This window comes from Ptychodera flava, chromosome 10 (assembly GCF_041260155.1).
Source record: "Ptychodera flava strain L36383 chromosome 10, AS_Pfla_20210202, whole genome shotgun sequence".
NCBI lineage: Eukaryota > Metazoa > Hemichordata > Enteropneusta > Ptychoderidae > Ptychodera > Ptychodera flava.
Genome location: NC_091937.1, coordinates 32,865,122 through 33,009,300, shown reverse-complemented (window position 1 = coordinate 33,009,300; position 144,179 = coordinate 32,865,122). Strand labels below are relative to the sequence as shown.

General features: G+C 38.3%; 5 protein-coding genes across 16 annotated transcripts; 2 read left to right on the top strand and 3 right to left on the bottom strand.

Annotated features, from left to right (window-relative positions):
- Positions 1-23,914: 23,914 nt before the first annotated feature.
- Positions 23,915-39,857, bottom strand: LOC139142572 (uncharacterized). The gene is made up of 4 exons (XM_070712553.1): positions 39,322-39,857; positions 32,609-32,774; positions 26,706-26,910; positions 23,915-26,028 (listed from the first exon to the last, which is right to left on the bottom strand). Coding segments are annotated over exons 1-4 (702 nt in total). The 5' UTR covers positions 39,652-39,857; the 3' UTR covers positions 23,915-26,027.
- Positions 39,858-43,372: 3,515 nt separating this feature from the next.
- Positions 43,373-53,533, top strand: LOC139142555 (uncharacterized). Its single transcript, XM_070712525.1, has 3 exons — positions 43,373-43,450; positions 46,341-48,607; positions 49,803-53,533. Exons 1-3 carry the CDS (start codon positions 43,384-43,386, stop codon positions 51,078-51,080), a joined length of 3,612 nt encoding a protein of 1,203 aa, XP_070568626.1. The 5' UTR covers positions 43,373-43,383; the 3' UTR covers positions 51,081-53,533.
- A 2,757-nt stretch (positions 53,534-56,290) lies between these two features.
- Positions 56,291-62,784, bottom strand: LOC139142573 (uncharacterized). The gene is made up of 7 exons (XM_070712554.1): positions 62,351-62,784; positions 61,977-62,024; positions 61,105-61,181; positions 60,431-60,485; positions 59,143-59,322; positions 58,450-58,556; positions 56,291-57,811 (listed from the first exon to the last, which is right to left on the bottom strand). Exons 1-6 carry the CDS (start codon positions 62,504-62,506, stop codon positions 58,494-58,496), a joined length of 579 nt encoding a protein of 192 aa, XP_070568655.1. The 5' UTR covers positions 62,507-62,784; the 3' UTR covers positions 56,291-57,811; positions 58,450-58,493.
- Positions 62,785-62,797: 13 nt separating this feature from the next.
- Positions 62,798-73,211, top strand: LOC139142579 (acetyl-CoA acetyltransferase, mitochondrial-like). The gene is given in 13 exon segments (XM_070712561.1): positions 62,798-62,882; positions 65,302-65,340; positions 65,843-65,960; positions 66,507-66,602; positions 67,285-67,385; positions 68,095-68,187; positions 68,507-68,659; positions 69,106-69,161; positions 69,611-69,645; positions 69,648-69,815; positions 70,558-70,622; positions 71,496-71,653; positions 72,205-73,211. Coding segments are annotated over 13 exon segments (1,251 nt in total). The 5' UTR covers positions 62,798-62,834; the 3' UTR covers positions 72,326-73,211.
- A 1,714-nt stretch (positions 73,212-74,925) lies between these two features.
- Positions 74,926-129,177, bottom strand: LOC139142549 (ankyrin repeat domain-containing protein 6-like). 12 transcript variants are annotated; one of them, XR_011554417.1, is made up of 14 exons: positions 128,614-129,113; positions 106,461-106,607; positions 100,946-101,044; positions 99,695-99,796; positions 91,755-91,856; positions 91,220-91,318; positions 90,703-90,801; positions 90,450-90,548; positions 89,899-89,976; positions 89,358-89,411; positions 87,566-87,771; positions 86,456-86,749; positions 78,758-80,592; positions 74,926-77,004 (listed from the first exon to the last, which is right to left on the bottom strand). XR_011554417.1 is itself a non-coding variant. In XM_070712510.1 (13 exons), the coding sequence occupies exons 2-13, from the start codon at positions 106,575-106,577 to the stop codon at positions 80,508-80,510; spliced, it is 1,434 nt and encodes a 477-aa protein (XP_070568611.1). In that variant the 5' UTR covers positions 106,578-106,607; positions 128,614-128,797; the 3' UTR covers positions 74,926-80,507. The 12 variants fall into 12 exon arrangements, 9 of the variants coding, with proteins under 9 accessions (XP_070568611.1, XP_070568614.1, XP_070568612.1 ...); XR_011554420.1 differs by lacking the exon at positions 87,566-87,771 and having other exon boundaries at positions 128,614-129,177; XM_070712510.1 differs by having other exon boundaries at positions 74,926-80,592; positions 128,614-128,797.
- Between the last annotated feature and the right edge of the window lie 15,002 nt (positions 129,178-144,179).

Genomic DNA, 144,179 nt, shown 5'->3' with positions numbered 1-144,179 from the left:
AAAGTGAAATACCGTGTTAAAATTAATCATCAACTCAATGTCGTTGCAATGTGCAATGTACGGCATCATCTATGTTTGAAGTTTGATGGAGCAGTCTGTAGTTCTTCATTTCTTGCAGACGTCTGACGTTAATGTTTTAGTCGACGGCAAGCTTTGTTGATCGGCTTATCAGTGTAGTAATATACCAAAACAACATAATTGACTTTCTTAATTCATACCAAAATGCCAAAATATCTAATGACAGTGTCCACATGTATATATCAAGTGAACAGAGAATTTCTCACCTGCCACGCAAAGGCCATCCACACAATCTTGAATTCAATAGCGTTGATACTTTTATTACATGTATTCTGCTTCTGTACATCAACTACCGTGTCTGACTTTAATCCGTTTGTCAACACAGCTTGTATGTGTATAGTGATCATTGTTTATTGTTTACAAATGAATTCTAGTCTGGACTTGAATACAATTTTCAACAATAACAATGTAGGTTATACTGATATAGGTTGTGTTGATATGCTAAATATTTGGCATTAAATTGCAGTTTAGGGATTCAATGCAGAAAGTGTAGGGAAACCACAAAACAAAAGTTCTGAAAAAATAGCCAAAAGATACAGCTTTAATACGGAGCTTTAAGTGAAAAATGAGTTCAATAACATATGTCCCCTGGTTCATGTGATCTTTGACATGTAATTGAATAGTCTTGTTTGATCAAATTCACCGTCAATAATCACGGAAATGCTTCTTAATTGTGTCTTCAATACGCTCGAAAACAACTTCCAGGCACATAATATCCTCACCGCTCAATTTATATGTATACATAAAAACTTGTTGACGTTTCAATCCTCGCCGCTGTGTGGCTGGCGGCACTGCTTCCGTTAGAACTGCCTTGTCCACATTGCGACGTGATGGACGATTGAACCTTGTGTGGCAGGTGATCAAAATAAGCAAATGCAATTTTTTTTCTCGTTTTAAACTTTGAAAATTTTTCTGTTGGCAAGGCATGCGCACTCTCTCCTCCCTCGCAGAATTCCACACTTTTATATATATATATAAATATTCTTTGCAAAAGCAGTTTTCTCAAACATTTTTCAACGTTAAATGTGTACACTCAGATTGTGTTTACCAAATTTCTCATCCAATTCATTACAGGTGGCCCTCAGGGCCTAGGTTTTTTAAATCTCAAAGAGTATATAGCTTGTCCGGGGGAACGAATTAATTCAATGGATCCGCTGACTATGGCGCGTAATCAGGCCAATATTCTAACTCCCCATTTTCAACTATACAACTCGACATTCAACATTCAAACTCCCCACTTTCAACTATACAACTCGACATTCAACATTCAAACTCCCCATTTTCAACTATACAACTCGACATTCAACATTCAAACTCCCCATTTTCAACTATACAACTCGACATTCAACATTCAAACTCCCCATTTTCAACTATACAACTCGACATTCAACATTCAAACTCCCCATTTTCAACTATAAGCTTACAACTCAACATTCAACTATCGAACTCAACATTTGGGATTGCTATTCCCCATTTTCAACTTTCGAACTCCACATTTTCAACACTCGAACTCAACATTTAGGACGATGCTGAAGTTATTTTCGTATTCGTTTTCGTATTCGTTTTCGTATTCGTATTCGTATTCGTATTGGAGTCACTGACAGAAATTGTTATTTTTAGTCCAGGTTTCAGGTATGAAACGTGCAATATACGATATTTACTGAGGTTTAAATATTGTGATAATTTGTTTCGTAATTCATCTGCCAAATTTGGTTAAATTTACATAAATTTGCATTTGTAGATTTTAAAGAATTTTGTTCACTTCATTTTATTTGAAAAAAAAATACTTAAAATCGGTTGGGATCTGGTAAGGCAGCATCTTCGCTAGCCAATGTCTCTTGACCGGGCAGCTGGATGCACCCCGAAATCAGGTGGTCAGTGCCAAGTAATGGGACTCGTGAGAGCGGATGCAAAGGAGCTGCCCTGGACTGTACCATTGTTTTGCGGGGAGGGCAGATTTTTGTGAGGCGCTGCAAAACGGGTGACTGTTGAAAGCTATGATGAACGGGGGACTTGTCTAGGACAACCATCTGAATAAAAAAATGTGAAAATTGTTATATCCGGTCATCCTTTTGGACTCACTTTAGAATGATCATATCCATTTACAATTTGTATTTCAAGTATTTTACTTGATTTTGATATGGCTCTACGTAAACCTGAAATAAATTATAATAACAATACAATACAATACTTTACAAAACTCAGGGATTGCGGTAAGGCAAAAATTACAAAATTGCAAGTTACGACTAAGTTGTACGTGCTGCTACAGGGGAGAAAGTAACATAAATCAATGACAATAGGTAGTTTATCTTTCAGAGTAAAGATGTGAGCAATATTATACATAAAACCGGACCGACCGATAATTCATGTATTACATTCAATCAGGGCTCAAAGTAGCGACCATTTTCAGTCGCATAGGCGACCAAATTTTATGAGATTGCGACTGAATTTTTTTCAAGACATAAATTTATCCATACCGTATACGTGATCAAATACAACATATATTCGCTCAGTGTTCACGGAGCATTGTCCTGAAAGGCCACGACCCCAAAATACGCATTGAATAAGCATAGCCGTTGAGCGGAGTTACTCAAAGGTTTGAGCGCGTTCTCTCCTCTGCACAGCGCTGCCAATGTGTCTGCTGATGTTATCTTGAATGATCTGTCAAAATATCCCATGAATTTAATGATAAATTTACTACAATCCAATCAAGTATCAGAAGCAGTTTTAGTGCTGTCACATCATTTCAAATGAACCAATCATAATCCCAGCATAAAATGTCATCAAAATATAGCTGACAAGGGAAAACAAGCAACCAGTAACTGCAACATGTTTCATGCGTTCACGTGCGTAATGAATATTTGCGTTAGTGGCATGTGACCGGCTAGACCATTTCCGGAAATCGTCATTTGGAAAGCAGATCAAAGCATCGGTTTCATCAAGCTTGGACTGGATTATCCTGTTTCATAAAGGTTTTTGTTTTCAGCTAGATCTAAATAGCAAGCAACTTTGTTGAAATATCATGGCAAATCTGCCGGGTAGCGACTGCAATTATGTAGAACCGTGGAGGTAGTAGAGAACAGACCATGGATGGGACTGTGGCGATGACCTCAATGACCCGAGCGAGTTCGATATACGCCACAAGTACCGCTGCGATATCACAGCTAGGATTAAATGCGCATATGCGTTTGAGTTTTGTTCTCTTGCCTACAAAATATCTATCGAAAGTTGATAGTTGCTGCATTTCTATTCAGAGTTTTTGTTGAAAAAAGTAGCTATCTACGGCTAGCGGCTTAATTGGTCCCCCAAACTAGTACTGCTGAAAGTTTTTGGAGTGACCTGCAGAACGGAGTTGTAGAGCGGGGCAAACTGCGTAACACTGAAACTGGATCGCACAGTAACAAATGACGGAAACCGATCGAGCCAGTTGCGACAGCTACTAGACTAGCTGAAGTCTATTTATCATAGAATACAGGTATTTCTCGATATTTCGCGATACAAATTAATTTCCATGCATTCTGGTGTATCTTATCATAACGCAAGTCGATCAACATGTTCTGGCAATGACAGTTGACGCAAACGCAAGGAAAGAAAAAGAGATGGGCCGTACTGAAATAAAGACTCTGACAACAGCTCACACATCAATTTAATCTTTATTAGGGAAACAAATGTACCGATCGGGACATAGGCCTATGATACCATTTTATTCATCTCGTTTTCTTTTATGACGCTTTCCCACATCATATGAGATGATATTTTCTTTGCGACAGCAGTCTAAATATAGCATGTCATCGACTTAGGGGCATGCGATAACGTTGAGCCCTGCATTCATGTCGTTATGACGATCACTTTCTCAGAGATATCAGTTTAAAACAAGAAAATTACCTTTTAAGTTTACAACTCGTCAAATTGGCGGGTCAGCTAAATTTCCATTATCGATACTAATGATGTCAACAGAATGTTTAAGTTGGTTGTTGTGATAAAGTTAATACGAAACGAATACGAATACGAATACGAAAATGATGTTTGTTTAAAAAATCTTTCCTCCAAAGACTACTACTGGCCCACAGGCGCTAATAGCTTGGTAGTCTGCTAAATAGATCGATTTTCGGCTCGATCTATCGATCCCGTGGTCAGTATGCCCGCCACTGTAACCTAGTGTGTATTTTGGTTACAATGGCGCGCATATCGACTACGGGATCGATAGATCGAACCGAGAAAATCGATCTATTCAACAGACTACCCAGCTAAGGAGTGCCTGTGTACTGGCCGTTTGTTTTTAAAATCTCTCCTCTAATTATAGCAACGATATCTTTCAATGTAGGGCCTAAAAAGATTGGATCTTTTTCAACTTACATTCTCAAATATTGAAGTATCGATATATTGTCATATAAAAGCACTTTAAGTTCTGTAAAGACAGAACTTTTATATAATACGTACGAAATTTGGACTAAAAGTAAAAAATTTTGTCAGTGACTCCAATACGAATACGAATACGAATACGAAAACGAATACGAAAACGAATACGAAAATAACTTCAGCATCGTACATTACGGATTCGCATTCTCCCTAGGCATCCCTAACTTGCTTCATTGTAGTTACCCACGTTTTTCCTTCTGGGCTATACTACGTCAGAACGCGTCATAGATACGTCACATGACGTTTCGGAGTTTTAGAGTTATTCCTATGTGATGTTCTAGAGGGTCCAAAAATATGGACCGGAAACACTTGTGATGCTATCAAGATTTACCGCCGACCTCCGCCATCACGTAGGCCTAATTCGGTCGCTATCATGTCGTCTAATCAAGAGCATGCATGCGTGGCTCGCCATGGCTTATTTTAAAATTAACAACTCGCTTATTAATTTCCACACTATTACAGCCAAAACACAACTCAAACACTAAACTAGCCCTGCATGGCAGGGCTTAGCCCTGCGTACGATGCTGTGTGTTCCGCTACAGCTAATCGCCTGGTGAGCGTGGCGATTAGCTGTAGCGGAACACACAGCATCGTACGCAGGGCTAGGCAGGGCTGTGTGTTACCGGCGTTATACGGCTTCCAACCACATGTAGTGGGAGGCCGTATAACGCCGGTAACACACAGCCCAGTGCAATGCAGAGCTAACACTAAACACACCAAACCACATACAAGACGAGATGGCTGATGAGTGAAGCCACTTTCCCTTTATTACACCGTGACCACTATGTTCAACATCATGTATTTCACGTTGAGCGGCTTGCACCAGCTGGACAATACGCTCACTACACATTCAAATGCCACTTAGGCCTAACTGTGACAAAAGTCTAACAAGACTCTCACACCTACGTGACACATCTCCCCGTCTGTCGGGCTGGTCAAGGTCAAGTAGCAGCCTAGACAAACTACCACTGACGTGGTCACGAACAAACTCAGTGTCGTCCATGTTCAAAAGTAACTGCGAGGTCACCGTGTGTTTGGGACTCCCTAACAAAGTGATAAGTAGTTTCATGTAAAATGACACCGACGATTTTTTGAAGACGTATTTGACTATATGTATGCTAATTTTGGCTTGTGTTCGCTGGCTTGTGGTCTAGGGGGACCTATGGCTTCGATAGTTGAAAATGCGCATATGTGGCCCAAAATGAACCAACGATTTTAATGAGCACGCTACACGACCGGTCGTACGACTCAATTTTCGTCGTGGGTTTTTTTGTAATATGCGCCGTTCGAGTTTGTCATGACCGTTTAAACACGCATGCGTGACATGGTAATTCCCACCAATCTTTTCCAGCCGAATAGTTATGTTGTAATTCTTTCCGACACCAGAAGTGGGGTAGTCGTCTCATGCTAGACCACTACCAGAAGTTGGACGAATTTTCACTGACTTTTCCTTCAAAAACCTTCAGTGGCGTTGTACCGGTCGCAGGTCGTGCGTGGCTTTCAGGAGAGATTTTTTTGCATGTTTCTTCACGACCGGTCGACATTTTAACTAGCATTTCTTCTCCATGAATGGTTGCCGGTCGCAGCTTTATATAAATATGGATCCGATATAAAGTTACATGATATAAAGTTGAATTTTCTAGTATTTCTCCACTGCTTCAGCTACTATACTACTCATCGTCGCCAGTTTCCTCTTCGCAATCCGCAATAGCGGATGTAGCGCATGAGTACAGCTGGCAATGTTTTATGGGTCGAAGGTTAGCCTGCAATGTGCAGATGGCCTAAAAGCATGGTTACCTATGTAGAGCCTGATGAGTGATTCCTGGACATTCCAACATTACCGACAAATTCACATTTCATTATTATTTTCTGGGAGGCCTTTTCATAATTTTGTTTACCATCTGAGCTTAGACGTTTCATACTTCGACTCGGACAATTTGCGCATATTATGTACTGTACGTATCATGCCTAAATCATCAAGTCATACAATACTTTCACAGTGTATGACCGTATCGACATTGCAAAAATGATTCGGGATAAAACAGAGTATTTCTTTAAAAGTTTTTCCTTCGCGCGACGGGTCGTAGGGTCGTGGCGATAAATGTCGGGAGAAATAGAATATTTTTTCAAAGTTTTTCCTTCACGACCGGTCGTGGGGTCGTGGCCATGCACATGGAGAGAAGATGAAGTATATTTTCAAAGTTTTTCCTTCACGACCGGTCGTGGGGTCGTGGCCATGGACATGGAGAGAAAATGAAGTCTATTTTCAAAGTTTTCCTTCACGACGCGTCGTGGGGTAGTGGCGATGCATGACGGGAGCAAATAAAGTATTTTTTCAAAGTTTTTCCTTCACAACCGGTCGTGGGGTCGTGGCCATGCACATGTAGAGAAGATGAAGTATATTTTCAAAGTTTTTTCTTCAGAGCCGGTCGTGGGGTCGTGGCCATGGACACTGAGAGAAAATGAAGTATATTTTCGAAGTTTTTCCTTCACGACCGGTCGTGGGGTCGTGGCCATGCACATGGAGAGAAGATGAATTATATTTTCGAAGTTTTTCATTCACGAGCGGTCGTGGGGTCGTGGCCATGCATGTCGGAAGAAAATAAAGCAGTTTTTCAAAGTTTTTCCTTCACGACCGGTCGTGGGGTCGTGGCGATGCATGTCGGGAGAAAATAAAGTATTTTTTCAAAGTTTTTTCCTACAAGACCGGTCGTGGGGTCGTGGCGATGCATGTCGGGAGAAAATAAAGCAGTTTTTCAAAGTATTTCCTTCACGACCGGTCGTGGGGTCGTGACCATGCCCATGCACATTGTACGTTGGCATACATCGTGTCAAAGAATGATAGTGTCCTTGTAGCGTTTCTAATGACATCTACAGTACGGAACAGCCACAACACAACATTTATGTTAGTTGAATTTTTTGTCAACAACAACAACATCACGACTAATAAACATAAACAACAATACATACAACAACAACTAGATTTCTTGGTTTTATGGTTTTAACATTAAACTAAGAATAGGCAGAGGTCATAGCCTGCCTGCCAGTGTCGCTAGTCTCGTCTGATTAGCATGGCGACCAGCGCGGCCTCTCACTTTGTAGGGAAATCAGATCGTTAATTTTGACACCTACCATAACGCAAGCATTTAAAGATTTAGAAAGTACCCATTTCGATAAAGCTTATATGGAATTACCTCTCTTTAATTCTGAGTTGTGCTATCTTTCTGGTTTTGCAGTAAATTGCCCAGAACCCGGCTGATGAATTTGTGTCACAGAGAGTGCTCAGTTTGACATGATTTATAAAATAACTGAAAGGAGACTTTGGAATAAATTCACTGAGTGTCATAGTTCAACATGTAATTTACGTATGTGGTAACTGTCATGTATTTTGAGCGCATCTTTTACGATGCAAACGTATTCCAATCGCCCGGTACTGTGATCGGTTGATAGTGTCTATGCTAATGAGCGCTTGGCTGTCTGACTGTCTATGACTGGTAGTGCAGTTCTGCACGTTACAACTTTTTAATCGAGTGCTCAGTGGCATGAAAAATGATCAACTGTTGTGCAGTTGGGTGCAAAAATGACTCGAGGAAGAACAAAAACGGTGTTAGTTTCTACCGTTTTCCCACAGAACAGCTTTTTCGAAGACTGTTGCTAAATAAAGTCGGGCGAGGTACTAGTAAAATGTTAAAAACTGTCAAAGATAGAAGTTATGCATAACTTCTATCTTTGACAGAGCATGCTCTGCACCTTCCAAGGATGATTGTTTTATAAGGGATTTCGGGACTCCAATATCACTACAAGACGACACTACACAATGTGGTTTGTATCTTGACATAGCCAAAAATCACTGGTTTGGCGGATGGGCGATTTCGGGACTCTTTTAATATCCGAAGACGAAACTACACGACACACAGCGAAATCACCGATATTAACCAGATAAAGATCGGCGATTTAGGACTTAAACTATTATAGTAGACGATACTTTGTCAAATCATGGGTAAATATCCGATGTATATCGGAGATTTCACCACCTAACAGATCTGACCACCCGACTACCTCTGTCCGACTCTTAGTTCAAAAATAGCATCCATGGCCGGTATTCAAGAATCCTGCATGTTTTACATTATTAGATTTATTCATGCACGAAATACATTTTTTTACATTTAATGCATTTTTTTCATTAAATGTCCACACGAAACTTTCATACACATTACTATTTGAACTTCGTCGAGAGGGTCGATCGGATATCATCGAGAGTTTGGGAGGGCCTAGCACGAAATACATTCTTTACATGTAATACATTTTACTTGATGATCGGGACTTGGACAGAGGACCGATTGGACATCATCAGAAGTTTTTGCTTGTCTTGCGCGAAATACATTCTTTAGGCAACAATAGACTATACTAGATTTTTCAAATCGCGGGTAAATATCCAATATATATAGGAACATTTCTCAATGTACTGATCTGAGCAAGCCCGATTTCCTAAGTTCGACCCTAACTTCGAAAATAGACGATATTATAGATTTGTCAAATTGCGGATAAATATTTTCCGATATATCAGAGATTTCGCAACCTTAGAGATCTGGCCAAGCTCGATTTACATGGTAACACATGCAATCAGTCAATCATTCCGTATCATTCACGAACCAAAAATTAATTTTCAGCTACTGATGAAGAAAACTGTTTTCGAAACGTAGCGTTGAAGGATCGCAGGGTCACTTTAACTTAGTGTCTCCAATCCAGTTCGGGGTCTTGTACAAGCACGATGGCTCCCTCCACGGAATCATATATCTACAAAACGCAAACAACCAAGATATGTGTGCAGATGCTTTCCCATTATTACATATCTTGGTTCAAATTGGTATGGTTTGATTTCAGTCGGGGGAAAGTAATAATCGATGTCAGAAATATCGCTGTCCGTCATACGAACGCTCGGAACTGTTCACGCATATTGACAGTACTCCTCTCCTTGATAGCTCCAATCGTCTGTATCGCCGATGATGTCAAACACGCTGCTACCATGAGCCCTTTATTCCATTAGATTCCGAGCATGAATGTCGTCTACTTCAACATCTCTTTTCATAGCGCCATAGTCGTCAGCGCGTGCAAGTATGTGACAAATTTGAGCTGCATTTTATTCAAGGGTTTTATCAGAAGGGATAAATGATGAAATTGGCTGGACTAAGGTTTCACTTTTAATTATGGGGGCAGTTTGGCACATGCCATTATCATGTAAGTCTGGCAATTATCAGTAGTGGCAGCCCTAAAGAAACCCTAAATTGCCTAACCTTAGAGCTTATATTTACTTCAATATATTCAAGATTATGCTTACTTCAATATATTTAAGATTATGAACCTGCATGAATTTTGCAAGAGTGCACACTGCTGAATGCCAGTTTTCACATGCGATATGTTACCTTCGTCTTCGATCATGCGACCACAGACGGAAGAGGGACCAAATATTGTCTTTATTAATTCCATGCAATATAAACATAAAATAAACATAAACGCAAATACTATATAAACAACGGACACCTTTACTTTGGTATGGTAGATTGTGTCCCTGTTTTTGATGTACAAAGCCGCATGCCATGATGGTGTATATGTGTGTCCGTTGCAATAGTTGCCGACTATTATACGTACTTCGATGGACATCAAAACGTGTTCAAACGCACTTGACATTATGAATATTAAGAGCTAAAGCCCACAAGAGCTAGAAAACATCGTACATACACTCACTCTGTTCTGCCATATGTAATCAAATATGAGGAAAGTGTCATTGGCACTCTTTCTTTCACTGAGCGTTGCTATAGTTTGCTACTATACGACTTCTTTCAAGTTGTCTCTTTTGTTCTATAATATAAACCATGGTGTCTCATATTCTGGAAATCTCTTCAAATTTTGCTCTTTTAGAGGTCCACCATGATGGTTAAAGGGTTGAAACTAATGTTGTACTACCCTAAATGAATTTTAGACCAAAATTTAATGTATTGGTATGTCTACTTTATTCTTTTGCATGATATGTCGACCAATAGAATCTGGGAATTCCTGTCTTTAGAGGGAGGCAGTCGTCGGAAGCGCGTGTGCGACTTTCTTGTTCACAAACGAGGTATTTCATGTATGACATCTAGATGCATCAAGTCAACATAGCTGCAACATTTAAATTTTACGAAATTCATCGTTAACATATTTTAACATTCATCATTCGCAAGCGTAATGTAGATACAGTGTTTACATCGGTGGCAGGGGTCCCTGGCAACCTTTTAGTAGAGTTCCGACGACTGCTTCCCTTTAATATACCGAATAAAAATCATGAAAACATGTCAAAAGATCCAGCTGTTGTCCCTTCCACATGAAGCTGTACCTACAAATTGGAAAAGCAGGCTTCCATATACGCAAAGCATGATGGATGCAAACATTCTGGTTACCTGCTAAAGGTTTTGATTTACTGTTGTTCTCTCTTTGATATGTGATTGATATCAACTTATGTACAATGGTTCTGGGTATCTGGTTATGCATAAATAGAGTGATTCCCATTTAAAGCCAATTCAAAATACTGTATTCCCACTTTAACCCATGTTGAAATTCCTAAACCACAACTTGCATGTCAACAATGTCATCCAAACAGAACGTTTAAAATAAAACTTCACAAATAAGCCCTTACGTCTGAGGCATTCAGTCAGTGTACACTGTACGATAGCTTGCCATAAGCTACAAGCTTCAATTCATGTGTACCGTTCAGTCCTTAAACCATGACTAAAATGTTTGAGCCACAAAAATAAAAACATTTCCATGCAGAAGAAAGCATTTAGTAGCATAGTGACAGTGTACATACGATTATTATGGTATTGAAAGGCCCTGGTGTCTTGTCATAGTTGTGATTGAGCAGGCTCAATGGCATCTCGAGCATAAGAACTTGCTAGGAATATGGCTCTACAAACTGCTAATAACAGGTAGTGTCGAACATCTGCGAGCAGAACTGCCCAAAACATGTTTATTTTTACTTTGCGTGCATCCCTAATAAATATGCGGCAATACAATTATAAGGGAGGGGACTTGAAAATTTTTATCATATAGACGGGGAAATGAATTTTTTAGGGTATTGAGGCGGATCTGAAAAAAATAAGATTTCAATCGCGATTTATCCAGCCCCCTCCCACCGTTATTTGTGAACGCAGCCTTGGATATCATTCCAACAGACAGACAAGACATCGGATCAGACAATCGCCCAGGGTTGTGTAAGTTCAAGAGAGTTGCGAGCTGAAAAAAAATCTTAAAGTCGCCTGGCACATGGCATCGCAATATCATTCTAAAAAACACTCATTACGTGTGATAAGACAAAACTTCTATGTACACCGAGTGGCAGATGAAGAATACGAAATTCCTTCGATATTTTGAGATATTTTCTCACTCTCTCATTTTTCTCACAAAATTGACCTGATCATGTAATTAACCCGCTGTACCAGGATTAACCTGAATCTGGTATCCATTGGGAGAACGCAGGGAGGACTTGTTTACGTTGCGTAAAACTTACAAACGTATAGTCTTTTACACTCAGACGCTTGATGTCCTCCCTTAAGGTGACCGCCCTATGTTCCGACACCCCTATGTTCCGACACCCCTATGTTCCGACACCCCTTTGTTCCGACACCCCCAGCTATATATGGAAAGGTTCTGCAGGAACTAGGTTTCCGGTTGTCAAGTCCTATTTACAGTGTAATAGGTAAATATGTAAAAAAGTTATAAATGTTACTGTAGACGCCGGTGTTCAATTCTTGCCGCTGGTTGGTGTTTTCCAATTCAAGAGAGTCATGGTACAATAGACGAAAAATCGTACAAGTTTGCACCGGAATAAAGATTTGATCGATTCCTGGTGATCCATATTTTTATGATCTACTCTTACGTAAAATAATGGGAGTTTGACCTCTACAAAGCGATTACTGTGTCATATTTATTTGCGAAATAAAGACCACACTGCATTTGATTGTATAGTAATACAGTAGAATCCACATATCATCTCAACATGTTCGTGTCATAGGGACACCCTTCTCATCCAGATTAGAATTATGAAAAAATGAGAAGCAATTAGGGCCTACTCTTTATCCGTTATTTTATCTTATGGCCTGTTGGAGTTGCATCTGTAATCTACAATCTAAAAAGCCAGTAATGGTAAGTATCAAGGAAACATTCGTTCAATTAAAATATTTTACCATACGTTTGCTACATTTCATTTCATATGTTGATTCGTTGGTAGTTACAAATAGAACTCATTATTTGTTTCTTCTTTTTTGTTTTTTCATTTCGATTGCGTTATGTTATTTTTCGCGGAGCGCGATATTATTCGCGAAAATAATAGTTTTTATCAAATCCACATGGCCGAACATACAGTTACTGTTTCTTCAAGTTGCAAGTTCTAGATATGTTTTGCTTTGTTAACCGGGCCCAGTATCAGATCGGGCAATTAATAAAGCACATAAACATTTACTGCAAGGATTTTTGAAAGTATTTTTGAAAATACAGTGTCGGGGAGTATGCAGGGACTTTAAACACGCTCAATTGTTTTGTCATAAAGGAAGAAAGGAAGAAACTGAATATCACCTGTAAGCTCATGTCAAATATGCATCTGTTATAAAATCCTTGGAAATGTACGAATATTTTACTTGCGTTTGGGAAGCTTTACATTGAAACATTATCACGAGAATTACTTGAATGTTCTCCCTGTCTATTGCATGGTTCCCATTTGTTAAATTTAATTAATTTTACGTATAATATCGTCAAAAATATCGTACTCACATATCTCAATATCTTGGCTATCCACATTGACGGGTTGTTCTCAAATAAAAATGGAAGAGCAACGACCAAAATCAAATCCACATCAAAAATCCCAATAGCAATAAGTTCTACATTTGGAGAAACCAGTCACGAGAAATATGTGTCTTTAAAAACGGTCAGAACTACACGCAAAGAAATTTAAAAGTAACTTCTGAACATATATCAATCATGTGTTGAATTAATTTCAGCCTATTTCTGGGTTTGATTTTCACAACGGGCACAATCTGATGCAGTGGACGTGCATTGTCTGTTTTGAAATCGGTAACAAATTCCACCCTTTTTTACATCGTGAAATCCATTTCTGTAATTAGCCGAAGTATAATCACCTCTTTTGGATGTAAATATCTGAACACTATGGTTTGGGTACAGGCCGCTCTAATTGAGTATTTTTCTGTATATTTATGTTTTTAAATAGAACTGAAAATACTTAAATTGAGTAGAAATGTACACCTGCCCTCTAAACATGGACTTTCCGATAGGATTTTACACATTTGTGTCGGAACATATATGGGATGTGTCGCGTATCGGAACATAGGGTTTTGGGAACATAGGGGTGGAACTCCTCGAGAGCTGACAACATCTGATTCGACAACAGCCTTGCTCTATCACAATGGGGCCAGAAATAGTCTTCAATAGCCGCATCATTACAGTTCCTGCAAAAACTCTACCCGTTGCAGTGAGCAAATGACTTTCAAAAACCACGTTGTGCCGAACACCTCCTGTCACCGAAGTGTCGGACGTAAAAGAAGAGTCGGTGTCAAGTATTTTACGCCGTTTATAGGCGGGTGGGTGGCATCCTAATCAAAGCATCGTGTTTCTGGTGTTTGTCTGTTATGCATTCGCTATTGCTATGATATAATAAGACAACAAACGATGAAAATGTATACCTATACACGGCACATTCAAAGACTCCACTGCAAGGCGCCATGTTGGTCAGAGGTCCGAAGGTCAGCAGGTCAAGTTCACGGAACGCAACATAACGCAGTCCCTCTACTCATGCCACGGTAGAGGGACTGTGAACACACGGAACAGAAAATACGTGTATTTGTAGACGTGTACATTTGTCTTTTTCTCCATAAAGTGATAATGTTAAATATTTGTGTCCAAAGTACGACAATAAATCAAACAATCTCTGCGTATGAGCCACGACCTTACGACCGGTCGTGGATCAAAATGTCGGAGAAAAATTTAACACTTTACAGCCACGACCCCACGACCGATTTCGAATGAAAACCTTTGAAAATATACTTTACTTTCTCTCAGTGTCCATGGCTATGACCCCACGACCGGTTCTGAAGGGAAACACTTCAAAAAATACTTTATTTTCTCCCGACATGCATCGCTACGACTCCACGACCGGTAGTGGAGGAAAAACTTCGAAAATATGCTTCATTTTCTCTCAGTGTCCATGGCCACGACCCACGACCGGCTCCAAAGAAAAAAACTTTGAAAAAGTACTTTATTGTCTCTGAACGTCCATCGCCACGACCCCACGACTGGTCGCCAAGGAAAAACTTTAAAAAAATACTCTATGTTCTCCCGACATGCATCGCCATGACCCCTCGACCGGTCGCGAAGGAAAAACTCGGAAAAATTACTATATTTTCTCTGAATATTTATTACCACGACCCCACGACCGGTCGCCAAGGAAAAACTTTTAAAAATACTTTATTTTCTCTTTCGCCACGACTCCACGACCGGTCGTGAAGGAAAACTTTGAAAAACTACTTTATTTTCTCCCAACATGCATCGCCACGACCCCACGACCGGTCGTGAATGAAAAACTTTGAAAATATATTTCATTTCCTGTCCATGTCCATCGCCACGACTCAACGACCGGTTTCGAAGGAAAAACTTTGAAATAATACTTTATTTTCTCCCAACATGCATAGCCACGACTCCACGACCGGTGGTGAAGGAAAAACTTCGAAAAACTACTTTATTTTTGCTCAGTTTGCATGGCCACGACTCCACGACCGGTCGTAATTGGAAACTTTGAAAAAATACTTTATTTTCTCCCGACAACCTAGGCGACGACCAAACGACCGGTGGTACTTGAAAAACTTTGAAAAATACATTATTTTCTCTCAGTTTGCATGGCCACGACCCCACGACCGGCCGCGAAAGAAAAAAATTGAAAAAAAAACTTTGTTTTCTCTCAGTTTGCATGGCCACGACTCCACGACCGGTCGTAATTGGAAAACTTTGAAAAACTTTATTTTCTCCCGACAACATTGGCCACGACCCCACGACCAGGGATGAAGGAAAAACTTTGAAAAATACTTTATTTTTGCTCAGTTTGCATGGCCACGACTCCACGACCGGTCGTAATTGGAAACTTTGAAAAAATACTTTATTTTCTCCCGACAACCTAGGCGACGACCAAACGACCAGTGGTACTTAAAAAACTTTGAAAAATACATTATTTTCTCTCAGTTCGCATGGCCACGACCCCAAGACCGGACGTCAAGGGAAAACTTTGAAAAGCTTCTTTATTATCTCTCAACAAGCTTGACCACGACCAAACGACCGGTGGTAATTGAAAAACTTTGAAAAATACATTCGTTTCTCTCAGTTTGCATGGCCACGACTCCAAGACCGGTCCTAATAGAAAAACTTTGAAAAACTTCTTTATTTTCTCCCGACAACCTTGGCCACGACCAAACGACCGGTGGAAATTGAAAAACTTTGAAAAATACATTCTTTTCTCTCAGTTTGCATGGCCACGACCCCACGACCGGCCGCGAAAGAAAAAAATTGAAAAAACTGTGTTTTCTCTCAGTTTGCATGGCCACGACTCCACGACCGGTCGTAATTGGAAAACTTTGAAAAACTTTATTTTCTCCCGACAACCTTGGCCACGACCCCACGACCAGGGATGAAGGAAAAACTTTGAAAAATACTTTATTTTCTCCCGACATGCATGGCCACGACCCCACGACCGGTGGTGAAGGAAAAACTTTGAAAAACTACTTTAATTTTCTCTCAGTTTGCATGGCCACGACCTCACGACCAGTGCTGAAGAATAACTTTGAGAAACTACCTTATTATGTCCTGACATGCATGGCCACGACCCCACGACAGGTGTCGAAGGAAAAATTTTGAAAAAAAACCACTTTATTTTTATCCATGTGCACAGCAATAACCCCACGAGCTATCGTACGACAAAGGGATACAGAGAAGCTCTACATGTTGTTTAAATATGATTTAGCATATTTTATTTTCTCCCGACATTTATCGCCACGAACCCACGACGCTAGTGATTGCAAAACTTTCAAAAAGTACTTTAGTTCAACCCATGTGCATCGCAACGACCCAACGATCTATCCATCTCGATCTATCCGTACAACTCCGGGATGCAGAGAAGCTGGACATATGAATAAACTTTTTTTTCGGTCAGTATCAATCCCACATCCGGGTATTTTTAAACATGATCTCTTCACACAAGGCGCATAACATTGTGCAGCAGTTCACGACTGATAACGGTCGTACGACTGGTCGTGAAGCGTGCTCATAAAAATCGTTGGTTCATTTTGGGCCGGGTATCAAAATGCGGCATTGTATAGTTGAAAATGGGGAGTTCGAAAGTTGAAAATGCGGCATTGTATAGTTGAAAATGTGGAGTTCGAAAGTTGAAAATGCGGCATTGTATAGTTGAAAATGTGGAGTTCGAAAGTTGAAAATGCGGCATTGTATAGTTGAAAATGGGGAGTTTGAATGTTGAATGTCGAGTTGTATAGTTGAAAATGGGGAGTTTGAATGTTGAATGTCGAGTTGTATAGTTGAAAATGGGGAGTTTGAATGTTGAATGTCGAGTTGTATAGTTGAAAATGGGGAGTTTGAATGTTGAATGTCGAGTTGTATAGTTGAAAATGGGGAGTTAGAATGTTGAATGTCGCTTTGTATAGTTGAAAATGGGGAGTTAGAATATTGGCCTTGATTACGCGCCATACACGATGATGACAATTAACGACGCGAATTCTAGGTAACTCATGATGAACTGGGATCGTCAGTATGGCCAGCAGGTGGGATCAGCCCTCAAGGGCACAGAGAATTCTGTACAAAAGAACTATGACTATGAACTGTGACTATGAGAACTCTTTCCGAGCTGCATACGGCAATAAAAGTTACTGTTTACGATTAATTACGTCAGCTATCCCATAAATACTGTCATGGTTTGCCTAGTAAATTAATGTTCAGTCATACCTTCTGTTGAGTTTTCCAACCTATAGCAATGAGAAGGCCAAACTGGTATTTAAGGGAGAACGCGCCTCGTGGACAGATAAGCTTATATGGACTCAGACTTTTTAATTCTTTTCCGATCTACCACTTTTAGGGGTTAATTTCAAAGCTCTTGATGTAAAAAAAACTTTTTATCTGCTTAGTTTTTCGAAATTCGTAAATTGTATTTTCTCCACAGAGTTAACACTGGCATGGCGGCCATTTTGGATTTGAATATCGGTCAATCTTGGGTTATTTACCCGGCACCCGGCTTCTAAGGACAACACTGCAATGTTGATGTACATTCCATTCCAGTTTGCTATATGACGGAGTCTAATTTGCACACAAGAGTTCTATCTGTTATTTGTCAGCCTGTGCGTGTATCGGCATTAGCAATGGTTTCCAACACTATCACAATTTCAAAGGTGACAGTGATTTTTGTTATTTTTACATGCAGATTTTAACAGAAAATGAACTGACTTTAGGTTTGTCAAGTCACTTAATGAGAAAGTGATTTTAAAATGAGTACACGAAGAAGTGGGTCTTCAACCTTGAAATTGGGCGAATCACTGCACTGGAAGATCATTCAGTTAAAAGTCAATGATCGAAACGGTGTATTTTTCATTTAAATCACTCATGTACTTGTTACCTGCAATATATTAAAAGGTCACTGAATCGTGTCAAAAATACCGTATAAAATATGTCTTGTTGCCAAGCGACATGTTTCTCCATTATATTGTCGCCTGTAATTTTGTCAACGTATGTCATTCTTTTTGGGGACCTGATATTGGGGCTTACTATCAGAACACCAGGTCGATTCTAATTCTCCAAATGGAAACAATCACGATTCCCCAGGTGGCCCTCCGATAGTTGTTTTCATCAGCTGGACCCCCCTAGAATCACATTGGTTTGTAAAATCGTTCAGTAAATGGTATCCATCAGTCTCGCAGAAGTGTGTATCAATTGGATAAAACTGTCATGGTGACTCGCAGTTAGTTAATTTTGAAGATGAATCGAAGACTAACATGTCTTCCGTACTCCCTATGTAAAATGATATGACTAACCATATAGGGGGTAGAGGAATTTATATAGAAACGCGCCATTCCGCTATACATCTTCTGTGAAAACGACATGTGCAGTCATGAAAAGGGACTAGATGTGTATATATATACAAAGAATATATTGTTAATAGTTGTGCAAACGATATGGCTGTGAGCTCTGAGTTATTTTACAACCTATTTTGGGGACATTTTAATGATACGGCTTTGGTGTACATTAGGCAATGTGAGTTTGTAACGGCAAAGCAAACAAAGATGGCACGATATGAAGAAAGAAAGGAACCAGTGAAAAATGATTCCACCCAATTTCACAATGACAAAAGAAACAATCGCCCAAAAACTAACATCTCACTGGCAACGAGGTTCGTAACACTCGTGCGTAAAATATAAAATGCTCAATGATACTTCGTACTGTTCGTAAAACATTTAGAGCCTTTGAGGGCGTAAATTTATGTGTGTCAGAGGTCGTGTTGCTAGTAGATAGAGATAAAATCGTTAGTTGGGCAAGTCCCACATATTTCTGTAAACTTCAGCATCGCCGAGTACATCTTGAACATGTCGATATTTCAAGATTAAATAAAAAACGCCTGACGTGTTTGCACCATTTGCAACCCCATTTAATGGCCGATGCAGAAGTTAAAATCCACATATGATAGCTGCAGTTCTTTACTCGAGGTTTTGCTTGGGTATTTGAGTTGGACGGTAAAACCTGGTTCTGCCTCCAACCCAAATAGCTAGGGAAAACCTCGAGCTACTGTACTGCAGCTACGCGTATATATCTATGCTATAAGGTTAAGGTTCCACAACAACTCTTGAGCTTTCGGTCGATTATACCATTAACAACAATAATATATAATATGCAAGTTACGGATAGAATCAGCAAAGAAACGTGCACATAAAAATCAAAGACGGGTTGAAGCACCATGATGACTCGCTTCTTTTAATGTTCATTGGAAAAATGTATATATGATTTAATATTGCCCAAGCTCAATAATGGAAAACGACACATACACAGAGAGGTTGGAGATTGTCGAGCTGTTATAAAATATGGTGCGACAGCCGCGCGTACATTTTCAAGCAGGAGCGGCACTGCTTTGCCATAAATATTCAGCATGCATATCATGGTGTACATTCTTTGTACTCAGGTCACGAAAACAACTCAATTGAGCATTGTGATGACATTTACACCGAGAAAGCACAAGAGACGGCTTGTACGCCCGTGTAAGTCCTTTATTAAACTTAGAGGCCTTCACGCCTTTCAAATGAGCATCACCCTGAAATCGAGTGAAGCATATTAGGTAGGATGTAATGTGGTAACATGACATCCTATCTAATGTATTCTTGTTGAACAGTTTTGTGGCTTTTAGAAACTAATTTGTGCATTCCTTTCTGTTCTACTTCACAATATCCTGTAACTTTCTACCCACTCAAATGTAAAGTATGCGATCGTCGTGACAATTGAAGACTTTACTAAATCAAAGGGCATATACTATATTATTCAAGTCGAGTTGTAAGGTAAATCAGAGGTTTTATATTGGAAGGTTTCTTCGCGAGCACGGTTGTCTTCAACCATCTCCTGGAATCCTGAATGTCATCAAGTGCCATCATATCGGACAACATGTTAAAGCCCCACTAGCTGTAACTCTTGGAATTTGTTAAACCTCAAACTATCTTCCTAATGCTCTCTTGGTTTTCTCAGAATTCGACCCTCGGAAGGAATATAGGCTGTTTTACTATATTAGGAAACCATTCTTTTGTGAAACATTTGACGAGTAAACCCAAATTTTAACAGTCATTTCGATTTCCCGCCCATTTTTCAAAAATTGGTAATATTACAAAGAAAACAGAACATTGTTACAGTTGAAAACATTCACCCCTGTGCATTATATTACACTACTCTGTGCAGTTTATGTGAAGATTTCAGTGCAGATTAATGCACAGTATCCACAGTCTTTGCTTTTCTGCATGAGTCTACGATTTAATGTTTGGGCAAACATTAATGTAATCTGTATCTTGTTCAAAATTGCACATAAAGTCCCAGCTGGTAGTTAATAATACACACACCTACATTACTACATTCTCACAAACTTATTTTAGTTTGAAAGTAAAATCATAAAAACAATGCTAAAAGTAAGCTAGTGGGGCTTTAATGATCGTGATCGCACTTGTAGAACGAATTCAACAGGGCTCATTAGTAATGACGTCATATTTCATTATTAAGGTAGTGTGAGCCTCGAAATTAAAAGAATTAAACTTTTGCTGAAAGTTTTGATAATCGAAAACTACACCAATATTTACAGACATTTGAAATTCGAAAATGGCCGTCATCTCTGCATTCACTCTAGGGAGGAAAATTATTTATTCGATTTTCACAAAATTAAGCCGTTGAAAACTCAGTGTATTGAATCTGTGGCACTTTGTGGCCAGTCTATTTTTCAATTTGGAAACTCAATCAGAAAATTGAACTTAGGCAAATTGTAAATTTTCAAAAATTTTCGCCGAACACATGAAGCACATTTCGGCTTTTTTTGAAGTTGAGATTTTTTGCCACAAACAACTTTATAAGACATAGCTTAAAGCCCTGGTGACGATGGTACTTTGCGGCCAACCATTTTTTGCCCTGATAAATCCCAAATTACTATGCTGGCTTTTATCAAAGTCAATTAAAATCAGTTATAGTTCGACAATACTACATTGACGTCTTGAATCCCGAAGTAGAAATTAGAAATTAGGTCCCAACTTTCTAATTCCAAGATATGGAAGTGGGCGTGATCTGTTTTAGTAATAAAGGTACTGGGTGGGGCCCAGGGTGGGGCCTTGATTATAAAGAATAGGCGCCATACATGTGTAATTTCTGAATGATTTCATGATAGAAATATAATTTCGTCGGGCACTTGTTTTCTACAAATTTCAACGGGCACGTAGGCTTATACACAGTTTGAATAATTATCGTCTTTGACCCGCCCGACAGACATTCAAGATATCAATGGCGTGATAAGATTTTTTTATTCGACGCTATTGCTTTCATGTCTGAGTTGAGTGATTTTGTTCGCAGCTTGATGCAGCAACAAGTCAAGGCATCCCGATCGAGGTTCGCGAACCACAGGCACCGTCGTAGTTGACAGCGCTTTTAGTGTAGAAGCAAGGGCTGTCAACTACGGCTGTGCCTCTGTCGTGAACCGGATTTATCTACTTGTGGTCTCTGGTATGGTATTACCGCTCTCGCATGAAGTGGTTGTGCCGTACTTTGCACTTCAGTCTAATTTCCAGGCAAGGAGCCATTGCCAGTGTAAAGTCTTTTCGGTGGGGCGGCCGAAATCTCTCTAACCTCGTATAGGTAGCGTCCATTGACGATCCAAGATCATCGAATTCGCCCACGTCATCCTGCCAGAGAATTTTTCTGCCGTCGGGATTGTCGCTGACCAGAGAAAGAGTGCGTTCCTGGATATCATGCCAGTTAATATGTTCAGTCGTCGGCATGACACTGGCACATTTAAATAATAAATTCTCCATCAATTTTGACACCATTGACGCTCATTTTACCATTACGTGCGGTAGCAGGTAGTGCAGACTGAAGTAGGGCGGGCAAGTGTTGGGTGTTGTGTGGGAAAGTTATGCCACGAGCTCAACATTTTACAAATTTTGGACGCACAAAATATACCTCATTTAATTGTTTTGGCATCTCTCTGTAACAAAACCGTGGCTATATATCATTAGCTACTATAGGACGGTTACGTATTTTGATACCTTATTAACATATTTGAGGCCGCAAAGTGCCACGGATTGTATTTACTCCATTAGCTTCAAAATGAGCCTTACAAGTGGTTGGCCAGAGCAGAATTGTAAAAGTTTTAGAGTCCTACTATACTGCATAGGGCTCTGTCTGATTCCTATCACCGAGGCGCATTCTACCTTAATATGCAGAGAGACTTCGGGAGATTACCCTCATATTAATGAGGAAATTAGTTCTTTATTACAACCGATGTTCTAATCGAAATTAAAAGTTAACATGTCAAAATAATTTACAACAAGCTACAGCAATAAAGACGCGACGGTTGAAAATTAAAATACAGACTTGAACTATTTTCTTGGCAGCACCAAACGTCGCTCGCGCATTGCTATCTTCATAATATCGCGATCGGTACTTTTTTCCAGAACGCTGTTGTGAGCAACCGCGCATCACATTTGCGCACAAATTGTCGTCTGCTACTATACTAGGTCATTGAGACTGTCCATACGCTACTCAATTGCAGAAGGGGTGATAGACAACGGGCGACAGGGAAAGTTATTTTCGAAAACAATGTGGATGCTTTGTACAACTCGAAACTCAATCTCTGGAAACAAAATGAAGGTATGTATATATACTGATAGGCCTGCACGATAAAAATACCGAATGGACCGTATATGATAGCAAGACTTGTATTGGCGTATGTCTGGTATAGGATGGTGCGACGGTCTTGCGGAAGGCGCTTTCCACAAAAATTGGTATGGTACGTATGCTTGTTTCCTTACAAAGGGTTTACTCGTATGGCAAGGTTCGTTACTTCAAGGAAAGCACGCTACTACCACAAACTTGTCTGAGAAATGACATACAGATACGGACTCCCATGGCCATCATAACTTCAAAAAATTAACTATATGCTGATACATTCTTCCCCGTTTTGCAAGTATTTTCTCCAAGATTTCCCCATAGGGTGTCCTTTTCGTTACAAGTCAGAGAAATTTCGCAAAAGTTAAAGTTTAAAATTTAAAGTTTGGGAACAAGTACAGGTAGTCTGGTACCAGTGTGTTTCGCACCTGCGCTCACCTTGCAGCTTTTGATACCTGGGACTTCGACGTGGGTCCTTTTTGATTTATCATTTTGCCAAATGTGGCCGTACATGGCAGATCAATTGATTTCATTAACTTAGCGAAAGTCACCAAACCTTAAACCTTACGCTGAGGGACAGACCAAGCTAAGCGAGAACGGTGTCTCCCTTTCACTACAAATACTTACGGACTACATCAACGCAGCATGGATAAACATTGAAACAACTCATTACGCTTATATTAATTACCATCCATCATTTAATGTATCTTTTGGAAAGAAACGGTTTTTTTGCTTTCATATGCCTTTTATACACAGAGAAAACTGCACTGCCAATGCCGTCTACACTTGCGATATTGAACTTATCAGTACGCAACAGCAAAGTCAAGTAGAACGTTGTGTTGTGTTGGTAATGACTTTCTCTAAACACACAAACAAACAAAAAACATACAAACAAATAGACAAACACTCTGAGAAGATATAGGAGGAGGTATGTGAATAGTTTAATTTGTAGCAAAGGTAAAGTACATGGGTCATGTTAAAGGTATACAGTCACCTGTAATCTAAATATGCCCATATATGGTCTTCAAAATGCCTGTGAGGGCGCTGTCTTTAAAAAGCGGCAATCCGCTTAAAATCTGTGATTGGTTAGATTTTCTCTTTCCATGGTGACTGTGGCAAAATTGGAACAGGTGACAGTATACCTTTAAGCGGTCAAAGCATGATACTAGTGTTTCCCGCATTTGCCTTGTCCTTGGTGATCTGGTGAAGTAGATAGAATTACCTTCATGTGCTGAAGGCACTCCGTCGTTATAGAAAACGATACTAAAAATTATCGGAATTGTGAAAATTGTGTTACAAATGTCGTCAAAATGAGATGCAGTGGAATATGATTCATCATTACATAAGAAATGGGCAAGTCATTTCAATAATACGTATATAAGATACCTAGCTCTATGGGTTGACTTTTTCCGATGCACAATAATGAATGAAATTTATACGGTATATTTCCGTTAAATTAATTACACGTATTGTAGTATACAAACGGTATGGTAACTTTGTCAATTCCATATTGAGTGGAATAAAATTTACTGAATATTACCATTTTAAGCATTATACTTATCTCATTATATTCTACATGCAACAAACTGAGAAAGCTACTTTCAATATCAAGAACAGCAACACGGAGAGAAGGAGAGACAGAAAAAGGCCAAGTTTGTCACCATGGCCAAAAACAAATCGAAGCAGTTAAAAAAACACAGAAAAGGTGTTGTTTCTAACACTAGCGCATGTCGATCTCAAATTGTCATTTTTTTCTCCTTCGTTGTAAACCTTACAAAATCGAATGATTAAAATAACAGTGGACTTTACGCGGCACGGCGGAAATTCTAAGCTTCACATCTGCATGATCACATGTACACATTCTTAACAGTAAACGAATCGTCGCCACCATTCTACATGTCAGAATTGCGGCAGCACCTAAACATTCATATTTTCGTCATTATTTGATTTTTTTGATCTTGTTAGATAAAAAAGCCCACCAATTAAATTAAATACCCTACCACGCATCATTCTGTTAGATAATCAAGATGACAAACGAACCTATAATATTTTAGCCTAAGCCGTGCTGGAATACTGGTTTTCTTTCCGCACAGGTTGTACAGAATAAATCAAGTCGGAAACATATAAAGGCAGAGGTAAATGATCTGTCACCACCTGCCTGTGTCGAAAGGCCCGCACTTGAGTATAATATTGTAATCAATCTTGTTTATTAAATTATGGTGTGAATGCCTATGTAGAAAGCGGCCTCTGCATTAAGTTGTGCAGTTGCAGCTCGGGGTACTATATGAATGATCAGTTCCGTTATCCGACAGAAAATCATTTATGAGAAAACATCGTTACAGCTAGGGACCGTCGAAAATTTATACACGAGCATGGCGACCGAAAGCCATTGCTTTAGACCTAAAACCCCTTTACCTAAACAAACATTTGGAAATGCAAAAATACGAATACGAAATTATGGTTTGAACTGTCTTTGTGAACACGATGCAAACGCGTGAATGGACATTTTTACTACTGATAGGTTTTTGAACAACTAACATAAATGATTCCAGAATAAAGTATGACTCTGGATTATATTGGGTATCTGAAATATACACAGTTTCCATAGCATAACCTTAAGATATAGTTAAAACATTAAACTACATACGCTTATCGAAATAGAGCGACTCCCAACCAAAAATTAACACAATGACATTCCTTTGTCATTAATTTTTCATTAATTAAATTACCCGTGGTACCGTATGCATTCCCAAAAGCGAACCATCAAGCAGGACCACATATAGATATACAATGAAAATATTTACAAGTAAATTGACTGCATCAATGTTGACAAAGACAAAGACTGTGGAAAAGACTCGACAAGACCCGCTAAACGTCAACGAATTTCATATGAAGCATGGAAGCCGAGTTTTCCTGGATTGAACGTCGACGTAGTCGTGAAGGAGATTTTGACTTCTTCATAGGACAAGTCGAAGGGTACCGGTGGGCCGTTACTCCAAAGAACTTGTATCGCGCTTGGAATGCACCACCAGTGTAGACAGTGATCTGTAAAGTGACAATAAAACAAAAATAACGTAAAACGAGTAGTAAGGTTATTGATGTCACGTCATTTCCTGTGTAAATTTGATTGGCATTTTAATTGGCATCTTGTCACGTGTTAAATACCGTTCTTGTTTTTACGGGTGTATCGTAAATTGACTACAACAATAACCGTAGGTGTGTTTTAATTGTGAGTGTTTGTTTTTAATTTGGCATGAAAAGGGAGCAGATTTACTGAAATTAGGTTGTTGGACATAAGCTGTAACTTGTGGCAAGTTTTTCACTATTCTGCTTCTGTATATCAGCTACCGTGTCTGACCCTAATCCGCATGTCATGCTGAAATTTCGAGTATTCTTCTTGTTGACACAGCTTGTATGTGTGTAGTGATCATTGTTTATTGTTTACAAATGAATTCTAGTCCGGACTTGAATACAATGATTTTTAACAATAACAATAGAGATTATACTCATATAGGTTGTGTTGATATGCTAAATACTTGGCATTAAATTACAGTTTAGGGATTCAATGCAGAAAGTGTAGAGAAACCACAAAACAAAAGTTCTGAAAAAGAACAGCAAAAAGATACAGCTTATGGAGCTTTAATCCAAACACGGCCATTGAAATTATATAAGCTTGTATTTCCCCCTCACATTGTTTGTCAACATGTATAAGTTAAACCTACCAACAAACAATCTGTGACACTACAGGAGCCAAGGTCATCTCCAACGCTAAAATGGTCAAAGTAAGCCATAACGATTGTCCCGCAGAACAACGAATCGTTATTTCGCAGTCGAGGTCAGTTGGATACGGACCTGGATAGTTTGGTGACTCCACTGTACCGGACAAATCGGTTGCCGTATCACCACAGCTGTAAGCAGTGTCGACTACTGTAGAAAAGTAAACAGCAAATATTATTATTATTATTATTGATTCTTTATTTCAGACGATGAGCATGTCAATATATATAAAAGATTACAGAATTGGGAGGGAAATGATACAAAATGGTGACACCAAGAAAAAATATCATTCTATTAATATTTTTTACTGCTGAAGCTTTGTTAGCTGTCTTTCGTGTGTAAGGTATAATGCCAATACACAGTTGGACGTTGTTCTGTCCGTAAAACAGTTTCCCGATATACTCCAAAACTTGTGCGTTGTGTTAAGGTAGAAAGCATATGCGCCTCGGGGACAGATATTAGGACCTGTTAAATTCTTTTCTGATTTACCACTTGTGGGAGTTCATTTTAAAGCTCATGGTGTAAGAAACTATTTATCGTCTTAGTTTTATAAAGTTCTATTTTTGCTCCATGGAGTTAATACAGGGATGCGGCCATTTTGAATTTTAAATATCGGTAAATCTTTGGTTATTTGCTTCTCTAGTACCAAACTGAAAATGTGTACGTTGATGACCCCAAGTTTTTAATCTTGATTTTGGAAGAGAATGGTTGAAAGAGTCATTGAGGAAAGTGTGAGCAAAGGTTTTAAGTCTTGCACTTTTAAAGCACATACTACCTAACACATATGAATACAGCCAGTATGAGTGCAATGTCAGATGTCATACTTGACGACTAAATTTTAGTCCTGACAATATTCACCTATCAATGATAACAGTAAGTACTGTACATGGCGTTGTATTAGCAAGGCCTCGACTTACCATTTCACCAAATTGTAGAGTGGAGAACGGGAACATATATTTGCACAAGGCTGAGGAAACAGGCACGTGTTAAGCTTTACTACAATTCAATATTACCTGTTGGTGTGTTGTATTAAAATAACCTCTCAAACAATTCAGACAAACACTGATTTTATCAGCGGGATTTAACCCAATAAGCGTACTGTTTCTAGATGTGCCTGTATATTTTGTTTTATACTACAAATACATGAAATAAAGTATCAAAAAGTTACGGCTTTTGTCCAATTAAATATTCGATTGCTTACGCTCACCTTATTCTACAAAACCTTCTAGATGTGCCTGTATATTTTGTTTTATACTACAAATACATGAAATAAAGTATCAAAAAGTTACGGCTTTTGTCCAATTAAATATTCGATTGCTTACGCTCACCTTATTCTACAAAACCATAAAGTAATTATTTACGATACAAAGACAGATGTATTGTTGTTGGCATCTGTTCATGTTTTACTTTTTAAGCAGACGTGAAACTGCTTGAAAGGAGATCAACTTCACTTTCTCGTGTGAATTTAACGTACTTCGGGTTCAGAGTGATTACATTTTGACAAAAACGTTGCTACGAAAGCTTCCTCACCTTAGACTTCAATTCGTGATTAGGTCACGTGACATGATCCAAAGTGACAGGTTACACGTTGACACAGTTCCAAGATATAATTGTCTTTTGGCGACAAATATTGGACAAGTATTGTTCGAGAGTAATTTGGAAAGTTTCTTAGTGATGGATGGGAGTTGACATTGTGAGCTGGAGAAGACTGTAAATCATAATTTCATATAATTTAAGTCAACTAGCTATTTCTCAGCGAGGATGACTTCAATGTAGAAGTCGGGGGCTGTCCCTGAATGAACACGCCTGTGGTAATTGGGACAAAGGGACTCTTGATTAAATTTTCGAAATTTTATTATAGGAAGTATAATTTTTTACTCTATCGAGAGTGACTTCAATTTAAAAGTCGACGGCTGTCCTTAGATGAACATGTTTGTGATAATTGGGACAAAGAGACTCTTGATTAAACGTTCGAAATAGTATTAAAGGAAGTATGATTTGTTACTGTATACCGTATGGAGTATTTTGACCCTGTCCTTTTACAAACATATGGCAGATATTGAAATTTTTTATTTCATTAAAATTGTGATCCTACTGTCACCTGTTCCTTATATGTGGAAATGAAATTTTCTATCAATTTCTACCGGTCAATGCCGCAATATATCATGAAAGTACAGAAAGGGACATATTCTTTCACACTCGACCAACCAACTCTGACAAAATAGAAAATCTGCTGTTAATATTAGTTTATTGCGCAGGCGAGATGTTGTCGACCTGCGCTTCCTATGCGGCAACTGACATGTGGGGAATATAACGCAAAAATTTACAGTTCGGCTAAGAAAAGATTCTTCCTTATTGAAACATTGTAAAATATTCAAAGAAGGAAAGAGTCAGAAATGATGAGACTCGTTTGTCCTAATTTGATTCGGTTTGCGACCTTGGCTAACTTCGCTCAATGAATCAAGTTTTCATACTCGCTACAAATTTGTTGAGAAGATTTTTCAAGAATCTGCTTTTTTCGTGCTGTGTTTGGTTCTCATGCCACAATAATCATTTGAAATGAAGTGACACTCCCTATGATATCTTTGTAAAAATGAATCAGAACTTTTTGACCAACTTTAAGTTTCAATCGATGGAGCAAACCAAAGCGTCATTGTGCTCCCGTAACAACGAAAACTAAATGGAAATGAAGTCGAAACGTTTAAGGTAGTATACGCCTCGAAACTTAAAGATTTAAATATTTGCTCAATCATGTCTCAAGGAAACTTTTGACCATTCTCTTTCAAAACCAAGAATAAAATTTAGGGGTCACCGTACAACTTTTGCTACTGGAAAAACAAATTACCCAATAGTTACCGATATTTGAAATTCAAAATGGCCGCCATCCCTTGATAACTCTATGGGGAAAAATAAACTTTACTATTTTCACAAAAATAAACCAGTGACAACTTTAGTCACACTGTGAGCTATTTAATTAGCCCCCCAAAAAGTGGTTAAACCAGGAAAGCATTAAATTTAAGAGTCCAAATATCTGTCCCCGAGGCACATTCAAAATTAATATGGACGAAGAGCTAATTACTTGTGTCAGGTTCCGATATTTCAGTATGAAGCCCACATAAACCTTCACGAGCTACAGAAATGGGGACTACTGGCCTACACGTCGTGGTTCAAATGTTACGCTCGTTGCTTCGCAGACCTGAGCGATTATAAACAAGCTATGGCACTTTTGAAACCTGCGGCATCGTTGAAGAACAAGTAGAAGAAGACACCATTCTGTAACCTCAGTGAACACGGGAGCCGGCACAGTACGTGATGATGACGATGATGATGATGAAGGTTCCTTTTCAGATACATTTGTCGTCAATGAGTTTCTAAATTCTCGATCTAGATCACACTACTTGAAAGCATGTGCGCTACACGGTCTAATGTGAATCGATAAAAAGGTGTTGGAGGAAGCTCTGGAGATTTCTCAAAACGATAATGGACAGTTGAAACTCATCCTTTTTTGTCAAAACTACTTGAAAACATGTTGTTTCCGTCGGGAAGAGTCGGATCATCAATATCAGAAGCCAAGGCCTTCTCTTGATACCCGTGACCTTTTCGAAGTTCTCCGAAAAACTTGTAATTCTTAGTCGAGAATTGTATTCCTCCATCTAAGCCTTACATGAAGACTTTCCCCATCTGATTCATACTTATCATTACTCTTTGAAGACAAAATCTTCAGAATTGTTCTTCAGAGCATAAGTGAGCCTGGTTTGTCAAATACACAGCATTTGACACCATTAGTAGGCTATACTCAAAGATGTTAACGCGCCTTGGCGACAGATATTCGGACTCTGAAACTTTTTCAATTCTTTTCTGATCTACCACTTGTGGGGGTTCGTTTTAAAGCTCTTGGCGCAAGAAAACTTTTCACCGGCTTATTTTTTCTCCATAGAGTTAACATAGGGATGGCGGCCATTTTGAATTTCAAATATCGGTAAATCTCGAGTAATTTGTTTTTCTAGTTTCAAAATTTGCACGGAGACCCCCGATTTTTATTCTTGATTTTGAAAGAGAATGGTTGAAATATTTTCTGAGGAAAGTTTGAGCAAAAGTTTAAGTTTTTCACTTTCGAGGTGCATACTACCTTAACGCCAATCAGTGCGATCAAAGCAAGCTTTCACTTTGTCAATATCCATGCCACGTTCTGTTCATTTCTGTCTATAGTATTCCTTTGTGTTCCTCTTCCTTTAATTTTCATTTGTGAGATAGAAGTAGAGATATACTGTGGCGTGAACTTGAGATGGGGTACGGCCTACTTGGCATGGCAGGCATTTAGCATAGCGTAGTGTATTATACTATAGAATTGTTAGCTTAAAAAGGTCATTGTCTGACCGTTACCTGAATAATTTTGTCACGGGAGGCGTTTGGTGACAAGTGCTGACAGTTTTGAACATCAGTTCAAAACTGAATGTACTCGAATGTACTTGAATGTACTAAACGCAATTGCAAACTTTACTCGCCAATTATCTGGCAAGTGTGCATGCATGACACATATTTAATGCCATGAATAGAGCTCAACTCGAAGCCATGGAGACTGATTTTAGATTTGTTAAGTCGGATCTTCCTAGGGACGTTGACACTTAAGTTGCTGTTACATAAACAGAGGTGCTATTGATAACTTCAATCTGCCTTATTCAAAAGTTGCCACTACCGATGACAAGTTTGTTTCCAGGTGAGACAAAGGGGATAGTATCATGCTATTATTCGGTTGACAAGTTTTTAGATACTCGAGAAAGATAGTGCCTTACTGATTTCTACTCTAAATAGTATAGGAAGTCATTCCTCACATCTAATCATCTAGATCACGTGTTTTCTAGGCCACCTATAGTTGATGGGTATTCATGACTCAACTTTGACTTTTCGACTGCAGGCAACCATGGGATAAACTATTTCTCTCGCAGCTGACAGATATTTTTTATATTTTATTTGACGTTTACAAATCCATTTTGACTTTATGTGAGATTTGAGCATGTGATGTATTCATACTCCGTCATCAAATCGATTTGAGGTTGAACTTTGGTATTATTTTCATGAGCGAGTCTCTGCATCCTAAACGCTATGAGAAATAGTAACTCGCACGTGCTACAGATCAAATTACATTCTGTAAAGTGTAGCTTTTCCAGGGAAGACCAGAGTGTTCATGGATAATGTATAAGAACGCAGCGCTTGCGCATTTCTAGGAATGCTTTGAGTTTCAATTCACGCTCTTTCTCCATGGTAACTATAATCGTTACCTGTGAACAAATGAAAGTGATGAAACTCGAGCAGCTTGCAGGTATAAGGAATATACGTATATTCAAATGGATCGACACGTATTTACACATGTGTACACCATCCATCCACCCTACCTACCCACCTATCCATCCCACATACATACATACATACATACATACATACATACATACATACATACATACATACATACATACATACATACATACATACATACATACATACATACATACATACATACAAACGTACATACATACATACATACATACATGCATACATACATACATACATACATACATACATACATACATACATACATACATAGATACATACATGCATGCATGCATGCATGCATGCATACATACATACATACATACATACATACATACATACATACATACATACATACATACATACATACATACATACATACATACATACATACATACATACATACATACATACATACATACATACATACATACATACATACATACATACATACATACATACATACATACATACATACATGCAAACATAGAAAAGAACATTGGAATCCCTTTTTACTCACCATTTGCAACGTCACAGTACGTTCCAGTCCAGTCTATACCACAGTGGCATATAAAATTATCGGCGTTGCAATCGGTAATGCAAGTCCCTCCATTCTGACATGGATTGCTCCCACACGAATCGTCCAGTACCGGAAGTCTGGGAATACTGGCACTGTTCTTTGTCAACTGGAAAAATATACACAAAATCATAACCAGATTGATATCTTACCGATAAGAGTAGTTTAATTTAAGCAACAATACTATCAATAGATCAATCAACCCATTAAAGGTAGAATGCGCCCCGGGGACAACTATTCCGATTCTCAAATGTTTGCTGTTCTTTTCTGATTTACCGCTTTTGGCGGCTCATTTTCGAGCCCTTGGAGTAACAAAAATTTCATCGTCTTTTTTTATTTTTTATAATCCTTTTCTGCATGGTCCCTACCGCTTCTGTGAGCTAATTTAAAAACTTACAGTGTAAATGAAGTTTATTTTTCCCATACAACGAGGGATGGCGGCCATTCTGAACTTCAAATATCGTAAATGTTAAGGTAATTTGTTCCTCTAGTACCAAACGTCGCACGTTGTCCCCTGATTTTTATTTTTGATTCGATAACAGAATCATTGAAATTTTCATTGGGGAAAGTTTGAGCAAACGTTTGAGTCTTTCACTTTCGAGGGACATACTACCTTTATGCTACTATTGCTGCGCCGTTGTCTTCCTCGCAAAATTCATCAGTACAATCAACAAAAGTCTAAAAACGTCCATTGTCAGGGCGCCGATGACCTTCAGCGTAGACCAAGAATTACAGTTCCAACTTACATATAAATAACAGGACTTCTTTCATGGAAGTAAACAGCTGTTATAGCGATAGTTTTATTAAATGTACGCTGTCTGTAACAAGTCTATGCTACTATTTCTCTTATGTGGCAAAATTGAAAAGGTTAATAAACAAATAAATCGCCCGTTTGCTTCGTGCCCAAGCATGACCTCCAAGTGGTAATTTTACCACTGTAAGCAGCATATCAAACCAGATGGTGTTGATAGTAGAGTGCAGAAAACGTTCGTTTTCTAATAGAATGAATCCATACGTGTTGAATATGTAATTTTATTGTTGGATATGTTATTGAAAATATTTGAAAAACGATATATATATAATATATATATATATATATATATATATATATATATATATATATATATATATATATATATATATATATATATATATATATTCCCACTATGCAAAGGATTTGAAATCGGTCTGCCAAGACAAACAGAAACGCTGTTTCGCACTTAAAGTTAGGTGGCAGGCGTTCCAATGTTCGATACGATGGATAATTCGAAATTAGTTTTATAGGATCTTAAGAACTTTTACAGTAGTTGACAATCTATTCATATATCAACGTGTCGTTTCTTCGTATAGCGCCAATTTATCTTCAATTGTACATTATTTGTGCAATACTTTCAATCTGCGAACTTCTTATTGAAATTTTATTCTACAGTCTGTTTGTGTTGACTTCGTAAAATGATCAGTGAGGTACACGTAACCACGGTATAGTCAGTATATTGGACACTGGTGGGTATTTTTATCGAAATCATTGCGTCTGACTTTCTGTTTAATGAAATGTGTAAAGTTCGTGACATGTCCCCAGAATTATCAATTATACCCCATTAGGTGTTGAAACCTACTACACACAGCTAGGGTCTGGCACTAAGGGATGGACAATGAGATCATAGGAGGAGTGCTTGAGTCATACATATGTCACTGTTATGTTCTTTCCGCGCGCTTTAAAGGTATACTGTCACCTGTTCCAATTTTGCCACAGTTACCATGGAACGAGAAAATCTGACAAATCACAGTAAACGGGTGGCCGCTTTTTAAAAACAGCGCCCTCACATGAGCATTTTGAATACCGAGGAACGCCCCTTTGACCCTATATGGGCATATTTAGATTACAGGTTACTGTATACCTTTAAAGATCCTGTCCGTTGATTGGCCGAGTGTGCAAACTTTCTCCTTAAATTCACTCTTTTTTCCAGTTTCCAGTCACGCACAACTTATAAATGATAAAACAACGGTGCTCAGCATGCGGAAACTATAGGTGTGATGAACTTTGCTGTGACGGGTATTGCCTGCAGACAGGCGCCAGGGTACATCAATGTGTGAATGTAACGGTGATGCCGCATGGCATCGCAGATAATGTAGACGTACAGGATGAATAACAGCGCCAGTCTGTATAGTATAGCTGATATAAATCACCCAACATATACAACATATGCTTGTACCTGCAGGGACTTCTGCCGACGCAATTTAATCTATCCCTTTACTCGCTTATAATTGCGTCTATTGATCGAGTTTTTATATGTACACAAGGGGTTAATGACCAGTGTTGGTTACGATCGTATGCACTTTTATCAGCCTAAGCGAATATTTTAAAAATCACAAAAAATATGAAAGCCTTGTAGTACTGTTATGTGAATGGAATGGAATGTCGATGAAATGACGGACAGAAAAATATTTAACATTGGACCGCAGCTCCAACGAGACACTTAACTCATGATGTACAGAGCCTAATAATAAGCATATGTGCTAGCATATAATACATATACGGCTAACTATGTTTTTGTTACAAAATTACTTTAAACATATCTTTTTCTAATTTGATTTGTTTTCAGTGGACGGGTAATAGATATGTTATTGATTAAGATCGAATACCTTTCGACCACAGCTTCAACTCTTATCTATTTAAGTCTCATTAAATCTCAATACAGGTAAAAGATCATGACATTTGCACTTGATAAATTATAAGGTTTTGGTCCGACTTTGTTTTCTGTTCACCAACAATTAGGCATATTTATGCACAGGACGGCCATTGGAAGCGTTCAACTTGTATGGTCAGGGTTCGGCCGGACAATTCTTCTTGTGTTCAAAATCAATGAAACCTCCAAACCAGTCAAAAATATGATCCCGCCCCATCAAAAACTGACAAAATCTTTCATGACGCCCTTTCGATTTAGAGTAAATTATATGATATCTGTGTTTATATTATATTCATTTTGCTATCTATATTATGTTGATATGAAAAATATTCGATGGGCATCAAAATCTACCGCAGTCTGTAAATTTGAAATCAACTGAAAGTCAAGTTTTAAATATAACAATGGCAAACCATATATATATATATATATATTATATATATATATATATATATTATATATATATATATATATATATATATATATATATATATATATATATATATATATGGACGACAACATCAGCGGAAAAGACTTACGAAGACGCGTGTATAATCAGACGACAGGGACGGTGATCAAGCTGATCTTCTCGTTTTTTTTTTAAAATGCGGTCCTAGGTCCCTCGACGTGGAAAGGAAATTAAACAGTCAATCAACACATAAAGAGTTGGTAAAAAGTTAAAGCGGAAGAGAAAATGGAGTACTCGTTTAATTTGGAAAGGAAATTGGAGTGGAGGATGTAGACCCGTTTGCGAAACTCTGTTCGTCAGATAGTCCGTTTTTTACATTGGAGAAAGCGGATTGTAATAGAGAGTATCTTTAAAGAGACAAAGTCAGCCAGTTTTCATGAATTTAGTTTGATACGAGATACTACTCATATTGTTTAACATGTTGAAAGATACTGAATGAATGGGTGACCATGCATATATTCGACCCCTGTATTAGACAAATTAAATAAAACCATCGCAGAAATGAATTAATTGTCATGACCATTAATTCATTTTCGCCATGGTTTCATGTATCCTGTCTAAAACCAGGGTCGAATATATGCATGGTCACCCATTCATTCAGTATCTTCCAACATGTTAAACAATATAAGTAGTATCTCGTATCAAACAAAAATCATGTCCCTTTAAATAGTATAGGGCTAATTCCCCTTGAAGGCGCTCGCAGGTATGACCCGGGGCTTACGGTCCACTGTCAAATCGGCTGGGTATTACTCTTTCCGGCAGAAAAACTCATTAACTTGACTTATGATTGTATCAGCGGAACTCGTCGAGAGACGTAGAGACGTACGCCAGGAGACGTACGCCAGTCTGTAGTTCAATCATTGAAACTATGGCAAGTCCTCGACCGAGGTCATCACACTAGGTTACCATTTACGCGGAGGCGAGTTCAACTACGAAAATACAGCTCCAGGCCCGGCAGAAGTAACCTGCCCTGACGAGAATTCAACCGTGGAACAAAAATTGAGCATGTAAAGAAGGCAAAGACAAAATCGGACTTCAATACTTCGAGCTTTCCTTGGGAAACAAGGAGAAACCGGGAGTAAAGCAGAACGGGAGAGGCGTCGAGCAACGGTTACCAAGGAGACAAGAGATATACCTGTTTCAGTGGATTGTATGGAGTGTTTGTTCCGTCGCGCAGTGTTCGAAGGGAATAATCACCTGGACTCAAAAAGTTATAATTCGTTAATGAATTTCTTTGATTACGGTATCAATAATAACCTAATTCATTATGGCCTATCTTTTGCTTATGGCATAGCTTGCTCTGATGCATCACTGCCATTGTTTTACACAGTTCAAATTGCTTTAAATTTTTCTCCCTTGTTCCCTATGATCGGCAGATTCAGACCATATTTTTTATGGGTCATAAAAATGGCCAATTAAACAGCCATACGTAACACTGCTCCTTGATAAGGGAGAAGCAGAGAGAACGTAAAGTGCCTTGCTCAAGGACAGAATATGAAAACCATGTCAAAGTATTAAGATGCCTTTAGCGTGGGGCACTCTAGCCATGATACGATCTTAAACCGTGATGTAATTTCAAACATACATTTTTTTCACCATACATTATGTATTTAATATTTATATCAAGAAATTTAATAGAAAATCCTCTGCATGTCATTGTGTTCCAATACTATTTTTAATTGACGTGAAAGACAAAGTAAAAGATACTTTGTCATTCATATTTCTAAGATTTTATTCCCGAAGGTTAAATGTCACTGCGTCTGGTTCCGGAATTAGATTTCAACAGTACAGCTATCAAACTGTACAAGATAAACTTCTTAACAAACGTCACGTGTCCATTTATTATATCTACTTGCACATATGGCTTGCATTACTAGTATATTAGCTAAGGTATTTCACTCCTACGGCACAATTTATGACAGGAAAAACCTTTATATACAGACCTGACGAGGCAAGATATTTATAAGATAGATATTACTTTTGTGCAGTCAGACTATTCTAATGGTGATATGACTTTAAAGACTAAAAATTTGCGAACGATCACCATTTTTCCTGGAACATACATGATGTACACTGAAAAAAGGATTTTGAACTCCGTTTATATTTTTTAATCAAAATTAACCCCTCCGTGTTGTATGAAACAAAACACGACCCCGCTTTACAGGTTTCCGGATGATCCCCTTCCCGGATTTTTGCAGGCCCACTTTTGACCATACCAATAAACACTGCCTATTGGTTTCCTCTCACATTTATTGTGACGCCAATTCTCGACCCCAGTGCGTTTCCCTTTTGGTGAATGTAAGGAGGATGCAGGTCCTACAGTCACACAGGAATTTGCAGTATTTACTTGGCAGGATCAAACAGTAATGATGTGAACCATTGGCACTGTTAACTAATAAGCTAATAACAAAACTACTTTCGAGATATTTGAACATTTCGTAAATCAACTTTTGTGTATTGCTATCAACACTTGACAATCGAAGAATGATCGCTTTGGACTGGCCCCCATTAATAAGCATGTTAAGGAGAAAGCTGATGTTAAGCATCATTTCGGGATAAATTATAAATCTTGGACTGGTGATCAGATTTATTTTCACCTTCCATTGCAAGAAAGCACAGGAGAAGGCCAGTCGTGGATACGTTTGCCGGCATGCCCATAATTCCATATTTATTCTTGACTTTCCGGACATGCGAATGTTTTTCAAAATGGAAACAAGGTATTGATTTTTTCATAAAAGTTCCACTCTGTATAATATATTCACTTTTCACAAATCCATTTTCTAAGATTGAATGACTCCTTGCCTGGTTGATCGGCTCGTGTCATCAATACCCTCTGCGCAATATCAAAGATTGATTCAGATATGTTTGAATTTTTTGTCAGGAAACTGTTCTGGTCGACTAAATAGCCAAAGTCCTCCCGACCTGGCGACCAAATTCTATAACTAGCATGAATTCACCGGATTTTAATGTATGGATGCATAAAAAGAAGGAAAAGACAGTAATAAAAGTATACCCGTAAGCATTTTAATGTGATGAAATGTAATATTTGAGACAGATTGGCGAAGTTACCTAATCCCGCGGTTCACTGAAAGCTGTGATCGGAAAAGTACTCTCGCGGCGAAATCCATAAACAATAAAATGGCTGAAAGTTGGTATTACTAGACTCAGTGCGAGTTTTTCCCAAACACTTAAACATGCCATACCGATGCTGACGAAACATTTCCTTTTCTTTCCTGGAGAAACGGTTTACCCTTACACGTTGTCTTCCCTTAGTCCACACAGAGACACAGGTATCGTGGTTGAAATTGAAACACAAGTTTAAACTGTGCTGCTTTACAGCAGTGATACAGTCGTCTTAATTCTCAGATTGCTTCGCACGAATATCAACATTATGCAGGTAAAATCTGTAAAATGGTCTATCCATTTTTGTGACGTGTATATATTTTAAGTCTTTCTGCGTCTCACCTCACTCAACAGCAAGAGTTGGCATCATGTATACTTACCTCAGTAGTGTCAACGTATAAGAGATGATATCCATGCAACTCTACAATGGAACTTACAAGTGGTGTACCATCGTAGATGATACAGTGACTAGTCCAGCGGTTGTAACTCAAGCTACGGCAAGTGTCTCGGTTTTCAGTGAAACACAATATGGCGCAGTCCGCAGCACTGAAAAGTTTGAAATTGCCGATTGAGTGCTCTTCCTCAAGAACGAAACCGTTGTACGATTGAAAGCTGCCCCACTCGCCGTACGTCTCGGGTAAAACGCGACAGGCTTGCGCCAGTGATGATTGAAGTCCAGTTAATAACAATAGAGAAGGCAAAATATTCATTATTCTCAGATTTGCGTTTCATCCACTGCTGAATACATACCAGAGAGCAAGTAGAACAACGCTGTTGCCAAACTGCTAGGTGAGCACATCATGTCTGCACTACACATAACGATGTGTATATCACATCAAAGCGCGGAACACTCTTTCAGCGACTGACAAAGTTTACTATACCCAAGACACGAATCAAATTGATAGTCAAATGCTTAATAAACTTCAAGTAAACCAACTGTGTAATGTTTAAACAACTATTAATATGTATAGAATTACGTCTCGATGTATAGACGCCACAAGGTGGAAATACTAAGTATTCAGAATTACTGAAAGTGCCATGGTATTGCAGCGTTTTCGCTCTGTCGAACTCATTATCTCTTTGTGTTTGCATACACCTTACGATTGCCTGTTGTTTGTTGCCATGGTGATGGTATAATCGGAAAGCCGAATATTAATCTGCCAAATGGGGTTAATGCAATGTTTTGGCAAAAGTACGCCATGTGACAAAGCGCAAGGAATAATTACAAGGAAGTACTTTGAATTAAACAGTACGTAACAAATCAGTTCGAATCATGAAAACGGTATATTTTCTATGGAACGATCTATGGGGATTATTTCGAGGGAAAGGAGTCTATCACTGACTTGACTTGAGCACGCTGTTTGTGTTTTTATGTCTTTTAAGAATGAAGTCATGATGAATTTGCCTCGCAACATTATTAGGAGCCGGCCGTCAACATCTATTACAAGTCCTACTTTAGAAATACCAAAGACAAGGACTCGACTACTTTGTTGCTGAGTATAGCATCCGCAACATTCGCTTTTACCCTTAAGAGAAATTCGGACACGTTTTGGGTCGTGGGCCTAGGGGTGCTTATAGTTATTTTATTGCAACTCATGGTCGGGTCCCATAAAATTTGATTATGTTTTTCATAATGAAAGCCATTGCCAGTAGCACAGTACCATTTTCGCGAGTCTTACCTAAGTAAAAATACCTTGAACAGATTCGGATAAAAATTGATTTTTGCATATTTAATAATAGAAATAACTCTGTCGATAGATGATCATCACAGTATCATTATGCATTATTAGTTACAGTAAAGGTGTAAGTTATGATATTAATAAATTTATGATTATGAATATTGATGATAAAAATTTAATATTTCTGTCATTATTGTATGCTTGCAAAAGTGCCCAACTGCACTGGAATCCTGAATGATGATCTGCAGTATTTATGCAAAATTCACGTAGTTGTAGTACAGACCCTCAGAAATAGTCTATAGTTACAACTGTAGCATTGCACAGTACTACCTCGGCAGTCTCTCTAACTAGTAAAAAATATTTTGGTAGCTGTCATTATTTGTTATCTTGGGGACGGAGGAATTGTTGTTAAAATCTTGCAGAGTTATTTGACTTTCCTTTTCTTTTCATCGATAGAGAAATTTTAGTAACCCCTGCCTTACGAAGAAGCAATTAATGAACCCCCTGAAAGAAAATGGAATATTCGAAGCAGTAAGATAACAATTACGAGTAACATGTACAAGAATTATTTCAGTAAAATCATGTAATACGTAACTTTTGATACCTTTTCTGTGTTTTTGTCAAGATATTTCCATTCTACTCATGGCATACTCAAAGAGTCCACCCCTATGTGTTCCATATTTGGCTTGTCAACACTGCCCTCTATGTATAGCCAACGATATTATACACAAACTGAATCAATGGTGTGTTCAAATTGATTGAATAGTTTATATTCAGTTACCAGCTCTGTTGAAAGCCCAATATTAGTTATATGCTTCAACATGCTTTATAGGCAGTAAAATATGAATCTCGTCTCAATCACAAATTAAGTAAAATCAGTGAAAAAGTATCAAACTTATGTTTATCAATAAATATAGCTCAAAATATTGAGAGGTCAAGTCACATGCATGGTTTAGTGAGTCCTTTTACTGATGGACAAATGATATAACGAGAGATAGCTGGTCTCAGAGTGATCCAAAAGTCGCAGTTGTGTAACCTTACCGATAGGCAAATCGATTGATAACTATTTTATTGGAAAATTTAAAAAGGACCTGTGCAATGCAAATGAGTATGTCTCAAGAACTACAACAAGGACTTGGGATTGAGGACTGTACCTTTAATTGTATCTGCTTTGGCCATTTATACCTGTATATGCAAGTTGATTGATGAATATTAAAATGGAAAATCTAAAGAGGACCTGGGCGATGCAACTGAGAATGTCAGAAGAACTACTGCAAGGACTCGGGATTGAGGATTGTGCTTTTAATTGTGTCAGCCTACCGCCTTTGGTAACAGTTATTGTGCACTCTGTGTGAACTTCAAAATACACCTCGGTCACTGTGTGTCGTCACTGCTTCCATCGTCACTGATGTAGCTCAGCACATGGAGACAATGTCAACCTCATCATCATTATCTTCCATCTTACTATCACTATCAGCAGCAGTTTTGCAGCAACTTTCTGATCTCAAACAGCCAGACAGTATTGCCTTGATTTTTATTCTTTTCAGAATGTTTTATCGCATCAAAATGTGAGGTGACCTCTCCAACATTTTTTGTTACTTTTTTGGTTAACTTCGACTTTCCTTATTTTCAACCATTCATCGTCATGGCAGAAGACAACCCAATGAGAAGTACAGTGCTAGCTAATTCCATTGACTTGCGTATAGAAATGCAAGCAGATATCATCACAATATTTGCCATTTTCTCGAAATTTCCACTAAAAATAAAAATACGAGACGAAGTCATTTTAACAATGTATCTTAAGAGTAGTGTCACAATGCTCGATTACAAAATAAGTTAGAAATATTGTTTGCGTTCTTTTGCATAGGTGCACGGTCGTACGGAGAAATGATAGCCTAGCAGTTTTTCCATTTGCCCATGATAAATGTATATACATCTCCATTACAAATTTAATGTCAGCAACTACCTGTTTCTACCTCTAGCTCGAAGTCAATTTTAAAGGTATGTTTTATAAATCGTCAGAGTTACGTATACTCTCATAAGGTAGAACGTTTCTCGGGGACAGATATTCGGGCTCTCAAATTTCTAAAATTCTTTTCTGATCTACCACTTGTGGGAGCTCATATTAAAGGTCTTGGAGAAAGAAAAACTTTTACCGTCTTAGGTTTTCGATAATTTAATTCCCTCCATAGAGTTTACAAATATCGCAAAATTTTTGGTACTTTGTTTCGCTAGTTCCAATCTTTGCACGGTGACCCCCGATTTTTATTGTTGATTTGGTAAGAGAATGGTTGAAAGTTTCATTAGTCATGATGTATGCTAGCAGGATAAAATCGAAAGTACGGTGGGAACACCCATTTTTCCCTTTAAATGATTTATGTAGTCATTGTTACCTGTAAAATATTCAATCACAATGAAACTCCAACACTTTTACAATTACGGAAGTACCCCGTGCACCCGGTATCACACACTGTCGGAAGCCGTACGGAATATGAAGTCCAGTGCATTATTATATCCCCAGCCTGAAAGAAATCGGAAATTTACCCAAATCTCTGACAAATAGTAAGCGTTGATTTTTCAAAACACCCCGAATAAAAACTTAATATGGACAATGCTTCCAACCACCAGTCACTGCACGAGTCACTTCCGAAGAATTGGAAAGAAAGGATCAACGGGTAATCAAATGACGTTTTCACGCGTGGGAAAGCGGGAAAGAACTTTTAATTTTGGCCACTAGAGGGCGTAATGCAGATCAATTTCAAGATGGCGGTCCAAAATTGGGTAGTTGATGAAGACTTGGGCAGAATTCGCCCAAACCACGACTTCTCAGGTAAGCATACTTCCAAGCGTGTATCTTTTGCGGCAAATGAATGTGAAAATTTACCTATAGAGTAATTTAGGACGAGGAAATGAACTTTGGCAAAAATGAGCATCCTTTGTTATTGTTCCACGGAGCGCTACTGTATACAGTGCAGTGCGTGCATTTTCTTTCACAAAAACATTTTGTATTTCAATGAAAATTTGACCTCGGGCATCTAATTAATTCGTTCTTTTGAAGTTGAGCAGTTGGTTATCGATATTTTCGGAGATTTTACTCCCTCTTTTACACGAAAAGCGGTCATTTAGTCAGTGCAACATCCATAGTCGAATTCCGTTGTGGAACACGTTTTTGTTCTCTAATCCGGCACACGATGCAAGTTTGACCGCAAAAGTCAGTTTGCAAGCGATCATAGTGTTTGTTTCCTCAACGTAGAGTATACTAACAGTTGTCCAGTAATTCGCAGGGCTGTAATTAACGGAGATCGGGTCCCTGCCCAGTTCTCGGACCATTTGCATTTGAACTTGTGATTCCACGTCGTTTCATATCATGACGTGGAGCCTGAGGGTAGGCTAGCAATGACGTGAAGGAACAGAAACACAGTAAATGCAGATTGAAGTGAGTGATGCAGTGTAGCAGCCAGAGCTCAGTTCCAAGAAATTGTTTCCACAAGCTGCAAGGTTACCAATTACAATCCTTGGTCATTTGAAATAAAACAATAGTGTTTTAATATAATAATCAGCCTATCCAAATCTTTGATGACAATTTTGAGGAGCTCCTCGAAGCGTAAACGTCAAAGTGCACAGAGATTCGAGAAGGTACAGATGTTCAATTCTAACGAGCAGAGAGACTTTCGTCTCGTGTTGCAGTGTTGCAGACAGAATTTACTGCCAGTCCTGCAGCTGCATTTTAACTTCAAAAGACTTGCACAGCAGTTTCATTTTTTTCTCTCAACATATAGACTGCCACCACTGAAGAGGTTCACAGAATGTGTTTATACAACTGATACTGTCACAATAGCACTGATTGCAATTGTAGTTTATTTTACATAACATATGCTAAACATTTGCACACAAATTTTGTCTTAACTGCATATTTTCACAAAAGCTGATATTTTGGTAATGTAATTTGAAAAGTATTTTCTTATATATTCTTAATGTAAATGAGTCCCGTGTCTGATTGATCTGGCCAATGAAGTGCACTTTATTTCACTTGGTGAAAATGACTGACCAATGGCAGAATGAGAGAACCTTACCCATAAATGTGCATTTGGTTTCCAAATTCTTGTAAGCCACTGATGATTCAAATGCGCATTGTGTGACCTTTTCTCCAAAATTAAACAGGGTAAGTTTGGTTTCTCTAAAGGTCAAAACTTGCTGTCAATTGACTCTTGACTTGGGTGAAAAAACCACTGATAGCTTATTGGTCAAAGTATTGTTTGTATACAGAAATATTGGGATGTGAACAATTGATGACCTTTACCCTTTAACTGTAATGTGAATTGCAAAATAGGGTTAGTGGAACAAGAAGATACTGGTGGCGATATTGCGTATTTGTTCGGTTCAAATCAGTTCAGAATTTGTTATAAAACAGTTGTGATATCATTGATTTGTTTCAGGGTCAGTAAACAAAGTACAAGTGGAAATAGGGATTAAACAGTACTGTCTGATGGAGGGACCAGGGCTAGCCCTTGGTGATCTATTGTTTTAGTCTGGGTCATCCCGGGTCATGCCCTTCAAAGTAACACTGAGACATATTAAATCAGCAGTTTGCTATGACACTGATCAGTTTTCCGGATTCAACTCTAAAAAACAGAAACCTACAAAAAACTGTAAATTGACCCACGCTTGGCTTGTCGTACTCTATTAACCATTTATTAGCTCCCTCTGCAAACCAATTTAATGTGATTTATTATGTCTGATTTTTGTCCTTGCTATGGATACGCATTGTATATGTGTGACAATAAAGGGCTCTGCTACGCTCATCTCAAACACTCCTATTCAGACTGTTATAGTGTCAATGGGCATTGAACAGATCTGTCATGATTCAAATAGAGCTCGTAGTTTGATTTGCAAGATCCGTGAGAATTGTGAAAATATTTTGAACAAATTTCTCTTCCGCAATCATGAACTGTAACTCCCTGGAAGAAAAAAAGAATTAAATAATTCATTCCATTTTTTTGTGTACAGAGGTCCAACGTATAGGAACTGTAACAGTAAACCTATACTGTGTAACCCTTAACCTACCATTGGCCAAGTTCAATGTCACCATCAGGTCAAGTTGGTTAAAACCAGTGAGGCATAACATGTCCCATACGCTGCATTGTAACAAAGACTAGCACATGTGAAGGCCCCTGAAAACAGATACTGCAAACACAATTTTTGCTGACTGCACTTGCTATAACATACACCTTGCCCATTAGATGAAACTATGTCTAGATTTGGCGCAATACTCCTTTTCACTGTCCCGGCAGATGGGGAAGTGACACTGTCTGGCTGGTTATAATTAGTTAAGGCTTTAACTTGAAAAGGTACATGGGTATGTGATAATAATATGTATAGTATTTCAATGCTTGACGATAGAAGAACTCCCAGAAAACAGTTTATGGACTCAAGTATTCCTGTCTCCTGTGATTTTCAGTGACTTTGAATATATATACCCTGCGATCAGAAACAAACAATGGGTATTTTGAAGTTAATGTCGAAGTTCAAAATTGTAAGGTTACATGTATTTGGTATGAAATTTGACCCAGGATTTTCATTTTAGTTTTAGTTCTCTGATATGCAAACTTGTTCACATATTTCCGTACAAATGCAGCTGAAGCGGGTAATTGTAGTCCAGGCATCCTCTCCCTTGTAAGGAATTACCTCTGATTGTATTTTCTGTCTTATTGCTTCTACAGTCAAAGTTGAGCCTAGTCAGAATGGTGGGCAAATCAGTGTGCAGGCAAACAGTGCAAATTTCAACTGGACGGCTCCGTTGATGGCCACAGTGAGTAGCGCTGCCGATGTGAAGATTGAAACCACTTCAACTCTGTATCAAAGCAATGTACAGAGCATGGCGACAGTGGCACAGAGTCAGCCGGTGACTTCGGTATACGCAGACACCAGAATGGCATCCGCAGATCCCTCGTGGCAGCCACCTTCTAGCGGCATCCAGAACTCGGTGCCGTTCACCTCTAGCCAGCAGAGCTCGACAGTCCAGCCTTTCCTACACAGGCCAGGCTTTGAAATTCCCAGATCTGGTCCTCTGCCGGCAGTTAGCCACTTTCTAGGGAACAACGTTGGACAGTTCCAATCCAGCACTGGTATTATGCCGAATTACTCTCAGTCCGGTAACAATTTCCAGAACGTGCCCCAGCAGGGAAGCTTCCCACCAATGTGTCAGAATCCCGGTGTTGACAATACAGTGGGACTGACTCCAAATCAGACAAGACATGATGTAGACCGTGAAGTCAAGCAATTGCAAGACTACATGGCTTATGTGCCGCCGAAGCTCAGCAGTTCAGAGCATTCTGCCAATGTGATGTCTCTCGCTCAAGCAAGAGTACCGTCAACGTCAGTTGTTCAGAATACAGCCTATCAGCACAATGTCCACAGTAGCACAGTCTCAAATCAGCAGTCTGTCACCACTTTTGCTGATAGCCACGTGCCCATCCTCAACTCAAACGTACAGACCACCAGCGCCCACACAAAGGTGGCAACGGCTTCATGGGAGGATGGTAAACAACAGATTCGACAGTGGCTGCAAGCTGAGCAGCACAGTAATGGCGTGCAGCCTCCGTCGCACCAGCCAACAAGCTTTGCTACCACTGGTTTGAATCAAGGCGCAGTTTTACCGCCCAGCAGCATAGGCAGTGGTCAGTCCAACACATCCATGGTGCACTCCATCAATGGAAATGGAAGCACTCAGAGTAACGGCCAGCTCATCGCAGCACCCATCTGCCATCAGCCACCACACACGACAGTTAACCCACAGTGGACCATGGGAACAGACCAGGTCGACGGCAATGGTATCTGCTACTCCAGTGCGTCAACGGTTCTCCCGCAAACGACAAACATGTCTGTGACCAGCGGGCAGTGGGAGGTGAGAGACCGGGGCGGGGAGCCCTCTATAGTCAAGAGAATTAAGACAGAACCTGAGGAATCATATGCAAACAACCAAGAATACCAGACTCAAATGTTTCACTCCATCCAGCTGCAAACAAGCAACCAGCCGATGTCTGCAGGTAGCTCCTCAACGACTGTATCACAGTATCCCAACCCAGGGGCTGCCAGCGTCAGGGAGGGAAATCTAAACTCAACCAGCTCAGAATATGCAACTCTGACCAATGTACCACTCTTTGCAGATGTCAACCCCCACAGCGCCGAATTCACCAGCAGACCTCCCAAGACAAACACCACACCCAGTACTGCCTTGAGTAATGTTCCGTCTTCTTGCCACAGCCTCACAAACTTTCATGAGAACCCTGCTGTAGCAAGGACTGTTAGTTCTTTAGTCAGCTCCGTGCAGACTGCTGGAACAGCGCAGTCAAACGTGACTCTACCACAAACATACAGCTTTGGTGGTCAGGGCAAGTCTCAGACTGCAATTCCTGCACCCACCAACAAAACCAAAAGGAAACTGCCTCAGAATATGTCCTACATTAGCAACTTAAACCTTGGTGACAGTGCAAACAATTTGACAATCCATTCCAAGGACTCGGCAGCAGTCAAAGGAATACCGGTACTGTCTATTGTATCTGTGGGAGCCAAGACTGTGATAGAGTACAAACGGGCTGAGGTGAGGCAACCCCATATGCAGATCACTACGTTGAAGCCAGGAGCCAGAATAGACAATGATGAGGTCCCTGGCATTGTGATGGGTGATCCACAACAGAAGGCTGCCACCATGGTCCAGGATTCGCAGATAATCAACCCTTCAAACACGATGGCTGCCCCACAGCGGAAGAGACCCAAAACAGTGAGATGTATGCTAGATGAAAGGTTAACTAAAGACGGTACCGGTGACATGAGTCAAGGTACAGGCGAATGCAGAACAGATCAGAACAAAAATAATTCCACTTCGTGCCAGTATTGTTCAGAGGTGTTCTCTAGCCTAGCAGTGGCTCTAGAGCATGAGAAACTGCATCACCACAATGTGGTATTTCCTGCAACTCAACAAATTCAGGTGAGTTTTGCAATATTGCTATTCTAAGCATTCCAGTATTTGTACGGTATGTACATGTATTTCTCTGAGCTTGTTTCACATCCCAAGCTTTCCATTCATGCTGTTGTGCATATCTGATTCCAGAACTAGTTGACAGGCTCGTTAATATATATGTAACCACGGGGTCAAATCGGTTAGAACATGTGTGGTTTCATATAATATCACACGAGGGCTGAGCCCATAAGCTTGCGCAGCTATGTAATTTCAAGAAAATGACAGTTCACTGTTTGTAGTAGATGGGTTTTGGATGAAGATATTTTTAAGATACTCCTCTTCGTCACAGGTGTTGATAGTCTTGTAGCCAGCGTGCAGCAAGCTTGCTGAGCTGAGACCAACTACTCAGCACTGCAGCGTACTTTTTGCCACGGCGGTGACCGGGGCGATGACCCTTGACACAAGATGGCTGCCAGTGTACAGCACGTGCACAGCTGATGCTATCGAGCAGTGTGATGTATATTTTATCCCAAATGAAAATATATGGATGCTTTTTGATGTATCATTTTTGGAAGTTAATTTAGGAGTTTTATAACTTTATTGCTTGCAAATCTTGCTCAAAATAAAAAAAAACTATTGAAGCTTGGCCATGTAATACATGTACAATGATGCGGTCACAAGGATCATGGGATGATTGCAATGGCAGTGACCATGCGTCAAGAATTTTATTCTTATCGTACTGCACTGACGCATGCGTATCAGTGAGCCGCTTGCCGCCACCTGCGCGAGCTAAGAAGATGTACAGTTTTATTATGAGTGAGAAGAGCTGGAGTCAGATTCATATTCAGAAAGAGTCACATTCAATAGTCAAAATTAAAATGATTCTATTTCTTAATTTTATCTTTTCTTGTGTGCGTATGGCATATAGATGAATACAGTTACTTAAACCTTTGAGCGCCAAAGTCAATTTTTGTCACCTTTAAAAATGTACCTCAGTCAATTTTTGTCAGATTTTTGCCAAAATTTTGATGAAAAACTATGGGATAGCCAATGAAATGTGATGTCAGTTTGGTCCAAAATTATCAAAAACATTACAGAAAATTTGTAAAAATTTGTAAAATGTTGCACTAAAATTTTGGTGAGAAAAATTACAGCACGCAAAGGGTTAATAGAAACATCGTATACTAAGGCTACATCTTTTTTATTCCACTGTTTTCAAGAGACCCGACCAGATAGTGAAACTGGATCAAGAACTACCAACCGCAAAAAATCTTCTGGAAGCCAACACAGGAAGCTTTCTGATCTCATCGTGAAGCTGAAAGCTTTGCGGCAGGGACAGGAGAAGAAAGTTGAAGCTTCAAGAGCTAGAACCAGCGGAAGGAAAAAGAAGACACGGAAGATGGTTAAACACACTGTTGTACGCAGAAAATCTGAAGTAGTGGATAGTTTCCAGGAAAATATTCCTGGTGATCAAATTTTTATAAAGCAGGAGCCGGAGACCCAAGGATACGAAGATGCAGGTGATAGAGATGTATTGGAACGTAGACTAAGAGGAAACTCTTGCCAAGATGGCATTGAGAGTAGTCATATAGATAACAGTACTATTGATAAAGGAATAAAGTACACCGAATGTAATGACATTGTACAAAAAGAGAAAACTGTGGTACGAAGTGATGATCTGAGAAGAAAAAATCAGAGTCCAAGAAGTATCAGTAATCAGAGAAAGATTGTAGACTTCTTTGTGAGGCAAGGTCTAGAAAGCAACAGTTGTCAGAATCTTTTAATTGGTAGTGAGTGCTGTAGGGATGATAATGATGAATACGGTGAAAAGCCACGATTTAAGAATGACCCTAGCAGAGTTCAGAGTTCAAATGTCGACAGATTGCTCAGCCAGAGTGTCAGCTGTGAAGGTCAAGTTTCTGACGACAAGTACCAAAATTTTTCAGAATGTGCAGGTGAAGGAGACAAGATTGAGATGAACAGCGCTCTGACAGTTTACTCTCTACATGACAAGTCTATCAGTGGGCTCCCTATCTTTTCTATCGTCCCCACCGGTGACAAAAACCATGAGAGGGTCTTGGAGTTTGTTGGCATCCATGGACAAGATTTTCCGACACACAGTAGCAACACTGATGACCAGGGCAGACATTCCCTTCAGACACACCAACCAATGCGTGGGGATGGGAGTCTGTCCACAGGATCTTTGAACACTGCCCCTCTGCAGGGATCAGAAAGTCAGGTGTTCCAAACATGCACAGCAAAACAGCAAAATAATGAACACGGAAAGATGAATTCTGGTATTAGTAATACATTAAATAATAGCAAAGAGTCCTCAGGTGACGTAACAGATTATGCAAATAGCTTAACAGACAGTGGGTTAGGATTGATAAAATATAGAACCATCACAGAACAGATGTTGAACTATAATGCCAGTGTAGGAGAGTATTTACCCAGTGTGAAAGAATGTTTATCCAGTTCAATGAACATCATCCTAGTGTAGTACAAATATCAGATAGTCACAGATGCACATCAAGAACAGAAACACAGAAAACGTCAGAAGTAACATACAGTGGACCAGGCATGATAGAACGTGAAGGTTATGTCACAGCACATCAATCAGACAGTAGTTGTCAGTCAAATAGAGCTTTGAACAGCCACATAGCAGCACTGGGCACATCTAGTGACATAGTGACCCCTTCAAACGCCGACAAACCAGACATCGTCAGCACAGTATCAGAGTCTGCTGTCTGTGACTATGGCATCACAGTACACAAAGCCAGCGATGCATCCATAAAGGGCATCCCTGTCTACTCCATATTGACAATGGACAACCAAGACAAGAAACCGTGCTTTGAATTTGTTGGCATACACGGACAGAGCCAGGATGACAAGGAGTATGACAAACATACAGGTGTGAGGTAGCTGTGAGTGTTTTCACCGACCAAAGTACAAGGTCTGTCAGAAAATCCTAAAATGTGAAATCACTCCAGAACATGGCGGTGGTGCATTGCTCCTGGTGTGATTGCAATATTGCCAGAAAAGGCAGAGCCATGATATATCGGTCAGAGTACTAGTGTGTTCATCGTCAAAATGCAGTCTGCATGTGTATCCATGCTAATATATTTTGAGGCTTGTGTTTTCAGAAAGATGATTGTGTCACTTTACCTGATACACTTGTGCTTGTTCACACCATTGACCAGCCAATTGATGTAAGCAGATATCCTGATTTAACCCTTTGAGTGCTGTAATTTTTCCCGCCAAAATTTTAGTGCAACATTTCACCAATTTTTAGGAATTTTTCTGTAATTTCTTTGATAATTTTGGACCAAATGGACATCACATTTCATTGGCTACAGATTTTTATCAAAATTTTGGCAAAATTCTGAAAAAAACTGACGGGGGTATATTCATAAAGGGGACAAAAATTGACTTTGGCGCTCAAAGGGTTAAGGTAACACACACCTTGAAACTGAAAGTATTAAACTTTCGGGCGTAATTTTACAAGGAAAATGTTAATCCATTTTCAACTGTAAAGAAGACGACAAAATTATTGGTACCAGAGAACCAAATTACCTGAAATTTGTTGAGCTTTCAAATTCAATATGGCTGCTGGACTATGGGGATAAAAATCAGATTTTCGGTTTCTCATAAAAACAAGGCAGTGACAGCTTTATTTGCTCAAAACAGGTTTCAAAATTGCTCAGCACAAGCAGCAGAGCAGAATAGGTTTTTAAAAAGTTTAGATCTGAAAATCTACCCCTTGGATGCATTCTTTGTGAATTGAAAACAAAATCAACAATGCCAAGATTGATCTAATTATGAATTCTGTACGTACAACAATGTTCTTACACAAGCAAGTACACAGGTGGTGACGTAAGTCCATTATGAACATCACTGTCTCGACAATGAACACTGACAGTCAAACATCATTTCATCGACCAAAGCCTCTTTCTGGATATCAAGTTGGCCAATCCAGCATTGGGATGAACACAGGTGTATCTGCTACATTTATCTCACAAGTGCACAAAGAATCTACATGACTGCATGTTACTATTGAATTCTGTTTACCAACGGTCACAGGGTCAAATCTGTCCAATACAATCATATTAAATGTTTTATGCAAAACAGGTGATAAAGTACATTTAGGCTAATGTTCAAAGCTGAACTCAAGCAATTTCAGCATGTGTATGTACAGAGCAGGTTCTCAAAAGAATTGACAAAAATCAGAGTCACGTGGCCATCAATGTTATTCTGATTTAAACAAGTATCTAAAAGTTGAATCTCATTCTAAAAATTGCCATACAATTTAAATTAAAATTAAATTAAAATATAAAATAATGAAATAAAAATTTGCCCACAGGGAGAGCTGTGAATCAATATATCATTGTTACTAATACTGTAACACCTCTCAATCAACATGCCAGTTTCACCATTTAGCAGATCAACACTAGGTATAAAAGAGTGCCTTGGCAATGATACACTCTAAAGCTACAAAATGAACCAGTTTTCTGTCATCATTTCCAAGTACAACATTTGTTTAAGGGTCAAGTCTGAAAACTTGCTGGACATGTGCAAAAATGACATCACTGATCAGATCTGTCTGTGAGTACAAACAATCCAAAACAGAAAAAAATGTTTGAAGTTCGATGTTTTTATGCTGTATTGTTTCCTTAACCTACCGTTGGCAATAAGCCTTTTTGTTGGGTTTGATGGTGTGTTTATCATTCTGGACCAATGTGCTTGATACCTACAGTCCTTTGTACAGTGGTACCCAGTCCTATGTACCAAGTACCCAGTCCTATGTACCTAGGTACCCAGACTTGCCTAGCTGGGTACCCAATCCTATGTACCCAGGTACCCAGACTTGCCTAGTGTAGGTACCCAATCCTATGTGCCCAGGTATCTAGACCTATGTAATTAGGTATCCACCCGACTTATTGTACCTACTTAGGTACCCAGACCAATGTACCTGGTAGGTACACAGGCCTATGTACCTTGGTACCCAGACCCACATACCATAGATACCCAGACCTATGTACATAGGTGCTAATCTGGGAGATGTGTATGGCATACACATAAAAACCCATGAAGCATTGCGCCATGATCTTAAAAATTTTGAAGTAGTGTTATTGAGATGATTTCTAGTTGAATAGCAGTGAAGAAAGAAAGGACCAAGTCAAATGAGAATACCCACTGAATGATAATTTCATGCAATAATTATTTACAATGTCTGTCTGCATAAATTATTCATAAGTGTCAAAACACATGTTTTATTAAAATGCCCTTGATAATGTGAAATCATTGACCATGACATTCAGATTGTTGTATAGATAGTTCAATATTACATGTATTGGTGTTGGTTTTGTATCTCTCCTGTCAGATTGAACACTGCCATTTCTCGTTGCATTCCTCAATTGACTGGCATAAGCTAACAGCACAAAATTCTGAAAAGTGTAATGGAATAATTTCTCAGTATGTCACCCTGTTTTTTTCCATATGTTTGTTTGTGACCTCTCCTATAGTGGCCAAAGAAAACAAACTATATATTACCACTGTTTTGTGATAGCCATAAAAATTTGCAAATATGTTGGAAAACAATTACTGCCAGTTTTCACCATGACAAAATGTGCCATTTATTGGACATCTTTATGTAATTATCTACTGATTCATTTAGAAATTTGAAATTTCTGTTCTGTCTCAACACTCAAACAAAAGAATGCATTTTTGGAATTTCTCCAGTATTTGGCAAGTCTCAATGCTTTCTATTCTACTTTGGTATTGTAGATTGTCTTCAGTTTGTTGAACCATAAACCTGTATTATTGCCTAGTTTAAATGCAAAATTAGTGCCTAGTAAACAGCCTCATTAAAAATGTCACCGAAAAGCAACTTGTGCAATTTTTGGGAGATATATCTAAGATAGTGAAAGATGTATTTTAACAAAATCCGTAGGGAACTCCTCAGATTTTCTCAAGTTCATTCAAATAGTGATTTTGCGATTTTTTTTTTCACAGGGTGTTGGGGGGTTGACCTCAGTTCAATAGGTGTACTTCTGGAAAACGGCTAACTTTTACAAACTAATTTCACAAGTTTTTGTGATGGGTAGTGTTTCCCACTCCCTTTTAGTTTACTCAATAACAAACCTTTGAACCCGGCTTGGACAAAAATGTCTGCATGATGTCATAGGGTACCAGGGGGTCAGGGTGCAAAGTGTTAATACAAACCTTTTACCGAGAGAGAAATTTATAACATGGAATGAGAATCATGCTATTTGCCATGCCTTTTGTCTGTATGCACATACTGTCACAGCTATTCCTGATACACTTTACAACCATTGTACCTCCACCCCCCACATCTCTCCCCCTGTCATTAGTATCCCCTAAAAGCAAACAAACAAAAAAAGCAAATATAAAAATAACATGCGACTTAACGACTCTGGATGTATATATTTATATATTGATGAAACATATAGAATTGTTGACTCAGGGTTATTATCCATGTGATATTTAAAAATCACCGTCAGAATTTGCTGAAACTAACACATTTTATATTCTCACACAAAGACAAGTCCAAAGGAGATATGTATTTTTATGTTTTATTTAAAAAAATGAATATTGATGAACAAGTTGGAAATTTTTCATATGTGCAGTATGGTTAATGTCAGTATTGGTGATGTATGAATAGCTGTCACGGCCCCTCATCAGCTGTGCAGTATAGCTGCTGTAGCAAGTATAGCCACCAAAGTTCACTGTGAAATGCTTGTAGGCCTCACTAAGCCAGATTGTTGTGGGCGTACATCTGTACGGACTCTACAGTGAATGGTCTTTCAAGTCTCTGCCTTATACCATAGACCCTAGATCTCTGTTTCTATGACCTATGCTTATATTTCTTGAAAATATCTCTCACCTTCTTGTGTTTTCATGTGTATTTTTAGACTTTTAACAGATCCAGCCTTTCCCACGGGACATTTTTATATATGATACATCTATTTATTTAAAAAATTTTTTGTGAGTCTTGTAGTTTGTTGTAATTTGTGTAATTGTAAAGACACGAAACATTTCACTGCTAAGATGTAGCTTGTGAAACAGTTTAGTTGAAAGGATGTTGTCTCTAGCACAATGATATGTATCCACCCCTTTCTTTGGACAGATCCCATTGTCTTTAATGGATAAACTGGATCAGTGCACTACGAAATAGGTATGAAAGGATCCTTTGTGCTGTGTCACTGCAAATATACTTCATGGAGTGTGAGGCACAGAACGATATCATTCATTTTTGTCAGGAGACAAGTTGATGTCTGTGCCCCATCAATGTACATAATAGCCTGGATAGCTCATATTACCTCTATGCAGAAATGGCGGACCAGGCCTCGAAGAGAAATTCACAAAATATATCCTGCAAGCCCCTGTGGTCACTGAATGGAATAAGCCATTCACAAAAAACAAAAGTATTGAAATAGGTGTCATTTCCATGTAGTGGAATTTTCAGGGGCTTGCAGCATCTGTGAAAGCCATTCTTGGTGCCAAATGTTTTTTAGGACGTGAAATTGCTTTGTACTAGCCAAATCATGGAAAAACAAATTATGTGTAAAAGTTGTAGACATTCATGTAAGCTTTAGACAGCTTTGGACGAAATAGCATATTAAATGACACTATGCAATACCTGATAGTTTTTATCTTGGATGCAGAAAAGTAAAGCCTTGGAGAGCTATATAAATTGTAACAGATGTTCATATTTTATTCTTCATACCTGCCATGTCATACAAAAACAATTATTATATTAAAATTATCATATTGTAATTATTTAAAAACAAAAGCCTCCATTGTGTGTTCTGTCGTGTGATTGGTGGCCTGCTGTAAGTTACAAGTTCTGTTTTGACAGTCAAACTACTTTGACTGTTAAGGAAACGGCTTTCTTTGCCTTCAAGAAATTCAGAATCCAAACTTTCAATGTTACAACAGAAAATTATGACATACATTAATTAGGATTGATTTCACATGCAGAGATGAAGGGACTGATCACATCCAAAAAACGTGATTCTATTTTTGACAGAAAAATGAAAATCCATTAAACAATCTACCACAGACTTACTACAACAAGCTATGTTAAACAGTTACAAATTTGCTGCATAAGTATAAATTTTGAAAAGTCACTGTTCTGGAAATGTTGCATGATTGATACCAGCCATGTAAGTCGTTTGTCATTATGACTATACCACACATTGCATTCTACATGAAGTCATGGTACATAGTAGTATATACTGCTTTGAATTAAACAAAAGTTCATTTTTAGCCATATTTAGTGTGATCATGAAAAGTGATAAAAGTAATACATCTGCATAAAACATACCATAGCTATCAAAATTCGTCATGATGAGAATCATTAACATGTTCAACTAAACTCTCAAAATGAACAAGACCTTGTTAACCCATGGAGGATGAAAAAGACCTCTATGGTGAACTTTTGCTAAATCTGAAATAGAAAATCTACAAAAGAACATTCTATTTGCAACTTCACCGAACGCTTGACTGCCACTGGCCAGTTTCATTGGTGAGCCAATCAGATAAGAGAATTTGACACACTGCTGACAAAGGGATTGTCATTGCACAAAAACATTTTTCAGGAAATCAGTTTATCCACTTGGTTAAAGTACAGGGATAAAGTACAAAGTCTGAAAAATCTGACAGGGATGAAATACAAAATGATACCAAAAGTTTGTGTCCCTTTTGAAGCCAAGATGCCACATCTTATTGGCCATAAGAGGGCGCTGTCACATTGACATTAAGCTGTCAGATAGAAATCTAAATTCAAACCCTGTATTAATTAAATTAACAACTCCTCCATGATCACTGACACATTAAATGGCAGATCGATATTATAAATGTGGTTTACAGATGACTGTCAAAGTTGTCCAAAAGCTTTCCTAGTTTTAACAGAACCATGCACTGTCTCATATGACTTAGAGTTGTCCCATAGCTCAATTTAAAATAAAACATTTCATTACACTGTATGACCTTGACATTGCAAAAATATAAGACAAAACACAATATTTGGTGACACTTTGTCTTTTAAAGGGAGTGAGTTCCTCACAAGGCACGTTCAAGGTCGCTCAGCTACAAATTTTCTGTGGATGTTGACATGTGTTGGTGTTGACTCCAAACAATGCCAAGATTTTCAGGGTGGCTCAGTTCTTTATGCATTCCCACTTCATACATTTCATAGGCTAGCTTCATCTGAAAGTAGATACATGTGCCCATTGGTTATAAACATTTCTACAATATGCTGACTCTACAACCGTTGTCTATACTAGCATAGAAACATGGAAGATCAGATTGAACTACAGTACAATCTATGTGAATCCTGCGTGGTTGGTACGTGTGTTTTACTCATAACACACATATGATCAAGCCAAATAAGGAATAAACACTAAAAATCAAACTATTTGTAACAATATAATATATATATATATATATATATATATATATATATATATATATATATATATATATATATATATATATAGTATATATATATAATATATATATATATATGTATATATATATTATATATATATATATATATAAATATATGTATATATATATATAATATATATATATATATATATATATATATATATATATATATATATATATATATATATATATATATATATATATATATATATATATATATATATATATATATATAATATAATGTAACAATATCTAACCCAAAGAGCAGAGACATTATTAGAAAGAGATTTAACCAATCACAGTAAGCTACAGTTGTATGTTATAAAATGACCAGAGTCACAGCAATTGCATGACTTGTAATTTAAATTGACTCAAGTATCAGGAAGAAATGTACATACCTGACCAGCACATCTCCATGGAGGCATTTTGCCGACTGACGTTGCTAAACCAGGGCAGAGAACAGTTTGGATTGGTTCAACATCCGTCCTCTTGTTGTGTTTTTGAACTGAAATTAACATGGAGATATTTCACAAAACACTGATGTACAACTTGCAGAGTGACTTAATAACTGGAGGAACATAAAACCGATTTCTAGGATTATAGAAAACTTGGTATTGTCAAACAAGGTGAACACATTTACAAGCAGATTACAAACATGATTTCGTTAAATGCAGTTTTAGTATATTTCCTTCTCATCAATGTAATGTTACATTTTCACTTTAAATGGCAGCAATTTTTCACAACACTCCTGATCCTAGTTTTCCTTGTACTCAGAGCAAAATATCTTCATTAGAGATCCATAAAATGTAACTGTTAAGGTCTGATATATCTTCAGTCCAGCTATGCCTTATGTATGCAATTGTAAGACAGCTCAAAGTAGACTACCACTTTAATCACTAAAATATAATTAAACCGGATGGTTGTAAGATACCTGGAAGAAAGTATCTGATTTAGCAAAAGTTAAATATTTCAATTTTGGGGCACAATAGCTGTCTCCCCAAGAACCATGATTATATTCAGTGTATCATAGCATCACAAATAGTGAATTTATCAACCACAATATGTTAGTAAAAAATAATGAAGTTACCTACCAGCGAGTATGACAGCTCTGAATGCCAAATAAGCATTTGATGTTTTCGACACTTCCTCGGAATTCTCATTGTTGGTGCCGAGATCAGATACTTGATTGGTTTTCCTTCATTGCAATTTGGACGTGCCATTTCACTTTCCGGAGTTTCCTCACTGAATACTGGTATTATGACAGCTTCACCCTGGTTGTGTCAATAGGAAGTTTACAACCTCAGAATGGGGGTGATGAATGGAATAATGGAATAGCAGATCCAGAGTCTGATTGGTCACTTTTGACCTCAATTTATGTGTTTTTCATTCATTTCATGTGTGAGTGTAGGGACTGTGTCTCTACAAAGCTTTTTGCTGAATGCTAAATTTTCATATGGATTAGTTCTAGATAAACAAATACACAAATAAAAGCATAAAGAAACAAATAAAGAGATAAAAATTGTTGATTAATTTTTAGCTCATGTGTTGAGCTAATGTCGCACTGAGTCTGTCTGTCTGTTGGCAGAATATGTCAAGAATGGTTGATAGTACAAGGATAAAATTTGGTAATTAGAAATTGCAAGAGCTGAAAAGCTTTTGGTGGTTATGGCTTGCATATTTTTGCTAATTTGCTTAAATAATGATTTTAGGAAAAAAACATATACATGGAGAACAGCTGCACAAAATTTGATACGATTTGCTACAAATGTTGATCACACAAGATATATCAGCCATGAAAGATACTTGAGCAGTGACAAGAAAGTTAATTTCAAATTTGCAGGTTTGATGACATTTTCTAATTAGCGATGTATATCTGAATTGACTTGATTAAAGTTGACGAAACTTGCTATGTACAATGAAGATACTGTGAGATAACATAAAGTAATTTCCCAAGTTCAGCTAATTCTAATTTGTATATTTAACAATTTTTCCTAATTATATCTTGATTAATATGTTTAAAGTTCATGAAACTTAATATATGTACTATGTACATTGAAGATACTATGATGTAACATTCTTGAAAGCCATTTAGTATTTTTGATCACCTGATTACTAATTTGCATATTTAATAACTTTCCTAGTTTAGGGATATATATCTGACTAGACTTGATCAAAGTTGATGAAACTTATATACTGAAACACAGGAGCATTTTCAGTTCATATCTGCCATCTCCTCTCTAATCTCTCCTAATTGAAGGTTGTTTTCTATAAAGAATATCATTTGATCACATGTCCCAAAGTTCATCATAGTCCAAAGTTCATCATATGTCTTCGCAATAAAAAACAGCCCATTTTCAACATTAAGAAGTCCAAACTTACCACCAAAATTTCCCCATCTTTTTCTTCTCTGATAAGAGCTTGTAATCTGTCTTGCCTACAAAGTTATAAAAGAGAGAATAAATTTTGTAAAAAAATCTCCAAAGGATGATTCTTTTTATGTATGAATTGTGGCATCTTTTCAAGCAACTGTGACAATGACAATGGGTATGCCTTATCCATATTTCAATGGTGTGAATTCTCTGTTTGACAATGTTCTAATGAAAATTTACATCAAAAAAGTGAACCAGGGTTGCATATAATTGCCAATTAATTTATCCTATAGTATGCTGTAAACTGTTTTTTGTTCAGTTTTATTAAAATTTTTCTGTTTTTGTGTATGGAGATATGGTTTAAAATGTATCAAATCTGTATTAGAGTTTAGAATATATGAATAAATAAATAAATAAATATGTAGAAAGTACATAAATAAGTATATAAATAAAATAAATAAATAAATAAATTTGTTAATATATGATTTAACTCAAATGGACCTACTGGTTAATGTTATCAAAATCTTACATGCATCATGTCTATGAAGGATGGGGAACTCTAATTCAGATCTACCCATCCATTAGTGGACAGCAGACCAACCACTCCTGATGGTGAGATGGGTCATACCATTAGTATCTAGAGGGGTGAGCTGTGGAGAGTCTGGAATTAAGTTTGATACTAACATTTGCCATCCAAAATGCATAGAGTAGACCATGTCAATACCACCATCCATAAAGCCAAAGCTGTTTGCTGGTGAGACCTAAATAAAATCAACAAAAAATATGAAAAAACTATTACTGGTATTATTTTTGTCTCTCTCCTTTTTAAAATGTAAGGATTTATATTAAATTTATCAAATTGTTGCATTATTGTTTAAAAAATCAATAATGTAGTCGATTAAACTTAGTATGCATTGAATTTATTGCAGAATTTAATAACAAAACTGTCATAATTTTGGAAACATTATTCTTGCTTACTGAATAGAAATAACTGGCTGCCATGTTCTTAACATTCTTTGCATTGTAGGCTGTATTTCAACATGATAAATATTTGTGCAATGATTAAAAATTTACTTCTTCACATTCTGTATTCGTTTCTATAGTAACTTACTTTTCCAATCATAAAATATAGAAAAGACAAACACACTGCAGTTTATGCTTTAATTTTGCAACTTCATAAATGACCTTGCTTGTTTCAGTTTACCAACGATAAATTTTCATCTAGTCTATCATTTATTACACCTCGACTGTGGAGTATATTGCACCTGATATATTGTTTAAAAGTCGAGCCATAGATCGTAGATGGCGCATCTGTACCCACAAGGAACGTACTTGTAAGAAGTTGCTCATCCATCAAAACTGTTGACCTCGGCGCAGTTAAGACCGAACAGGGTGTGCTTGATAAGTAAAAGTATATGTCAAGATATGCTGAACAGTATGTAATTACTGTGACATTTTCATTCTTTCGTGTAAATTCTCCAAATCGTGCTCAAAACAATCCTACCCAGGTACTATTTTGTCATTGATGACTATTTATAATTATGACACGAACTTACGATAGCGTCTGCTGCAGGAGCTCCCGTGAAAATATCGCCATGGGATACCTACGTAGATGAAAGACAATATACTGAATAAAATATCAAATGCAAATGACCGGGGGATGTCACGACCTCTAGTACAGGTCACGTACAGGTCTTAGGTCCTCTAGTCTCCAGGTACAGTATCAATTTGTTATATAGTAAATAATATTTCGCATTTGAAAGGTGTGGGACATGAGAACATACGTACCTGTGGATAATGTATCTATCATCAAGACTTCAAGGAGAAAAGATAAGAATAACTTTCACTTTGCAATGATTTGTAACGTGCATATTCGTCAATTTATTTTAAAATGTTGGAACATAAAAACAATATGAAGGTGCTTGTTTACCTTGACATTTTTATGTTCACTGAATGAATCTCGCCAGGCGTCGACCAGACGTTTGTTGATGTCTCGAAGTTGGTATACAACACCGGTTTTGGGGTCTGGAGTCGAAAACGATGCATCCGATCCCGGAGAGGACATTCTTTCCGGTGAATCTGCCATGATCTGAAGTCTCAAGAAGTTGCTAGTCGGCTGGTGTGATGACACGATCTGCAGTGTACCGTGTAGCGATACTGCCTACATAGCTGTGAGAATCGTAATGTTTTATTTCAGATCATGATGTGCGCCGACGTGTTTGGATGACTCACAACTGAGCATACACTTTACTCTCTATACGATGACGTCGGCGTCAACCTGATCTATACGGCGACGTAGACGTGGCGAGACATGTACAGTTACGTGCTGTCTGACAGCATCAATTTCCTGGTTCTTAATTTGCATAATTTACATATAACACTGCACAGTGCGCAGTCTCGGTGAGGTCATCATTATGGCGGCCAACATGAGGGGAATCCTGTGTTCGCAGTTTAAACGACAAGTAAGTTTTCGTCTGTTTCCAAAATATTCTGAGCATTCAGGTATGCTGTTAGTTTTATATCCGATTTGATTGTGGTATTCAGAAACGTTTTATCAATAGTTTTGCATGAAAGTGAGCTCCGAGACTTTGTCCGTAAATAAGGTCACTTGTCATGCTCTCCGCTCTTGGGGCAGACGGCAAATACCCAGGCAAAACCTCGAGCTACTGTACTGTAGCTAGCTCTGAACATGCATCTCTGGCAACTAATGGTCTGAAACGTCACGAGAGCATTTTTTTTAGCATTTTGTTAGCATTGAGTTATTTAGATTGGCATAGATCGAAATCTACTTGATTTCGGCCGCAAGTACATGTAGTTACTAAGTTAGAAAAGTGTTTCGTGAGCGGTCCAAATTTGGACCGCGGTCACCGTTTTTGTCTATGCATGGAGGTTGTCTTTCCTACTACCTCCATGCTGCGAGCTGTATAGGAATGATGAAAATACACAGCTGTTGAGCTAGGGGACTTTAACTTGTAGAGCTACAGATTATATTGGACAGTGGTGCTATTTAGAAGTGGTATAACCCTTAAGGATGACGTCAAAATCGCCGTACTATAACACATACGCTTAGTAATTGTGGCACTGACTAACAAATAGAGTTAAAATGAATTTTCACTTACTTCAAATCACTTCCATAATTTCCTACTGCTTAGTTTTCACAAATCAACCAAATAATGCCCAACACATATTCAGAGTTTTGGCTGGTTAGTTTTTGTCATCGCAGCAATAATTTCACCTCATTCTCGGTAAGATGTCTCAAACCTAACATTTTATATATCAAATTTGCTCTCATATACAAACGGACCCGATAGCAAGGCCATATTCATTGCTTTTCAATACTGCAGTCACCAAAGACAGCACACTATGTAAAACAGTTCAGCCTGCATTCAAATGCAAATAGCAATAGTTATAACAGAAGCATACAAAACTCAAGTATGCTTTTATTTGCATTACCTTTTGTACCAACCATAAATCACACCACTGTTTGTGCGGATATTGTTAAAAGATATTACACAAGAACTAATGACATGCCAAAGCTTGCTGCTAATGAGGCCGCCACTGATGCCTGACTGAGAAGGCATGAAAATGAGTTGTCAGTATGAGTGACAGTTTATTAACCCCACATAAGACAAATCAGGTGATTTTATGCACTGCTGTTATTCATTCACTCTGTCAACTACAGCATTTTTGTATTGTAATTTTTGTGACATCTTCAATGATTGTCATTCACATCTTTTACTATAGCTGTGAAATATTGCTTTTCATACATATTGAGTGATGAACAACTTGTAAAACCTTCAGCTGCATTATGACACAAAGTCAACACTTATCCTTGATACTGTGAAAAAGGTAAGCAAACATGATAAATTTAGTAAAAATATCAGACATGAAGTATTCAGCATAACACCCTCAACAACCACAGTTATTAGAGAAACTGCAAACATAACAAATAATATAGTAGTATATTAAAACAATAAACCAGCACAACAGAGAAAAAAAAGGAAAAAAGCCACTAAAATAAATACTAGGCCATAAATTGAATAAAAAACCCAAATGCCTAAATCAGTTTAAAGTCATTACAAGTGAACAGCATAAATCAACCAGTTCCTGCATAGCATTATCATCCTTACATATAATTTATATGGAACATTTCACCACCAACTCGTAACTTGTTCTGGTGGAGAACAGGTTATACGTATGCTTCACATGCGAAAGATGCAGAGTTCATGTCCCGGTAGGGGTACTGGTACATAGTAAATGAACAAATGAATAACTACTCTCTTGCTCCATTCTACAACAGGCATCAGGATGGCTAAGGAGAATATGGATTGAGTTAGGATGAGACATTAAGTGGGAATAAAGTGAAGATTGGGACCCTTCTGTTCAATCATTCCATCCGAAGTTTCCAAGCCCCTATTGCTAGATCTTGGCCCAAAATAATTATTACCCCTTTTAGAGGAGTGTATACTTATGGAAATGAGGTCATAACCTTTGATCTAATTTCCATAAGTACACACTCCTTTGACGTTATCACTTTAGTGGTTCTACCATTTGTTAAAGTACTGCTGATTATGGCAAAGCACAGTCTTTGTGAAGGGACTGTTTGCAGAGTTTACATGCAGTTCTTATCCTGCCATGTTACCAGTACATAGCTTTGGAAAGCATAGTGATCATGAGAAATAAATGGCAAAAATTAAAACTAGACAACAAATTTTCGATAGTCCAGAACTTGAGTGTTGTTATACATGTCTTTAGTCTTTTAACACCAAAATTTGAGTGTAAGCAGTTACATTATTGAGTGGTATTACATAAGTAATTGTTAGCAAACATGTCAGTCACTGTATTGTAACTTTTGTTTTTGATTTTGCTCTCTTTTTTAAGGTCGTAGGTCGAAGTTTCAGCACTGTTAAAGGATTGAATGTAAGTAGTAAAGGCATACTACATAATTCACAATTTTAGGCTAATGAATATTCTCGATTGATGATGATTTGTCAGTTGATTTGCATACTCAAACAATACTCATTATGGTAGAATGTGCCTAGGGTATGGATATTCGGACTTTCAAATTTTTACCATTCACTTTTGATCTACCATTGGTTGGGGGTTTATTTTAAAGGCATGGTTCAGGCGTCAGATTGTCTTGCCGGGAAATTTACTTACTAGATTACAATTTCAATGGAAAACAAAAGGCTATGACACCTGAATTCATAATCCTCTTACAGACTAGAGCAAACTCGATCCCTGGGATCGATTCCACTACCTTTAAGGCTCTTGGAGTAAGAAACATTTCCACTGTCAAAGTATATCAAAAATCTTTTTCCCAATATAAGTTAACACTGGGATGGCGACAGTTTTGAATATCAAATATCAGTAAATGCTAACATAATCTGTGTCATGTGACTTGTAATTTTTGTCTCTCCAGGATGTAGTGATAGTGAGTGCTGTGAGGACACCCATTGGATCGTTCAGGTCCTCACTAGCAGCTGTGCCTGCACCGAGACTTGGTGCCGTTGCAATCAAAGGAGCCATTGATAAAGCAGGTACAGATAACCATGTCCAACTTGACCTTCAAATGTGAGAAAATCATATTTCTCTTTGCTCATGAAAAAATGTTTATGATAAATAGGAGGAAAATGTGTAACTAAGATAGAAGGTTTTGTCAGTCAAAATTCTGTACTGGCTCATGTTTTGAAGTCAACAGGCACGGTTAATGAAAATTTCAATCTGTCAAAAAACAGAGTATCCAGTGTTTTACTGTGCATACACCACTTCAACATTGATACATTTGTATTTGTTTGTCATCAGTCAACTGTAACAGGAGTTACTTTCCACAGCTTTCAGACTATACATCTCGCAACACTTTAAAATCATTACCTTTACCCCTCCCCAACCCCCCTCCCCCATCCAATGTGTGTGTGATAGAAGAGGGTGTGTTTTGCCTGAGAAATCAAAGGGTTAGACCTAACTTATGAGATCAAATGATCACATCAGTGTGCCAGCATTGTAAGTAAGTTATTTAGTACAAATGTTATTAGTGTGTTTTATTCAGTTGTTGACAAATGTTATTTTGTTTTTGTTTTGAATAGGAATTGCAGCAGAAGAAGTGAATGAAGTGTACATGGGAAATGTAATCCAAGCTGGTGAAGGACAGGCACCAACCAGACAAGCAGCTCTTGGAGCTGGTAAGTTAGATAAAGCTAGGGTAATGGAAGAGAGACACAGCTATGGCAGAGTATGATGTCAATCAATAGATGTAAGCAAGATGGACTTCAAGACATATTTGTTATCATACAACTCCTTCTGAGAATCCATTTCACTTTTAGTACGCATACAAAACTAAGTGCAGTACGTTGGCGTATTTGGCAAAATCAATGAACAGAAGGTTTTGACGGCAGTTTTATACGTTTTATGATATAACACTGGTGCTGGAAATGTATTTCTTTATAATACTGTCACTTGTGCAGTTTGTTTACCATTTCACTTTGCCAAATACAAGTCTTAACATGATGTCTATATGATTACTTTACCGCTCTCTTACATCAATAGCCTGCAGCCACCTAAAACAACCAGCTGTCAGCTAAACTATACTGGCTGTCGAAATTATTAGGTTAATAAAAAATCAAGGACATTTTGCACAAACTTGGTGAGCTCACACACAACTTGTAACTGCCTGTACCTTAATTTTGCCATCTGCAACCAAAATTTTCTACATCCCTGTACATGTAACTGCTGTACAGTGTAAATTTAAACTTGCTGTTGAAATGTTCAAACCCAACAACCATATAGTCATGAAGGTGTAGATGATTTGAGTTAAATGCCAAAACAAAGTAATTAATATGATGTTACTTCTATTGACTCGTTTAGGTCTTCCATTAGCCACACCGTGTACAACAATCAATAAGGTTTGTGCTTCTGGAATGAAATCAGTAATGATGGCAGCACAGAGTCTGATGTGCGGACACCAGGTACAGTGCACTACCGGTACTTAGAATACAGAGATATCAAGTATGATATGTTGATCTCAAAGGGACAAATTTACTGCCTTTTAACATTACATTGGTCAAATTTTCATACTAGTTATTTATTTAGTTTCTAAAATTGTTTAGCGTTTTGAAATTTGCCAAAAAGTGGCCAACAAGATATATATGCCCTCAGTCCTGCTTACTGAGAGAATGTGTAAAGGAAGGATGACTTTATACATACTCTCTACCAGAAACACTTTGAAATGAGTTATTAGTTATCAAAGAAGAATATAAAACCCATACAGCAAGTGTAGCTAGTTGCATGGTTGATTTGTAACAGCATTTCATATTTTTCTTTGACAAAAGAGCATTTCAAAAAACATGACCCTTGCCATTGTAAAAATCAGTAACATTTTGAAAACCCATCAGAAACAAAAAAAATAAATTATACATTTTTAATGCTGAACTCTTACTCCACCTCCAACAGCTGTATTTGAAAATGAGTAAAATTCAATGTACTTTAAAGTTTTTTACAAAGGTATTGGAAGATAGGTAAATAATTTACTCATCAATATGTCTGCTGTCCATGCATATGTTTGCCTCAGTCTACCTTTGAAAACCCCATTAAAACAACTTGAGGATCCCAAAAAATATTTGCTGTTGGTTGCCTGTATCAAAAACTCTCATGTATTTGTCGTCTGTCTTGTTTCAGGACATAATGGTTGCTGGTGGTATGGAGAGCATGTCAAATGTACCATTCATGATGAACAGAGATGCCCCAGCGTACGGTGGACATCAGTTGCAGGTACTTGCTCAGAACTTTCAAATTCTGTTTCTGCTGTAAATGAAAATGAGCAAAATCATTTAAAAGTTTGTGCATGATTAAAAGAAGGACATATTTTTTTTCAGAATGTTTCTGTGTTTAATTTGTAATTATGGAAACAATGAAATTTTTTTTTGTAGTTGAAGGTGTTGAGTAAAAGTTTTAAATGGGTACCTCAGATGAGAAATACACAAACTGCAAAAAGCTCTCATGAAATTGAGTTTTAAAGACTACAGTTTTTAAAATGTTTAAATTTTAGTGTTATTTTGTGCTAACCCAATCTCTGTTGACTTTTTTGTAGGATGGTATTGTAAAAGATGGCCTGACAGATGTTTACAACAAAATACACATGGGTAATTGTGCAGAGAACACAGCCAAAAATATGCAAATCGGTCGTGAAGAGCAGGACCAATATGCCATCAAATCTTACACCAACAGTAGAAAAGCAGCTGAGGTGAGTGGACAGTGAAATACTTGGGCACATCTCTTTTATTATGCTAGCAATGGTTAACATAAGGTCATTTCATTGTGTGTGTGCGTTCGTATGTGCATGCTTGTGTGTGCGTGTGTGTATATGTGCGTGTGATAGAATTGGAAACTAGGTTGGTTGTGTGGATCGTTGCAGGAACTTTACCGGTCAAATGTGAATTGAGTTCAGACATTCAAAGTTTCATAAAATGATCATAAATCTATCAGCATTTATCTTGATATGTGGTAATTTGCATAGCAGACACCTGGTAGAATCGATACAACAACTTAAGTACAACTTTGTGTAGAGTTGGATCATATACATGTATCCTCAGATATAACTTGTGTTATGTCTACTCTACAAGTATCTTTGTGTTAGCTGCAGTACACCACATCACCTAAAATCTGTATACTATCCAATTTTCAACACAGGCTGGTGTTTTTGAAAAAGAGATTGTTCCTGTCCATATAGCACAGAGGAGGGGTAAGTTTTTTTCATTGCTTATCCAAATAGATGTGTTTACTTTTCTTCACTGTATCCTCAATGACAACTTCATCTTACCCCTTCCCTTTAGTTTAAAATTTGGGGTTGCCTTGGTATATGCAGACATTATGTACAGACAATCAAAGGTAGTCTCTCCAGGCTTATTCTTTGACTTTTAATGTGACTAGGACAGGTGGGGAAATAAATTCTGGATTTGAATCTTTTGTCAATCCTTGGCACCCCCCCCCCCCCCACTGCAGTCTAAAGGTCCACTTTGCAATAGGAAAGAATATGGTTGCACCAAGTTTCATGTAGCGTAGGTTACTAGATGAAGAAGTGAATTTAGGATTTGTAGTCTGTCCTTAGAATGATAACTCTAACATAAGCAAACACCTTGAGTGAAAATCTTCTCACTTAACATCTCCATGAAATTCTTGACTGTCTCTGAAACAGGTCCAGAAGTGTCGTCTCCGAAGATGAAGAGTACAAAAAGTCAACTTTGATAAGTTTGCCTCCCTGAAGACGGTGTTTCAAAGGGAAGGTGGCACTGTCACGGCAGCTAATGCCAGCACACTGAACGATGGCGCTGCAGCTATGGTGTTGATGACTGCAGAAGCAGCTGAAAGACTTGGAGTCAAGCCATTGGCTAGGATTCTGGGTAAGACTTTAACAATTCGTTGAACTGCCCTCCAGCAAATGTGTAGTCTAGATAGACATTAAAAGTTTGTAGTACTTGTTTAAAACATTTTGCCTTTGAGATTAAGCCAACGGCATACTGTTGGAATTTTAAAATCTTTTTGTATTACATCATTGCTACAGTCGCGCCATTGTAAAGGTAGTATACACCTTGAAATTGAAAGATTAAACCTTTGCTCAAACTTTGCTCAAACAAACTTTCAACCATTCCCTTTCAAAATAAAAAAATCAGGGGTCATTGTGCCCATTTTGGTACAAGAGAGAGAAATTACCCAATATTTAACGATATATTGAAATTCAAAGTGGTCACCATCCCTGTGTTATCTCTACTGGGAGAAACAAAATTCCAGATATTCATAAAACGAAGCCGGTGAGAATTTGATTTACCCCATAAGGTTCAAAATGAGCCCCAACAAGTGGTAGACCAAAATAATATTGTAAATATTTGAGAGTCTGACTATCTGTCCCTGAGGTGCATTCTAGTTTTCGTAAAACTTCTAAACAAAGTGCATTCTGAGAGGTATCTGGAATGACAATTAGAAAGTGATTTGTTTGTGTCTTTGAATAGAGTTCAGAGTGATTGAAATATTCCTTGTCTCTCATATCTGTGTGGTACTATTATACTGCTCACCCAGACCTGTTTTCTGATGTACTGAAAACTTCTTCATGTAAAATATTTATTCATGGAATGAATGGATTTTCAGGTTTTGCTGATGCCGCTATTGCTCCAATTGACTTCCCTACGGCTCCTGCAGTAGCCATGCCAAAGGTAAGAACTGGTCAGCAAGTCAACCATGTCACTGGTTGGTAATTTGCATCTGTGGGTATGACTGGCTGTTTTGTGAATTCTTCCTGGACATTTGAACCATAGTGCGATAAACTACACTTAATAGTCAATTTTTGAATGGGTTAGTATTCCTGAATTCCAAATTGTTTATAAAGGTTAGAAAGTTCAGTCTCAAAAATATTGTAAATCAGTATATACTGTAAACGGCAAAGAAAATTTGATGTGCCACTCAGAAAAAGGGTGCGAAACTTTAGAGTTGTGATGTAGCCAAAAATTATGCCAAAGTTACTTAGACACAGACTGGACAGTTAGTTTGCCATTTATCGTTTGACAGTATAACAAAAATGTTTAACATTTTGGCTTTCTACTAGTTGATGAGAGACAAGGTTAGATGTGTACATAGTCACATTGAAGGAGATAGCACTGTTCAATATTTGTGTTCAGCTACAACTTCAAGTTGAGGGACAAGCTGAAATATATACTCCCATACTGGAATGGCTCCAATCCTGATTGTAGCTGTATTACTAATACAGCATTGCCTGTGCAACATCAATTAGTGCAAAGAGAAATTTTGACAAATATAGTCTTTTTGCTTGTGTGTTCAGTGTCATGCTTCAGTTGTAATTGGATCTTCTGACGTAATTTTTATCGCTTCAATCACAACGTCAATGATAGCGAATTTCTAATTCTTTCATTCCTGTAATAGTAAATTCTAAGTCTTGTGAAAAATGTGTATTATTATTTATGCATACTAGTAATGGAACTTTGACCTCATTATGAATTGACTATTATTTTGAGAAGACCAAATAGCTTTCAAGTCTGTTTGAACTCTGATTTATAAATTGTATTTTGTAGGCATTGAAGCAGGCAGGAGTGAAACAGGATGATATCACCATGTTTGAAATCAATGAAGCTTTCTCTGTTGTTGTGTTGGCCAATGTCAAGATGCTTGACATTGACCCAGAAAAGGTCAATGTCAACGGGGGCGCTGTGAGCATTGGACATCCGATTGGGTAAGTGTTTGCCAATGGACTGAGGATCTCTAATTGCAGTCAGTGTTTACTGAGGAGCGTTTCGCTGCCCCTGAAATTTATATTTGCTTAGCACTTAAAAACATTTTGCTTCGGAGAGATATGTTTGCTGATACAAGCGATTGCAGATTTTCAGTATAAATACTTGCTGAGTTGAAAAACTCTGAATACGTGCATTACTGTATATGTATATTACACTAAAAGTGTTGACATTTGGAGACTTTTTTGCTGATTAGAATTGCTCATGATATGTCACAGATACACGAGCTTCGAAACTTTAATTTTATTCAATTCAAAGTAAAACATTACTGTAATATTATGTCATTGGTATTTGGTGTCGGGTCATGTTCTCATTGTTGGCAGTCTGCAACCTTCTGAACATTGCGGACAGCGCCCTCTAGAGGCGAGCACAACACATATAGAATGATGTACTCATGGTTAACAGAAGTATGCCATACACTCTCCTTATAATTGTGACAAGTGTGTGTACATTTTGTAACCACCTTTGTACATGTCTGCTTTTTCCTTTGCAGTATGTCAGGGGCAAGAATCACTGGTCACATGGTTCACAACTTGAAGCAAGGAGAAAAAGGACTGGCTGGCATATGCAATGGTGGTGGCGGAGCTTCTGCTATTGTTATTGAGAAGTTGTAAAAACTGTGAAGAAGATAGCTCATTCAACCCCCAAGAGAATGGAACACCCCTATGAACTTACTACTCTGTTAAATGATACATTCCGCTCAGAGTGTATCAACCTGTGTGACTTTGACCTATTTGGCAATCATAAAACTTTGAAGGAACAGTATTAAAGAACTAATATTTTCAGTCAATATTTAAAATACTTTCTTAGTGAGGTCAAAATATAGCACATCAGATGTTATTGTTGACTCAGACGGTTGCCTTTAGGGGAAGATGTAATGAGCTGGTGAAGGTGTGTGGAATAGCTTCATAGGTACGTGATCTACTGACACAAATACAAAAGTTGATAGTACAAGTATTTAACACCTTACACTGATAAAGATTGTAAGTGTAGACAGAAGTATACATGCTCCAGGCATTTGACACAGAAAACTGAATAGATAGTCTTATTTGTAAAATCACAAGGTGGCAAATTCAGTCTTAACAATAGCCACAAAAACTGTACTACCAATTCATAGCACTTATACTGCAGCTAAAGTTGGATAATTTATGATCTTTTCTAACATATCTCTGTGAGAACCAAAGACGACACAAAAAAAAACAGCAACTGTACCATCAAGTATGCCATTGTTATTGATTTATGCAGTGATTTGTAATGTATATACAATATTATTTAGAATTTCAGGTTTTCTCAAACTCCATGTGTATTTCTTCTACAGCAGAGATCACTGGCTACTGCTGGCAACAACGAATGGTTTATGTGCATGATCAAAACAAATTCTTGTTGGAAAAAAAAGCCTGTCTGTAAACTTTTTATACATTGACATACCCCAAGCAAATGTTCACAAATCCAGTGTGCTGTTGAACTTGAACAATAAAAATTGTCAATATTTAAAGGAAACTGTCTTTTTCTCTGATTCATCATGTACCTGTCATCATGGCTGGGGAAACTGAAAACTAATTCAATTAATCTCTTCCACCTGTTATAGACCATTTAAATACCATGCTCTGTCTGTTGCATTTTAATTGGTCGAGCTGAACCATGTGACCCGACCACAAATACACAGTAATGGTTTGTTTATGTGATCTTGATTATGAATAATATCGTAAACATCTTAACTTTTCAGCTAAAACGTAAATTGTAATTTGTACAAAGATCATAATCAATCAAAAAATTAAAATGGAACACTTGTGGACCAACTTTAGACTTATTTTTTGAAAGTCTCCGGATTTGCAAAAATTTTTAGCGTGCGCACTACTCACTGACAAGTTCTGGGGCCCCATTTTGTTCACGTGGGGAAATTTTCGTAAATTTTGAAGTTTTGGGGGGTTCCGTTGATAATATATTTGAAATAGACAGCGCTGACCATTAACGTTTATTTATGGGTGCGGGCAAAAGGAAAGCCAAAATTAACGGGCTCAGTAAGCCTCGCCTGTTAATTTTTGGCTTTCCTCTCGCCCGCCCCCATATAAAAACGTGAATGGTCAGCACGTTGCCCGTTATTTCCATAACATACATGTTAACCCTTGACATTTAATGTGGAATTTCAAACCTCTCAGGAGTACAGTGAAACATTTACTCAACTGATTGCTATATGACTAAGAAAATGGATTTTCAAGCTATAGCTGGTCATCAGATCCTAAGAATACCAATTCGTTTTATTTTCATCCACCATTATAGTCAAACAGTATCAATGAAATTTGTTCTGAAAAACGCCAAATGATAACCTGCATGGACAATTTGAGAAGTACCGGTAGGACTGAATGCATTATATCTTAGTTTTGAATCTCACGGAATTTTTGCTCAAATCCACTTCTTTCTTTTTTAAATAGTAAAAACTAGTCAAAAAGTGAAAATCGACCAGTGATGTATACAAGGGAGAATACACTCCGCTGCAACCACTATGATGATGTTGAGTAATTTGGGCACCCCCTAGCTGTCATGATGTGGTGTAGATTTTCACTGTACATTGTCACTTCATATGAATAACAAGAACTATGGTATTAATTGACAACAAGATAGACATTCACTTCTTTTAATTTTCACAATGACAACAGATTGACGATAAATAGATATGAGCCAAAGTTTCTGTGGTTTTCAATACTAATTTTTGTGTCATCTTGAGGTATCACATATTGGGCGTTGAGGGCGCTCTCCATAACCAAGCGAAATTGATTGCATAGTATCTTGATGTGGAAAATCAGACATTGCAACTTCGTTACAATGAAAATTTGCAGAGTCATAAAGCACCAATTCCAGATAATTAAAACCGCAGGATGTGAGATGGCACAATTTAGATGGTGTATGAATAATGCATTGCTCAGGTTTGAGGGACCCTCTGTTGTCCCGTGCAACTCCACTGTTGTCTTTGGCAAAGTTAGACCATATGATTGGTATACGGGTATGAGACAGTGAAAGTGTTGACCACACTGTCAATTATTACATCATGGAAACCCAAGTACATAATATTTCTCATTGTGAAAGGCATTGAGAGTTGGTGACACTCTATCCAAAGATGTGGATTTCTCTTGTCAACTTTACTGTCAGTCATCAAAGGGTGCCATTATCCAACACTGAACACAACCGAACAAAAAAAGTTACAAATGAGACGGAATAAGTTTGTAATAGTTGAAAATAAACTTTTAATTTTTCTTAAAAAATACAAAAACCAATGGAATGGTAATTTGTCAGAAAAATTTGGTAAAATGTGACATTTCTTTACGGAAGGCACAGTTTGGTAAAATGTTTCAAGGAAGAATAAGGTCTTTCATGATTTCTAAAAACGCTGTAAAAATGGTAGTTTCTGAAAACACCATGTTAAATTCATTTTTACAAAATATTACAACTTCTGACAAACATTACTACATACATTATTATTATTTTCAGAGTGTACCTAGTTACTATCCTCAGTTACAAGGTCATTGTATTATCTATAGACATGTCGCTATGCCAGAGAACACATCTAAACCCACATATCCCAATGGAAAACTACATAGTCTGATGCTTACTCTGTTCATAACCCAGCAAAAACTATATGTGTTTTGCTGCAAAGAGTCAAACCATCACACAATTGTTATGAATATGCACATGTGAAGTCCCACCTGGCTTTTCAGCGACACTCGTTTCTTCAACAGCGGCCATTCACGCAGAAAATGTTCCTGATCAATAATATTCCTGATCTTGATGATTTTGTTATGATTGGTTTATGACAAGGGAAAGCACCATCAATGACTGGATAATCTTGTGTGCTTATTTTCTAATTTTTGTTTCAATTACTCAACAAATTATTGCTACAGTGCATGAATGGTGTTGTCCCAACATATTGTTTATTACAATAGAATGGGCAGTTCCATCTTAGAGTTTAAAACTTGTTACTACCAGACACCCTAGTATATCACCCATTACTTTCCCCTTTCCCAATACAACAATCACATACCAGTGACAAAATTTACATTCAGTGCCAGTTTGGATGGAACACTGTGTCTGCGAGCACATATGTAGGGTGTGTGTGTGTGTGTGTTGGAGAACAAGTGGGAGACAAGTGTATATGTTCGCTTACTAAGACTTGGAAATTTTGCATAGGTCATGCCACACCTCGTTAAAAAATTACAGAGTCAGCTACAATAATGGGGAAATGACACAAGTAATGTTCTGTGTGTATCAGGGCTTTATAAGCTACAACCCCAAAAAGAGAACCATAGCACTCTTGATACTGACACCATTAACACCGGCAGTTTACTTTTTGTCGGCCTCAGAGCAAATCCCATGACCCCCTTACATGGCTGGCTATTCACTAGCTATGCTACATCTTCTGAAACCTACGATAAACATTTCATGTTTTTCAGTTCTATTCCCAGTAGTTAAATTTATGTACATAATCTGTTCTGAAAACAGCTACAGTCATTGCAGCGGGGAGTCCATTCAAAGCATGGATGTCTGGTTTTTTGTGTTCCACAAACACTGGAAGAAATTGATCCTAAAAAGTCTGTTTTATTAACTTAAGGAGTTATATGCAACCAAGTCTTGTGCATATACATTATTGTTAAAACTTCCTGTGATACATTTTCCAACTAAAAAATAGAAAAATAACATCTTTGAACAGTTGTATAACAGGAAGTTGACATGTCATAAATAACTTGTGAAAGAAACAGACTTTCATAAATAATTGTAGTTGCAATAACTTATCCCACGCATTTTATAATAGACTAAACTCTTAGTTTACAAAGCAAGCTGGAAATATTGTACTGCAAAAATGTACACCATGGTCAAGAAGCTTTATTCCAAAAATATTTCTGCAATTGGTTATTATGGTTTACACCTAATGCAGCTGTACTGCTACAAAAACTTCTTCAAAAATATACAGATTACACTACCTTCTGTTTGTACCTTATTACTGCAATATCAGGTTCAGAAATGAGCATTTTAACAAAGTTAGAGGAGCTTAATAATGTAGCAGTTTTAATACTAATTTCCAGCAGGTTAGGGACATGAGGGAAAGCAGTATGCAGATATCTGAGAGTTCATTGGTTGAAAGCAAGAACCAAATTATAATATATGCTAATTGGTAAGATCCCCCTAGATTGGTAAAAAAAATTCACAGAAAGAGTACAGATTTTTCAGGCCCTTGTGTATTGCTTGTAGGCAGTACTTCTGCTTGTCTCATGACCATCTCATATCTTTCATAATACTGCATCTGTCAATCAACAAAAGTTAACACCATTCAGTTAGTTTAAGCGGCATACAGATTTCAAATTTTCCCTTGCATGCCTTGAATAGTCAGTTAGAATTAGTTTCAAATATATATGAACTGACTTCATTTAATTTAGTAAGTTTGTTATTTGTGTGAAATAGGTAGTTTTCTTTTCCTAATGGTACTGCATTCAGATTCCTGCTAAATAAATAAACACACCATCTGACAAAAACTATGAAGTGCCATTGTTTTGCTTCAGTGGCGACATTTCCTGACTACGCAAAATTTGCTTATTTCAGAGGAGCTTGATGTTTTTCCTTTCATCACATGCAAGCAAGACCAGCAGATGCAGAGATCAACAGAGAAACCACACAGCTAGCTAGGTCAATACTTTACTACAGATTTCAATCTACTCTATAAGTGTAATAAACATCTGTTTGCAAAAAGAAAGATATTAGATATCAAAGATTAGGCTACCGATTTTCAGCAACCATTTATTTGCTATTCAAGGTAGGCTTTTCCTTAGCGGAACAAAAGATAAACAGTGGCAAGTATGTCAAACGTCTCTTTAATTTAATGGAAAATTAAGTTTTATTTGATCAAGGTTATTGATGCGTTAGTACATCCACAAGTTGGGAAAGATCATGAGTATTATCATCCACTGACGATGATTATGAAGTTAGTCCATCCTTTGCTATTATTAAAAGTGAATTATTCCTATTGTTATGACAAACAACTTGGAACACACTATTAGTATTTAGGGGGATGAGACCTGTCCTACATACAATGACCCTGTCTCAAATGTTAGTGAATCATGGCATTTCCTATTTCTTACATTCAGTGTCATATCAGCATCATCAATCAAATCCATTCCATTTGTGATGCAGGGGAACAGCTTGCTGTGTGAGGGGCTCTGTTGCCATGGCATAAAGGTAGGTTGAAGTTGAAAGGTCAACAATGTATTTAGAATTGTCTGGTCAAATCCTGCAACTGAAACTAGTTCACATATCTCTTCCTGTCGTCTTACAAATATTCTTGTGTTTTGGAAGAAAATTTTCATTTATTAGAAAACCGATCAGGATTGTTTTCAGGAATAACTGAATATCATATTGTTTATGCTTTCAATTTGAAATATTCACAATTCTTGATAGCAGATTTAGTCAAACGCAACTTCTACATTCAGTAATGAGACATGACATGAAAACCGACACAATGGTGGCCATATACAGCAGATTGGCATTCATGCTCTACAAAAGGGCAGAAAAATTCTGCATTACATACAGAAAGCTAGAGATCTATAATTCAGTGTGGAAAGTAGACAATAACAAAACAAGAACCCGTACAAGATTGAGAATGTTAGTACAGACTTTGTTAGTTGACTGAAAAATGAGCAAGCATGGAACAAGTTGTGAGTTACAGAACAGGTTGCACAGTCGAGATTTATCAAGTCTTTGCATGCAAAATACTAAACATGCTGTTCACACAGAGATTTGCTCTTCAGGGTCGTCTGTGTCGTCAGTAGGCCCTTTCAGCTGTTCTATTTTCGATTCTAATTCAACTAGCTTTGTTTTCATTTCCTGCTGTTCTGAGGAAACTTTTTGCTCCGCTTGTTTTTGCACATCCTGAATGCGTCTCTCGTACCACCTTTCCATCTGGTTTGATACGGTGTCGAAGAAATGCTGCGTCACAGTGACTGGGTCAAAACTAGTATCGCTACTGTCGGTGCTATATTGTCGCGAGTGCGCATGTGACTTACAGTGTGGGTCTCCATTCTGCCGTGGCTTATCCGTGATGTTTGGCACGACTTGTTCTGCGGGGCTCTTCGGTGCAATCTTGACGTCGCTCTTGGAATGTGGCTTCCCACTGGCAGTAAACAAGTTTCCATCCTGTGAGTTTTGAGATGATCTAACTTCAAACGATGACAACGGCCGACCTCTATTCTGCGGTGGCGAGTACATTGAATTGGACATATTTTGAGAGCCGAATGTCTGCAAGGGCTGGCGATTAAAAGATTGCACAGAGTCGTCATCTTCTAACAGTGCCATGGCCAGGAGGAGTCTATGGGGTCCCTGCGGGAACGTGAGCTGGTACTGGTCGATACAGAATCCGAGCTGTCTCGGTCACGGTCGCGACTTATTCCTGATACACTGCCGTTGCCACGAGGTGTGCCAGAGTCGGGGCTGGAAGCTAAAGTGCTCGGAGATTCTTGAGCTGGTGCCGAGGAATTTGCAAGTGAGGTATTAACAGTGATTGGTGACACGTTTATCATCTGAGGACTTTGAGAGTCGTTTGGAGTCCTAAGCACTGAGTAAGAGGCAGCTGGGCTACGTGGTGCTGCGTTGGGATTAAATCGTGCGGTACTCCCAGAATAGGGCGCTGCTGTAGGTCTTGCATGTGCTGCAGAATTAGTATATTGCATCCTGGAATTAACATGAGGCGGTTGGGACTGATTGTGTCCTTGCAATTTGCCATTTGATTGAGTGGCCCAATTTGATCCAGAGTTCCCATGCATTCCATTCGGTCTTGAATTATCTGTCTTTGAATTCCCCTGTAATTCATATGTTCTGGGTAAGTTCGTTTGAGAGCTTCCCTGTCCTTGTTGTGAAGGGTTTCCTACACTCTCATACACATGTATAGCGGCATTTGTTCCTCTTGAATTTGATGAACTTTGTTCAAGCCTTCCCTCTCCTTCTGTAGTGGGATTTTGCTCTGGCGCTGGATTTGGTGCTGGAATGGAGGAGACCTGCAAGAGATGTGGATTTCCGACTGTCTCTCCCCATTTTTGCGCCAGCGTTCGTTTTGGGATGGCACCGGTAGTGGAAGAAGTAGCAGCGGTACTTTGGGAAGTGGAAGGATAACTTACGGTCCTAGGGGGAGGGAGAGGCTTTGGAGGTTTCGGGGGTTTGGGCGGCTTCACTGGCTTTCCCTGATCTGAGTCCTGGCTCTTTTCCGTGGCAGTATTTTCCGATTCCTCCTGGAGCACATACGGGTCGTTGGTACTCTCAATGGGTTTGGTCTTTGCATAGCGCACCTCTTGTAGAGTTCTAGTGGCAGTAATTTTATCTGGCAGTTTGCCACCGGGTCTCTGATTAGTGGAATCACCCTGCCGCTCGTATGAAGTGTCATTCTGACTCGAGGGCAGACGCCCTTCTGACTTTGACCGCAGCAGGCTGGCCCCTGGTTCGTCAAAGTCATCAGGGTCCTCACGTCCATGATCACTTCCAAGGTCGATTCCAAAGTCGTCACCGTATTTCCTCTCAAAGTGTCTGAAGCGGTCCTCAAACCAGCCTTTAAGTTCCCGCCTGAGGGCGTTGATTCTGACGGTGCTCCGTCGTTCAAATTCAGCCTGTTCCTTCTGAGCACGCCTGTCAATACGATGCAGGCATTCTGTCCTTTCAGTGGCTATCCTTTCCTTACACAGCTGGTCTAGACAGCTTGACTGGTGTGCCATCTTTTTATCAAAATATTTCATCTTATCTTCCATCATCTGAGTTGTGGATTCAATGTCATACATAAATTTCTCCTTTGTGGCTTCCAACTGATTTTCCAGTCTCTGACGTATGGCATGCAGTTGCAGTTTGAGATTGGTCTCTGCAAGACAAAACAGAAAAAAATCCTTCAATTGATCAAAAGTATGAAACATAGTAGAAAATTTATAACAGCAATTCACAACAGACTATCCAATCTGCTGTTTCTTATGTACAGGAGGTGGAACACAGTCCATTTATGGGATTGAGCCCTTATTGCTACATGTATTTAGTGTTTCACACTTTCACCCTGTTTCCCCGTCTAGCAATCCAGCTTCATCACGGACAACATTAGAGTTGGGCCGAACCATGTTGGTGAATGTGGGAAGTGAAAACCGTCACATCTTGATAGTGGTAGAATTGTTAATGATTAAAATTTCCTTTAAAAACTGACTATCCTTGGTTTGAAATTTGATGACGATAGCATTCTAACACCATTTTGTTTATCAAAGAATATGTACTCTGACTCTGCAAATACTTTACAATGATGCAATAAAGCACTGTAGCTGTGGAATCAGTTTTTAACATGACCAATGTCTGTCTACAAAGCTTAAAAGACATTAATGCCATCTGTGCAGTCTTCAGCATTCAGAGTACCGTGGACTGACACCGCTTGTTTTGAAAATAACTACTCTTAGCTGCCGACCTGTTTTTGTTGTATGTGTGAAGTGTTCTTCACTGGCGCACTTTATAAATAGTAACAATAGTAACACCATTAATGGCCGCACTATAAAAACTGGTCTGTTACATACAGCTCTGTTCTAAGCCTGTGCACATATATGACTATTGTCACAATTATTTTTGGCCTCTAAAACCACCACAGAAGTTCCACTAGGATACAGTTCCCCAGTCGTAAACTTTTTGCCATCTTTCCCGGAATTTTTTTTCCCGAAATTTTTTTTGCCACTGAGCTGACTGCTACAGTCTACAAGGGCTACAATTTGCATGACGAATTGTCGTTCCCTGATTTACATAAACGTAGGACACTTTGTTGTGAGTCAGCACATTATAGTAGAGTTAGGCATATAAAAGCAAGGCTCCTAGCTTAGTTAGGCATCATCAGTACAGCCACAGCAAAACAAACAGTCAATACAGTGTATGTGACTACACGTATAATTAAACGGAGTTCACCCAAGTGCAGTATCAATATTGGATGAGCTTCTCGACATAGAATTAAGTGTTATTGATTTTCTGATTTCTTGATGTCTGTTTACTCAACCTGACAATGCAAATGGGTTTTCACATGTAAAATGTAGCCACCGCTTTTCTTTATGTATCTAATCTTTTTTCCTCCACAAATCGATAAGGTGTCCGCCATTAAACAGTTTAAGTCAGAAGTCAAACGATCATTGGCTTCTGTGTTAAACTTTTATTACGTTTTTATTTGCGCAAACCAAACAGAAAGTCAGACATCTCCTGGGCGTAATGTCTGGCACAAACGATGATGAAACCTTTGATGTACGAAACAGGACACATACACCCCCTCCCTCTCTCCCCCTCTCTCTCTCTATGCACACACACCCCCCAACATATCTTCCTGTCTATTGTATGCAAAAAAGTCCCCCACCAACACAATGGTCAATACTATGAACACACAAGTGTAATGAAGTAAACAGGAATAAATGTAGCTACTACTCGCCAACATTGGGGAAAATTTAACGAGACCAAAATATTTACATTTTTGACAGCTTACTGTGCAGAATTTCACCTTGTCAGGTTGTCAAGGAGGCTGACAATAACTACAAAGTGAACAGGACGACAAACTCCTCCTCTAATTGGCTAATGGACTGGAACAGCTTTTCTCATGGCCAATCAATAACCGTTTTGCATGTAGCGTTAACAATTCATGAAGTTGCACTCCAAATTAAGAAAGACCTCTTCATTTATGGTGTCATTTGCACTGACATGGAAAGTGTTTCACAAACTGGTGCGATAACTGACAAGAATAATGTTGAGAACCTTATCGTATCTGAAACAATATCCTACACATCTCCTGGCCTTTAATTATCTTTTGTCTGCTTGTGTTTTCTGTTCATGTGACTGTGATGTGTACAGTGTTTAATCAGTTTGCTTCTGTAATTGGAATGTTTGTTATCTTGAAGTATAATTGGATTAAGGTGGTTGGAAAGGCTATTTTTGCACCAATTCTTTTCTCAAAGTTAATGTCAAGTTTCAAGTGTTAGAATCAAGATATTTAGTTCAAATTTTCAGGATAACTCCGTTAGTTAATATTTTCTCCAAAGAATATAAAAATTGCATATTTGCAGCCATGATTTTGAAATATGACACCAGTAAATATTAAAATTTAATTTTTCATATTTTTTTTACATATTTGAATTAATAATAATTGGATAGTATTAATATTACCAAAATAGTTATAAATATGTTGACACTATTTATTGTAAGATTGTTACGGGAGGATTTGTAAATAAAATTTGTTTTTATGATTTTACATGGTTTATATATCAAAAAATTATTAAAAATTCTTTCAAATTTCAAAATGTGATTTTTCAAAAAGTACTTCAAATACAGGAAAATTGTGCCGTACAAATCTTATCTGTAACCTTGTTAATAGGCTGTAAAAGTTCCATGTCCATATCTCATTTTAAATTTGGATTATATTGGTATACAATTATGTAGGAAAACTGTTATTCTGTCAAAAATGTTGAAATTAAGCCATATTTGCACCCCTCTTTTGAAGTCATAGAGCAGTTTTTTTTGGTTAATCTCACTTTTGACACCTCTTTGACACTCAAAGAATCTAAAAATGCATTTACAATAGCAGTCACTCACTCTGAATGCCAGCACCGCCTTGTCAAACTTTCCTGAAAAACAGCAAATAATGACTTTCCCTTTTCAAACATTTTATTAAAAGCTAGGGGACCTCTACCATAGTTAATACACTAAGGACTCCCCAACTTCTTCTTATTTGGTCAGTTTTTCAGAAGTTTTAACAGGCTATAACTCTGCAATGCCTTTGTGCCCAAATGTCTAGTTTTTTTTATTCCACAGAGAATGTTGACTACTTTTATATTTTAATAGTTTTGTTGAAATTTATAACTGACGCTCTAGCCTTTCCAACCACCTTAATGCAGTCTCTGGCATGTTCACTCAGCAGGATGTGTTTTAATTATCAGAATACAGAAAAGAAAAATGTAACTTGCCGCTCAAATAGAATGACAGAACAGCCCTGCACTGGGAGGAAATGTGTGATAAGGATTAACATAGCAAACGCAAGATTTGCTTGTTTACTTTGTACACGGGTATGTACATTCAATGACAAATAAAGGCAAAGGTAGCTTTGACTATTGTGAAATACGGGAAAACTAAAATTGTATTCATAAAAATTTGATCACAATCATTTTACATTTGATTCTGATTGATATCATCTGATTTGTAATCATTAAGGGGAAATTTTAGAGTGTGGTGCTGTTCTTACGCATTGCTTTAAAACACTGAGAACTTTGAATGTAAAACTTGACAAGAATTTCTTTCAGGGGAATAATTGTTAGTTAATTGGATGATGTGTCACGGCAATTATCATTTTGTCCTCATTTGTTTACCTTTCAGAGAACCAGGAATATTTGTCTTACAGACACCTAATGTTAATGTTCCTTTTATGAAGACATACAGTAGCAGTGTACTTTGGCGCTGAAAACTCAAAATAGCCAATACTATAAATAACCAATATTATTTTTCTCCAGTTTCTAGAATGTGTTTCATATGACATTTTTGAAATCTGATTTGTGAGTGAAATCTTCACCATGTAGTATTTAACATGATTTTGACAAGGGAAACTTACAGACAAATTTTTACAATGGGATTAATACTGAAAGCCATTTGTTTTGACAGATCAAAAGCCTCATTAGATAAACAGCTCATCAAAGCTTAGAATGGTTTACTTTTTTCATATAAACTAAGCTACGAGAACACAAAAATTGAGAAACATAAAGAGAAAGTTGAGAGGACTACTGACCCAAACACTCAAAACAGTCAGGGTTGCAAACAAAGTCAATAGGGTTTTAGTTAGTACCATTGACCTTGTACAAACACACTGACAAAGGTCATAATTTATCTTCCTTCTGCCGGGTCAGAAGTCAAATTTTCCAGTTGTTATGGGACAGTAAGTAGGGATTAGCAAATCGTAGACACCTTAACAGCCTGGTATCAATCTACAAAAGTTCAAGTTTGGACAAATCTGTGCTTCAGACCTTGAACATGACCAATCGTGATATTTCATGTTATTTTCGACACAAACGATGCTAATATATTATCATTTCTTGATTGTTTACCTTAATTGTTTACCTGATTTTAATTGTGCTGATATGATATTTATCCTATATTATCACTGATATTACCTAGAGTCTGGTGACATGACCACACATGTTGTGGGGCTCCCTAGTAATATTCAGCTTCTGGGGCCACTGAAAATGTCAACTTTATCATTAATTCTTTGCACAACAGGTTCTATCAAGATTTTATAACTGAAGTTCAGCAATATTGAAGACTTGTTTCCCAAGCTATAAAATTAAGTTATGAACTTGATTAGCGCCCTCTAGTATTGTGCAGTCAAGTACTCTCATTGCACTGTGCTGCGCTGGAATGTCTTATCAGTGACATAGATCGTTGTCACGGCTACGGTGACATGTCTCAAGTTGGAATTAAATTCTACGGGACAAGTGGAACCGCTAAACCGCATCAAGTGGGCTACTTCATAGTTCTGGGACAATTAAGCCCTGCACATTTACTTATCCAACACTAGGCTAAACCCTATCTCTAACCCTAGGTCCAGCTGATGGGAGGGAATGTCCATGTGTTATAAAATTCCCAGAGTTAACCGTCATAATACCTTTCATATACAGTCATTATGACAATGTCACAATTAAACAGCAATAAAAAAAATATTCTCACAAATACTTTTCAAATATTATCAATTATATCATACCAGTATATTGATGGCGCAAAGACAGCTATCTGATTGGTCGAGACGCGAAAAGAACCGTGGTATATTGGTGATATGAGCTCTCAGTTGGAGCAAAAAATCCGTTTTTGACGTTCCATGCCAAAATTTCAATATACTGTTATGATATAATAGCAATAAAGCACACCCAGCGATGGTATACCAGTAGATTTTGACCAGTTCACTTCATATATGCACTCGCTATCGCTCGTGCATATATGTCGTTAACTGGTCAAAATCTACTGGTATACCATCGCTGGGTGTGCTTTATTGTTTAAATAGTAAGTGACGAACTTCAAAATAGGTTTGCACATTTTTTCAAAATATTTTCCTTGTGTAAAGAAGCAGTTTATGAAGTAAACTTAAAGCATTTAAATATCACTATATAACAAAAACATGGTGTAACTGTGTTTATTGAATGTGACTAAATTTTCATTGCTTTTTATCAGGTCTTTAAGCGGACCTCACAGCTGAACAAAATTGGTTTCAAAATATTTGTACAAGCTCCAGGCTACATGCAAGGTGGGACACTCAATTGGTTTAATGTTTTAGCAGCTAACTGTTGTGGCTATTCTACCCTTTGCAGTCTCATTTGATTGCAAGTCAATTGCCAGACATGAAACCAACTAACACAGACACAATAAGTTGCCGTAATTATTGTATCATTACACATTAATGTTATGTGTCTGTCTACACTGTGAACTAACAATAAAACATACTGCTAATACAGTGTATCAATTGAGAACACCTGTATAATTCTTGACAGTGCTCCATGGGAAAGTATAATAATCTTCCCAGATATTGTGTTCAGGCAGTACAGCAAAATCAATAGGCACTACATTAATTTTTATAGAGCTATTCAGTTGTTTCCATATTGTACTTCAATAAGCATAACCTTTGTAGGAACATTTCACTTTCAGAATTTTAAAGAGGTACCGCTATTGTAAGCATTTCATGGTTTTCTCACCTCATGGACACTTCCAAATGCGTCTCGGTAATACTCGGAATGTTGGTGTGGATTTCCGGTGATTCTGCCAAGCTGTACGTTCTGGTGGGTCTGTCTTTCCAGGTCCATGGCCCGTTCCAGCGGAGTCTGCCGCTGGCCTTGCAAGTTCTGGTACTGCTGCTCTTGTTGCCGTTGCCATGACCACTGGTTCCAGGCCTGCTGTTGCCATGACATCCCACTCTGCTGTTGCCATGGAGGTCCAAATCCTGACCTCGGGCCATCAGTGGCTGAAAATGCACCAGGACCATGTCCTCTCTGTACAAAAGGCAAGAAAAAAGAAATTGATATCAAGTATTCCTTAATACAGTGTTCCTTATAAGACAGCAAACTTGCTATTTGGCAACAATTTATTCACCTTTATGTTACACCTTTGACCGTGGGCATCTCCACTAAAATCACTTGTTATGCATGGATGATGCCATAACCACCCACTATGAATAATCTTTGAAACTTACCACATTTATGGGTTATAATGATTAACTTAGAATTATGGTTATCAAACTGTTGGCAGCAGTTATCTTACAAAACAGTTGTGAAAACAAAATCATTAAAATTTACACTGAATTACACTTTCACACTTTATCTGTATATGTAAACCTATAGGTAGCTATGTACCGGTATGTATGTAAGTATGTATTGTATGTATGTATGGATGGATGTATGTAGGTAGGTAGGTATATGTGTATGTATATTTGTGTGTGTTCAGTGTGTGTGTGTGTGTGTGTGCGTGTGTGTATGTATGCATGTGTATGTAAGTATGTATGTATGTATGTATGTAAGTATGTATGTATGTATGTACTCTGCATGCATGTCTGTATGTCTGTCTAGGTATATATTTATGTGTAAGTGTGTATGTATCCCATAGGTATGCATGTACACATGTACTGTCCCTGCACACACAAATGGATACAATCCTAACTGCCTTTCTATTCAAGCAAAATTACGATTACGTTCCAGATATTAACACTATACTTCATCACTGCACAGGCAGTGCATCATGGGAATTTGCCTTAACCTTGTGACATACGGGACCAAATTAAGGCCACCTCCCATGATGCATTGCCGGCATACCTGATGAGGTGACGACGATTGCCGCGGCGATGACATGTGGGAGATTTATGTTTTGGCGCAGCCATGTCACCATGGTGCCCTGGCGGAGGATATTGATAGTTTGGATAAGGGTTTACCGAGGTTGGATTGGCTGACGCTGCCTGTGCTCCCATCATGCCTTGCTCAGCTGCTCTGGCTCGTTGCTCTCTTCGTCCCATTACTGGGGTCTGTGGTACGAAGTATGATGGATCTCAATCTTAAATTCATATGACATCTTTTCTATACCGTGGTTACGTACGTACCTGTACTGTACTGATATACATTTTATATTGACTTCTTCCTGACACCACTTATGACAGATTTATTTTAGTATACCTATACGTTATCCTGTCTCATGATAATATGAGTTTGATCAGAATTCTTATTTCATCTGCATGGCTATCGTGTACATAAATGTACTGCGTGTCTTCTAAACCCAATAGTATATGAATTATGTTGAGTAACACATTGTCACATACACATGGAACTTCTTACATGTTAGTTACTGTGATGGTAAATTAGATTTCACCCATTCCCTGATGATTTAGTAATTCTGCGAAATGACATGAGCCGTATGTATCTAGCACACCCTACACCAGTACCTGTCAGTGTCTCCATGCATTCCTGCCTGTTACTCTCTCCGTGTCCAAGGATAGAGTGTGATCAACCCATTTCCCTGTTAGTAATTATGATTGTCCCCTGCCTTGACAGCACTACTGCACTTACCACCTTAGCCAGGAGTATGGCTGGTATCATCCTTTCACTAACAGTGATTGGCTCAAACCAAACAGTATAAACTGGGATGGTTATACTTGTACATTTTGAATCAAGGTTTTATATCCAAATATGATGAAAACTTGAAAGAGAGTATTACGCCGCTAAGTTCTGAGTTATAGAGGTAATGAGACATACAAACATTATGTCCCCCCCCCGACCCCCACTCCTCTTCACTGCTGTACAAATTGGTAGATCTTATCAACCCAATGAAAACAATGAATTATACAACAGTTTAGCAGTAGGGGCAAAAGGGAAAGAACCAGCTATCCCCTTCGGGTTATCTATAGTCATGTGGTTTTCTGATTGTTGTCAGAACTGAAAAAGGAAATATTTTCACAACATTTGCAGTCTGTTTGGAAGAAAACAATGACATCAAAGATAGAATAGTTGGAGGCCTGGTGTTGACACATCACATCTTTCAGTGTGCCTTCCCTTATGATTCTATAATGCACAATTCTGGAAAGATGAATATCCCACATTGATAAAGAATCATTAGCATAAATTTAAATACAACAACAATGCTCATTAATATAATTTGCATAAATTAATACTAATCTGCCCGGTATCTTGCACTAGTTATGATTATGACATCCCTTTATATTTGGGCCACTGTAATTTTGACCCAATAATTAGTAAACACTGACCCTATTTCAGGTCACTTTCATTACCAATCACATAGAGCCATGCCTAGGAGTACCCGTCATGGGCAAATACCTAATTAGTACAATTTCGCCAATTCAGTTGCTCGCATTTATTACGTCCATTTGATGGTATGAGAGTGTTTAGTCGTGGTTATAGCAAGGCATGCTGGGAGCATACGCGGCAGTAACAGGCTATTTGCGCGAAAACTGACCCCCGCCAGGGCGTTAGATGGCAGAAGGTGGAAACAGTCAGCCGTTATTACCGACGGACTGTGCCCGTTTGTGAGTTGAGAAGGGTGCATGGGTACACATGCGGGCTCTGAGGGTGCACATGTGTGCGTGAGAGCAAGTCATACCTGATATTCAGTCGGGTGGTTTCGATGATGCCGTCTAGATCGAGATGTTTGAGCCTAGATAGGAACGGTGTTGTTATTTGTTATTAAAATTATCAGCATAACATTAAGAAAAGAAGAGATATATACTCTTTCAATTAACTTATATAGTAGGAAGACTGAAATTTCATAGCAAGCTTTAATACGGTATACAGTATGCAGATATCATTTCGTGCCTCATTGAGATAGCATTTGACCACAGAAACTTATTTTGTCATATATATTTTTTCTCGTGTCTGTGTATTACCTGAAAACCTAAAACCATGTACAATAGCATATCTGAATCAAAGTGGAGTAATAATGTCTGTATAATAAATATTTCATCCAAATATATGACTTTTGTTCCAAAGGAAATCTGCTTGCAGGATTGTCGCAAGATAGCAGGGAAAGATATTGCAGTAAAATGTGTTATAAACAGCAGTTTTCTGTTGTGTGTTGACTTGCAGCTGGCATTATCACACATCATGAGGACTCTGAATTCGGACACCTTTGCTTGCTGTCTTACCTTTGGTGTACTTGTCATGATTATTATAACCTCAGGATATTCATGGTCCCTGGCCACATCAATTGCAGTCTGTCCTTTCTGTTTTTGCACAAATACACAAAACATTATCAAATACCAGAAATTCAATACAGATTCTTGCAAAAACATGGTTTTCGATACTGCTTCTTGATCATGTGTCATTGTCACATAAAAGGGCACCTGTAAATTTTTCAACTTAAAATTTAACAATTTTACTGTTACTTCTCAATACAATGATCTTACTCTGCTGTTCTAAATTTCAAGAATGTTACATCCTGACATAATATCCTCATGGCATCTTAAAGCCCTTAGCAAATGGTGGACACATCTGAAGTTTTCTAGAGAATGAAAAAAAATTGTGAAGTATGTTAAGGAGTACGTAAAACATGTAGATTATACTAAAAATATCCATTGAATGTTGATCACATTGATAACAAATGCCATACAGTTTTCTTTCACGTGCTATCGTCAGTTTTAGGTGTTAAGGTGGTCACGGCACTATAAAAAGATTACTGCAGAGTGGAAATACCTACATTGTTTTTGATGTTGACATCACAGCCTGCTTCTACCAAGATTTTTGTGATTTTCCGTTTTCCTAGACTGGCAGCAACATGTAGTGGTGTGTTACCATCCTGCAATTGCAATGAAAAATGTTGAAAAAAAATTGTCATTGTACTCTGCAGTGTCATAAAAGTACTCTTTTATTGCATGATGTGATTCTGTCTTTTCCTATAGGCCTATAGCAATAGTTTGAACTGACCCATGAACTATGACCTCCAACCTTACCTTATTGACAGCGTTGATGTCACATTTAGCACTGATCAGGATTCTGCAGCATGTTACGTGACCATGTGTGGCCCCTATGTGAAGAGGTGTCTCGCCATGCTGGGCAAAGAAGAAGAAAACAGCAAACATTAAATATTAAAGAAAGGTGCATCACTTCTCAACCTGAATGTAATATGTTGGAAATCCTGTATAACAGGCTCTGAGCTGCATGGCTTTTGCATCACTCGGCTTTTGACAACATCAAAATAACAAACATCAATTTTCAGTTCTCTATTCGTGAAATATAATGTAAATGTTTGTGCTGTTTCCAGCCCTATGTGGCCCATAGATGAATGTTCTAAAAATACCAAATGTTAAAATTTGATTGACTTCACAGTTGTAAAGACCATGAGTGCTGCCCTGATGTTGGGATATAAACCAGACATCACATGCCTTGAAGCAAGAAGTATGTGGTTTATAGATAGGTATTTCCATCTCATTAAAACTGTGATAATTGAAAGAGGACAGATATACTTACATTATTCCTTGTGTCTGGATGCGTACCATTTCTCAGTAGAACTCTAGCAGATTCATTGTGGCCATTCTGTACTGCCATATGCAATGGTCGCATCCCGCTCTGTTAGAGACAAGAAATGATTTAAAACAGATAGATGAGTCACTTGAAATATGATACAGGCAAATATATTGCATAGAGAAGTCTTCATATGGCAGAAATTGTCATTTATAAGTTTCTGAAATTCTTCATGTGGCAAGAAATTGCAAAATTATACAGTATCCTTGCAAAGAATATATCTATAAAAATGACAGAATACACCGCTGAAATTTCACAAACATATCTTAGTGCTTTCCTTGTCTTGTGCAACAAATCTCAGAAACACTTTATTTTTAGCCGGGTGAGTTTCCTAAAAAGATTATTTCAAAACAAATATTTCATCTTTCAGATAAAAATATCAGAGGGCCTAGTAATTAAAGTCCTGGGGGTAGTCTGCCTTCTACGACAGAAGTATGTGTGTGCAATCATCTAAAAACAAGAGAGTCTGTTTTGAACTCACTCTGTTTGCTGCGTGTACATTGGCTCTTCCATATCCGACAAGGACTTCAACTGATTTGCTGTAACCATTCCATGCTGCTTCATGGAGTGCAGTGTTGCCATTCTGAAAGAGACAGAAGCAATTACAGACACTTCTCAACAATGGGATATTTTTAAACCCCTTTGTTGCTGCCACTCTTGTTTTAAGCCGTATTGTTTCTTTTACAGTTCATCCATGGATTCACACATACATAGCCAACAATAACATGTCAGATTATAAAGCCCACCACCCGCTACGATGTTCTAGCTGTGCTCTCCTTTTTCTCACACAAACAAATACTATTTTCATCCTGTCACAAGTAGACTTTTAGGCATAACTCTTGTGTTGCCCTAGCTAGCCACTTTCTTTTGTGAAATGGGGAGGGTATATTGGGTTGGGGGTGGGGGGAGGATTGAGGGTAGTTTGAAAAGGCTAACACTGTTCTCTTTCACAAAGTGAGTTCTCTGATTTCACGATTGCTCTTGAAAAACTAGATTTTTCAAATATTTTTTTTGCTCTCAAGCACTATGGTAGTGCTTGTTGAAATACGGCTCATGAAATATTTCATGGAATTTATAACAAGAAGAAAGAAACCGACAAGGTCATGTAAAATTACATCATACAAGTGTTTTCTGAAATAGACATGATTAATACATCCTGATGTGTGAAATATTTCAAACTGGCTGCAAATTGTATCGCTGGCATGTTTATGAATTCAATTAAACATAACGCTCAAATACTTCATGAAATGCGTGGAGTAATTTCTGGAATCTGGGATGAGAATTCAAGTGGGTGGAGCAGGCTACTGTAAGTGTAACCGTGAAAGATAAACCAGCAGTGGTTCTTTTCCTCAGTACATTTTTTGCACAGGAATTCTAAATGCTTGGTTGGTGGAAAGCGTTTACAAGTGCATGAAACAGGAATCATGTTTGACAATGGAACAGTGTGGCCTTGAACAGTGAAAGAGTTGCTATTCTGAGTAGAGTGAATGAATGACTCTACGAACGCTGAAATTGCTTTAAGCATATTTGACTACTGGTTTTGTTGACTTGGAATTCTAACTGCAGTGGTTTTTCTGTCAATTAACAATATTTTGCACACAATTACCACTTTTTTCTGCCAACTTTGAACCTAAAGCTAAATAAGCACAAGGACAAAAACAAGCAATAAGACAAACACCATCACAAACCATGATGGCATGAAATACAACACCGGAGAACAGAGATCTTTACAGTGTTTCTGTTTAGGACTAAAATAAACTGAACTTATAAATCAATTTATTTTGGTTTACAAAACCTTGTCCTCAAGGTAGATACCCTCTTAAAATGAGATTAATATATTGACGGATATTCTAAAGTAAACACGATGGAGGAATGCAAGGTTCCATAGTAAAATAATGTGCCAAAGTACATGTATGAGTTGTAAAAATCAGCTTACTTGTTATCTTTTCTGTGAGTGTTTTTATCATTAAGTTTGCAATGTACTTTATTCACAGTCTACAATACGTTGGAGTTTCTTCCCATCAAATATGATAGTTTACACCTAAGAATTTTGAAAAGTCAGTTGATCAACAAGTTTGACGAAAAGATATTCCAAACATGACTATTTGCGCATGAGATTTGCAATTTAATAAGTCCGTGTAGAAAATTGTGATCATGTGCCAGTAATTATATCACAAATGTAATTCAAGATCATTTTTGAAAGTGAAATTTGCCATAGCACTATGTGCAGAATGTTCAAATGAGTTAATGTTGAACACAACTTTAAGATTCACAGTGTTGTATATGTTGAATGTATATTTGATAATGGTTTGTGATGTTGTAAGGATGATTGTTGATACCATAGGCCCCTAAACAAATGAGAGATTGCTGGCCTGACAACCCATGATGTAAGGTAATACCTATATCAATGCTACAAGGCCAGTGGCTTGACACTTTTCAGCCTTTGGCCTGAACCACTAACCCAGTAAGTTGAGTGACTGTGCATTGCATTGGTAATGGTAATACAAGCCAAATAAACTTTCCAATTCAAAGAGGAAAAAGTGAAACCATTACCTAAACAGTCTGAAAACATTTACATCTTGAGTAACCTTACTCGTGCAGCAGATTTCAACTCTTACATACAGAACTAAATAGACCACAGGATTGCAAATACAGTAGTTTACAGTACCGTATCTTGTACCAATATTTACAAATAACATATCTGTTCTATTCAATCTCAAATCTCTCCATCAGTTTTTTTTTTGGCAAACATTCAATATTGTAGCTACACAGGTCAATATAAGCATTTATGGTAAATTATAGTTTTTGTAAAAATCTGTATTACTCTTCCAGTCCCTGCACACATGTATTCATATTGACTTATTTGTACAGTCACAAAGACTTTCATGTACATGTACATCTGTAACTTGAATTTCTTGAAGTTGAAATCTGAAGGCTGGTAAAGTAAGTACATATACTTGTTTACAAATGTGTCACCTGGCATAAAAGAAAGCATACTTTCCTATATTTGTTTAAATATTTATTTATTTACTAATTAATTTTTATCTTTATTTTATAAACTTCTTTCTTGATCGCTTGGGAGAATACACACATCAGTGAGAGGTCAAAGGTCAAAGCCTGATTGGTGAGAAGGCTAGGTATGGAATTTCTCTCTGTGCGTGTGGAAGTTCCTATCGACCCATGCTATTGCAGTATATCACCCAGTGAGTCAGGCTAGCTGTGTTTTCATTATAGTTTTAAGGGAATTAAGTTTATTTTCTTCAAACATGAATGACTGAAACCCTCCCCACTGAGCCAAATCAATAGCACAGATCATCCTAGGTGGCCGCTACTCATTTAATTACAAAATGACCTAGAATTCCTTTTACTTGTAGAATCAATTCTTACAGATGATCAATGTTGGTTACCTACAGCCTTTGTTCTGTCTATCAGAGTTCATTGTGACACCCAATGATGGTTTAGTAAGTCAGTCTGCATGAATGGACTTGAACGGACTACATCATTGTCGTGGTCAGGAGTGACTTACACTGCCCTGGGGGGCGGAGCAACTATTATGTGTTTTGAACCAGGGATAATGCGTTTTCATCCTCTCAGATAGTTGTATTGGAGGAATTTTCCTCAAGGACACCTGTGGGGCTGTTAATAGTTCCCTCTTTAATATATTTATGAAGCTCTAGATGGTGGGTACTTGAGTCGGAATTTCACACGCTCATATCTATTGTAGAAGACAAGGAATTAGTATACTGGGTGATATTTTCTCAGTATGCTCTCACCTTTTTGATCAAGGCTAATTTCATTATGTTGACTGTTACACAATGAATATATTTAAGCTGGATCAACTTAGATTATACTGTAGTTATACATTATCTGAATGATATTCTTGTCTTCTGAATGATCTAAGTGATTTTCACAATGAAGTGCTGAGCAAAGTTCTAACTTTTGAACTATCTGAGTGAATCATTTTATTCCCAACTTCTGAACTATCTGTGTGATATTTGCAACTTCTCAACTATCAGCGAGATATTTTCAACTTCTAAACTATCAGGAGATATCCTAGCACACCTTCTCAACTATAAGAGAGGTACATGTATTCTCACGTTCTCAACTGTCAGACAGATACTCTCAACTTCTGAACTATCAGAGAAATATTCTCAACTTCTGAACTATCAGAGAGATATTCTCAACTTCTGAACTATCAGAGAGATATTCTCAACTTCTGAACTATCAGAGAGATATTCTCAACTTCTGAACTATCAGAGAGATAATCAGATATTCTCAACTTTTGAACTATCAGAAAGACATTCTCACTTTCTAAATTATCTGAGAGATATTCTCAACTTCTGAACCATCACAGAGATCAGGGTTTTACATGACGCGCATTTCTGCGTCCTTTACGCATAAAACCGGACCCAGGACCCCTCAAAAACTAAACTACGCGTCCCTTCGGACGCACAATATCTGTTCCTGGTGTATATCTCGCGAAGCTGCTGAACACGTAAAACACATCCCAGTAAACCTTACCGACCCCATACTTTAATAGAATGCTCCGTAGTGCATTGGCCTCCACTGTTTGATGACCAATGGTACCCGCGGAAACAAATTTTACTACCGTAAAAAGTGACTTTCAAATGTAAACTGATTCTTAATTGGTCGATTTCTTGTTGCGGCGATCAATACTGTTTATGCATTATGGCGGGTCGTGTCAAATACCCAAAACAAGCCGATCTGCGAAAGTTTTTCGACGGCCGCAGCAACCAGCACGATGTAGGTTCGGTCGAGGCCGAAACAGCAGCTACGCCATGCGATACTGATACATCAGATCCCCCGGCCAAGTCAGCAAAATTACGAACATTCAACAGAAGTTGGCTCGATAGATTTAAATGGCTTCGATATTCTGAAGAGCGAAACGTCATGGAATGCGATGCATGTTTGAAATCGAATGTTACATGCCCATTCACGGAAGGTTGTTCTAATTTTCAACATTCAACTCTCACTCGTCATCAGGACTCGAAAAGTCATCTCACAAGTGCTAAAATCCTAAGCTTGAGGTCACAATTTACTACTGCTCGCAAATCTGCAGAGGACCGGCAGGTACCTAGGTGCAGGGTATGAGTAACGAACTCGAGGCGTACGCTGCACAATTACGTACTGTTTACCTGATTGCTAAACGTGACCTTCCGTGCGATGTATTCACTGACATCATGCATCTACAGAATCTGAACGGCGTAGACATTGAATATTACAAACGTCCTCAGATAGTTATGGAGTTTGAAGAGTGTATTCAACGTGTGATCGAGAAGTCCCTGATTCATAGCATACATGCAACTTGCAAGTGATTTCATCGGTATAATGTTGGATGAGACTTGTGACATAACCGTTCATAAGAAACTTGCCATATATGTTCGATATATTCAGAATGGCGAGGCGAATGTTTCTTTCCTCGGTAACCAGCAAATTGCCACTGCTGCAGGGATCGAAAACGCCTTGATTGAATTTTTGACTAGGAAAGAAATCTGTGACGCGGCCGTAGACAAAATATATGGACTGGGAACAGACGGGGCGGCCGTAATGACCGGTCGTTTGAACGGGTTGGGTGCAAAATTAAAGCCAGCAATCCCAACCTTGTTCAAGTGCATTGTGTTGCACATCGATTGAATCTTGCTGCTTCTCAAGCAGGCAGAGAATGAGATATTGAATATTGCAAAGAATATCATAATATAATCCATTCATTGTATAATACTTTAATGACTTTAGTGTGAGATATGACACACTTAGAGAAATTCAAACTCTGTTGAATGGGAAGGCAAAACAAATTACTGAGCCTACATCTGTTCGCTGGTTGTCGGTTGAATCAGCTGTCAAGATGATTTTCATCAGTTTTGAGCCAATTGCCTTGGCACTTGCAAGTGACAAAAAGGGGAAAGGCTGATGGGCTGTTGAAATTTGTCTCCAATTCATTGTTTCTGCTATTCACTGCCTTATTGATTGATGTCCTTACTGTGATTGGAATTTTGAGCCTTACATTTCAGAAAGATTCTGTCAACCTATCCCATATCAAAAAAAGTGTTCAGTCTACTAGGGACACATTGAATACAATGACTAATGATTCACACACTGTCAGAGAAGTCTTTAATGCTTTGGGTGATGTTCCTGGCAATGGTCAGAAAACACATACAAAAACATTAAAATCACTTACAATCAGCCACTCAGACAGAGCTTCTGTAGTGTACGAGAAAATTATATCAACAAACTACTGCAGAATTTAGATTGCAGATTTCCAGATGATGAGATGAATATTCTGGAATGTTTTGATGTAATTCTAAACCCACACAGATATCCTGAAAATTTGGCCAACCTACCTGACTATGGGGTCAACCAGCTTGATCAACTGTTGAATCATCATAACAATACACCAGGTATTGATGCTGATAGAGCTAGGGCACACTTTCTTGTTTACAAACACTTCACAAGATCTCACACGGACGCACTGAATTTTGATATGTATATCAAGCTGTTGCTAACTGATTTTACAGAGGAGTATCCCGATCTTGCCATTCTTGCTAAAATTGCTCTTGTTATACCAGTGTCCTCTGCCCCATGTGAAAGGGGCTTTTCAGTACAAAATGCCATCAACAGAGGGCACAAAATAGACTCAATCCTCAAAGGCTTAATAGACTAATGTTCATCAAACTGGTTGGCCCCATCACAGATGATTTTGACTTCATAAACAATGCTAGGTTATTTGCTGAAGGAGCTGCTGGCAGAGTGTGAACTCAACCTACTGGACTTGCTAGGTGAATGCCATTTCAGAGTATGAAATTACTTACCTTCTTGTCAATTTGACAAATTTGAATACTTGTTCAAATTTCACAACTTTGTGACTTGTCATTAAAGTTATGAGATCATTTCAATTATGAATAGTGTTCTTTGAATTGATCAATGAGGGACCTCAGTATGAACTAGAATTTTCATGTAAGAATAATTTTAAGAAATGCGCAACCATTTGCCGTGTGTTATAACACTAATTGAACACAGTGAAGACCATGGCATGGATAAACATAAAATATTCTTTGAAATAAATTGGGACCCCCATATTTTGATGTAGGACTCCCATTTTCTAACACCAGGGGTCCCAGGGACTCTCAAAAGTAAAAAGTGATGTAAAACCCTGCAGAGATATTCTCAAACTCTGAACTATGATAGAGTATTCTCAACTTCTAAACTACCAGAGAGATTTTCTCAATTTCTGAACTCAGTGCTAAACTTTACACTAGCCAAGTGATATTTTTCAACTAAATGTAAACAAAATGACATCCAAGAAACCAACAAATGTTCAAAAGCTCTGCATAGAGGCAGCGTTGTTCCCTAGAGTTGATTAAAGTTTGGAAAAAATTGGAATGACACTCCAATTACTGCAAATTGTCAAAGAGGAGTAAAATAATATACTGGTACATCCATTGATCAAATGACATTGACAACATTTTAAAACTCACATACCACTGTATTCCATATAATTGTCTGAAACGTCCCATAAATGCAGGAATGCCCCTGAGGAAACCAATTAACCTGATCTCAGTATGCGTCGACATACTTTCCAACTTTTCTGAGTCAAGCCATTGACCCGTGAATTATTATCCTGCGCATGTCAAACTGTGAGATTAAATCAGTGTCACTCTCACTGGCATTGGTATGACTGTGGTTGTTATATCTGTCTCTAACCCTGTGTTGACTTGTAAGGTGTACTTTCCCAAAGCTTGAAATCAGATACAGTTAAGTTTGATGAGGCCTCTATATTAAAGAGACAGACAGCACATGGCTGCAGGCACTGGGGAACTTGGAAAGTACAGCAATACATGTATGGCACACTCTGAGAATACTACAGATTTGATCGCTGACATGTAAGGCTGCCTGATGAACAGAAATCTACAAGCTTAGTGGTCGACATTTTTGTCATCACTAACATTGAAATATATTACACATATTTCATCCATCCTACACTAAATTTTCAAAACATTGATTGGTCCAAAGGCATCATAGTGGAATAATATGGGATGAACCAAACCATAGGGGAACAAGGGTATTAAAAAGCTGCTGATAGCAAAATGAAGGGATGACTTTTCACCATTGAGAGAAACTCTACACTCTCAGAGAACTCCAGATGACTTGCATGGAATGTTGATGTATGTATGGTTTATAGAAGTCAACTTACACAACACATATGGACACGACAATTGACAGCAAAGCAACAATCATCTTTTAAATTGTCAAATTCTTTAAGATGAAAGAGATAATGATTGTTGCCATGACAACCATTAGGTGATGTTGGAGATGAAAGATGGCTGGCCATCTGAAAGGATGTCTTGGTTGTCATGACAACAGTTTAAAGATGCAGAAGATGAACAAAGAAAGGAGATGCATTACCACCTGATCCTGCCTGTCGACAGGACAGCCTTCTTCGATGAGCGCCCTCACAGCTTCCACGTGGCCATCAGTGACCGCAAGGTGCATAGGCGATCTGCCGGCCTGGAGGAGAGATAATACCCTGACGGTTAATTGCTAGGACTTGCAATAACTATTTAGACAAGATAGGGAGAGTGTACTGCAATTGTGCAGGGAAAAACTGTTTTGAAATAATCAAACCTTGGTTTACTCCAATGTGTGACGCTGTACATATTGTTATTATGTGATAGTTGCAAACTTTTTTCACAATTTAGCAAATTTAGCAAATTTTACAAAAGGTTTTAGTCAGTGTGAAGGAAGAATCCCGCGCATTATCAGTGCCATACATAGTTAAGCAGCATACAACACACAAAACATTAGCAGTTGTTATTTACATATTGGTCAATGTCAGATTGGTAAGATGCAGTTCAGCTTGTCTAACTATGTACTCTGTTTTTAACCATGGGATACATGTACATGCCAAGATGTTGAAAGACATTTTGACAAAAAGTGCAGTTGCTCAACAAATGGATTTTGAAGTAGACAGTCTTGCGATGTCCTTGAGTGGAGAAAATTCAGAACTTGATTGCCTTGGAATGCGAAGTGGAAACACATTCACACGTGATGTCTACACGATGGCTTTGAAATGAGTTGCAGGAATATCTATCGTCGAAAGATGAAAAAGGGGAAGTAAATCGCAACTGAAGACAAACATGTCCATAAATATTTTTGTCTTTAGAACCAAACTGCATGATTTGTGACTGTGCATTGTAATGTTGTAACTTGTTGGATTCTCAGTTCATTTAAAGCTACTGAAATACCAAAGATGATCCAGATCTGAGTTCAGAAATGACATTTTACGTGACTTTTTACAGTAAGGCATTCAGACATGGTATTTCAACAATTTCATGTTTGGGGCTATGATTCAATAATTAACAAAAAAGTGCATTTACAACATCATTTAAACAATTTTATTAGTGCTTTCTAAAACTACATCTACATCTACTCTACAACCCTTTCACCACCAAAAGTTGGCGCAACCCATTACTTTCTTAACACAAGGTTGGACCTCTGCATTTGAAAATGGGGGTCAAAGGGTCACTACATTCGAAGTGAAGCCTGTTCTAAGCTAATCAGGACATCTACCAAAGGTACAAAAAAAGGATTTACGTGGCAATAACTGACGAGATTAGAACAGGCTCTTATTTTTTTCATTTAAACTGCGATGCTTACAACATCTTGTATATCAGGTTCACATCCTTGTTGTATGCACGCCTTGATAGTGGTGGCATGGCCATTGAGGGCGGCGTAGTGCACCGCCGTACGACTGTTCTGCAAACCAAAATGAACACCATGTCATGTAGGACAGCAAGTCCATAGCAAAGCGATGGTTGTATGAGCAGTTAGGCATTGTCATGACGAATAATCATAGCACAGCCAAGAATAAACATACACACATAACAAACAGAAGTACATTGGTTACGGTTACATAAATGTAAAAAAAAACCTTCCACTGTGAGTAAAGAATATCTGTTTTCCATAAATATTAGGTATTAGAAATACTGCTGCAGTTGTTATTAGTTCAGATATTTTGCAACCTGCTGTAGAGTTTAGAGAAGAGGGATACAGACAGAGGGAGGGATGGGGAGGTGGAAAGGGGAGGATAACAGACAGATTGAGAAAGATACAAGTTTGGGGACGGAGGATGGGTGTTTTTGTAGTAATATGAAAATGCAGTAGAGGTGTCAGTATAGTCTTCAGGAAAAAAATTGGGGATGACAGTTGATGCAACAGTGATCTCTTGTGACACAGTTGGTGGCGTACTATCGATACATGCAATTTTGTGGTAAAATACGCCCCTGGACTACGATCTACATGTGTGCAGACTCATACCTGTGTAGCCCAGACACAGTTCAAAATTACAAATTTGATTAACTTACATAATCATTCATTGTGAGAATGCCTGGAATGAAGTACGTCTCGTGCGTGTTGCCAAGGAAACAAAAAATTTCCTGGACTGTTCCATGGCAACCACAGCATCCGATCAAGAACCCTTGTCATGAAATTTATACGTTTTATATTGGCTGTAATAATGTAAAGCCAAGAGTCACAATTGACCCCTATCACACCTTACACACTGAGCATGGTACAATGATCCGATTGTTTCATGCCGTGGAATATCTCATATGGAAGCAAATGTAGGGCAATTAGCTTAAGAATTGTATCCCTAAACACTCCACCCTGGATAAACTGAATGTCATAGACTTCAAATACTTTTTTAAGTGACTGGTTAATATAAGCGGATGCTGGATGGTTATGTGGGTTCCGAGTCAAGCTCAAACAAGTTACTGGTCGTCAAGCATGCTACCGCTGGAACATTTTCAACGTAATAATCTAACCATCATTTGAACATTTTTAAAGTCTACATTAAATTGTTTCTTTAATTCTGTCATTTGTCATCAAAGAATGTCCGCTTCTGATTCTTTGGTTCTGTCCAAATTTTCATGAAATTTTGAAACTTTTGGCAAGGGAAAAAGACTCAATGTAACTTCAGTGACAGAAAAATGTACAGCATGGTGTAAACTACAGAAGACCTACACAGCAAACCAAGCTGCTCAGTTCAAGTGAATGCCGTTCCAAGCAGTTTGTACTCTGATCTTTTGATTCTTTCTATTGTAATTCATGCCCCTGTGAATGAAATATGTTGCTTGCAACCAATAATAACTTAGATATATTACTACTACTAATACTACAGTAATGTTTGCAGCTGTTTAAACTATTATCATGAAATGTACTCAACTTTCAACAGTATTGGACTAAATCTTGTTCCTGATTTTAACCTCTGCCCCAGGAATATATTTTTGTCTAAACTTTACATTCGGGGTGGTCTTATATTTCATTATTAAATCACGTTTTGATAACTGAGTGAACCCAGCAATTGACAAACTTAAGCTTGTTCCATTGAAAGCTTTGATATGACACAAATATTGTTTTGTGCTATGGGTGGAAGATATTTAAAGGGGAAATTTACCCTGAAAATTAATTTTGCATATTAAACTGATATGGTCATTGAAAGGCTTTCGTGTCGATTTTATTCACTTTCACTCACTGGCTAACAAACAGCGGTGTACTAAAATACCGAAGTGACGTCGTAAACTTGGTCATTGAAGCAGTCGACGTGTGTAACTGTAAGCTTTTCCACTTACAGTGTACAGAATGGCTACAGAATATAGGGGCCAAGCACTCGGTGTCGATGTTAAAGTCAAGCAGAAATAAAGTTTTCTGCGAATACGACTTTGAGAAGGACTGCTTTTACCGAAAGTTGCAAGTCCAACTACTGAACTACTAGCCTAAAAGAAACTGCCCGGGGCATATCCAGCCCCAAGTGCTTTGCTCCTACATATGGGACTGTGCGTACGCTAAGGCACTAGAAACGGAACGCTGTAGACGGACCACTGGTTCTAGACTTATCATGTCTACATCGAGGTGTTCTGTAACACATTAAAATGCTCGCACTTTTAGAATTAATGTCGATCTCTCTAGAGCATTGGCATTACTTCGGTGTCGGCATGATTTCACAGCGATTGGGTTGACAATGACAGGCATGATTGATCGCCGAGAGTAATTTGAACTTCGTCATCGGAGCTAGAATAGTCACTTTCCGAACTCGAGTCGCTGTAACTTTCTGACGATGTCAGTCTTGGATCATCGATTGCTCGTTCAGGTTTGAAGTTATTACCGATTATCTTCGCCATTATGCTTTTTAGTCGAGCGCTGAGGTTTGCGTACCGCGTACGCGTACTCTACTTGGCGTAGAAGAGCTTGGTCATAAGTGACCTCGCTTTGAACCCGCTGTGACTAGTAAGTTTGATACGTCACTTCCGGTTTCCGTGCGTTCAGCTTGTGGCCACTGCGCTAATACGCGCAAGTGAAAGTGAATGAAACCAACGCTATTTTGTTTATTTTTCACTAAATAACGACCTGATTACCTAAGAAAGTCTGGTAAATTTCCCCTTTAACAGGAGTATCATCAAGTTTTTTGTGAAGAAGTGTTTGTTGGTGGTTTCTTGGGGGCACTCTTGTCTCAAATCAGCATGCAGGAGGGAAGATGGGGAAATCTTATTCTTTTGTAAGGTGGGCAACTCTGTAAAGGGCCTAGTGAGCAGGCAAAGGGAGTGAAATCTGGTTGATTGTATGAGTTTGTAAGAGGGGGGCAGGGCAAAATTGTGTGCTGGCAAGGAGGAAGTTTTGATAGCAAGGAGTGAGAGAAGGGAAATCAAAGGGAGGGAGGGGGAAAGTTTCAATTCATGTGAAGGTATATTTGAAAACAACTTTTATTTTCCCCTCCAAATTTTACAAAATTTTGTAAAAATTTGTAATTGTAATTCTGTAAAATTTTGCAATGCATATGTACATATCAAAAAACATCTCTGCTTCAACAGTTTATCACAATACTTGGAATCTGCTACAATAGTTGGCTGCCTATGATATACAACAGGTATGAGCTGAACGTATGATTTTGTGTTCTACGCACGGCAACTCCATGACTGTGATTCACATAAAGATAGTCCTATCACACAGTTGTTGATAATATTGGATCATGTTACTTGTTAAACTGTCCCTACAGATGTCAAGGACTGTAAATATCACAGTCAGTGATACCAAATCGGTATACTTCTGGTACAGAAATTGAGTAAAATTGACTGGAATATCTCAAACAAAGACAATATTCAATGGTTTAATCAAATTCTGAAGTGGCTGACCAGACAGTGACTGAGATTTTCAGGTGACAGACAAGACCGCAAATTTCATGCCAATCAGTAAACTGGTATCTTCACAAAAGTCAATTGATGTAGTCTGTCTGCTTGATAGGATAGCCATTAGACATGTACATAGAATTCAATGGAAAAGACCACAAACCACTTTATCAGACAGACTGGCTTTATTAACCTTTCCCCTGCAGTGTTTTCCCGCCAAAAATCTGTAGTCTGCACCAGATGTTTTCATTCATTTTTGGTGAGGAACAAAGGGCAAGATATGCACATATATCTACTGAAATTATTCTTTGAAGTAAACGTTTAGCAGTAAAAGTTGTGGGAAATCAGAGATTCTATCGTAAACATACTTATAATACTTCATTCAAAGTGTACTTTACATCTCTGCTTTAGAACAGATAGGTGTCTATATACATGGCCATCCAATTGTGTTTCAACTCATCACTACGAGACAGTCCAATTCAGAAACTCTTCTGAACTGGTAAATCGCATAGGATTACCATCGACGCCTAATTAAATCTAGTTTTCCGATTAAAAAAACACCTAAAACCAGGCTTAACTGAATAATTGTGTCAGTGATTTCATCAACTAGTCACTGACCAATCAGCTGGCAGGAAAACAAAGTAAACCGAGAAGGGATACTTTTAATAAGATTGTTGTAGCCTGACAATGGTTAAAAACAACATGAAAACTCTGATAATTGGCCAGGCTTGGCTGCACCATTCCTTGATTCCCAGTATATAAAAGAAACTTTAAGTTGTCTTAAAGCAAAGCCTACTTAGAGTTTTAGAGGTTGTATGTGAGTTGGGTATCTAAAAATCTAAAAAATGTCAAACTTTTAAGTTTCTTAAATAAAGAAATCCTATTTCAGCCAAGTGAGACTTCAGAATTGCCAGCTGGAGTTTGATCACCGGTATGACCAATTTTTGATGAACTGCTTGATCGAACTATCTTCTGCAAATTCCTGTTTGTTGTGTCAATGTTCATAAACAATCTGATTATAGATACTGAGTTTCGAAACATCAAAATTAATGTTTTGAATCTGAGTTTGAAATAAAAGTGGATGAAAATTTCATTGGTATATGTAAAAATTTTCAACAAATTTAAACATTTTTTATGAAGCATTTATATCATAAAGTAGGCACAAAATACATCCTTATGGGATTTGGAGGCAGATACAAGTACACCATCAACAGTGTCATTTCATAAAACCTGCAACTCAGTAAAAGAGGTGAATTGTAATAGAAGATTATTAACACATTTTCTTTCACTAGCTGTCTTTCATATCTAAACTGGAAGCTTTTGGGGAGAGCATGCTGTTTGGGGTCAATGACCTGCGGGACTTCAGGTCACACAGTTGCTTGGTCACAGTGGGTGGTGACTGGAATTGTACTGCCACCCAAAACCGCTGAGGTCAGGGTAAATTTTTCAGTAATATACTTTGAGCCTCACCCAGTGTGGTATATAAGGTGTGACTATGAGACACCAGGGAGTATGTAGTTGAACAGATGTGAAGAGATTACTGTCTACGATAAAATCTATGCGAGTTGTGTAGAAATGGAGGAATATCGCTTCTTGAACATTTCCTGATCGATCAAATGATCAATCAATCAATCAATTTTTCTATCTATCAATCTACATTTATTTTGACATATTTATTTATTTATTTATTTATTTATGTGTGTATGTGACAAGGTGTATAAGTATGACAGAGTGTATATGAATGTGTAAAGACGGTTTCAATGAGAAACTATGATCCAAACGACACGCTTCATTCTTGCCTACTAGTACTTGGCACACACAGACACTGCTACTGGTAAAATCAACTTCTGTTACTTAGTGTATAGAATCCATGTAAACTGAAAATACTGGGCATTAACTGATTCAACACCAAAATATTGAATATATGTACAAAAATAAAAAATAGTTATACTTGAGGGCAAGAATTAAATTTCCCCCACAATAGGTCTTACCTTGTCAGGTTCAAAGGTCGCCCCAGATTCTAATAATTCCTTAATTCTAGCAGTCTGGCCTTTGCTTGCTGCCAGACGTAGCTTGTCTGACAGCTGACCTCCACCTGGGGTACTCATGCCCCTCAATTTACCACTACCTTACCATACCTGCAAGCAAAATAGAATGGTTGAGATTACTTCACATGAAATCAAAACCATATTTGATAGGTTTTTATTTTCTCTCCTCAGAAAAAAATTTCAAGAAATATATCATTTCTTGCATCTTTGAATTTTTGTCAAAGTGACAACACCTTTATATCATCAGTGTTTTTGAAAATGGTGAAAAATTATTAGATAAAAGTATAATGGGTTCTGAACATTCTGGGGCATGACATTCACAGTCACTGTACGTGAAAGCTTGCTCTTGACAAACACCAAGTACAAGTGCGAGCACCTGACAGCGATAATGGCCTAATCCGATTTGACAGCATATTTTGGCTTCAGGTTTCAAATCAGGGATCTAGGTCAGGACACATCATTGGAAATAACATGCCACGGGTAATTAAAGAATCGTTCACTGTTTTGATCGGAAAACACTGTAATGTATCGTTTCCACATACCGCAGGGAATTACATGTATCTGTGTTGTAAGCTGCTGACTGGGCTAACTCTAGTAATTTTAAACCCTTTCACCACCATGGTTTGGCCCAAACCCATTGTTATCAATGGTGATTATGGACCTGTTTACAGGGAACAGGGGTGAATAGGTTACGTTTTATGGTTGGACTTACTACAAAGTTCTCAAAGCTTGCCCAGGAGTCCAATAAAAGCGGACTCTGGGGCCAGTGACTACATGTACTGTACCCACTGTGGAATACACAGCAACAAGTCCTATGAGTAAAATTTTGTTTTATGGAGGATTAGATCCAAAGTGATGGCTCAAGCATAGATCTTAGAGTCTGTGACTCAACTACTGTAAGACCTTACATTGTAGTAGAATACATCAGACATAATACTATAGGAATGGGTTTGTGATTACAAGACTACAAACACTGTAACTAGGAATCAGTGATCAGTCATCAAGCTTACTAGCCAGGTAGTTCATTTAGTGTATTATGAGGTTATCCCACGATATCAACGCTTGGTTGGGACGTATTGCCATGAGTGAGGGTGCGAGCCGCATCACACGAGTCAAAGACTAGTGTGATGCGGCGCACACGCTCACGAGTGGAATACGTCCAACCAAGCGCTGATATCGTGAGATAACCGATTTATCATATGCCCATGACCGTATATTTATGAAAAAGGTAATTAAAAATAAAGAAATTTTATTAGTTTTTGTCAGTCTTTCGAAGGGACTATGTTTTTATATTCTGCCGCTGGTCTGAGCGCATTGATACATATATACAACAGCTGATCAAGTCGTCAATCGCATCGTGTCGAGTGTGTACCATCTAAACAGGCTTATTTCAGCGCAATTTACCGCAGTTCAGAAAGGAATGGAGCCAATTTACTTATTCTGGTCACCGTCCCGGTGTTCTGGTGGATAATTATTACACGGACAATATTGTAAGTTCGAATTCACTTAATAACTATTGCTGAAACATGGCTGACGTGAACAGGAACGACAAAGTAGCGCGAAATACAACAGATTGTAAACATCAACTTTTGATTTTCTACAACAACCTGTCCTGTAACACTCTTTAGATCTAAAATAAAGGAACGTTAAATTCATATGTACTAGTAAATGTTTCGTTTTATATTGAAAGATGGATTTGATCGTTAAATGCAAGATGAACATCATAACATCAAATCGGAAATAAACAACAATTGATGACGTATAACGTGCAGTATCAGACTGATGTTTTACGTTCCACGTCACGACGCGTCAGAGGAGACACGGATATGGTCATGGGTATATGATAATATTAATTATCATCTGCTTATCCTTTAACATGCATTTGTATATTAAAATGTTTAAATTTTTCAACCTATTGTGAAGTACAGTTCTTCTCGTAAAATCTTTCTCTAATTTGTTTTTATATCTTAGGATTAATAGGTTGTAAAAGTTCACATAAACTTTTACATTATAATGGTGAAAGGACAAATACATAGTGTTATACAGTAGCACAGTAATATGCACATTAGTTTTTCACAATTTCCTCTCTAATCACTCACTCCAGAGGAGTGTAATTGTGTTCTTTGGCAAAGCTGACACTCTACAGCGTATGGTATGGTTTGAAATGGGGGCTGGGACGGTTAAAATTTCTCTGTTTCCCTAGTATCACCTGTGTTGTAATAGTTTAATCCAACACAGTGTATCAAGAGAATAAGAATACCGGTAGGTAAAAGACTTTTATCAGAATCTTTTGGCATATGATTCAAAACAGATGAGAAAGTAAGAATGTGAGAGACCTTTGTTATCAGATTTTTTGGGGTGAACGATGTGAAGCATGTGAGAATACCACAGCCTGGGTGACCACAGATTGAGGATTGGTGGTTGTCAGCACATCAATGACAATGATGGCTCCGTTTATTGACTTGGCACGGTCACACCCCTTGCTTGAGTCATTTCTCACTAAACATGTCTACATTTCCTGTGCCTTATTGATTCAAAAAAAAACAAACCCAAAACCACAACGCCACTGATACGATTACAGACGCACTGTAGTTATGGAATCATATAAAAGGTTGGGAAAAAAGTTGTATTTAGCCCATGACTTGCTCCATTGTGTCTGCAGACTGAGGTGCTAGGCCAGGGCTGTTCCCATTGTACAAGTCTTTTCATGTTGTGTTTGATGGTAGAACGGCCGAAGCCGGGAAACTTTTCATAGCTCAGACCTCATCAACTATGCAGTTACACCTCTCGGAATTCAATTTCGTGACCACAAGGTTGTTGCGGTATTTTGTAAAGTACATAATACACAATTTCCTCTTTACAAGTGTGTAAAGTTGTTGAGTTTGTTCGGCTGGATTTTCATGAATGACTGGCAGAGAGGTGCACTTGGACAGAGAATATATCTTGTTTGTGACCTTCTCCTAACATGTTAGGACATCCAGGCCTTCTAGATTCAGTTTACAAGTTCTAACTTTGGATTTTCATACCATAATCATCAATTTTTTTCCAAATTTCAAGTACAGTACAGAATACAGAATACTAGTAATATTTTGTACACTAATAATAATGTAGCAGTTGAATGTATCAACACAAACTTCCATAACATTTAAAATATCCTTTCAGAGTAAAAGTAGCAAGTTTCAACGACTAACATTAATTCAATTTTTTCAGTTTTTTGTTTGAATATAGACTCACTATCTGAGAAAAACTGACAACACATGATTGAACTTGTAGGACAAAAAAACGAAAATGGTCTTACCACAACCGCCTACACCACTGACCACCCAAAGTAAACACTGAAATGATAAACCCACTACACTTTCCTGTCAAACATGTTTCTGTCTACCAAATCTGATTCAAAGTAAACATTGCATAACAGAATGCTTTTGGTGAAAAGAAAAGGCTCTGGGTGTACAAAATCCCTGCAAAAAAAAAATCCAACTTCACCATTGTCTGGCAAAACCGGATAAGCCACGCCACTGGTAAATGCATTGACTAGGTTATAGGCAAAATCAACAGACTGGTCGGTAAAAAATCCAAACTTCACTCAGAAATTCAGAAGCTATTGTATCACTGCAAAACAAAGCAGAATGTCAAACAAGATTCACTGAATGCAGTAATGGTGACTGGAATGACCTGTAGGGTTGCCTTTGAGTGTTCTATTGTCTCCAGATTACAGTCACAAAATCCGATCTATTCCTTGGCTAATATTTCCTGCGGTGAAGTTCCTGTACTTCTGTCACTTCAGCTGAAACGTGGACCGGATATCTTTAAAAGTTGTCGGCACTTGGATTCATATTGTTTTATTATATGTAGTTAATCATAAAAATAATTATTTTTTCATATTTCTCTATATCAAATCATAGACAGCAGAGTCTCTGCCGTCTATGATCAAATGTTAACAATGCACACTTCTATCGGTATCAATGATGATAATTTCATCAATGATGAGAAAAAACCAATGAATGACATGTCAGTTTTAATGTTCCATACACATAAGAAGGGGCAAACACAAAATCCTAACTAGGCATTCTGATGGAATGTGTATGTATACCCTAGAGTACATGGGCGCCGTGATGGCAAACTGTGTGTGCCAAGAATGTTGATGAAAAACCTTGTCAGCTTCATGTTTTCCCCTTACACCATGCGGGCAAAAAATCTACCCTGTTGATAGTTCTGGACATGTGGGGTTGACACCTGTGACCTTCCCTACCACAGTGGTCTTATCACAGGGCTTGCAACGGTCAGGCAGGGCTTATCCACTGAGAAACGGGGGTGAATAGGTCATATCATTTAAAATATCTGACTTGAATTTGCTCAGTTTTACCTTACTCATGGTGCTCTGCAACCTGTAACCTTATATGAAGTACAGTACGATAATAAATTAACATATCTGCTTTGCGATTCTTTCAAAATCTGGTATTTGTTTTGTACAAATGCAAACTCATTTTGTGCAGCGTTTTGAGGAAAACAGAAATATCAAAGGGACCGTGTTTCCATTTTTGACCAATGACCCAGATACCTGACAATCTAGATACAAAACAGATCACTGGAATGGAACCCACATGCAAATTGTATGGCTTCTTTTACATTCTCTCATTGATAATGGTGATAATCTCTAAGAAATGACAGAAAAACAGATAAAGTTTCAACAAGCTGTTTCAGTAGTCCAAAGAGAATATTAAATACTTCCCTGTAACTCAATACTAGATCAATATTTGGCGTGTATGTTGAGCTCCCTCACCAAGATGACTTGGATTTCCTGTCTTTTATTTTATGGGTGGTGGTGATCGACCATTTTTGCTGGTAACATGTGAATGATTTTCAGTGCAAAATCAATAAAAAGCACCATTTTAATATTTTTTATACAAAATCATTACTGATCATATTGTCAACAAATCTGGTTTTAAATTAGCCTAAAAACCTAGTGAAATTTTGAAATTTTGGAAAAAAAGTTGTGTAGCATGGAGAGATTGTGCTGCTAGTTCCAAAAGTCTCTCTCCTTGCAGCACGTTTCATCGCAACCCACGGGATGAAGCAAAAAGGGCTTTAGCAAATATTGAAAATAAACAAAACCGACAAGAAGACAATTCTGGTCTGTAAACACTCGGTTGAGTTATGTCACCCAAGTCAACTTGACAGGGTCAGCCTTGGATGAAAAGGACCACTTGGTGTTAGACAAACAGACGTGCCAGTTTAATCGCAAATCATGTTTGACTGTGGTCTGTAAGCAGCAAACCATACTCTATGGCTACTGAAGATAAACATCAAGCACTGGAGCTCAACTGGAGTTAACGGAAGATTTTCAACAGGTCTCAGATGTCAATGAGGCAGAAAGATTTATTTTAAAATCATGTCAACACTCCTACATCAGAAAAGCAAAATGTCTGCCTTGTAGTGAAATCTCCTCTCATTTCTGTCCTATATTGAGCGCAATTTGTTTATCATTTAGTAGTAACATAATCACAGGGTTCTGGATTGCAGAGGCACAATGTAATTACAACATAACAAGATGAGATACCTATTGAATTTATGGTACATTGGATATCGTCACCGGCAAATAATTCATCTCGGGGACAAGATTTGATGTGTCTGCTATTGGGCTGATGTAATTGATAACAAATTCCTACGACTACCTGACCCAGAAAAGTACAGGACAGGAACTTTGTGAAGGCAATGGGAAGTCATTAAAAGAGGCATGTGCCTGACAGAACTAAAGAGAAAATAAATTGTTTCTAATGATTTGAAATTCGATGGAAAACTAAATTTTGCAGGTTTGAATTAGATAGGTACACACATAGAACTATAAGTGTACCACATCACGGAATATGACTTTTAAGTGGTGATGTCTATTAAATAAAGAGGTGGTTATTGAGAAACAATCCTAGAATGTCATAATTTGCCATGCACTGTCACTTCCTGTTTGAATTCTATTTATTTTAAGGAAATTTTTCTCTTCAGATGAAAATGCACCTAAACTAATTCCGTATCAATATTACCCTCTAGATTTTGTGTCGTTCCTGACAAAAAATTTACCACTACTGTGTGGACATACATTTAACTGTATGGCTTCCTGCAAAAAAATCTATTTTTCACAAAATCACAATTTTGGGAGGCTTTCAGCTTTATTTAAGACCAAAATGGCAAAAAATGTTGTCAACACCATCAACACAGTGAATATATATCAATATCCTGACAGCATAATGAAATGGGTGCGTAAACAACGATGAGCAACACACTTTGACAGAAATATTCGTAAACAAGGGTGTTAGGGTCACTGATACTTTACCTAACAATGTGGAATAAATTACCAGTTTGAGATAACAGGGAGATAAATTAGGTCTACGATATCGACAAATACTGACACCTCAGCCATGCAGCTGTGTATTCTGCCAAGATGTGCTATGAAAACACCATTTACTGATCTTAGTATAAGTGCCATTGACGCATCGTTCTGGTGACATCGCATTGAAATACGGCCAATTGAAAACATCTCACCAATCCATAGTTGGTCAATCAGCCAAAACTTCACAAATATCTGATCGATCCAGCCATTCAATTATACTATCATCGATTTTTGAATTCCACATTTGAAGTAAACTAGGGTAGGGGCTAACACATGGATATACAGCATTTTCAAGAGTCCACTAAAAGTAGCGAGGGGCTTTATACACGAGCATTCAAGGGTTTATATTTTGATGAATGAGGTATATAAAAAATCAAAATCAAATAATACCAGACTTTGATTTTAACATCTTAACTTCCTTTGGTAAACTTAGACAAAACACTTAAAAGATAGTTGTGCCCCCATTTTCACAACATTTCGATTTTCTTACCTGTTTGGTTGTAATTTAGTTTACTGATTTAACCGATACATTTTTGATAGTTCCGCTGATCTGAATTTTAGTCTATTCCGCCACATCCAGAACGAATCTGAATCTTGAAGAGATATAAGTGTACAGTGTATCACTTTGGGATTTGCAAATTCAAATAGGCAAAATGGCAGTTGGATTACTAAGCTGGGCGTAGGAGGCGACTACTACGCTGTTTATGGTTGACTAAAAGTCTGCTATCTTTTGTTAACCACCACTGAAGCAGAACTATGTGTGTCCTCATTCAATGCAGACGCTTTTTTGAATTCACACAAAACAAAATGAGAAATACTCAATTCTCCGGCTGACAGGATCAAGCATGTCTCATGATTTGCTGGATGTATTTGATTTGGAAGTCACGATCACTAGCAACATGATAGTCTGGTGGTCCAGACACTGGTGGTCCCACACTTCAGCACAACTAGGCTGCCTCTGTCCAAAGTGGTAAACAGACACGATCATTCCCTGAAACCAAGGACAAAGCTGTGCAATTTGCATTGATATTGTCGCCATCCATCAAATCTAAATAAAAGCTGACAAAAGACTCATCTCTGCCTTAAAATTTTCCCAGCGTCTCCATTACCTCAGCTGTCAAAATTTGCCAATATGCAAGAAAAGTCAGATTTAGAAAAGGAAGTTTATTGGCTCTATCGGGGTACTATTTCCTTGACAGACTGAGAAAATTGTCCTAGCTAATAGCAAATCATCTATACAGCCAGTGCTGCTAACCATTAAACGCCGAGTAAGCATCCACATTTACTCACACAGCCAGCGTGAAAGTAGATACAAAAATTATCTCCCCATGTGGCCATGTTACTTTCATATTTTTAGATCGCTTACCTGCATAAAATAATGTTCATATCTTCTAACTAGTGGATTAAATGCCCATACCACTCAAAGCTGAGTGTGTCAGTGTTCCGCCAGAAACCCATGTCCTATGATTAAAGGTTACGCAAGGTCACACAATGAGTGTGTGTGTGTGTGGTTCAAACAGGTCACCTCTGGAGAGCTGTTGTTGTTTTTCAGTCTATTACCTGACTAGTATGGCTGATTGTTTTTACTAATTGACTGTGTAGGCTTTTGTCTTTAGCCATCTGATTAGTTCCACTGCGCTAATTTCACACTACACTGCTGTGTGTAAATATCGCCCATTGAGATACAGCACTTGCTTGCATTGCCTTTGGGGGGAATTTTTTATTTATTTTCACTGATAGAGTGCTACTGGATGATAGCTGCTGCACAGAGTTGAAAACTACCCTGGCATTGAGCCAGCTTTTCTCTCTCTCAATCCTGTGTGGAGTGGCAGCGATTGGCAAAACTAGGGGCTTATGTTTCTTTGCTCGGAATGCTGCCTCTGTGAGCAAACATGGCTAACTAAACCCGGGAGTTGTATTTGTGTATTGGCATGGCACAGTATCATAATTTCATAGGAGTGAGATTTGATATCAATCGTTTGACATCTGAAGTTTTGTAGTAATTTGTAGTTTTGTCTGTCTGCTATTGCTTTGCTCTAGATTTAGAGCAAAATTGGAATGGATATGTTGACAAAATCACCAATAGTGAGTAACTGGCAATTCGTGTCTAACTCAACTATCAAATAAATTCTACACACACATACCCTGGGATTTCTGTCTACTGTGTCTTTCTAAACTTACATAATCCATTTGTCAAATGATTGTTTGTAGACAAACTGATCAATTCCAAGCTGAGTGCTAGCACCGGAATGATAATGACAGCCAAGTACTGTGACAGTTTGGCTAGGAACTTCATCACTGGACTCTCAACACACAGAGGAAAGAAGACATGTTTGCCGGTATAACATACCTTCCTCCTTCAAACAATGGCTTTGGTCAGCAGAAGGCAAACGTTGGACCTAGCAGTAGTTTTTGACACTTAGGTTTCAAAATCACAGATTGTTCCTAACACACAGCTGAGCCTCTCTTTGAATTGCCTTAGCCCAGGTGATGACAGTAGCCACATCACAGTGGCTTTTGAGACTTCATTTATTTCAGTGAGGTTTTTTAAGGCTTTCATTGGGCCAGAATAAATTCAAGCAAACTGTTTTTCTATATGTGACAATTTAGAGATGCACTCACATACACACAGGTCATCCTGATTTCATGGACAATTGCTGATACAGTGATAGTGCAGAATTTATTTCAAATTGCAAAAGGCCAATACACATGATGACTGTTTAGTCTAAAGTTGGTGACAACTGGTTTATTTGGTTCAATCGTGTTGGTGTACATCATTAGATCTTGGAGTTTGCAAGATCAGAGAACGACAGCCAGGTCGATACATGTACTATGTAGAAAGCAGACATTGGGTTCATACAGCGTACTAGATAATCAATGGACATACAGACACCAGTGTGGTAGGAGGTTTGAGGAATACAGATACTGCTAACACACCTGTAAGATGCATGAGAGACAATGTAGATCGATATTTACCAGTCTTTTTTTTGCATGGATAGGGATTAAAGTGTAGAATTGTCAGTGTCTGTTGTTCACTTAGTTACTGTACATGTACTGAGTGCACTCTCCCCCTTGTAATTTTACCACCTGTGAGATCTTCTGAAGGAAACATGAAACACAATCCCTGCTTATTGTATCATTTCTACTGTAGGTACGGTTAAGAGGTGAAACAACATATGTTGTAACAACACACAACTTGCCCCAAGGATGAGCCCTGTGGGCTAACAACCTCCTTCCTCTAACCTCTTTCTGCATTTTTTACAAACACTTCCTGGGGTCCTTACCCGAAATGATAGCCCTCCAAGAGACTGAAAAATTACTGAAAGGCTAGGGCACCACAAATGCCGAGCCCTTACAATGTACTGGCTCAAAACAGGGCTAGTCTTGAGTTGAAGAAGCACTTTCTACAAACTAAAAGACTTGCACAAAAACAAGGGGGGGTGGGGGCAGAGACTGAATGAAAGCGCCTGGAGTCAGGCTTATGTTAGAGGTTTTATAGAGAATGCACCTGGAGCCAGGTGTTCTTTATTGTCACCTGGGGTCATACCTGATTGGTGCATTGTCGTTGGAATAAAGAAGGGAAATTAGTGATCGAGTGCTGGAGAATCTTCCTGAAAATCACAACGTGCGTTTGTCAATACAATCTAGATGTAAATGTGGGTTTGGTTCTCTGGTCAGGTCAAGATGTGGCCCTACTCAGTACAGTCCATTACTAATAAATTGGATTCGCCTATTATGGTTGGGGGATGCCTTGAAATCCACAACACCAGCTGCAGTGTTTGTCAAGCAGAGAAGCCAAGTTGAGTGGAACATCAAAAAGAGTTAAGCTCAAAGCAATTCTGAATTAGTTTTTGTCATTCCTCGACTACCATAGTGCCTTTTGTCTTGTTTTGTTTTGTTTTTGTTATCTAATGAAGAATGACATGTAAGGCTATTGAGAGGCAGTGCAGTGGACTAAGTTTAAGCCAACTCTGCCGTATTGGATATCTACTATTCCCTAGGGGCACATTCCTGGGGAGCTCATCCGACAGATGTCACTGCTAGATTCAAAAGAGTGAATGCAGCTACTAGCAGACAACACCACAGAACAGGAACAATGGTTTTTGAAGGCGTATCAGTTTACAACTTTTTTTTAACACACTGGTGTCAATACAGCAAAGGTTTTTACAAGTGTAGAAATCTCTATCTTACAGTCCTTCTGAGAGTGACCATAAACAATATCTTTCTATTTTTGTCGGTCTGTCTGTTTTTCTCTGTAAGGTAAAATGGAGGGACAGTGGTGGAACGTGCTTCGGGGACAGATGTATTTGGACTCAAATTTATAACAATTCTTTTTCGTCTGAAGTGTGGACTCACTTTGAAGCCAGCTGGTAAATTAAATTTTCAAAGAGTTGTTTTCGTGAACATCTAAAATATGAGTTTTCACAGACGATAACAGACATTTTTAATTTCATTTTTTCAGTAAGTTTCAGGTAATTGTTTCTGCAATTCCAAGTTTTGCACCATGACCCTGATTTTTATCCTTGATTATGATGGAGAATGATTAAAGTTTCTGTACAGAAAGTTTGAGTACAGTTGAAATTTCCTCTTTTAACGCATGTGCTACCTTTTAGTATACGGTATAAGTTGTGAGCATAAATATGTCCTCAGCACTCAACAAACAGCCGGCATTTGCTGCCACATCTGCTGAAATTGAAGACTGCTTTAATGGGGCAATACATTGGGCCCTCTCTCGGCGCACCCTTTATTGTGGCCAATTGTACATATTTCAGTAAGAAGCTACGAGCAGACACAATCTAGCAATAGTCACTCGTGAAGTTGTTCATGCATTCAGCGGCAAGGGTTTGGGGGATCTGCTGAGACCCTTAAATGGCATATTTGTACCTCATCAATTCATTGGAGTGGTCACTGCACAAGTGGTCCCACCAACAAGATTCCTCTTTGAATTTCCAAGTCCTTACAACTGACCCCGGGGTTCATGTACCCCGAAGTTGAAAAAAAGGCCTTTGTTCTTGTATAGACACAGGTGGATATCAAAATAATGTAGTGCATGTACATGTATTGGGAGCAAAGACAGATGGATGTGTGCGAACTTGTGTACAAGTCATTTGACAGCATACATGTTGTGTGTATGGTGTCCGCGTCATATCTGTAAACCAAACAACTGCTACAAATAGACCCTATACCAGTAGTAGTTGCTAGTCTTTACAAGTACGGCCATTTAAACCTCAGTGACGATATTGAAACATGAGTCTAGATCTAGGTCATCTGTTTGAGCACCTTACTCAGGTATCTATTGTAAGTACATGTATGATCAGCTGTTCAGTAGCGGCGATTTCTCAGATTGTTGGAAGCACTTTCCAGAGAAATGGCTCCAAGTTTAAAAACATTTTTCTGTACCTGGACAATAGATAAACAAGTCCAATTTGCCAGTTATTCATAAATTTTGGGAACAGTTTACTACATGGTAATATGAAAGAACAAATGCACATACTGGCCATCAAACCATTCCGTTTATAAATACTCATTTACCTGTAGCCAAAGTGTTTTAGGGTGCATACAAATTGAACTGAACTGAAATACTGCACTAGCCAGTGTGCAGACACATTGGAATGTTGAGATGCTGTGATTTCCCCCTCAAAACACTTTACGAAGGAATTCAATTGATATCTGAAATTGATAACACGATGTAAGTACATGTACATCAAGGAATTTGCCAGAGTCTAAACCCGGAGACCTCTCCACGCTCAGGATCCTAACTTTAGTAACGGATCATGCCTAAGCTCCATTTCTCCTTGATAAGCTCATTAACGGATGTGTTGGTCCAACACTGAAGATGTCACATCCCTACTATCACTGAGTGATGAAGATAGATACTGTATCTGGGTTTGCCCAAGGCCAGTTACAGACAAGCCAACCTGCAGGTACTTCTCAGAATGCTATGCATCTGGTAGCTGCCAGCTATCAAGCTGTATATAAATATTTACGCTTCATAGAAAAAATGACTGCCTAGATTTCTGAACAGATGAGATCAGTGGAATGCTTTATGTAATTTTAGTATACATCTGATTAGATCGGATAATGATACTGACAGGCTGACTAAGTTACCAAATGTAAATGACTTGGCTACTTAATAGGAGTGTATTAAATGTGCAATGTGTATTTACAATAAATGCTATTAACACATACACATAGGACCTATCATACTTAACAGCAAGGACTGAATTGATGAATTTGGGTCAGAATTGAACACTTCTGTTGACAATCACAGCAGGCTACCATTATGTCTGTATTTCCATGTTGAGATTATAACTGCCACTGCTGTGTAGTATGTGTATGCGTACACATTAATATTATTGAAAGCCGTGAAAGATTCATGGCAGTTCATTTTTTGATAAAAACAGGATAACATGTAGTACATTGGTTTTAGGTATGCACACAACACTCAGAAACAAAAAACGCACTTCTACACAACTTGAAAAGTCACAGAAAAGAAAGTTTGAAGAAATTTGAACTTGTAGTAACGAAAGTTCCTTTACAAGAAAAATGCTCCTGAGACTAACATCTGTGCAGATTTTCTAAAATGATTTTTTTTTTTGGGGGGGGGGGGGGGGGGGTGGGGGCGGAGGGAGGGAGGGAATCACTGCAGAAACTGTCTTTTGTCAAGCGGATAACTAACCAACAAAACTAGTTTTCTTAGGCTTGTGTGTATTGTAAAATGACCGCTGGATTCCGATGCACTGAAGCACTGCTTCTCAAGGGCGTCGTAATTACAATCCAATTAACATACTGCTACAGCTATGGAAGTTATGAGGAAAGTTGTAACAACTTTGTTGATATGCAAATTATTTTATTCAACGTGGGGGGAAGGTACGAACTACTTTGAGAAATGCTTGGAAAATCTGTGGTAGTGGACTGGGAATTTTAGGAATTCTATGGTTGTTGCCTATTTAACCTTGTGTGCCTGCTTAGTTTATTTGAAACTAAACTAATCACCACATGACATCAGCAATACTACACTATGTAATCTATCGACAAAAGTTTGATTTCTTCACATGATATTTATGCAGCCCATGTACCACAATAATGCATGCAATATGGCACACACATATTAAAATTTTTGAGAATCAACTGTTGAACTCCTAAATTGACTTTAATGCCAAATACATCCTCAATTATCTTCATATTTTGCTCTGTGTCCATGACACATTTTTCTCTGTTGTATTTATGACACAACGACAACTTTCACGACACATACACGATTGACCTTACTAATCCTTTATCAAGCTTTTTATCAAGGTTTGGTATATGAACAAAAAACTTGACAAAAAAAATTTGGAGCCAACTACGTGTACTATATATAGAGCTGGGTAAAGTGCTCTTCTGTTGTAGGACAAATAGGCCATCCACTTACCAGGCAAATAATGCACTAGCTTAGGAAGTGTATGAAACACTCCGCGCTTGCATTGTCTTGTAAGAGTATCAAAGGATTTGCCAGCCACACGCTACTCTATCAATCCACCTTCTTCAAGACAAAACACAAAAACAACTTGGTTGCCATGGACGCGAAAATCGCATCTTCTTTGATCGCTGCTGTTTCTTTTTGTTCATGTGTATTTTTCACCTCAGCTTGAAAGGAACAGAGGATGAAATGCTACTGCATGTAGCTGACACGCTCGTCGAGTTTTAAAAACAAATTTATGAATGGATTGTTGGGTCGCTGTGCAAAGTCTCAGTAGCACAGCATGTGTCTCTTACCTAGGTATTGTATTTATGTAGTTTGCTATAAAGAGCCCCTTTGAACGTCGATAAGTGTTCTCACAGGGCTAATCACTGAGGCCTCTGACAAGCTCTAAGTTGAAAATAGTTAACATTGGAACAAAGAGGACACACTTTTTTGGAAATATGCAGTTTTTTCAGTGTTATCTGCATTGACTTAGGGTAAAATCTTACTGAACTGCATGGGTCTCGAAACGGGAATTTCCAAGGGGAAAGTATCAAATATGACAATTTGTTTTTTTATCAAATATTAATCAATTAGTGAGATTTATCAGATATATGTCATATGGTCAATTAGCTGATGCATCATATGAATTAAAAAAGGAATAAAATGTCTTACGCTAGATTCAAAGCACAATTTTTCAACTGTAATAAAAAAGGCAGATTAAACCTGCATACCAACTATGTCCTGTAACAAAAATAGAAATATATCCCTGAGCTACACAGTATACAGCTTGTCAAGTTGGCCTTTACATGTGTAATACTATTGACAGGTGAATTCTAGTCTGGACTAGAATTCAAATGTAAACAATAAAAGCACAGTTTAACATGTATGGATGTTGTGTTGGCAAGCTATAGAGTACTGTAGGTGTTTTAACATGCTCAGTAAAACAAGAAACTAGTTGACATTGAAAACCAAAACTGTGAAAAATTAATTAAAGGTTACAGCCACTGGTTATATAATTGTGTTCATGTCTGGGTTGCTAGGGTTACACCTCTACGCAGACAAATGAGAAAGGATAATAATGATGTATATTTTAAAATTTATTAACAAATAAAATTTTTTTTGTCACTCTATCATAGAGGCCACACAACAGATGTGGAGTACTGCCGCACAGTAGTGTTTACACGGTATAGATAAGAAAATCCAACCAGGTCAGGACATCCACAGGGTGACAAAGGTTAATAATATTTGTTTTTTAATTTGCGGAATCAACAAAAATTCACAGGTTCAGTTGGTTATGTAGTTTTTTCCCTGCAGGGAATGGAAATCCATTGCCTGTACTTCTCTGTGTCATCCATCCTGTAGGCGTTCTGGGCGTAGGAAGAGATATTAGGGACTGTGGTTAACTTTATAAACTGCCAAATCCCTAGTAGAAATCACTTCCTTTTCTTTGTTTCGATCCACTGACTGATAATATTCAAAGCAAAAATACAAAACTACTGATTCATCTTGAGCAAGAAATACTTCAGAATCACAACGTCAACTTTCAGTTTGTTTTTCTTTTTTTACGAATGAAATCCTTTCCACAGTTGATCGCATGAACAATAATCAGTGATCCGCTAGTTGGTCTGCACCTAAGAATTTCATCAACAAGATTTTTTTTTTTTCATTCTCGGCTAACTTCGCAAATAATGGTGGGAGAAACGCCCACACTGGGGACGGCATAATAGGGTTCGGTTGCTGCCTATACTTAAACCCAGCCTGCCTTAAAATGCTCATGCTAGGTAAACACTATTCTTTTGTAGGAAGCTCCCAATTTACACAGAGTAACCTCTGATCTAGCAGATAAAGCACAAAGGAGAAATGTTTAAAAAACTTTTCAGAACAGTTTCAAGTTTCTAAAGCTCCCCAACACAATGTCCAAGAAATTACACAGTTGCCATGGGCGTGATATGCACCAACAGAGCATCTACAGTACATGTAGTACCATTGGAAAATATGAAGAAATCAGTGGTGATGTAATTTTAATGATTTGGGAATTTAGGACTGAACGATTAAAACTTAGAAGGGAACAGGTACATGTAGAATGACGATGTGCAGATTCTGTTTTCCATTTAAAGAATAAAATTTTCACTTTTCTAGAATTCTATGGTTTTCCCAGTTAGGCCTGCAAAAATTTGAAAACAATTTTTGGTTCATCCCTTATTGAATAGCTGATGATTTTGAGCATAGCGTTACATACATGTACTTGTAGATAGTAACAAAAATGTAGGAACATTTATAGATGTACATGTCTCTATATGCAAACTACCAAGTACATTCCTTTACATATACCCTCGGTACTTTGTATGCACGTACATGTACTGATGTATGTATGTGTGTGTAGTGTGTGTGAGTACATATATGTACGCGTATACGTGTACATATACATGTATATGAATACTGTACAAGTAGTATGTAAATTTGCATGCATGCACGTATGTATGCATGCACACATATATGTACCGGTATGTATGGTACTGTATGTATGTATGTTCATACGTACATACATACATATGTATATACGTATGTACATATATATGTATGTATACATGTATGTGTGTATGTATGTATGTATGTACAAATCTCAGGGATCACTTTGGGGCGCGATAACGTGATATTGACGCTCAAAAATCAGAAAAATAACATTCAGAAAAATCAACTGGGTAAGAAAGTCGTGCCGATAATGCAAATGGCGCGTACATGACACATTTATGCGATCTAAATCATCGGTAATATTTAGCAGGTTTTCAGTACAGAACCACTCATTGTGTCGTTGTAGAGAGCGCTATAAAAAAGCTGTTGCAGAGTTACCTGTTTCAACAGCGTTTGTGATTGGTTGCCAACAGGAAGTTTTGCGTTCATTGACAAATCATTGGAGTCGATAAAGCAAGTGTTCATTGCTGATGTACAGTGTGTTGTCGTCGCTAAAAATGGCGCTTTCGAAGGAATATTCGTGTCCAGTACAAGAGGTAGTGCAACGAAAAAACGAAAATGTACTATTCTGGACGACTGTACTTCCTTACTCCTGCACTAGAAAGTATGGATTCAATCACCTCCGATTACAACTACACTCATGTGACAGTTTTCGGACAGGGTAGTGAATTTTGCCCAAAGCCGTTTCATAAATGACGAGCACTACGAAATCTTACTATCATACCTTTCGAAACTTTATCGTGTTTATCCTCAAACTGTTAACACCGACAGAGGTGGCATTTAGGGGTCAAAGTTGCCAAATTTTTGCCTCCATGTTGAGTGCGTGTAATCGGACTGCTATCGCAGTAATCGGACGTCGTATTTTGAATGTGATAAGGGGCTAAATCACAGGTCTGTGGAGTTGCCGTGTAGTGTAGTATTCTCTCTATGCATGTACACCGGCAACTCCGGACACCTTGGGCTAAATATTGATATTTTGAAACTTCGAACCCCGATTTTCAATTTCGAGGTGTTAGAAAACTATATGGAAATATTTCATGATAATTAGTTATGTTTAATCCATGGACGACGCAATTGTATTTCAACGTGTAGGGCGCTTAGATATCGGACACAGGGGTGTCCCTGTGTGTTGCGTTCGACACCTCGTATCGTAGGTGTGGCTAACTTCACCAAGTTTGTAGCCCAAAATAGCTTCTACCAAAAAAATCCAAAACGGGACGGCAGCGTCACCTGATTTAATATGCTGTAGCATGACTTTTAAACGCTATCAAAATGGAGCGAAGTGAGTATAACAAACAGCATGTCATTCTGTAAATGTCTGAAAACTGAGATCGTCCGAAAACGGTCTCACTGAGTGTATTGTTATGCAAATTAACAAATATGCAGAAAATCAGGGAAAAATAGGTCCGGCTCCCACAGACTTTGAAATTCTCCCACTGTTTTTTTCCATATGCGATTATATCTCATGCCGTTCTTGGGCCAGGTAATCCCTGAAATCTATGTCCATGAATATGTATGCAGAGGTATGTTGTGTGATACAGAATAATTAATCGCATTCATGAGAATTTAGTCACTATATGTCTTATAATCTGTGTATTGTTATCATAGACTGATAATTACTGAATTGAAAATGACAAAACAGGTCTTGAAAAGTACATGTACTGTACATGCAGCTGCTGCATGTCCAGACTTGCACAGTATCCTTGAGAAAAATACATCTGTGTGGACTCATAATCACTGGGCCAGCAGTAACTGATTTAGACTGTAAACAGTTGTATGTTTATTTTTCAGTTTGTGACCACCACAATCATCAGTAGTACATATTTGCGGTTTTTGTGGTATCAGTATCAAGTTATCCACAAAGTTCAGGTTTATTATCAATACCGATATCATATACCTGTCCACATCGCCAAACTACAGTTTGACTCATCTCATGATTGTGAAATGGTGACAAGTTAAAGCAGTCACACATGAAAGGTGTTCAGGACAGTTGGATATGGTAACAGAATGAGTCACGCCATGGGAATGAAAATTTGAAGCCAGACTGTACATGTAGACAGTGAATGACTTTTGTAGATGGAACCCATATCAGAAACTTGTGCTGAACTACATACAGTATAGTGACCATTTTTATGACCAAAAAAAAATTCACATAAAAAAATTGGACAACTGCCGTAAGCAGATCAACAATGTAAACAATCACCCACTACAGTATGAGCCTGTTTCTGTGATTAGTTGTGTCCTTGAGACAAAGTCGCATGACAAAACATTGTTCAATGTTTGTTTGCGAGACCATTTACAGTTCCATGTGTCCATTTTGTTTGAATCATTAGAACTGTCATATTGTATTTATCGTAACCGATTATTTTGGCCTTGTGTACCAAACTTTGTGACACAGGTAAAAAAAGTGACCTCGCCTAAAATTACAAAAAGCAACCGTCAACAGTTTGTCTTTTGATTCCAGCAGAAGTTTCACTTCTTCATGTATAAATTCAAATCGAGTCGATATGTAAACAACAAATCTCACAAAATTTCACCGACAGGAACAAGAATGAAATCAAGTACGATGAAAATACTCCATGCGACAACGAGTAACTGGTGGACATAAAGTGTCATGGATATCGATCACGACGAGCTGTAGACACTCATCAAAATTACAATTTAATAGAAAGACCAACAGCCATTCTTTATTGCTAATGAGATAACAGGATTCCGTAGACATAACACTTACGAAGGTCCGTTTTTGTTACAATACAAACAAAAGTGCCGACGAGTGTTTTTTTTGTTCCAGTCAATGTGGAATCTTTACGTTTGTTTGTGAATAAAAAAATATTGCCGTATGTAGTTGGAGAAAAACAAATAGTCCAAAGTGATGTCCTATTGTTGATTAGACTCGGTGAAATTTGTCATTGATACACCAACAAATTCTTAATTGTCTTTCTTATGAAATTCTTCACTACCAGAATTTGTTAATTGAGCGCCAAAGTCAATTTTTATCACCTTTAAAAAATATATCCCAGTCTATTTTTTAAAGATTTTTGCCGAAATTTTGATAAGAAACTGTAGCCAATAAAATTCGATGACTATTTGGTACAAAATTATCAAAATAATTACAGAAAAAGTTATAAATATTGCACTAAATTTTGGTGGGAAAAAGTACAGCACTCAAAGGGTTATCTGACACAACTCTATGTACTTGTTTTCATAAACATACACAGCAAGATGACATTTTTCTCAATTTTGAAATATTACATTTTCTTGATAGTAGCACTGTTTTTAAAAAATTAAACGACAATGTTTTTGCAACCTGACAAAAACTTTACTCTCAGGTCAAAGAACGGTCAACCAAGACTGGCAGACAAGTCTAACGTGAAAACAATAGCAAAAACAAATTTGCTCTTTTGTTGTATGAAAGATCACAAGCATTCAGTTATTTACATTCGGCAGGTGCTCTAGCTTACAAAGAGGTTCGATTGGTCGAAAACGGTACTCTGCAAAAATTAAAGCAGTCCCAAAAATTTCAACCCTGGCAAACTCTATTCCAAGTTACGCACCGATGATACAAATATTCATGAATGGTTGGTATTGTCAGCCTGTGTGATATTGTAGACGGCCTGCTTTTATAGTCCTACAAATCAGTCTCTCCTGTAGCATGGGCAATGACTTACGCATGCCTGACTTAACTTTGTTTTGTAACTTGGAACGTTGGCCACAAGAAGAAAGGGATTAGCAGGGAACAAGGATTTGGGGAGAACTTTGTATGGCAGGGGGGATTATAAGAGGTCAAATAGACCTCAGGCAATACCACTAATATTCTACGCGTACATCAATTTGCATGTGACAGAGCACCCAAAAAAGTTCACATTTTTCAAAGATTTTCACATTTCCAATTTGTGTGTTTCTTCCATGAATTTCTTCATCCTAAGGCAAGGAATGGGGTGACTCTCTAATGACGGTAAACTGTCATTGTATACCAGTAGTCCCAAAACTGATGACAGAATTGGAGTCAAAGCACTCTACAGAGAATTAATTGGTATACTGTAATGTGAATTAAATCCACCAATTGAATATCTATGACACCAAGAAATGTGTATAATGATCAGTGAAGACAATTACAGCAGGTTGTCATGGAAACATATAATTATGTAACAATTATGTGTGGGGGGGTTGAATACTGGAGACACAGGTACACCTATTGACCAAACAGTGCCATGAATGGTGTTTGTGGTAATCATAGGAACCTATCTTTGAATTTTTTTTCACTTGAGTGGAATTTAACCCTTTGAGCACCAAAGTCATTTTTTGTCACCTTTAGAAAGTAATACTCCAGTCAATTTTTTCAGATTTTTGTCAAAATTTTGATAACAAACAGTAGCCAGTGAAATGTGATGTCCACTTAGTCCAAAATTATCGAAAAAGTACAGAAAAATTCATAAAAATTTGTAAAAATGTTGCACTAAAATTTTGGTGGGAAATTATTACAACACTCATAAAGGGTTAAGTATACCGTCAAATCCAGACGTGAATGGAAACGTTTAAAGGCAATAACTTCTGATATTGCAAAGGATAAAGTGATTGTCCATGTGTGCGTCTTTGAAGGACATCTTCGATTTGTTTGAGTGTATTTTTAAGTACAATAGAAAGCATGTAAAGAATGCCACAGCTCATGGCATTGTTACAAACGTCAAAACTGGAATACAGGTACCATGTAAAGGATGTAAAATGGCACTTTTTTATGATAAAAATTTCATTAATTCAGCATAACAATTGTTAGTAGAAGTAGAATTATACAAATTGAATACTGTAAATGCACTACATTGGCTACAAACAATAAAGAAAGAACAGTTATCAAGGTATTTATAATTCGTCCGTTTGTACAACTAAAGGTAATTTGCTGAGGAGAGAAATATTGGACAAAAAGCTATATTCCTGTAACAGCAGTTTCGGAAAAACCATACAAGCTTGTTCAATGTAAATATGGTATGGTACCCACGTACGTATGCACACAATCCCTGTCATCTGATATTGTTTTATCAAAATGTAAAAGGCATTGTGTATTCTCAAGGGTAAAACATTGACAGTACCAATTTGAGTGACTGGCTTGTGGTTTTGGCGGTCATAAAATACCGCGCGTACCTGTGAAACTACAAAGATAAGGTCGAGTAGGGTTTCCTGTTCAGTAAAAACACCTAACCCTAACACAATGTTCTGTAATTGTTCGCTATTTTTTTAGGTGTAGTGCGGTAAAGTACGTGTAAGTGTATGTTATACTCAGCCCAGTACACAAAGACAAGTGAAGGGGCGGCAGTCGATATTCGCAATAATAAAAACAAAAGGTTTGTCTTTGTCCCCAAGTCTAAATCTCTAAATCTCCCTCGACGGAAATATTCCATAAATGCGGACGTACAACTTGGTTCGAGCGTGAAATGTTCAGTTCGAGCCCCAAGGTTCAAGCCCTGGGGTAAACAGACATGGCGAGAGGTTTCCCACACACAAAATACCTCGGCACTGTCCCGCCAGGATAGGTAGCTACTGGCGGTATGTCAACGGCAGATGTTTGCTGTCTGCCATTATGGCCGACCGCCAGTGATTAGCACAACAAAATGCGTTACAGTTCGTTCTCTACAAATATAGCCTGCAGCATGAACTTTAGCGACTCCATACAGGCAATACGCAAATTTCACACAGATTGTATACTGGTTATTAGGAGGAAATGAAAATTTGAAGAGCAACAAGTTGTATTCGAAAAAAAATTCGAACAGTTGGCTTTTCTCGAAAAGGTCTCAACTTACCATAGGAGTATAACCATGTGTGTTTCCCTCACCAAATGTTTTGACGTCTTTTTTCAAATTCACGCTCCTATCCGCTGTGATTCCGTATGGTAGTCGAGCGTTTGGACCATAACCGATTTGCTGTTCACTTTCACAAAGACATTAACCTTGAATCGTCTTTTTACCAACGATAAGCGCTTTATATATTTACCGTCAAAGTCCGCCAACAAAACCATGTGAAAAGTTACGCTGTCATCACCTACGTTCCGGGACGGCGGTGTACACAAAAGCCTACATAAACTCCGCGATATTGGTGACAGAATCCAAACGCCCTGGTACAGGAAAAGCGACTAGCAGCGGATACATGTATCCACTGGTCAGATTAATGGCCTAATCTTCAAAGTTACAGATAACATGCTTCTTAAATTCCACGTGAAGCGAACGGACAGCCAGATAAAAAGACTTGTTGCCTCGAGTTCCACTGCTCCCCGTCAGAACCTTTGTGCGACGTAATTTGAACTGCGCTCACGGCCGGGCTGTCTGTTAGGGAGGCGCGAATTCGTTATCGTCGAATGAAAACAGGGCATACGTAACACAAAGGACACGCCTTCACGGGATTGAAATGGCCTCACACAATCCAAGCCGTTGACACGATACCCAGCGGGTGACCAAAGACCAGAACATGCATTTCAATGTCACTGTGAAAACAACAGGCCAACGCAACTGCACTTTGTCATATCACAGTGACTTCGGAAGTTGTGTATGCGGGTAGTGGAGTTCGGCAAATCTGACTGAAGTGCACCACCAACGGTGATATTAGTAAAATACGTTTGTTGTGACTATCTAATTTGTACGGGAAAACCGAAAAAAATTACCATTTTCTGTGTGTGTGGTTTTCTCCGTTTTGACAGAGAATATTTCCAACTTTGAATGCATCCCGAAAATTCAACAAGTTAAATTTGGCGGCGGAAAACTTAATTTTAGCTTCCATACGCTGGTTGTGTTTAGCACATTTGAAGTGAGAGAGCGAATTAATCAATTCACACTCCCTCAGAGTCTCACGCTCGACAGTCGAGCTATTTACAGATGACAATGTGCAATCGAGACCATGGCTCCATAACGACGCCAACCAGGCAAGTGACGGCGCTAAAGATTCAATTGATTTACGCATCAAAGTACATTTTATGAAATGACATAGAATTTCTGATAAAACTGTCGTCACCAATGAAGGTGCTTAGCCATAGAATTTCTGATAAAACTGTCGTCACCAATGAAGGTGCTTAGCTTGATATGTAGACCAAAGTGGGATTTCTATAATCTGCGGCGGGTTAGAGGTACTAGGTATATCAAGTCTTACTTGACGAACCACGAATTTCCAGTGAGAATATATTTTGTGATTAAAGGTACTCGGTATATTACTTGACCAATCGGGAACTGACTGGGAAATTGGCAAATTTGTAAAGCATACACAATGGGAAATTAATTATCAGGAGGAGGTGGGCGCCAATCTGGAGGTGGGTGCCAATTAAGGGGTAAAGTAGGTGGGATTGTCTAATTAACACCCAGGGTAGACGATGTTTCACACGTACTTCGTGGTGGAGCCGGTAAACTGCGTGTATTCAAGGATTCTAAATGATGTTAATGCATTTGCATTACATTAAACATATGCGATATTGCTTGTCAAATTGCAATGAAGCACAGAGAGGACAAAAAAACTAATTTTGTATATTTCTGAGGTTGTATATGTGTATATATCCTTTTAAACTCAGAAATATATCTGTGGTGAATGTCAATGTATGTCGCTGAACATTGTCTGTGAACACTGTGTCACTTCCTTACTGCTCGGGACGTTCCGATGAAAGCGTCGACCTTATCATTTTATTCTCATAATTTAAGGTCATATCAGGCAAATGAACAGCAGCGCTCTGGTAAGATAAATGCTGACCCGGGCAAAAACGTGAGTTTGGCTCCTGATGGGAAGTTGCGGGAACATTTGTTTTTAAAACTTCTTCTTGTAATTTTGTAACTTCGGTGGCCTCTTTCTCTGTAAACGCGAAATTCAAAACAACTTTGGGGTAGACAGGTAAGTCGCCAAAACGCATTTTTCTTGGCCATGTGTTCAGATCCATACGTCTTTTGACGACCCTCTAATATCTTGATTACATCGTTTTGACAAGCTTGTGTGAAGCGTTAAAATGAGTAGCCCACTGAGTGAATTTTGACAACCAGTATGATGATCATGCTACGGGAAGATTTTCATTTAGGCATTGCCGGTATTGTTTATATATCTTTGTAATTTTTGGTATATTTACATGGCTAATCAAAAAGTTAGGTACCGGCATGATTTAGTAAAAAAACGTGGGAAACTTGTGATTAACACCTTTGCAATTTTGTTAATTTCTTCACCATGTTTCTAAATAAAATTGTTTGGCGTAGGTGGCGCTATTTACAAGTGCTGTTTTTGGTTTTCAAGTTGACGCATAACGCAACGGAGTCGCATCGTCATACATGAGCAGGCATAGCTGCTTTCGAATAGGACTGCGAAGAAGTCTGGTGGCTTTGGTGAGTTCACTTATAGAACTGTTCAATTCAATCACTGAAAAACTATTCAAATCTATGACGTGGCATTTTCAAAACAAAAGAAGTGCATATTTAGCTTCCACTTTTTCGGCCTCTACATGATTGTGTCGACAATCAAACAACATGCCGCGAGCTCGAGGCCAGCCAAACGTAGAACGGATAATCGCGCCACCATCGTCCAGATAAACTCACAACAGCCGCAAATATGAGTTAGGAGTTCCTGCAAACCGCCGACTCCGATGAAGATTTAGGAGACGTTACCGGCACAATAAAAAAATAGCAAATAAACATGATAAACAGCGTTTCTTTTAACGACTGCTGCGTTTGCACGCCAGTAAATTATTCCAAACTTGAATCTTTGAGGCTTAATATGAACATTATGAAGGAGTCTGACTCCGTGTAGACACGCCTGTGTTCGTTTTTCCGAGAAATTTTCGAAACAATATCTCGCAATCCGTTCTCTGACCATTGAAATTCCTTTAGCTGCATCTCTTTGCATTTTGCTCACCGAAACGCCTTGCTGTCTTTGAAAGTGTCACTATTTTAATCCTTGGCGATATAGACTCGATCGATTGTTCACAGTTTTTGTGTACTCGCGGCCATATTTGATTTGTAAGTCGAAAATTATTTAGGTTTGGTAAAATCTAAGTCGTTCTTTCGTCGCCAATATCTGAAAAACTTCTCAGGTCACACTACAGTATGCATTTTTACGTAAGCTAATTTTGATTTTAAACCATCTTATCGTAAAAATGCGAAAGGATACAGGTAATGGGGGCTTTAAAATACGCAAATGAAATGACTGAATTTTGCATTTGGTACTCTCTTTGACGTCATAACCAACTGTACAATTTAGTAGTTCCCGCCATCTGCGGTAAGCTTCACGACGGATGAGGATTATTGTTTCTGGTCCACATTATTACATTTTATAGCTGCCATGAAAGTGTTTTCCTGGCCACGATATTATCACCGCGATTCTATTTATAATGTATTAAAGCCGAAAATTTATTTTTTTTTCGCAGTCGGACCAGCCGGTGCCACACGATTTATATTTCATAATCCTTGGCAACTCGAGCGGGGATATTTGCGTGTAGGTAATAAATAATATTCGCTTTCCATTGCTATAAAATTGTCATTTATAAAAGTAAACGTAAAATGTCGACTATCTCGCGTTCTGGTGTTTTAAAAAATTATTGGCACGCGTATCCTTGAAACGAGACTAACAAATTGGCCACACTGGTATATCACGTGATCGACGCCGCTACGGCGCGTAAATTTAAACAGAAAATAGTTGCCACATTTGGTAATGTTAACCTGGTTCACACAAGGCAAATTTTGCCAAGGGCAAAATAGGTCCGAGGTAGCACCGAAGCAAGTATTAAATTTACTTTGATCGCAACGAAATATACGCTTTGGTAACAAAAAGTTCAGTTCAGTTCAGTTTAGTTTGGTTGATGGGATTAGAAATCCTTTCAGGATCGTGATTATCCATATATCCATCACGATATTTGTACTGTTCATGCTTTTCGTACGAGTTTTTACGCACAGGAAGGGCAAATATGACCGTCGGTGACTATTTTTATATATTATTGAATGCATGGGTTTATGTGGCCGAGAGCATGTGACAATTTGCCCGACGCCAGGAGGGCAAATTGTCTCCTGCTGCGAGGGCACATAAACCCATGTATTCAGGCAATAATATTTTTATGACACGCCTCTTCACAGTTAACGCTATATGACATTTAGTTATATGCAGGGCATTCTCAAACAATTTTACCATTATCGACCAGCATAAAAACGGATTTTAGCGAAAGTCAAAATAGCAGTGCGCACATGGATATTTTACATCGATCTAGCGTTAAGCGTCTCTGTTGGCTTCTCCTGACTTGTAACTAACTATGGAAACCGGTCCGTACATCGTTCTCAAGGCCCGCTAACTCCCCGGATGTTCCTATTCAAATCAACACTGATTTGCACTCACATCGAGGCATGTAATAAACGATAACATCGAACATGCCAACGTTACATAGTCTTTTACATGACACGCAGGCATTTTGAAAGGAGCAGAACAACAGGCTGTCTATATTTTAAAAACATGACCAAGTTTTAAAAAATAAATTAAAATTTACTACGGACCTTCAATGAACCGTTGTCCGTTGTCATATTTCAAAAAGGCCCGAAGTCATTATCAGTGTCAGCTGTAGCTTCTATGTCTCTCTTTCATTGAACACTGTACGTCTGTGTTAATTCTATGGGGAGATATTAATTTTCGATTGTCACAAATAGTAGACTAGGCTTTCTTTACCCTAAAGCCTTCAAAATGATCCTACACAATCAGTGATAAAACGACGTTTTTTGAAGAAAATTGTCAGCAGGTGTAGGAGAAGGAAGCCAATAGAACAACGATTAGTACAACGCAACTGTTGTCATCAAGTTTTTTAGAAATTTGAACATTCCGCAGACGATATGCTCACGCGCCAAAACAGGGCGGAACAAACTTTACATTCTTTCGTTAGCAGTGGTATGCCAAGTTTCCGCACACAACACCTGCATTTTTATCATATCTCAATCATTCTGACAAAACTGCGCTATCTTGTCTCACCAGATAGGTCGTAGTCCGCGAGATTAAGAAACTGTGACCAGATTAAAGTCCTTGCATCTACATCAAGTTTTGAGATGTTTACGTCACATCTGTTGTTTGGTTCACAGTCTTTGGAGAAAACATTGCTTTCAAGGGTTTATACTGTTCGGTTAGATTTGAAACATAAATGACCGTTCCTCGGGCGATAGATTTAAAAACATTCTTTGTGGCACATAACGTTTCCGACTCTATATTAATCATCATTCACGGTCTGACACGGAGGGCGTTGTGCGGGTTGTTTAAACCGGTAGTTGTAAATTAACTCGATCACGGGATGTGTTTTAAAAGTAGTCGCATTTCAGTAGCTACGGGGCACATGTATCACTCCGCCTTAATAGGGCATGAAGATACACCTAAACGGCGCTATCGACGCAAATGACCTTCGACCCAATATTTCGGTTGCTATTTGACGAACACCGTATACGGTAGACCCAAATCTTCAACGGAATGATAGTCAAGCCAAACAAGACCGTCATGTTGGCGTCTGATCTTTGTTCAGAATATCACAAAAAAAATCACAGTGACCGATATGCTTGACACGTCTCCACCTTTTAAAGTCTGTTTTAGCGGATCTCATCGTCGGTCGTTCTCGATGGTTGGAGTTGGGCGTTTACATAGCGATATGATTGATTTAAGTGGTGTACAAGTGGTCATTGAGTTCTAATAATCTTACAGTGGATATACAGATATGTTGTGAAATAGTTTCCAGGGCTTGCACGGGGACAGGCCTTGGCCAAAGCAATGCCGGTGAGAAAATGTTTTGAGCAGCCGCCACCATATAGCCAGGTGGTTTATAGCCGAGGCAATATTTATATGTAATGAAGGCGGATACAAAGTCCAGTGGCCCGAGAACCGTAGAGACGGCTTCGTTGCGGGAAGTTGTCGTTGGGTACAGGTTGAACTCGATGCATGTGATATCATACCAGAGCGATGCGGTTCCTGTCACCGTCAAATCTATGCATCTTACAATGCCCTATCTCAGAACAAATATCTCTGGTCAATGTCAAATGTCATCTCTGTAAACATTCGCACGTTATTAGTGGGCCAGCAGGAAATCACCCATTATCCCGAAAAAATGCGAGTATCGCCAATCCGTTGACTTTGACAATGGCAGTTGCGAGAAGAAGCTCGGCTCCTTTACTGAATTGCTCTGAAACAAAATCGAATTCTGCCGGTTTTTTTATGACACTGCCCTACATTTTCAAGGTTACAACGCGTCATTAAGCTGCAGTGGATAACATTTGTGAGAATTAATTAACCTGGGAGTCTGATAAGGTTGTTACGCCAATAATAACTATGCCAACAAAAGTACAACAATTGATGGCTGAAAAACGGTTGCCGTTCGTAGCCTGCATTACAACCGAAACATGAAAACCCCTCCCCGATTATCTCTCTGGGCGTTTAGACATGTGCAGGGCAAGTAACCGCATCAGCGACCGGTGGCACGCAGGCAGTTGGTGAGGGGAGAACCATTTGATTTAGGGGGGTGGAGAGTTTAACAAAAACCGATATCGACAGGTGAAGGAGAAAAATACAATGTAATTTGATTCTGCCTCTATAATTGCCTTAGGAACAACACAGCAACTAGTTCTAACTGACTGAAGTAAAATATTATTGTCACTAATACGCTTAAATCAGCAACTGCATGGGAAATATGATTATCTGGAAAGTGTTTAGTGAGCAAGTCCAACGTTTTGGCCAGCATTGATGATACACAAATCTAATTTAAGTTCATTGTACACAATGTTTTCCCTTGCCATGACCAGACACTAGAAACGTAACTCTATGACTTGCTGTTTAAATCGAGAAAATTTCAAAACATATGACAGGATTCAATAAACTAGTTTTAAAAACAATATATTATTCTCTAAATATATTTCTATGTTTAGATTTGGGAAAACAAATAAATTGCTGTCATAGTGACGGAAATACATTTGCTGCCATAGCCATCTCCTCCACCCCCCCGAAATGAAATGGTTCTTCCCTTATAGCTGTGCCCGTGCATACCGATTTTGACACTGCGCCGCGTTGAGGAATTGAAACAGACCACTTGAAACACAAGCGTTATTTATCTTTTGGGCTTGCCTTTACTAAATTATCGCGGTAAGCATTTTCTAGCCAGAATATTCTCACACGTATATTTTCTCAGCAAAAATATCGGCTCCTATAAATACGGCCTATAGTACTATTCAACGTCTATGGTTAGCGGCTTGTGATCGTCTGCAAGTGTTTCTGCATTCTCATCGTTTCACTCGTCGCAGTCATTTTTACAATTACTCATCGCGATGCACTTCAGAAAGATAATACACGCCATACATAAATCTCCACTATCGAAGTGTTATTTCCATAATGAGAAGGAAATTAAAACCGCAACAATCTCATATATTATTAATTTATCCAGCAAAAGCATATCCCACCCAGGACTTGGTCTTACGTCATTTCCGGTGCGCATCTCTATTGCTTCCTCCTATCAGTGTTGTTGCTGGTTTCAAATACGGTTTCTATAGAGTCATCAATCATTTGAAGCTTTCTGGTTGGGCGACCAGTGCGGTCGCTGACCTCTGCCGAAGACACCCGCGGCCCGTCTAAATAAGATGACTGATTGACGGCAACATTGTGAGGGTTTTTTTTGGGGGGGGGGGGGCGTGGGGGCGCATTCCAATTACGAATGGGACTTGTTGAAAGACACGAAACATCCACTTGACATAATCGTGCTTCGGAGAAGCTATTTATATTAATCAAATACTTGTTAGAAAATGGCAATCTGATGGGGAAAAGAACTTTGGCCAGACAAGAAGGGTTTGGCATATTTAACCCCGGGGACCTGTTTCGAGTTTACACGGTCAAAAATGCGATTCTGTTCGCCGGGTTGCTGCCCGTTAGCTTCTTGTTAATCATGCAGAGCTGCCTTTTGCCGTGGTGAAATGGTAGAGATAGCGACGTGGCTCCAGAAAACGGTTAAAACCTCGACGGATGTAGAGATATTTTACCCGACCTCGATCCAACACCGGCTATATTATTAAACGCTCTCTCGTAAATGCCCTGAATGATACGCTTTATTGTTGGAACAGTATAGAATATTAATACGACGATTTGCCTTGATTTACTGCCCAAACGAAATTGCGTTCGAGATCTTACAGCGACGCGCTCGTAAGAATAAGTAGATGGCGAAGTTTCTGTGTTTTACGACAGAAAACTTTTTTTACAAGGTCGCAGGAGTCAGAACGTTCGCTAGTCGTAAAAAGTAGTCGCCGATTTTCATCGCAGCTGTTGTGAGTCGACATTTTATGTTTACCTATAGCTATGATGGGAGAACCACGGGAAATATATGATGATGGAATGATCAAGGTCTGGTGTGTTGAGGCGCCACCTAGGGTATCGTTACCGCCGCTGCGCGCTTTTTCTTCTAGCGAGGCGGGAAGGTTGTAAAATTTCAGAGATTTTTGATGACGGCGTGAATATTTTCTTAGAAAAATCCGCCTGCAAGACGCATCGTCGGTATTAATTCACAGGATTGTGGACTACCAAGTATATATCTGCAAAAGTAATCAAATATTTATAACGTTAGGGATAATAACATACTTGCAGGACACAATTCGGTACAAGCACAGTAATACCAGTTCAGCAGCCGCCATCTTTCAACATTTGCCGTGCACATCCGGGTACCCAGCTGTGTCAAACTACGGCGAACGACTCGTCGTCTGCTAATGATCTGTATTTTGTGACGATTTTACGTGTAAGGCAGTGCGTCAGGAAACGTTCTTATATAAGATCTCATCCATTCAAAAGTTTACAATAACTCACGACTACTACCTTGCAAATTTAGACGTATTACAGATTACTGGAGTAGATCTGCAAGTCTGTGAGTATACCTCGAGCCTTGCATCTTATTTGGCACTCTACATTTCATATCTCAATGAAGAGAAACCAAAGTTCGCGTCTCACAGGTTATACTCGTTTATGTTGAAAATGGATTTTATGAACTTGGACGAAATTGTACTATGAACCTGCCATACATTTTATATGAAGGTCCAATATAAGAATTATGAACGCTTTACTCTAGATTCACAAATTAGGTTTTACACCCCCCCCCCCCCGAAAAAGATGTGCGGGAAGGGAGAGTGTGTGAAATGATATAGCTATGTATTACTGTAATCGACGATCACGTCATGACTGAATCATGACATCATTAAATCTTCAGAGTTAGGGATCTTTAAGCTGTTATTAACGTAGTATGCGCCTCAAAGTGAAGGACGTGAACTTTCGCTCAGATTTTCAACACGGAATCTTTCAACCATTCACTTTCAAAATCAAGAATCGAAATCGGGGTCACCGTGCAAATTTTGGTATTACCCCAAATTTACCGATATTTGAAAATCAAAATGGCCGCCATCCCTGTGTTAACTCTATAACATTTTCCATGGGCAAAAAATTAAGACGGTGAAAGTATTTTTTTACTCAAGGGTTTCAAAATGAACATCCACAAGTGGTAGATCAGAGAAGAATTGAAAAATTTTTGAAGCAATGTGAACACTTTTGAATGCACCGAGCTTATATGGCCAAGTAAGGTGTCAGTCTCGTCGGTAATATTCATATGCGATCACAGCTGTTTGTGCTTTTATGTATTCCGTGAACACGTAGAACTTCTGGTGTTTTCAGTAATAAGATGTTTCAACGTAACTAAATATAATTTTTCAAAGGGGTTTCAGTCAATTTCAATGTTCATTTAGGGGGGTCGAAATCAATAGCGCCATCTATGTTGTTGAGATTTACAGTTTTTTTGGTTGTGTAAGAAAGTAAGCTGGAACTCAGCTGGAACAAAGCCAGATCAACCCTTCGAACTCAACCAACCCACCACACATAAAAATTGAAAACCCCCTTAATCACTTCGGTAGCTCTGTCACTGCATTCATCTGTTAGCCAAGCTTGGAAGGGGTGTTTGTTTGTTATTTCTCAATTATACTTCCAGCTCCCTCACTTTCTTCCGGACTGTTCCGTGTCAGAGAGAAAGCGCGATGACATTTCACAGGAGATTGACCTTTGACATGCTGGCGATTAATCCGCACTTAATTGAGAACCAAACCTCGGCCGTTGGGTGATCCCACTCCACAAATTGTCATTAAGTGGCAACAGAAATGCTCAATATTTCTGAGAAAAAAAATGGCCGTGTTAATGGAGACATTCATCTCCAAGTCGTCAGTGTGCTTGTTACTGAAGATTGATCGATGCGGTAACTTGATTTACGAATCTTGAAGTTTGGAGAGATCACCCTTGATGTGTGCCTGTGGGAGAATAGTTGCAGCGAGTCCATTAGTGTAAAGGATGATTTCGCAACGGATCTATAGAGTTCTGATTCCGAAAGATTTCTACCCAGAGGGGAGAGACTCCCCTCCAATCCCCCATCCACGTAAACATCCCCCCACTTAATTGTTCTGCGCCGCAGTAGATTCTCGATCTAAAATACCCCATTTGGGAGGAGGGGCGACACTCCCTCCGGAATCACGCACCTCTGAAACATTTTCATGATACTTGTAGTCTGACTTTCACAGAGCGTTAGTAATGACTCTGATCAAGATAAGCGCCATCGGCCGATGAGAACACCTAGGGGAGCTGACAATTTTATGCGGGTTATGCCTCCATTATTGATTGATACCCCTTCCTCACTCCCTGCTAATTTTCTTAGTTTTATTTGCCCCATGGCAAGTATGACTCACCGTGCATGCGATGCTCCAAGATCACGTAGATTGAACAAAACGGATTCATTTTTTAAAACTTGCACTGCGATGGATTACGCCCAAATCTCGTAGAAGAAATGTTTACAGCAATGGAAATATTGATACACGAACAAACTCGCTCTTTTCGGTTTATTTTTTGTGGTTGTTTGGACAAAACTGGCTCAAACGACGACGTTTTGCAGTTCGGTAGAGCAACCATCAATTCATTTGCATATTACAGTCAACAATCAGAAATGACGTCACCATTTTGTCTCTGTGATCTATCTGTAAATATGCTTGAAATGTCATGCGTCAGCCACTGTCTCAGTTCAGCCAGCTGTAACCTTTAATTTATCAGAATATTTGCCGTGTTCGTAAAATTTCAGTTTCTCTCCCTAAATCATGTCGAAATTACTATTGTATAAGTTGTTAATACAAGCCATATAAGCGTAACGTCTAATATTGTTGGTTACTTGTCTGGATAAGAATTTTACTGGTTACAAAGCAAATACATCGAATGCTACATACACTATGTGTTGTGTTTGTAAAGCAAATGCTTGCATTACTTCTTTGAGAGACGAAAAACACACATAAACCCCCTTTAAAATACTGAAAAAGTACACAAATATTACAGCTGTTGTCCATTGCAGATGTCGACCAATGTAACTGACTTCTAAAGTACTAACACAAAACTGAAAAATACTGTTAAAATTCATAACGTGACCCTATTTACGTTCTCGGTTTTCAGCCCTCCACGGCAGTCAGGCAAGTTTCTGTACATTGGAAGATGACTTAGGATTCATCGGTATCTCAGTTCAAACATGGCGGAAACGCTGGCCTCGCCGTCATCGTACAGACAGGCCGCCTTCCGAGCAAACTTCTTATTATTGTAAACTCGTGTTTGTTTTCTTCCACAACAAAATATCATGTAAGCTTAGCATGGCCGCATGGCAGTGTCTGTAAGTGTGTTCGTTAAATATTTGCTCAACTGCCGTCTTCTTCCTCCATGTCATTATTGTATACATTTGCAGAGTATTTTATGCCTATTGTTATGTAGGTCATTTCCCCCACACTCATCATGACCTGAGTTCAATTAGTCTAGAACATTCTCAAGGTCACTGCCCTTGATGACCTCACAACCTTGAATTCAATTAGTCACTTTGGAATGTTCTGGAAAGTGGATTAGTTGTGTAAGGGAGATAATTTTAGAACAGTAATTAGCATGTCAATAAAAGTTCTAGATTGTTCTTATATGCCTTTATAAAAGGGACGTGCACAGCTTCCAGTCAGACTTTTGGGATCGTGTCTCTTGTGTGTTACTAAACTCCAGCAGTAGTCATTCTCAAGACTTTTCAAGACCTTCACTGCCAACGCTGGATTTATACTGTGGACTTTGTGCAGCTTCAAGCCTGCAAGGACTGTTCATTCATCCAACTGACTGTTACAACTCTGAGACTGGAGCTTTGCCGTCCCTGCTGAGATAAGTAGTCTGTACACTTTTAAAGCTTGTACTCTATCCCTGACTTAGCAATTAGTTTTATTTTCGTAATAAATTTTGTTTAAACGTTAACTGCTGAGTTCACCCTTTTGTTCGTTTTCTCTGCACGTAACAAATTGGGGGCTTGTCCGGGATACGAATATTTTGAGCCGTTTGACAACATTTTGCCTACCTTTTCAAAACTACTTTACACTGTGAACTCAGCGAAATTTAATCATGGCGGAATTCAAGCCAGACGAATTTATGGATGACCTTGATCAGGACACATTTAATTCCCTCAGAAAAGACAACCTCATAGCACTGGCAAATTTCCTTAAAGTAGATGTCAAAAGATCTATGCGCAAGCGGGAAATACAGTTCAAGATTGCAAAACATTTAGTTAATTCTGGCCATTTTGAGGAGTCTGCCTTAAAAGATTATGAGCCTGAGTCCTCCTTCGAACTCAAAAAATTAGAATTAGAAATACAGGCAGATTTGGAGCTTAAGAAATTGGAATTAGAAAAGGAAATGAAAGAAAAAGAATTGCAAATGGAAGAAGACAGAAAGAAAAAGAAAGGCAGGAAAGATTAGAAATGGAAGAAAGACAGAGAGAAAAAGAATTGCGATTAGAAGAACAGCGATTACAGGTAGAAATAAAACGTTTAGAGCTTGGACAGTCAGGAAAATTCTTCCCTTCAGACAAGTTTGACATCACTAAGCATTTCAGGTTAGTTCCCCCTTTCCAAGAAAAGGATGTTGACAAATATTTTCTCCATTTTGAGAAAATTGCTCAGAGTCTGAATTGGCCTAAGGAGTCCTGGTCTATGCTTTTGCAGAGTGCTTTGGTGGGTAAAGCCAGAGAAATTTACATTCAGTTGTCAGTAGAGCAGGCTTCAAATTATGATTCTGTGAAGGAATTAATTCTCAAGGGTTATGAGTTGTGCCTGAAGCGTACCGTCAGAAATTTAGGGATTGTGAGAAGGCGAAAGATCAAACTTATGTTGAATTTGCTCGAACAAAAGAACAACTGTTTGATCGTTGGTGTTCTTCGGAAATGGTCAGTCAGAATTATGACAAATTACGACAACTTGTTTTGATTGAGGAATTTAAAAGGTGCATTCGGAGTGACATCAAGACGTTTATCAATGAACAAAAGGCAGATACATTGGAGGTTGCTGCACGTTTGGCCGATGATTATTCATTGACCCACAAATCTTCATTTCTCAGCAAACCATCCCAGTCCTTTTCCATACAGAAACAATGCAGGTAAATTTAACTCCTCCTTTTCATCCAAGAATTTTTCAAAGGAGAGTAGGAAATCAAATGACAACAGTTCACAAAATTCAAGTAACACTTCCACATCATCAAATCCCAAGTCTCAATCTCCTTCTGACAAACAGTTCGGTACACTTTCTTGTAATTATTGCAAGAAAGACGGCCATTTAATGTCAGAGTGTTTCAAGTTGAAAAGAAAACGTGAAGGTCAAAGTGGTCAAAGTGGATCTAAGCCCACCGGCTTTATTTCTTCATCAACTCAATTAGAGTCTAATAATGTGTGTAACACATTTTCTGAGGTTAAACCCCTCTTATCCCCAATTAATGAGGTCAAGGTCAATTCTTCTCAAGATAGCATTATGGGTATTTTCGAACCATTTATTCATAATGGTTTTATATCACTTTCTAGTGATTTTTCTTCAGCTACCCCTGTCAAAATTTTAAGAGATACCGGGGCTTCCCAGTCTCTTTTGTTGGCAGATACCCTGCCGTTTTCTGAAAAGTCATTTTCAGGTTCTAAAGTTCTTATTAAGGGGGTAGATTGCAATGACTACATTCCTGTTCCTCTCCATAATGTCTATTTGTCTTCGGACTTTGTTTCTGGACCTGTGACTTTAGGTATTAGGCCTTTTTTGCCTTTTGAAGGATTCACCTTCTTCTTGGAAACGACCTTGCTGGGGACAAGGTCATTACTAATCCACTTGTGACTGATAATCCTAGTTTAGATCAGGATCCAGAGCCAATTGAACAAGAGATACCTGAATTATTTCCATCTTGTGCTATTACTCGAGCCATGTCCAAGAAAACTTCTGAGAATCAAAATACTCTCAAAAATAATGTCACAGATGTTGACTTAAATGAGCACCTTTCTCAGTCAGGTGTTTGACACGGATCATTCCGTTATCCGTCGTGGATTTGAAACTTCCAGTAAAACTTCTGCTGACCAAAGTCAGACATTTTCTAGATCAAATCTCATTGCAGAACAACACAAAGACCCAGATGTTTTGTCTTTGTTTGACAGGGTAGATGATGAAGGTAAAACTTCAGATAGCTCTGTTTCCTATTATACAAAGTCTGGTATTCTCATGCGTAAATGGAGACCTCCAGATGTTTTGGTTGATGACGATTGGGCTATAAAACATCAAATTGTGGTTCCAAAGCCCTACCGTGCTGAAATATTGCGCCTGGCCCATGAAACTCCCTGGGCTGGTCACTTAGGAGTCAGGAAAACTTATCATAAAATTCTCAGTCACTTTTATTGGCCTAATCTCAGGCAGGATGTAGCACATTTCTGTAAAACTTGTCACACATGTCAAATGGTAGGAAAGCCAAATCAGACTATTCCAAAGGCCCCTTTACAGCCAATTCCTGCATTTCAAGAACCATTTAGTAGGATACTAATAGACTGTGTTGGGCCCCTACCAAAAACAAGATCAGGAAATGAGTACATGCTGACAATAATGTGTACATCAACTCGGTTCCCAGAAGCCATACCACTGAGAAATAAAGACAAAGACTATAGTGAAAGCTTTAGTCAAATTTTTCACTTTATTTGGCCTCCCTAATGTGTCCAGTCCGATCAAGGCTCCAACTTTATGTCTGGTATTTTTCAACAAGTAATGGATCAGCTAGGCATTAAACAGTACAGGTCATCCGCCTATCATCCAGAAAGTCAGGGTGCTCTTGAGCGATTTCATCAAACTTTGAAAAACATGATTAGGACCTACTGTTTTGACACAGAGAAACAGTGGGATGAAGGAATTCATTTTCTGCTCTTTGCTGTTAGAGAGTCAATTCAAGAGTCTCTTGGTTTTAGCCCATTTGAGCTTGTATTTGGACATACAGTCCGTGGCCCACTTAAGCTCGTTAAAGAGAAATTCCTATCAGACGATGATGATTGTCT

Coding starts and splice junctions, on each gene's coding strand:
- LOC139142572 (XM_070712553.1), bottom strand. CDS start 39,651: ATGAATATTTTGCCTTCTCTATTGTTATTAACTGGACTTCAATCATCA. Junction 32,775..39,321: donor TATACGTTGACACTACTGAG/GTAAGTATACAT, acceptor ATATTTTTCCAG/TTGACAAAGAACAGTGCCAG. Junction 26,911..32,608: donor GTACTGTGACGTTGCAAATG/GTGAGTAAAAAG, acceptor ACTTTTCTACAG/TAGTCGACACTGCTTACAGC.
- LOC139142555 (XM_070712525.1), top strand. CDS start 43,384: ATGGCGGTCCAAAATTGGGTAGTTGATGAAGACTTGGGCAGAATTCGC. Junction 43,451..46,340: donor CCCAAACCACGACTTCTCAG/GTAAGCATACTT, acceptor TTGCTTCTACAG/TCAAAGTTGAGCCTAGTCAG. Junction 48,608..49,802: donor CTGCAACTCAACAAATTCAG/GTGAGTTTTGCA, acceptor TGTTTTCAAGAG/ACCCGACCAGATAGTGAAAC.
- LOC139142573 (XM_070712554.1), bottom strand. CDS start 62,506: ATGGCAGATTCACCGGAAAGAATGTCCTCTCCGGGATCGGATGCATCG. Junction 62,025..62,350: donor GTGAACATAAAAATGTCAAG/GTAAACAAGCAC, acceptor TCATCTACGTAG/GTATCCCATGGCGATATTTT. Junction 61,182..61,976: donor CTCCTGCAGCAGACGCTATC/GTAAGTTCGTGT, acceptor GATTTTATTTAG/GTCTCACCAGCAAACAGCTT.
- LOC139142549 (XM_070712510.1), bottom strand. CDS start 106,577: ATGAGTACCCCAGGTGGAGGTCAGCTGTCAGACAAGCTACGTCTGGCA. Junction 99,797..100,945: donor AACCTGATATACAAGATGTT/GTAAGCATCGCA, acceptor TCTCTCCTCCAG/GCCGGCAGATCGCCTATGCA. Junction 89,412..89,898: donor TCATGACAAGTACACCAAAG/GTAAGACAGCAA, acceptor GTTCCTATCTAG/GCTCAAACATCTCGATCTAG.